Below are 114464 nucleotides of genomic sequence, written 5' to 3'. Positions count from 1 at the left end.
TATTGGTTGCACGTGGGATCACACATCCTCCCAAAGGGATTGTGTTAAACTCATACGTCGAAGAAACGTTTGAAGAAGAATTGGCAGTCATTGTCGTACACATGGACCAAGCGCCCGACCCTGCACCGCGCTTTGAGGTGGACGTAGACCTCGGCTTCGCTCTCTTCTTCCTATGTCTCCTGTGTTTCTTCCTCCTGGTCACAGTCGTGCGTTGTGCCCAGACAGTGGTGGATCCTTATGGCTCAATCTCTACCTCGACCTACCAGGAGGAGCAGATCACCTGAGACACAGAGGACTGAAGAAATCTTTGAGTCAAAAGACTGTGAAGGAAAATAAAAATGCACTCTCACCAGTCACTGAATGAGACTTTTAAACTGTGCCACCAAGAATGCTTAGAGTGAAGCCTACATGACACTCGGGTTAAAAAGGCCACTCTGTAGGGGAAAAGTATTCACAACTACACTGATAGAAGGTCAAGTTGGTTGTATGTGTTTATGAGTCAAATTCTTGTGAATAATCCATGAATTAAATACCAACACTTGAGGTCAAAGACAATTATTGTTTCACTGTTTCATGTCGCTAAAGCTTTTAACACTCATCTGCCATTTTTAAAGATTTTTGTCGTGCATATACTTGTGCTACAGTAAGAGTACATGTGAAGTTTTAGAAAATGACATTTGAATGACTTTGAATCTCGGCATGTAACCCTCTTCTATAGCTATTTCTCTACTGTCATAATCGTTGCACAGGATAATCATGTCTGTTATATGAACAATAAACATGAAATGGCTTTATTGTGACAAACAAGAAAATATCAGAATTTGATTTAATTTGCTGATTCTTTTTGTCGAAGAAGAGTATTTAGGTTACCTAGGCAAGGCAAGTTTATTATAGCACAATTCAACACAGGGTAATTACCCAAAGTGCTTTACATCAACATTAAAAGCGGCAAGACACAATTAAACAGTAAATAACAAATACAATAAAATAAAATTATAAGAAAAGAGGTAAAATAATAAAAAGCACAAACTGTTAAAAGTAAGGGCAGTAGAGTACAGCAGTTAAGTATTTAATTTAAGAGCACGCTCCAGTAAACAGTAATGTGTTTATCCTGATTTAAAGGATCTACAGTTGGAGCAGACCTCAGGTCTACAGGAAGTTTGTTCCACCGGTGAGGAGCAGAATAACTGAACGCTGCCTCACCTTGCTTGGTTCTGGTTCTGGAACCACAACAAACCAGATCCAGATGAAGCTCAGGGGTCTGGGAGCTTCATAGGAACTAACAGATCCAGATGAACCTCAGGGGTCTGGGAGCTTCATAGGAACTAACAGATCAGCATGTATTTTGGTCCAAGACCATTCATGTCTTTGTAGACCAGCAGTAAGATTTCAAACTCTAACTCTACCTAAATAAGATAAGATAAGATAAGATAATCCTTTAATAGTCCCACAGAGGGGAAATTTGCAGTTCACAGCAGCAAAGGGGGATAGTGCAAAAAACAAGAGGCATCAATAGAAATAGTAATAACAAATACAGTAATAATAACACACTATAGACAGTAAACTGGTATGTACAATAATAATAATAAGAAAAATAAATAATAAGAAATACTAGTATATACAAAAATAACAGACGGATATTTACAGATGGATATTTACATAATTGCACGTTGCAGAGAGTGATATTGCACATTATTTTCCAGTATGTACATTTATTGTCAGGTTGTATGTGGTCTACTGTGAGCAGTGCTGGTTGTGTAGTCTCACAGCTGCAGGGAGGAAGGACCTTCTTGTAAAGACATGGACAAAATTAATTTTATTAAATCATCAGTACATCACAGCAAATTATATGGGTCTGTATGCATGTGTATATATATATATATATATATATATATATATATATATATATATATATATATATATATATAATATATATAATAATAATCATAATAATAATAATACTGTTATTTAACAGTGTCAGTACAGTGTGTGAGAGTATTTATAAATACAGGTTAAATGATCAGTGAATGGGGGTAGGACTAATAACAAACTAATTAAACTAACTAAACTAACTAACAAATAAGTTTACACTTTTCCTACTCCTTTTTTGGTACATGTAAATCAAGATAGCAAGTTTTAAAGTATGAAATTCTTTGTTTTGTTGTTTTGTTTTCCTAAACTTCTCATGAAGTGTTGTTTTTTTTTTACATGTACAAAAATCAAATAAATCAAATAAAATAAAATAAAATCACAATTTGACGTTGACTAGTTTTCTCGAGTGTCCATTCAAATTCCACTGTAATACTCAGCTGCGACCAGTGGGGGGCGCTGTTGTGCCAGTTCACGGCGTAGCGGCGGCCACACGCAGCAAGAGGAGGACGAAGAAGAAAGAGAAGGAAGACGACGATCATACGCAACAACAATACCACAAACCTCTAAAGTAAAGCTACAAGCTACGTTCTGCAGCGAGCTCGACATTATTGTATAAAAGTGTGCGTTAATAATCATTTATAATCTACGACAGTGTTCCTGTCAACGCTGTTGTTTCGGTAGCCAGCTCCGCGGCGATCTTAGCTGGAAATCATTCCGACCAGCAAAAACATTAACAGACTTTTGCCCTGACCGGCGGAGAATCGGCACAAAAACCACAGGTGAGCTGTCGGTTTCACTCTTTCCACCCCTGATCGATAACCATGCATTAAGTTATGATAGTAGCACGTCAGCTGGACTTCCTAGGTTTAAATGAGCTAGTACTCAGTTAATATAGAGCTCTAGTCACAGTGTTTATTAACTGTACAAATGTGATAATAATGTGCCGTGCCCATGGAATATTGATGACAATTTACACATACCATGTGTTAACATCTAAATTATTTCGGTACATATTTCCCAAATTCTTGTCGCCATGATTTATGCTTTAAAATCCTAAACGACAGACACATAATAGTCAGGTATTTAGTCACGTGTTCTGCTTTTCAGTAATTAGAGAAGGTATTTCATTATGAGACATGCACAATATTTAAAAAATGTCCTGCCAACTACCGATAATTAACTCTGCATGGCCCTACCCCACAACATATATCTTTGTATTTGTATACTTAATATAGTTTAGTTTAGTTTATTTATTTATTTATTTATTTATTTATTTATTTATTTATTTAGCAATATAAGACAAATTGAACAAAAAAAGTAAAAACAAAGGAAGAGCCCTGGTGGCTTATATACAGGACTGTCTCAGAAAATTTGAATATTGTGATAAAGTTATTTATTTTCTGTAATGCAATTTAAAAAAAAAAAAAAAAAAGTCATACATTCTGGATTCATTACAAATCAACTGAAATATTGCAAGCCTTATATTATTTTAATATTGCTGATTATGGTTTACAGTTTAAGATTAAGATTCCCAGAATACGGTATTCTAATTTTTTGAGATAGGATATTTGAGTTTTCTTAAGCTGTCATTTAAGACATTTTTGTTTTTGTAATTGCATTACAGAAAATCACAATATTCTAATTTTCTGAGATAGTCCTGTATATGTTTACCTCTTATGTGCATCTCTGGCTTTTTTAGTTTTTTTTTTTTATTGGGTTCTGTTTGAGGCTGTATTTTGTAAAACTTCACTGTGATGGAGGAATTCAACCCTCTAGGATGGCAATTCAACAGTTTGTTGCTTCACTTCAGCTCTAACTTAAGTTTTGCTGAAGGTGGCTGAACTATAACAACCACATCACTTTAATGTGCTGTAAATTGGCAAGACAAAACTCTGAAATTGTGACTTTGTAAATAATTAAGCTAGTTCACTGTCAAATACTTAAATATGATTACTTATCTAGATATGAGCACAGGTAATTCTGTTTGTTCCAAAGTCTAAATTTTGATCCTGCCCAAGTAACTCAGGTGGCACCTAGAAGTCATGTGGGCCCTTTGCATCTGAATTTTCCAGATTTAGCAAGAAATTGTTCTCCATAATTCCCTAAGGTAAATGGGCCAAGAAAAATACAGTTATTTAACAAATAAATATGCAGTGGACATTGCATGTATATTCATATTTCTTTGCTCAGTTTCCTTGAACTCATATATTATCTCTTCAAGATGTCCTATGTCTTCATATTTTATAAATGTTATATCTGCCGCCTACATCTTGTGCATTTGCAGTGGTTATGGAAGTCGATGAGTTGGATACAAAAGCACTGTCACATGAGGAGTCTGAGATGGCGATAGAGAATAAGAGCAAGGCAGACTCTGATGAAGATGAAAGAGATGACGATGATGGTAAGTTAGTAAAAAGCTCCCAATCCACAGGCAGCGGTGTATAATCCTGGTGCCATAAAGTAAAAATCCTCACCCTGGGTGGGGTTGGAGAAAGGACCTTTCTGTGTGGAGTTTGCATGTTCTCCCCGTGTTCCCTTGGGTATTTTAATGTGAGCTACCCTCACAAAAACATGCAACAGTCCTGGCTCTACTGCCCCCTCTGGCCAACCGGGGAACAGATGGGGTGGGGAGGATCCCGCCGGAATAACGTGATCCTTCCACGCGCTACGTCCGGCCAGAGAAACCCCACTCTGTCTGGTGAAAAGAAGTGACCTGCTCAGTCCTCAGGTTTATGAGGAGACCTGAACTCAGTGTAGTTCCTCCTGGGGTTGGTAGAGGGAGCAATGCCCAGGACTGTCACTTAGGTAGAGCACTGGGTGATGAAAGTGGGGGAAAAAATAGGGGATAAAAATAAATAAAGTAAAAATCCTGTCCAGCAGTTGTTCCAACTGAGGGGTATTCCAGGAAGCTGGTTTAGTGAAAACTCTGAGTTTGTTAAGCCTGAGATGAGGGAAATCCGGAGTTTTCAGTTCCAGAAAGCGATTTAACTCAAACTCTGAGTCAGTTACTACGGCAACTGAGCTTCTGAACCTAACCTGCTCGCTAGCAGGTTTACTTCAATAAAGCCTGAGTTTCTCTCTGTCTCCTCCCTCAGTGGCGTCAATTCAGCCAATGGGCCTTTAGGCAATACACATCCGTTTTCTGCACCACGGACAGTAAGCGGCAGAGTTAGAGAGCAGAAAAAGCGTATCTGACAAACGCAACGTATTTTATTCACTATGTCAGTGCAACAATATCACAGGGACATCCCAGTTTAACTTCAAACAGTTAAAGTCCAAATGCAAAAAGGAGAGGGAGGGAGCAGAAGAGAGAAAGAGAGAGTAAAAAAAAAAAAGTCAAATATTTCCCTTAAACAGATTTATAAGAGGGTAGGGTGATTTGATATCTTAGGGGAAGGTGGCTCAGTTGGTAGAGCGTTTGCCCATGAACCTGAAGGTCAGTGGTTCAAACCCTAGTTCCTCCTGTGTCCACCAAAGTGTCCTTGGGCAAGACACTGAATCCCCCGGTTGCTCCCGGTTGTCAGGCCAGCGCCGTTGTATGGCAGCTCCGCCGACGACCGGTGTGCGTGTGTGGGTGAATGTTTGCAGTGTAAAGCGCTTTGGGGCGTTTTTTACCATTTACCATTTACCTTAAAATGAACTTGCATAATTAATCCATCAGTGGCTAACAGGCTCGTTAATATCTTCTACTGGGGCAACATTGGACCATCACTTGCCTTCTTTCTTTTTTTTTTAAAAATTGCATGGTTGTCTGCTTCCTTTTCATTTTTGTAAGTTAGTAACACTGCAGAGCGCGCTAAAAACCAGATTGATAGCGGCCACTGTCGTCAGGGACGCTGGGACATCCCATTTCAAGATATGAGGAGGATACAAGTGTTGGGAAAGATAATACCTAGTGAAATCCATCATGTTGTTCTGATATGCATTTGTAGTTATTTTATATGTATTAAGTAATAGAATAAATCAATACAAATAGACACAGAGTAATTCCATAAATGTATAAAAAAAACATTTACATTTTCCCCTGAAGTCGAGGTGTGGCGGCTGCCCCTGATCTAAATGACAATAAAATTTCATTCAATACCATTCCACCACTGTTTTCATCTGTAATATTATAAGACAGTGTGCTTAAATGTTAAATGAATACTGCATTCAAACTTACACATTGACTGCAGCAACTTTCTCCCACGCCTTTGCTGCTGCAGCTGTGTTTTTTTTTTTTTTCGAAATTTGCTCTCATACTCGCCATACGCACGTATTAACACTTCTAACTCCAGTGGCGTGAAGTATGTGCATCTTAAGAAACTAATGTTTCCTCAAAGGGATTTTGTAAATTAAAATGTTAAATAAAGTTTAGAAAAAGAAAAAGTATGTGGATCTTTTGTTGTCGCCGGTTGCCATGGTGAATCCTTGTATCAGGGCTCTATTGATGATGGCTTTTTATTTTCTTCACGCATGCGCTTAACTCGAGGTTAACAAACTCAGAGTTGATTGAACTAACTCATATCTGCTGTTCTGGAACCGAAAACTCTTGAGTTTCCTCTCTCAGGTTAAGTCGACTCGGAGTTCAGGTTTAAACTCGGAGTTTGTTGAACCTGCTTTCTGGAATACCCCTCAGGTCACTAAGCCAGGGGGGTATTCCAAGAAGGAGGTTTAACAAACGATGAGTAAAAGTCTCATCTTGAGGTTAATTGAACCCATGACGACTAAACCCGCTCAGTGGGTTCCAACACCCCGGTTATGAATGAACTCAACTAACCCAGAGTTGGGTAACCCAGAGTTGTGCGCGTTCCCGGTGAATCTATAAAGACATCATCTATCGAGGGTTGAAAAATGGAGCAGCAAGTCCTCCTGGAGGCGTATGAGGAGGAGAGGGCAGTGATTACAAAAAAAGTAACACTAATACATCTGCCAAAGCACGTGATATGGCTTGGCAGAGAATTACTGATCGCGTCAATGCGTAAGTTTAGGCCATTATGTGAATTTTATATTAGGGGTGTCCAAAGTCGGTCTGTTTTAGATGTGTCCCTTTTTTTTATCAAACCGTGATACAAGGAGCTTGGTCATTAACATAACTATCCAGACTTTGATGACAAGGTGGTGACGACCGTTAATTAGAATCAGGTGTGTTGATGCAGGGAAACAACTAAAATGAATGAAGCAAACAATGGGAAAATGAATTGAAAAAATAAAACAAAAAGAAAAGTGAAAACTCTGTCAATTGTATTTTTTTAATTGAAATGATTGAGACAGATTTGATCATACACTCTGTGACTATCATTTTGACCCTGGTTCTGCTGTGAGCCACGTTGAAGCGTGTTTGCGCTCCAGCATCCGGATCGGGGTACGGGGTAATGAGCATAGGGGATGCACGGATATCCTCTATCCCCAAGGAATAGCCATCAAATTCTCCTGCAATTGCACATATAACACAAAGTTAGATACATGAATATTCGCAAAACTGATCAATATAATATTAGTAATATAACGCACTCTGTGGAAATGTGGTGCTCAAATTTGATTCCCTGTACATCCTGGCATCATGCACAGAGCCTGCCATCTTGCCTCCACCTTTGATATTAGATTTGCAGCATCGCATCATCTGGTAATTGAAAAAATAAGTTTTCAAACATCATTAAGAGAGCGCTCAAAAATAAAAGCAGCCATTATACCTACTTGGACATTGATGCTGTGGAAACCTTTCCTGTTAACAAAGTCAGCCTCATTTTGGGATGGTGCTGTAATTGGCACATCTAAATAACGTTTGGATAGCCTGAAAAGTAGCCAATGCTCATTAAATGTAATCTCACCAGCAAAGATTTCTGTGCATATTTGAGAAACCTAAGCGATGCTGACTTGCCAGTTGGTGGAACTCCGTCTTAATGACCCTCGTGGGTTTGTGGCCAGGAAAACGAATAAAGTTGTCCATGAAGCGCTTTAGCGCAAGGCACACTTTACGCACCGACTGGCAGTTGCTTTCCCGATATGTTCAGCGTCTCCAATACTGTACAGAAACTCCCAGATGCAAAAAAACGGAGAGCGATGCACATTGTTTGCAGGGAAGAGAGGGCAGACCCACGTAAACATTAAAAACATTAACAATGGTTAAAGTTAAAACAATTTTTAATGGTTAAACATTAAAAATGGTTGAATTGTAACAGTGGTGTCGCTTTCATTTTTTCTAACATTATTAACTGATTAAATGTGTAGTGGACTGGCATCAGTATTTGATTTTAGATTTAATTTTGAGTGTATTTCCCACAGACTATGAGTTGAGGAATATTGAAAATTGTGAGTGTATTTCTCCCAAACTATAAGCTGTGGAATATTAATTTTTTTTAAAGATAATATTAAGATAATTTAAGGCAACTGTAAGTGTAATTCTTATTTTATATAAACTTAAAACATTTAAAAATATCACTAAAATATTTTTGGGTAATCAGTTACAAAAACATTTTGAGTTCTGTGAACTTATTAGGGTTTACAGTGTATGGATGGAGAAGGTTACTCAAATAAATCAGGGATTCTGCTGAAAAACGGTAGCGCTCTCGCAAATACTCATTGGGGAAAGATAAAATGTCATATACAGTGGTCTTATCACCCTCTCACGGTGAATTGAACGGACAATTTGGGCTTCTATGTGTAACAAGTTGCAGCAGCCCTCCTGAACTTGCGCTTAAATACCCAAACATAACTGGGTTATCTGAAAAAAACTTGAACAAAACCGGCATAAAAACCTACCCCCTACCAGGTTAGGTTCAGAGCCTATGTTACCATGGTAACTTACTTAACCTGACCATTTTGGAACGGAAAACCCAGGTTTACCATTTACCCTGGGTTAACATACCCAGTTTAGCCAGTAAACCTCCTTCTTGGAATACCCCCTAGCTCCTCTGCAGGGAGATGGTTGTTAGTGAAAACACCTGTTCTAAATGTACTGGCTGATCCACAGGTATGTCTTAATGAGCAAATATCAGCTTAATGTAAAGAAAGTTATTTGACTTATGGTGCTTTGAGACTGACCCCATTTCAAAATTGGTCTTAATTTAAGGTCGATTCAAAACTATTTTTGATTTTGACAAAAAAAAAAAACATTCAAGTACATTCAAGTTTACTGGCTCTTACCAGGGCTTAAAAGAACTGCTGGAGACCAGCTGGGCAGAGCAGGGAAAGAGAGGACAGACAGAGAGAATGAAGAACAGAGAAAGGAGAGACACAGACACAATGGCTAACTGTTACACCACAGGGATGGCTTATAATTATTATTATTACATTGAGATTTAAAGGGGACCTATTATGGCATCAAATACCTATTTTAAACAGGCCTTGAATGTCTTAAAAACAAGCTTTTGATTATTTTTTTTTGCTAAATAGATTAGAAATTCCGCCTCTGATTCTTTTTTTTTTTTTTTTTTTTTTTTTTTTTTTTTTTTTAATCCCCGATTTTTTACCCATTTCATCACCCAGTGCTCATACCTAGACAGTCCTGGGCATTGCTCCCCTCTGCCAACCCAGGGAGGGCCCTACACTGGTACACCAGTGTACCGCCTCTGATTCATGTCTTTATCTTCCCAGTCTCTAACCTCATTATCTATGCAGGATTCTGAGTGGGCGGGGCTATGATAATGAGGCTCTGTGCTGATTGGCTGCCTGAATGACGCGTAGCAGGGGAGGGCACAAAGACAGAATACAGACATTTGTGTTGGTTTTTACAACCAACAACAGAGCAATTCGCATGTCTAGCTCGAACAGACGCCATCACGACACACCGCTATGAAAAAATGGTGGAAGCTCTGGCCAGCAGAGTTGTTGTTCCGGCCAGAGTTAGTTGCGGGCGTGGTTTCACGCATCGCTCCCGTCGTTACGTAACGACAGGAGCAGAATCTGAACGGCTCGTAGATCCACATCAAACTGGACGGCTCATCCGGGCGGCTGTAAAGACACTCGGTACGTTTTCATGCAGCAGTTCAATCGGATTTCTGATCGTATAAGACATCGTTCGGACTTTTAAACTGCATGTAAACACCTTAATCCGATCTACTTCGGACCTATTTCAGACATTCAATAATCAGATAGCAACACCTAGATAATTCGTTCACAGTTGGAATGTTAACTCCATGTATACGGAGACATCAGATATTGCAGTCTGAGCAGCTGGAGAATTTCCTCTGGGGATTCACCCGGAAGTGAAAGGAGACGGCGCGTGTTAAATAGTTGTTTAAACACCAACATGAAGATCGCGAAACAGATGGCAGAAGCTTCATCAGGACACCGGAGCAGATCAAAATAAAGTGGAAGAATATACGGAAGGCGTAACATTGGTGCAAAAACAAAACAACCGTCAACCGGAAGTGGCTCTTTGTTGAAATGGTTACCATGGTTACTATGGTTACAGCGCCACATAGCGCCACGGAGTCAGCCATGATCTGGACATTTATCCGATTCTCTGAACAGCAGGTAAACTCAGATAAGTGATTGGGTCTTCTGGATGTTTATCTGATACCATCAGAAATCTGATTTCTTTGCTGCATGTAAACGTACTGACTGCAGAATCTGGTTGCTTTCCTCCTTCTCTGAGTTGGCAGGCTGAGGGGAGACTACTTTATATATGTTAAAGCAAGAGAAAACCTGTTTTTCATAATAGGTCCCCTTTAAGGAAAGGTGTGTCTTGGAAGCTACAGTAGTTTCCAGTTGTATTTCAGGTTTTTAGGAAGTCATATTTGACCTCCTAAAAACCTGCATTCAGGTGCATCTGTTATTCTGACAGCAACCAGACTGGGGACATTCCTGCCTGTTACCAAACTTAGTGGATTTATGTTTTCAAAGCTCCACCTATTAGACTGTTTATCACGTTTTCAACATACGTTAATTTCTGGTGCTGGTTTCCTGTTTTGTTGTTTTTCTCCACCTCACATTTTCCCAAACTGTGTTTTTTTTTTTTTTTTTTTTTTGTCTGCAGAAAATATGTCTGAATCTCCATGCGACTCTGTCCCTTCCACACACGATGCTCTCAGCAAGGCAACACACTGGGACAACTGTGACTCTGCCAATTTAATCAAAAAAGCAGTTGTGGTTTTGACCAGACTGCCTGAATACAAAATCAGCGCTCTGCGACCACCGACACCTCCGCAGTTCTACAGTGAAGATGAATCCCTCAGCAGCTCGGACTCGGATATAGACTGGGAATCTGAAGAGGATTCTAGTGATTCAGATTTTTTAGTTTTAAACAATAAACACAAAACTTCTAAAACTGCAAAATGCGAGACAACGCCGCCATTATGTGCAACCAGTAACAACAGCAATGGTAAGACCTCGCACCAACACATGGCATCAGTGCTACATTTAATCAAGATTTTAGTAAAGTACAGAAGTATTTACATAGTCTGCGCTTGTTTTCATTTCGCGCGGGAGAAATAATGACATTTGTGCCAACAGCTCACTCTTCTCGTGAAACTACTAAAGTCCGCCCTAACCTACCACAAGAAGAAATCAAGGTGGACATGATGGTCATAGCCAGGAGACGGCCTATGAGGTGGCAACGGGGGAAAGTAGTTGAAATAATTACAAAGGGTGAGAGAATTTATCGCCAACTTCACTGCAAACAAAAATGTGTGAAATAGATTTTGTGTTGCAAAATTTTGGATGCATTTTAGGGCTGTGAGATGATCATATATGTGTTGTGTTATTTGCAGATGATACAACTTTTTTTTTTTGTTCAGGTCATGATTTAAAAACTCTTGCTAAATGTATAGAAAAAGAAATGGTGAAATTAAAAAAATGGTTTGATGAGAATAAGTTTTCTTTAAATTTGAAAAAAACAAAATTTATGATTTTTGGCCATTCAAGAAGAGAGACAAATTTATCACTTACTTTAGAAGGAGTTTTGCAAAAATATTTTTGTTTTGAATAAGGCTAAGTTTGTGTTAAATCATACAGTAATGAGAATTTTATATTCATTAATTTTGCCTTATTTAACTTATTGTGTTGCAGTCTGGGGCAACACATATCCAACTAATATGAATCCTTTATTTTTATTACAGAATAGAGCACTTAGAGTTATTTACAATACGCATTACAGAGAACACACCAACAGATTATTTTTTGAATCAAGATTAACTGAAACTCCATGATTTGGTTAAGTTACAGACACTCACAATCATGTACAGCTAAATGTAAAGCATTACCAGAAAAATTACAATATATGTTTACTTTCAGTTCAAATAATGAAGATAGTCGTAGAAAATTTAATTTTAAACATCTATTGTTTGCATATATATATATATATATATATATATATATATATATAAACATACACACACACACACACACACACACACACACACACATATATATATATATATATATATATATATATATATATATATATATATACACATACTATATAGAATATATGGAAAATTTGTATAAATTTGAGTGTCTCTATTTGAATTTAATCCCCTGAACATAGAAGGAAAAAAATATTTGAAACTATTAAATGTTTTGCACTCCAAAACATTTAGAAGTGTGTTCAAAATGGTGCTCAAACATATTTTCCACACATGCAATATGAATGAATGTCCTTTTTTAATTCCAACCGTTTGATTTTGTTCTTCACAGAGGATGGGCGCTTAAAGTACAAAGTTAGTTTTGAAGAAAAGGGGCGGTGTGTTGTATCTGGACACCACATTGCCTACGACACCAGGCCCAAGGTGGAGCAGCTGTACGTCGGCGCCCGCGTCGTCGTCCGGTGCCAAAATAACAAGTTCAGGTTCCGACCTGGTATTTTGTCTGAACTGCCCAGCAGAAGGAACCAGTTCAGGTCTGTGTATTTAAAGTAGCATTAACCTCCACATTTATGAACCAACAGAAACTCTATCAGTTAGAAAAGGAAAAGTAGCTTGATTCCCAACAAAAAGGAAAATGCTTTTTTATTTTCCAGGTTCTTGATGTTCTTGGATGATCATACACCAGTCTATGTTGGACTACCTTTATTTCATCTGGTGTGCAGACCATGTAAGTTCACACTAAGGATGTGTATTTTTTTTTTATAACCCAGCTGATGAGGCCAAACCTCAGCCACCTCCTCACAGCTCTACATTCTGCATCCAGTCTCTAGTTGTGTATCAACAATGATCCCAAGAAGGCATAATGCTCCCTCCCCAATGTGCACTTTCATAAAGCATTATGGCGATCCACAGCCTAACAGCCTGTCCTAACTGCACGCGAGCGTCCGACTATCGCGTCGCACTGCGTGGCATCGGACGCTCTCTGTCCACACTGAAAGCGTTATGGGCCCCCACGTTATTTTGATTGACAGCTGAAACTCGCTTTTTAAAAGGCTGATTTATGGTTCCGCGTTACACCAACGCAGACCCTACGGCGTAGGGTACGGTGTCGATTTTACGCAGAACCATAAATCAGCCTTTATTCACCGCACTACCCGCCCGTGGGCTCCTGAAAGAAACTCTCCGGCGTACGGAATTTTTTTCTCGATGTGCGAGTTTGACTGCTTTAAAAAAAAAAAAAAAATTGAGGAAAAAAAAAAGTTTGAGTCAACCGAGTTCGTCTACCAATGGAATGAGAGGAAAGCAGCTCTGGCGCTCAACCAAACTAACACTAGCAAATCAGAAGTAGAGCTGGGCGGGTCTTTGACGCTAGCAGGGCGCAGAGCGCTGTTTCAACCTGCCGGAATACCAATCACCGACTTCAAGATGGAGAAAACATTAATGAATGTCGGTTTCTAAGAATCTTTTTGCCCAGAAGAAAAAAAGAGCAACAAAAAAATACCCATAACCATGTTCTTCTCTCGAAAAAACACACCTGCACCGCGGGCTTTAGAAGAAAAAGACGCTACAGCGCGAGTCGGGATGCAGCGGCTCAGAAGAGCAGTGAAATACGTGCGAGGCAGTGTTGATCTCCGCAATCTGAAGCCTTCTATAATAATTGTAAAAAAAAAAAAAGAGAGGTTCCTACTATGCAGATATCACTTATCACGGGTTCTTTTTGGAACGTAACCCCCACGAAAAACAAGGGATTACTGTATATGAATACTCATGGCATACATACCTGTCAAGTTTTGGATTTAAAAATAAGGGAAATTTTCCACCACCCGCTGTCCAACCAGCCCAACCCAGTCCCAGTATTACATTTTAAGACAGGTTTACAAAATATGTAAAATATGTACCTGTCAATCACTTACTAACTACAATTATGTGCTTTTTATGTACCTATTGACACTGAAATGCTGTGGACATTCCTATGTATGTAGTTCCTATAATAGTCTAACTGAAAACAAAGGGGAATTAAAGCACATTCATTTTATTTTAAATATTTTCAGTTTATATACAAATTGATTGTCTTAAAGTGAAACATTTTCTTTTAATTCGTCATCATCACTCATGTGGGTCTCTGGCTCCCATTTTTAGACATATTTACAAGATTTTCTGGCAGAAATGTCTTCTCTGTCGTTACATCCATCCATCTGATTTGTTGTTTTTTTTTCCCGTTGTTGCCACTAACCTTGTGAGAACTGCCCTCCAGGCTACAGCAAGGGGCAGTTCTCGCGAGGTTAGTGACAATTCAGTGTGTAGAGGCACAATAACCCTTTAAAAAAATTATTATTATTATATCATAAAACGGGAAATTTACAGGAAAATACTAATACAGGGGGACGGCGGGAAAGAGGGGTTAAATACGGTAGTTTCCCGGCCAAAACGGGAGACTTGACAGGTATGGACATAGCACCAGAATTAAAAAAAAAATATTGATTAGCAACCATTTAATTCAGTAAAGGAATATATATATATATATATATATATATATATATATATATATATATATTTGTCCTTTACTGAATTAAATGGTTGCTAATCAATAATTCCACCAATTAATTAGCCTGCCTGAGTTTCACCTGCCCATATAACGTTATGCCCTTTTAAAATATTCATATTTTAGATTGTAGGTCATCTTATACCCTTTCAAACACAATGACAACTAGCAAAACTTGATATCAAAGCATCTATAGTGAAAAGGAAAATAATATTCAAATGATGTAATTTTTGCCGAGCGCATGTACCCCCGCTCCCCGAAAAAAAGTTCAGGCTCAGGACTTTTTTTAACTTTAAGCCCTGAGTCTCTAGTTGTGTATCATACTTTGTGCTTTTTCTGTTTTGTTGACAGTGGATGACGTTTTAGACGACGTTCCAGACGAACCTCACAGATGTTTCATGAAACAGTACCTGAAAGACTGGCCATACCCTCGTTTAAACAAGTACCGGGCGGGACAGAGTTTTAATGTAGAATTAAACGGGACCCAGCAGAGGTCTGAGGTGCTGGCCATCGACTGCAGCTTGATGCAGGTGGTTTTTCAGGTCAGTCTCACTCACTTCATTATTCTTTTTATACGATTAACAGAGTTCGGTGCACAACCTAAGCATCACGAAGTCTGTACATCTGCATATGTGCAGTGTAAGATGCAACTTAATACCAACTATCTTTTTCTTTCTTTCCCTTTCACTCCTTATCTTTCTTTCCCTTTCACTCTTTTTCTTTCAATCTTTTTCTTTCTCTTTCACTCTTTTTCTTTCTCTTTCACTCTTTTTCTTTCACTCTTTTTCTTTCTCTTTCACTCCTTTTCTTTCTCTTTCACTCTTTTTCTTTCACTCTTTTTCTTTCTCTTTCACTCCTTTTCTTTCTCTTTCACTCTTTTTCTTTCACTCTTTTTCTTTCTCTTTCACTCCTTTTCTTTTTCTTTCACTCTTTTTCTTTCTCTTTCACTCCTTTTCTTTCTCTTTCACTCTTTTTCTTTCTTTCCCTTTTTCTATCTTTCTCTTGCTCTTTTTTCTCCCTCCCTCTCTCACCCATGCTCTCTTTCGTTTTTGTGCTCTGTCTTTCCCGCTCGTACTCTTTTTCACTCTCCTTTATCTTTCTCTTTCTCTCATTAATTCAAAGAAGAAACAATTATCTACAAGTTGGGGAACAGAATAGTTCTTTCAATTTATGCTTTTTCTCTTATGTGTTACACATACAGGACTGTCTCGGAAAAAAATAAAATATTGTGATAAAGTTCTTTATTTTCTGTAATGCAATTTATAAAAAAAAAAAAAAAAAAAAAAAATGTCATACATTCTGCATTCATTACAAATTAACTGAAGTATTGCAAGTATTTTATTATTTTAATATTGCTGATTATGGCTTACAGTTTAAGATTAAGATTCCCAGAATATTCTAATTTTTTGAGATAGGATATTTGAGTTTTCTTAAACTGTAAGCCATCATCATCAATATTAAAATAATAAAAGGCTTGCAATATTTCAGTTGATTTGTAATGAATCCAGAATGTATGACATTTTTGCATTACAGAAAATAAAGGACTTTATCACAATATTCTAATTTTCTGAGACAGTCTTGTAAATTAGTATTGATGGGCAACTATTAACTGAGGGTGCTGATGTTATATTATTTTGATTAAGAATCAGAAACACTCGTCAACATCACGTTACTCCCAGAATGAGACGCATGGAGCTGCATTGTTGCTTGATAAAAGTATCTAGTAATACGCATGAATCTGGCAATACTCTCAAAATCATCAAAAGCATGTTCAGGTTTTTATCATTTAACTATTGTGCATAGCGTAATATGTTTGCAGAATTAAATGTATTTTTGTCTCTCAGGAAAATCAACGAAGAGAGTGGATCTTCAGGGGCTCCATGCGAGTGGAGCACATCGCACGGTTTTGGGAAGTGAAAGAAAAAGAAGAGGTCATGGATGACTCTGATTCTGATTAATCCACATTTGCAGCTAAACTGTAACGCTGCTGTGGAGATTTTGAAATGAATGAATTAATGGAATATAGCTCAATTATTGTCCAGCACCTCAGAGAGGTGGCACACAGAAATTTTTGGGGAAGCATCTCAGCCCAAGTAAAACTTGGACTGGAACATCTCAAGCGTATTTGTTTTGTTTCGTCTTGACACAGGTTTTTTTTTCTTTCTTTTAATATTGAATACAGAGCCTTTGTTTAAAGTTGGGTAAAGGACCAGGTCCTAAATCCCTGCATCCTTCTTCAGCTGAGTGTTGTGAATGAGTTGCTTGGAAGCAGCTGTAAAAATCTCCCTCCCAATAGAGTTTTGAGTTGTGTCATGTTCCCTAAATGCAAACACTTGCTCACACACTTTGTTGTTCTTACAATGTGTACTGTTCTCCTGAATGTTGCGTTGGATCTTCAACGTATATAGGGACGATCAGTAAATGAACTATAGAATTTACGTTTACTTTCATAGTTTTGGTTAGAATACCCAAATTTCCGTTTTTTTCAATGGTCAAACTGACTCGAATTAGTTGCTTATTTAATTTCCAAATAAAGTCCTTCATTGTTGGGTATAAAAAAAAAAAGAAAGAAAGAAAGAATTAAAAAAACAATGAAAAAATTATAAAATGTTAATTTAAAATGTACTTGGAACATTGAATTATGTCAGAGTAAAACAAGAACTTATGGATGTTATATTCATCTGTGTTCATATTTGTGTTATAATGTGTGGAGTAGAGGTCGGTCATCAGAGTTGTTCTTTATCTTCCTGGATTCATGTGGCTTGCTGTCCAGTTGTAGCATTTTCTTTGATAATTATTATTATCATTAGTTTCTTCTTTTTCTTGCTTTCAAGCCTGGATAAAGTCCAAATACTCCTTTGTGAAATTAAAGATCAAAAGTTTAAAGTTTTGGTTTGCCGGTTTCATTTTTTAATTTCTTTGTCAAATATGATTTAAAGATCACTTGTCAGTATCTTCAAGCAATTTTTGTTGAAAGAACTGTGCATGAATGATGGATCTTTTATTCTTGAATTACTATGGTGTGTCCATATTAAGCATCCTGATAGTGCTGACATGAAAACGTTTTTCATTCATTCTTAAGATAAAACACTTTGATGTAATATCCAACATAGTTTCTTATAAATTAATGTCTGTTGTCCTACATTCATCACTTATCTTGATTTAATTTTTAAAGGTGTTTGTACGTTTGAGTCTGAGTTTACAAAAATGTGTCATCAGTTTGTTAAAACATCTGTATGTACCTGAAAACTCTGATTTTATTCTTCTGTTTTTTATCATCTGGCTTCTTTTTCAGTACTTATGTTTGAACCACATTTATTTATGAAATATGTGGTTTAACCGCTTCCATTTGGATCATTGAAAAGGACCCCCAGCCCGATTTCCACTGATGTAAAGTCTATTAAAAAGTAGTCTCTCATTCTTTTCTACTTTTTTTTTTATTCATGCTCAGACATCTAACTTTATGGAAGAGTATTAGGGCCAGGTGGAAGAGTGGAAGATTTTTCTTTTTTTTTTATTGTGCACTTTGAGAAAAAAGACGAAATGTCGAGAAAAAAGTCGTAATGTTGAAATACAGAATGAATAAATGTGAATAAAGTCGAAATTTCGCCTTTTTTCTCAACATTTCGATTTTTTTTCTCGAAATTGTACTTCAACATTAATCTCGACTTTTTTCTCGACATTTCGACTTTAATCTACGAAATTTTGACTTTTTTCTCGACCTTTCGACTTTTTTCTCGACATATCAACTTTTTTCTCAAAGTGCATAATGAAAAAAAAAATCTTCCTCTAAAATATTTTAATTTTTCTCCTCCCTGGCCCTAATACTCTTCCGTACTAACTCACTGATGTCTTAGCGAACTGAAAGTTGGTAAATTAACTTTTGCCTCACTCCTCGTAGACAATGAATGATCTGCTTTTGTATGGAGAATATTTTCCTTATTTAAGATTCAACATCTCCATGACCCTGTACAGCATTAACATGTGTATAGAAAATGGACAGATGGGTTTCTTATTCACACACCAAGCAGTTCCACCGTAGACGGTGTGCAGCATTTTTGCCTGCAACAATGAGCAGAGTCAGGATAAAAAAAGTGGTTAAGTCTTCTCCAAGCACAACTCATCCAGTAAATGGGTACGGATCAGTCTCTTGACCTGTCAGTTGGACGACAACCTACTTCTTTCTACCTGCATCACTGCACCAGTACATTACACTCAGCATATCTGAGGACTCGGATAAAAGTGTGGGACACATATAGTACTGTCTCAGAAAATTAGAATATTGTGATTACATTCTTTATTTTCCGTAATGCAATTAAAAAAAAAAAAAAAAAAATCATACATTCTGGATTCATTACAAATCAACTGAAATATTGCAAGCCTTTTATTATTTTAATATTGCTGATTATGGCTTACAGTTTAAGATTAAGATTCCCAGAATATTCTAATTTTTTGAGATAGGACATTTGAGTTTTCTTAAGCTGTAAGCCATGATCAGCAATATTAAAATAAAAGGCTTGCAATATTTCAGTTGATTTGTAATGAATCCAGAATGTATGACATTTTTGCATTACAGAAAATAAAGGACTTTATCACAATATTCTAATTTTCTGAGACAGTCCTGTAGAAGTACTTGAGCGGACACAAGAGGACTCTGGATCTGTGAGAAAAACACTGTCAGAAAACATAAAAGCCACAATAAATTGCTATTCACAGTTAGGCCGGCAGATAAGCGGGGTGGAGGGTAAATTCAAGCGTTTTACTGTTTTTGACAAGAAAAATGATTCATTAATCACACACACAAAATGTTAAAAAAAAAACAGGGCACCAAAGAGATGGAAAGGGGAAATGCTTAGATTTGGACAAAACTAAAAAGAGCTGGCAGAAGCGTTTAAAATTTTGCAAAGCTTACCACAAATTAACAATCAATGTAATTGCCAAATATAAAGATATGTGATAAGTTGTGAGAAACTCGTCCCCTGAAATTGATTTATTAAATAAAATTGATATATTGGACAAATGTTTATATCTTTTGGTTATTTAATATAAAGGTAATTGGTTTAAGAACCGGTATTTTATTTTCTAAAAATGTCTCAAAAATCTTTGTAACGAAAACAGTTTTTCATTGTAAGCTTGTTTGTACAGTTGAAATAAATTAGTTTACTCAAATATTGTTCTTTTTAGGAAAAACAGATATTTTGAGATATTTCTTTTACTCTGTGGTTCTTCTTCACACCAGTTCATCAGCTGTAACTTGTTTAGGTATATTTTGTAACATGGACCTTTAGATTTAACTTTACAAAAGCATATAAAATGTTTAAAGTTGGATCAACTAAAACCCAAGATTAGTTATATGGAGCCAAATCAAGTCCAAAAGTTTTGCTAATTTGAAAATAAAATTTGAACCTGAAAATTCTCTTTTACAGTTTAAATTTTTTTTTTTTCAGTATCAGATCTTTTTATCAGTTTCAGAACTTTTTATTTCAGTTTCAAATCTTTTTTTCAGTTTCAGATCTTTTTTTTTTCAGTTTCAGATCGGGGCCAAAAGTCTGAAAAAGTCTGAAACTGAAAAAAAAATTTGAAACTGAAAAAAAAAGATCTGAAACTGAAAAAAACATCTGACACTGAAAAAAAAAAAATTGAAACTGTAAAAAAGAATTTTCAGGTTCAAATTTTATTTTCAAATTAGCAAAACTTTTGGCCTTGATTTGGCTCTGTAAGTTACTGCTGATTATTCAATAATGTAGTGGTTCCCAAACTTTTTTTTGTTGGACCCCCACTTTGGTTTGTGTGTGTGTGTGTGAATGAAATATGTTGAGGGGAAGGGTGTGTTTGCTTGGGGAATAAAAAGGTAACGAGAGAGGAGGATCAAGTGGACAACTGCCAGCAGAGAATATCTGAATAGGAAAAATATTCCAGAAGATGGAATTTAAGGGTTCATGGAGTCGAGGAGACGGAGAAAGAGGATGTACAGAGAAAGGTGGTAGAAATATCTCAATCTGTTCTGGCAGAATCAAAGAGAACGACTGCCTGACACAGACTTGGAGCCAAACAGCAAAATAACACCACGCCTTGATGCATCATCGTTCAGTTCACCTCACAAGTTTGCAGAAAGGCTCTGTGACCAAAACGTCCTCCTACCTGCAGGACATTAACCTGAGATTTGCTGAAGATCTGTCCAGGGAGGATGGAGATCATTGTGACAAAGCGCATGTTTACTGTTCATTACTTAAATGCAGAGCTGGGTAGAGGAGCCAAAAATTGTACTCAAGTAAAAGTACTGTTACTTCAGAATAATATGACTCAAGTAGAAGTGAAAAGTCATCCAAATAATTACTTGAGTAAAAGTAAAAAAGTACTTGGTGAAAAAACTACTCATTTATTTTTTTAACACAACCATTCAAACAGACAAAAGTACAAAATAATCATCTTCAGGCAAATTAAATCAATAAAATAATAAATTAAAATTAATAAAAAATAGCTTAAATTAAAATAATCTTAAAGTAAATTCAAGTACTTTAATAAATAATAAAGTAAATAAAATAACAGAATAAAAAATTAATTAAGCACAAGTAGCACAAGATTTCCAGCCTTTGTACTTTTCTTTTTTAACCAGGCAGAACTAGAACAATCCCATGAACTCATAGAAACTCTGTGTGTGTTTGAGTCTGTGTAAATGTGACAAAACATGCAAAAACAAACATTTTTCCCAAAGAATCACCCAGTGATGTCATGAGATTGACGCGTACGTGGATAAAAAGGGATAAAAGAAAAGTAACAGCTCAACGTAGCCTAATGTAGCGGAGTAAGAGGAACAGTTTCTTCTTCACAAATCTACTCAAGTAAAGTAAAAAGTATAGTGATTCAAAACTACTCCTAAAAGTACAAAATTTCCCAAAACTTACTCAAGTAAATGTAACGGAGTAAATGTAACTCGTTACTAGTAACTTACGACCCACCTCTGCTTAAATGGTGCAGTACTTGGTCCCCTTTTCCTGCAAATATACTTTCAGCTCATCAAGAAGTTGCTTGCTGAATTTCCTCTAGTAACATTAATTTCTCTCTCTGTAAACTCAAAGCCTTGTTCTTATTTGCTAAAACATTTTAAACTGATTTTTGATCCTCCCAAGAGTCATTCCATATGTGATGATGTTAATCTCTGGAGATCACAACGGGGTCATGATCCCAAGCCTCTGAGTGTTCTGCCGGAGCAGCTTCAAAAACATATTTTTCTGGATATGTGTTACATTCTGTCTGTAACAATTTGGGACACTACATCTGTTTGGTATTTGGAGATAACATTAGCTTCATTACAGCCAATATCTATGGTCATGACAACAGAACTGAGAATGAAACATTACTTGATACTTTGGAGGACAGAATCCTTTCTTGGCTCTCTAAATGTATTTGTATCTTCTAGACTAGATTACTGTAATGTGTTATTTGCAGGATGTTCAAGTAATTCGCTGAATAGGCTCCATGTGATCCAAAATGCAGCAGCGTGAGTGCTGACAGGAATCAACGAGAGGCCATGTCTCTCCAGTGTTAGTCTCACTCCATTGGCTACCCGTAAAACTTAGTATTAAATTAAAAATGTTATTACTTGCGTATAAAGCCCAAAACGGCGTAGCTCTGTGATATTTGCAAGACCTAATAGTATCTTATGTCCAGTACTGGAGTTGAGGGGGGATGAGGGGGGATGGCATCCCCTCCTGAAATAAAAACGGTCCAAATCATCCCCCCTGTAAAACTGCCATCCCCCCTTTCCATCCCTTATGTCATTTCATCAATGAATGTGGTTTTACTGCTATTTCAACATTTAGAGTCATCACCAGAAAAATAACACCAGAAAAATAACTTATTTGATAATTTTCACCTGTTTCAAGTAGATTTTCACTTGAAATAAGCAGGAAAGTCTGCCAGTGGGACAAGATTTATCTTCTTATTACAAGCAAAAAAATCTTGTTCCACTGGCAGATTTTTCTACTTATTTCAAGTGAAAATCTACTTGAAACAGGTGAAAATTGTTGTTTTTTCCAGTGATGAGTCTTGTTTTAAGTGTAATGACATTAGAAATAAGACAACTATTCTTGTTAAGATTTTGAGTTTTTGCAGTGATCCATTTTACTTATCCTGTGAAGGACAGAGTCATATTGATAAGTTCAGAAAAGTGTTTTTTATTGTTGTGTTTTGATGTATTTGATGTAAGCCCAGTGGATATTTAAAGCTTACAGAAGGCTGCATTTAACTGCTGCTATGTCATTCCTGCAGTATTTCTGCAGGTGTTTTGGTCAGTGCTATTATTTTTAATATATTATATTATTTGTAATCAGCACAAATTATCTGTCCCCATATGATAAAATCCACCATCCCCTCTGATTTTTTTTTACAACTCGAGTACTGCATAGGTCTCCTCCCCATCAAGATTTCCAAAAAATTACATCACTAGATCCAGAATGAGACTCTTGTATAAAGGAAATGTGTTTAAACTTTTAGAATATAACGTCCTCAAACTTCGAGCAAAAAATAAATAAAGTTAAGTTTGAGCTCGCACGGCTCCAGTGGTGACGTCACGTCATGCGCTGGAGTATGTTTGATTTAACACACCGCGTATCCCTCCATTCCGTTGGCGTTGAGTTTGTTGGACGAATTCACCTTTAGTTTATCATTAGAAGTATTATTACTTGCATTTAAAAAACAAATTGATAAATGGATAAAATAAGACCAGCAAAATACCCCGTCCCGAACAAAGGCTGACCTTTGAATGCGGAAAAACACCGCCGCTCGGTGTCGGAGTTGGTCGTAACGCCGTCGCAGCTTCACACAAACCTGGTTGTTTTACTTCCAAACGTTCACTTTACTTCCACATGTTGTTTTTAGTGGCTGTTCTCTGATGCGCTGATTTTCAACAATTTCTCCGGAGTTCAGGATTGAATTGAATCAAACGTTTAAAGTGAGTATCAAATAGTGAACGTCCACCTCACCGTGCTTTTTAACCAGTATGATCTGCAGAGAGGAAAACTAGTTTTGATCTTTCACTGTCTAGGAGGTAAAACGGAAGGGAAACGGGGATTAAACAAGTCCAGTCCGGGTTTAATGCGTTATTAAGGCTGGATTATTATTGTTCTGCCTGACGCACCTCCCACAAATAATAATGATAATAATAATAATAATAACACGAGTCAAAAGGTCGCTGTGTTGTGGCTGTAGCAGATCCACACATAACAGACGTGGGGAAGAAAAGATCCCTAATGGTTTAACTTTTCACCACTTTCCTGCTTGGAGGCCAAGTATCTGAGATAACAGAGTCAAATCTAGTGATAATGCTGAAAATAGTTCTGCTCTTATTTGCAAAGTAAAAGGAGATAAGGACCTCACTTTTCCATCCTTTAGTCCATGGGCTAGAACCCAAAATGTCACTTGTCAGTACAACTCAAGGTGACCAAACTTACTTTTTACTTTACTTTTATTTTATTTTTGAAATGATCCATGTTTATAGATGATGTTTTGGTATTATCACCTTCCTGAGTGGCAGCTGGATCATAGTTATTAACTCATGAAGTTACCACCCCCTTCAGAAAATTACATTTTAGATGCTGCTGCATGTCCTGGTTTAGACTCATGTACGGGAAATCTGTCAATGTTTCACAATATTGTCTTTGGTATCATTTCAAAGGAGACCTTTTAAGCATTCATTCAAGCTAAGATGTGAATCTTTCTGACCAACATAGAGGTCACTGCAGCTCTTATATACCAATACTATATTGTTGTTACCGGCAGAGGTGTCAAGTAACAAAGTACAAATACTTCGTTACCTTACTTAAGTAGACATTTTGGTTATCTATACTTCACTGGAGTAATTATTTTTCAGACGACTTTTTACTTTTACTCCTTACATTTTCACGCAATTATCTGTACTTTTTACTCCTTACATCTTAAAAACAGCCTCGTTACTCTATTTCATTTTGGCCTTTAATAAAAACTATCCAGTTAAATTGCTCCATCAGGATAGAGTGAATTTGGTTGTGGTTGTTTCAGATGTTCTTGTCCAGTTTTGTTCTTACATCCGTTCCCTCAGATTCCTGCAACTAAACTTGGATGTACATTCCAATAAAGGTTAGGATAAATGATAACATGCCTCTGAAGTTTGACTTTTTGCACCATTACAATACTTATAGGCAACTAGTCATCATATCTCCTGCTCTCTGAAACACATGTTAATGCTCAATAGTACACATATATGCTTCTTTAATATATTTGCATTATACTAAGATGCATTCATTTTCAATGGCTTTTATCCTTAATGGCTTTTTTCCCCCTTACATTACTTTTACTTTTATACTTTAAGTAGTTTAGAAACCAGTACTTTTATACTTTTACTTGAGTAAAAAACTTGAGTTGATACTTCAACTTCTACAGGAGTTTTTTTAAACTCTAGTATCTATACTTCTACCTGAGTAATGAATGTGAATACTGAAGACACCTCTGGTTACCGGTCATTGTGAGCCTTAAACTAGAAGAGCATCATTAGGCTCCTATGAAACTATAACAGCCACTAATGTCACAAACTGGTCTTTATCTGCAAATACACGACATAAAGGACATAACAATGAGATAAGGAACCAGCTTAGTTTTATAAACAACATTAGAGACACAAAATACAAAAAATACACACAAAAAAAATACAAAAACTGGAATACTCACAGGACAAAGGATTCAGGAAATGTATAATAAACCCAATTAAGAATCATCAATTAACCTGAAAGGGGTGGGTAACTTCATGAGCTGATAACTATGATCCAGCTGCCACTCGGGAAGGTTATCATACCAAAATATCATCTATAGTCATGGATCTTTTCAAAAATCATAAGTAAGTTTGGTCACCTTGAGTGGTGCTGATAACTGGTCTGGAACATGAACTACTTTTACCGGTCAGGACAACTGCTTCCTGCTTGCTCTAAAACTAAACACCTGGGACACAGCATCACTGATGACATGACTGATGATGAAGATATGAATAGACAGCGTCGTATTTTATATATGCAGGCTAATTTGTTGACCAGAAGATTTTCCTGGTGTTCAGAGAGGGTGAAAGTGGGTCTTTTTAGGGCTTAGTTTGATATGGATATGGATTATGGATTCAATTTAAGAAGGCCAGCATCCATAAATTACAGGTTGCGTACAATGATTGTCTGCGTATTTTACTTGGGAAACCAAGATGTCACTAGACTAGACTAGACTCTAGTGCAAGTGAACTCTTTTGTAAAGTACAAGTTATCACTTTTCATGCTCTTTTGAGGCGATTGATGTTCAAATTCATGTGTCGACTTAATAGCTCTTGTAATGCCGTTATTATGATGTTAACCAACCCAGTCCTCAGTGCTGTAAGATACCAGTCTGCTATGTGGAAACTCTGGTATGACTGTCTTTTTTAAATATTGTTGTATGAATGAATGAATGAATGAATCGTTGTTTATTAATGTGTCATACACCTCTAAGGTTCCAGCCTATAAGGGCTTACAAGACACAGATACACTTCGCCAGCAAACAAACATCAGCTGCATACAAACAAAAACACAAAATTATAAATTCCATTTATACTTTACAGATCAAATTCCAGATCCTTTCTCAGATTCCATATAATTTGTCCTTTCTCTGTTTCCAGGCTCTCTTTATAGAGGTAGCTATAGAGAAAATGTATGTTGTATGTTTGTTTGTTTGTCTTTTTTAATGGACCTGAGTCTAAATAAAAAGATTGATTGATTAAAAGAGTAAAAGAGTTGTCGGCTCGCTTGGATCGCGGCTGTAACGACCAAACATAACCTTCCACAGTAAACCACAAACAAACACTCACACAGACCGGGGTCGGATCATTCATACGGGTTTTATTCCCCACTTCTCCAGCTAAACGCAGTTGCTGGCCAGCTTTCTGCGGGGCGATTAACCCCAATATTCAGATAAAACTAGTTTGTTGAGGAAAAAATATGAACTCTATTTGTAGCTGCAGAGGAAAAAAATAATCCCACGAGGAAAACAAAAATATTGCTCACGCCTCGGAGCCTCTTCCGCACAATATAGCAGTCAAAAAAGAAAAAAAGTGAGAGTAATACAAAACATGTACTGTATGTTGAACTATTATACTAATTTATTGAGACACATGGCAAGTCAAACATTTACCAAAGCAGCTGCCAAACACTCCTAAACAAGGTAGCCGAAGCTCTTAAGGTATCTCGGTAAATTCCAGTTCCTTTCCGGCATTTTAACATCTTTTTGTGCGTTCCGTGTGTTCACTTGGTGCTACTACACTGCTGTTTGTTTACACTCACGAGGCTGCCAACATGGCCGCCGCGTCCCAGAATGCACCTTGGTGACCAAGCCCTATTGGCCAAGTCAGGTCGAACAAGACAGGGAATTTGACTTGGTTATTTTCGCTCACTGTACAGTAAATAGAAAAAATGACAGCTCTCATAAAGATATATACTTATTAACATATACAATTTTTTTTAAAAGTGAAAGGAGCAGCAGTATGAGGTAGACATGGTTATTGAAAGGTGCATTGTTACAGCATATGATTGTAGTTATTATTATTATTATTGCACAGTGGTTGATTACTCCCAATTAAGCCCAATTATAAATATACAATAGAAAACAAGACAGATTACTTGATTAAAAACAACCAATTTTTTTTTTTTTATGAGAATAATTTATTTACATATTATGTAAACTAATCAGAATCAGGTTTAATTTAAGTATGAACATGCCAGACAGGGAATTTGACTCTGGTTATTACACACACTGTACCCAGATTTAAATATTAACAAACAGTAAATAGACCAATGTAGCTCTTATTAACATATACACAATTTAAAAGTGAAAGGTTCAGCAGTATGAGGTAGACATGGTTATTGAAAGGTACATTGTTACAGCATATGATTGTGGTTATTATTATTATCATTATTATTGGCAGCACGGGGGCTTGGTGGTTAACACTGTTGCCTCACAGCAAGAAGGTTCCTGGCTCGACTCCCATGCCCGGCGGGGGTCTTTCTGTGTGGAGTTTGTATGTTGGTCATCCCGTTGCTGGCCCCCCCTTCTCCTCCCTTTTCTCTCTTTTGTCCTGCAGGTGGCCGTGGGTGGCTTGTAGCTTGCATTACGGAGCACAAGTCTTTTCCTGACCCTGCACCCCAACCTGGGACTTGCTGATTGGGCCGGAGCTTCGGGAGCTGTGTGCTGGCCTGCGGTCCCCACCCCCGGTCATCCCGTTGCTGCTTCCACCTGCCTGCTGTGCTGTTGCCGTCCCTGACCCACCAGTCTGGCCCTCGGCAGGAGGGTCCCCCCTGATGAGCCTGGTCCTGCTCAAGGTTTCTTCCCTCCTAAAGGGGAGTTTTTCCTTGCCACTGTTTGGCTTAAGGTTTTTCTCCCACTAGGGGAGTTTTTACCTGCCATTGTTTATGTAATAACTGCTCGGGGGTCATGTTCTGGGTATGGGTCTCTGTAAAGCGTCTAGAGACAACTCTGTTGTATTAGACGCTATATAAATAAAATTGAATTGAATTGAATTGAATTGTTGTACTATTACCGTATTTTCTGGACTATAAGCCGCACCTGCATACAAGCCGCATCCGCTCTATTTAAAGAAAAAAAAGATAAGCAAGCCGCAGATATTTATGTTGTTAGATTAGATATTTACTACATGTCCAGAAGGATTTTGAACTGTAAATGATGTACATGTTTGTACCTAAATAGATCCTTTCCTAACAGTGTCTTTTAACACGGCAGCAACTTTGCTGATTCAAACCGGACAGAACCAAGAGAAAATAACCGGTATTTATTTATCTGTTTGAAATCTGCTTCTACCTACTTCTATCTGCTAAAGAAGAAGTAGCGTATTCTTCTTTGCATTTATTTTGTCTTAGTTTTGATTCTAATTCAGGTTAGAGCGCCCCGAGTGGTGGAAGAAAAATCCACAGAATAGCTGCACCTTTGTATAAGCTGCATGGTTGAAAACCTATGAAAAAAGTAACGGCTTATAGTCCAGAAAATACGGCATACTAATTTATACTATACTAATACTCATTTATATACACGCAAGGAGGGAACCCTGCTTGCGTGGGTTCCCTCCGGTTACTCCGGTTTCCTTCCACATTCCATAACATGCATAGTAGGTAAATTGGTGATTCTAAATTGCCCGTAGATGTGAGTGTGAGTATGTCTGGTTGTTTGTCTGTATATGTGGCGATAGACTGGTGACCTGTCCAGGTGAACCCCTGCCTCTCACCTGTAATGAGCTGGGATAGACTCCAGCAGACCGCAAAGGATAAAGCGGGTATAGAAAATTGATGGATGAAAGGATTATGATTATTATTGCAGTTATTGATTGATTACTCTGAGTTAAGAGAGTTCATCAGAGCAACAGTTTGGGGGAAGAAACTGTCTCTGTGTCTGGAGGTTTTGGCGTACAGAGCTCTGTAGCGCCGCCCAGAGGGGAGGAGTTCAAACAAGTCTGTGTCCAGGATGTGAGGGGTCTGCAGAGATGCTACCTGCCCGTTTCCTGGGCCTGGATAGATGGGAGGTTAGTCCCAATTATCCTCTCCGCAGACCTAATTGTCCATTGCAGTCTATGCCTGTCTAGTTGTCGTGACGTCACCTGAAACAGTTGTACATCAGCCTGAATCTCCGTCAGAGCTGCCTTACACTTGCCTCTGTGTCCTCCTGCCTGCCACTTGCAGTCATCCAGGGAGCCACCGAAACACGGTTACTGCGTAGCTTCCGTTATCGAGACCAAGACATGTCTCATGTTGAATAAAATAAGTCATAACCAGTGCTGGAGATGAGGGGGGATGGAATCCCCCCCTGAAATAAAAACGGTCCAAATCATCCCCCCCGTAAAACTGCCATCCCCCCTTTCCATCCCTTATGTCATTTCATCAATGAATGTGGTTTTACTGCTATTTCAACATTTAGAGTCATCACCAGAAAAATAACTTATTTGACCATTTTCACCCGTTTCAAGTAAATTTTCACTTGAAATAAGTAGAAAAATCTGCCAGTGGGACAAGATTTATCTTCTTATTACAAGCAAAAAAATCTTGTTCCACTGGCAGATTTTTTTACTTATAAGTGAAAATCTACTTGAAACAGGTGAAAATTGTTGTTTTTTCCCGTGATGAGTCTTGTTTTAAGTGTAATGAGATTTTTTTTTACTAAAATTAGACATTTTAACTAGAAATAAGACAAATATTCTTGTTAAGATTGTGAGTTTTTGCAGTGATCCATTTTACTTATCCTGTGAAGGACAGAGTCATATTGATAAGTTCAGAAAAGTGTTTTTTATTGTTGTGTTTTGATGTATTTGATGTAAGCCCAGTGGATATTTAAAGCTTACAGAAGGCTGCATTTAACTGCTGCTATGTCATTCCTGCAGTATTTCTGCAGCTGTTTTGGTCAGTGCTATTATTTGTAATATATTATATTATTTGTAATCAGCACAAATTATCTGTCCCCATATGATAAAATCCACCATCCCCCCTGATTTTTTTTTTACAACTCGAGTACTGGTCATAACTAAACTGTATATGCTGATCAACGTAATGTGTGTGTGTGCTAAGCTTAGTGTGGGTTTACTCTGACTTCTCACTGAATGGAACATTCTGTACCAGGCAAGAGATAAGGGGTGTCAAGCATTTTATTGCTTGAAAAAGCAATAAAACCAGTCTCACACACAGAATGGTCAGAACTCAGTGGTCAGAACTCAGCGGAGCAGGCTGACTTCTCCTTCTGCAGAGGACTATTAAATTCTGTCCCAGTCTTCTGTCCTTCTTTAACTTTTCCAGCTCGATCAACAGATCCGGGGCGATCAGGTTCGATCACAACACTCATCATGCACAAAGTTAAAATTCTACTGTTTTCCAGCCAACCTTGTCTGTGCGAGTGATTATGGAGGAGGATGAGATGGAGATGAGCAAAAAGGAACTCCGGAGGTGGATCAGGGACCAGATAGTGTCGCACATCCCTGCCATAGAAGAAAAACACATCAGTCTCTGCTGGAAAGAAGTGGAAAAAATTGAGGAACAGACTTCCAGCATCGTGAAGCTCGATCAGTGAGTGTTGTAGTTTTCTTTTTTGCTTGTAAGCCTGCTTCTTGTGAAAATGATGTTTCTTCATATGCATGCATGCATGCATTCGTTCATCCATTCATTAAATACCCCATACACACGTTGTCCTCTTCAGAGTTGCAGGGTTGTTAATGTTTGACAACCATGCAGCTAAAACTACACACACCTATTTATGACCGTGGTCATTTTGCAGTGTGTTGCAGTCCATTTCAGTTCAGGAATACTTCATTCATTACTGAGGAGATATTTTACTAACTCAGTCAGGCAGTGTTATAGAGGTGCACAGTGACTGCGTTTCCATGCATCAATAACCCTTTTAAAACTTGAATATTGGCAATAACCCGAATTTGCACAGCCATGTAAACACCAAAAACCCCTTTGAATAACCCGAATTTGCTCATATTCAGGTTTTTAAAACCCCAATATGACCCCTGGGTTACTCCTTTTAAAACCTGAATATTGGGTCATGTAAACGCCAAACGGAATATCCCCATCAAACGGAACAGGAATTTGTTTTCTGCTCATGCTCTGTTCACAAGGAATCCTGGTCTTTTGAGTCCAGGAAGTTCTTATAAACACGGAGAAACACAAGACCAGGAGGAGACTAATCACTTCATAAATGTAATGAAGGATATGAACATTTCTGCATTTGTAGATGGTAGAAAGTACCGGGATAGCGAGATTTAAAAGAAGGTGAGCGAAAAGTTGCGGGAAGCAGCATTTGTTTTGAATTTGGATACAGGAAGAAGAAGCGGAAATGACGGGAATTGCGTCATGATGTTCTCCGCGCGTCACTGGTTTGATCCAGATATCCCAAATGATTAATTACCATGTAAACGGAATATTCCGAATGTTTCAGTAACCGGAATATTAGCAAAAACCCGAATTTTGACTGCATGTAAACTTAGTTACAGTTGTCCATTATGTTTTTAATTTTGTAAAGAATTCTTCTTTCCTCAATTGGTGTTAAAATATATATATTAAAGACTTTTGTTCTGCTGTTGCTTTCACATAGCACATGAAAACAGTTTAGTCCACGGACAATTCCTTTTTGATTTTGACGTCCATTCTTTAATTACTGATATTGATTACTTCTGTACTAGGTTTCTTGACGTATTCAGTTTCTGCATCTTTTGCATCTTTTTGTCCATATGCCATATTGTCCATATGCAGTATTTTCAGTATAGTTATGGAGGATCATTATCATCTCAGAAATCAAAGTATGGCAATCCCTTTTCTCCACTGACAGCCAAAATCTAACAGATGACCTTCTCTTAACCCCTGGAAGGATTAGTTTTAAATCATACAGGATCCAAATCCTCATGTAACCTGTGTCTTTTGTGGGTGTCTGCTCAGATCTGTGGCAGCATGTGAGGAAGCTGCGAAGGAGCTATACTCTTTGATGGGATGGGAGTACAGAGACTCTGATTCTGATGATGGCGATGAACCCACAGGCTGTGGTAAAAAACAAAACAAACAAAAAACGACATAAATTACTATGTAACACTAAATAAGTGTTTGGGATGGCAAAATTGAACCTTTTCTTTTCTCTTCTTTTAGGACGTACACGTCTGTTACACTATGATCTCTCTAGGTGTCAGGCCCACAGCTCTCCAACGTCTCATAGTTCTGCTCAGTGGACAGCGCCAACAGACAGAGACAACCATGACACTCAAGACAGAAATGGCACCAGTGGACATAATAGCCCCCCCACTTCGACGAGAGAACCGGTGGTGGTCTTGACTAAAACTAGTGAATCTCAGCTCATCCAAGCTTTACGTCCGCCATCACCGCAGCCTGATATCAATGAAAAGGAAACTTCAAGTATCGCTGAGTCTAGTATGCAGCGGGAATCAGAAAATAATACAAGTGATTCCGATTTATCTCTCTCGGGATTTAACACTGGATCAAGCAAACGAAGAAAACTTAATTCAAATGTTACAGTGAAAAGGAATCACCCCACTGCCCGTAAAAGTGGCAGCTGGGCTAAGAGAAGAACTACATCAAATGTCCTCCCATCATCCCCATCCCCAGAAAGTACACCTAGTAAATTAGAAGCAATGAAAGCACGGCAAGCAAGTCCAAACACTGATTCTGAAACCGATATAAAAAAAGCAACGACGCCGCGGCTTAAAACGACAAAGACAGCAGCCCAATCCACCACAGCAAAGATGACAACACCTCCGTCCACCACAACAAAGACAAGAACACCTCTATCCAACGGAACAAACCAAAAAACAGCCCAGTCCACCACAACAAAGACAACACCTTTATCCAACACAACAAAGACAACACCTTTATCCACCACAACAAAGACAACACCTCCGTCCAACCCGGACAGCAATGTTGAGAGTGAGGCAGTGGAGACGCCTGCACCCGACCCAGATGCTCCGCCTGATATCAATGAAGAGGAAACTTCAAGTAGTGCTGAGTCTAGCATGCAGCGGGAATCAGAAAATAATACAAGTGATTCCGATTTATCTCTCTCAGCATTTAACACTGGATCAAGCAAACGAAGAAAACTTAATTCAAATGTTACAGTGAAGAGGATTCACCCCACTGCCCGTAAAAGTGGCAGCTGGGCTAAGAGAAGAACTACATCAAATTTCCTCCCATCATCCCCATCCCCAGAAAGTACACCTAGTAAATTAGAAGCAATGAAAGCACGGCAAGCAAGTCCAAACGCTGATTCTGAAACCGATATAAAAAAAGCAACAACACCGCAGCTTAAAATGACAAAGACAACAGCCCAATCCACCACAGCAAAGATGACAACACCTCCGTCCACCACAACAAAGACAAGAACACCTCCGTCCACCACAACAAAGACAACACCTTTATCCACCACAACAAAGACAACACCTTTATCCAACGGAACAAACCAAAAAACAGCCCAGTCCAACACAACAAAGACAACAACACCTCCGTCCAACCCGGACAGCAATGTTGAGAGTGAGGCAGTGGAGACGCCTGCACCCGATCCAGATGCTCCGCCTGATATCAATGAAGAGGGAACTTCAAGTAGTGCTGAGTCTAGTATGCAGTGGGAGACAGACGATAATTTAAGTGATTCCGATTTCTCTCCCTCAGAATTTAACACTGGATCAAGCAAACGAAGAAAACTTACAGTGAAGAGGAATCACCCCACTGCCCGTAAAAGTGGCAGCTGGGCTAAGAGAAAAACTAGAGCAAACGTCCTCCCATCATCCCCATCCCCAGAAAGTACACCGAGTAAATTTGAAGCAATGAAAGCACGGCAAGCAAGTCCAAACGCTGATTCTGAAACCGATATAAGAAAAGCAACGACGCCGCGGCTTAAAACGACAAAGACAACGGCCCAATCCACCACAGCAAAGATGACAACACCTCTATCCCACACAACAAAGACAACACCTTTATCCACCACAACAAAGACAACACCTTTATCCAACGGAACAAACCAAAAAACAGCCCAGTCCAACACAACAAAGACAACAACACCTTTATCCACCACAGCAAAGACAACAACGACTCCGTCCAACCCGGACAGCAATGTTGAGAGGGATCCAGATGCTCAGGGTGATGACACAGCACATTTACAATCATCTTTTCTTTTTTTTTTTTTTTTTTTCCATCATTCAGTGTTTTCAATACTACGTCTGTGATATAACGATCTCGTGGGGGTGTTTTTCTGTCCACTTATTTATAAACAAAGACTTTCTTTTAAAGCGGAGCAAGATGAGTAATTTATGATATTGTGGAGTAGATGTAAAGGAAGTGAAATAATATTCAAGATTTTTTTGTTTTGTTGTTTCATGAATGTTTAAGAGAAAACATGCTGTTATTGGTACAATCACAATTGGCTCCCACAACATTGGTTAAAGACATACAAACATCGTTTTCCCTTTGAGAGATATAAATATCCCTCCAATTTATCTGTTTTCTGTTCCCCCCATTTTTATTCCACTAACAGAAGTAACCCCTGTGAACCGTCAGTCCTCTGGAGCTACTAAGACTCCTCCAAGTGTGCCACAAGCAAAGCTCAGGGTGAACATGACTGTCCTGGCAAGGAGGAGGCCGTTGACTTGGCAACTTGGGAAAATTACTGAAATAATAACAAAGGGTAAGCATTACAGCCGTCTTTCCAACATGCAAAGAATAGATTAGAATACGAACCTAGTCAGCAGTTGGGCTTCAAAACTGAGTCTTCCTTCACAGTTTCCCGCAAACAATCAGGGACCGGATTCACAAAACATTCTTAAGAAGAAAAATCCTCTTAAGTGTCATTTTTCTCTTAAGTTCAGTCTTAAGAAGAAAAAAGAAGAAGCCATATTCTCCAAAAAAGTATTTTCTCAACTTTCTTCTTAAGTTTCTTCTTAAGAAAAAACTTAAGAATAAATGGTATTTTTGAAATAAAAGTTCTCAAATTTGTTCTTGACTTTTTTCTTAACTTTAAAGACAACCTTGACCAGTCTTAAAATGTCTTCTGTGAAAAGGTAAGACTCTAATATCACCTTTTTCAACACATTTTAGACAAGTTTAGACAAGTAGGTCATAGTTTGAGGATATACTTTGTAATTAATTACAGAAAGAGCCTGTTAACTGTTTGTTAGCATGTTAGTTAGCGTGGTAGTTAATTATTATTCATTTTCCCCAATAGTATTTTTTTTCGCACATTAATCTCATCCACCATAACCTTGAAAAGTTCCTGCATCTCTTTTTCTCCTTCTCCATGTTTAGAGAGTGACTGACGGTTAAGACCTAAACTACCTATAAATGTTGTTTGTTGGTGCGTGCAATGCAATGACATATTTTAAGAAGTTCTTAAGTAGGAAAAATAAGAAATTCGTAAGAAATGACAGTTCTTAAGACGGTTCTTAAGAAAATATTGGTGAATCCAGCCCCAGATTAGCAGTTACTTAGACCCACAGGTATGATGTATATTATCATGTTTTTTAGATGCGCTATTTTTCTCACAGCAGTCGTGCCATTTTGATCCAAAAACAACATAATTTTTAAGCCAGTGCTCTTTCCTTTTGGTCATTCGTGCAGTGTAAACAGAGGTGGCTGATTGCCATGTCAGTGTTTCCCTACAGATCACAATTCAACGTTGCTTCATCAACTTGGTGAAAACAAGACGAGATCGGCTTTACACTGTGTCGCCTTCTGCCTGGTTGCATGTTTATCTCTGCCTATTCCCACGCCATGCTGCATTTACTGTACCCCACTTTTAAAGATTAGTTGTAGGTTGTAGACAGTACTCGAGTTGTAAAAAAAAAAATCAGGGGGATGGTGGATTTTATCATATGGGGACAGATAATTTGTGCTGATTACAAATAATATAATATATTACAAATAATAGCAGTGACCAAAACACCTGCAGAAATACTGCAGGAATGACATAGCAGCAGTTAAATGCAGCCTTCTGTAAGCTTTAAATATCCACTGGGCTTACATCAAATACATCAAAACACAACAATAAAAAACACTTTTCTGAACTTATCAATATGACTCTGTCCTTCACAGGATAAGTAAAATGGATCACTGCAAAAACTCACAATCTTAACAAGAATATTTGTCTTATTTCTAGTTAAAATGTCTCATTTTAGTAAAAAAAATCGCATTACATTTAAAACAAGACTCATCACTGGAAAAAACAACAATTTTCACATGTTTCAAATAGATTTTCACTTGAAATAAGTAGAAAAATCTGCCAGTGGAACAAGATTTTTCTACTTATTTCAATTGAAAATTTGCTTTAAACAGGTGAAAATTGTCAAATAAGTTATTTTTCTGGTGATGACTCTAAATGTTAAAATAGCAGTAAAACCACATTCATGATGAAATGACATAAGGGATGGAAAGTGGAGATGGCAGTTTTACAGGGGGGATGATTTGGACCGTTTTTATTTCAGGGGGGGATGCCATCCCCCCTCATCCCCCCTCAACTCCAGTACTGGTTGTAGAGTTCTTTATTTTAAAAATGGCTGGATAGGAAACGGGTAGAGAGAGAAGGGGAAGACACGCAGTAAAGAGCAACAGGCCGGGACTGGAACATGCCCCGCCTGCATGAGGGCGATAGCCATCCTGCACATGGTGCACCTGCTCAACCCGCTGAGCTGTCTGGGGCCCTTCAGTGGGAACCACCAGCTTTTAACAGAGCTGTAAAGATGTGGTTTAAAAGGAGCAGAATGTTGTTCTAAAAATACCTCTATTGTAGAGATGCATAAAATTCAAACCCAGTCCCCAAATTCCACCTTTGGGTCTTAAAAATGTAGACCAATGTGCAACTACGGAGCATGAGTCCCACCTTGATCATGCTACTTGAAAAGTACTGAAGAAACAAGCAAACAATGGGGTTAAGGTAAACTGATATCTAAATGTTAGGGACAAAAAGATCTAATCTTACATTTGGAAGAATATTGACCTCCTGAGCAAAAAACTAACAAAATCTTGGTGAGTAAAAATTAAGCTAGTAGAGTACACCATAGACATATAAACGTATCCGCCCCATGGAGCTGCTGTGATACGTCAACGTCGCCGCCATATTGGATGTTCAAGACTGCGCTGTTAAACTAATACAAGTAAATGGACTGAGTTTCATAAAGCGCCTTTCTACAAAGAAATTTACATTTTATGTCTCATTTATTCATTCACACACGCACTAATATACTTGGGGAACAGTTAGACACCAAATATAATATATTTAATTTTCTCAGATGGCAAAAATAAGAACTTTATTGATCTCACATAGGAGTAATTCATGTTATATCAGCTATAGAGAACAAGGTAGTGCCGAAAAACAATATATATCCCCCCTCACTAAAATAAGAAAAATAGAGAAACATATTTTCTCATCAACAAAACAAATAAAAAAAATGTCAAATAACAAAATAACATATTTGAACCATTTTTCAGACAATAAAATAACATTTGAATTCATTATTTTGTTACTTGAAAAAATGTAAAATATGCTTTGTTGATGAGAAAATATGGGATCAAGTTCTTATCTTTGCCATCTGAGAAAATTAAATATATTATATTTGGTGCCTAACTGTTTCCCAAGTATATTAGTGCGTGTGTGAATGAATAAATAAGACGTAAAACGTACATCTCTTTGTAGAAAGGAGCTTTATGAAAATAAGTCCATTTACTTGTATTACGGTAGTTTACAGCGCAGTCTTGAACATCCAATATGGCAGCGACGTTGACGTATCACAGCAGCGGGCAAGAACACTTGATGTGGTGTCTACGTATATATGTCTATGGAGCACACACCCTGCATCGCCTGTTACTTTTCCCTGGTTGATTGTGTCCCTGAACGCTGTTGATCTTCCATGCATTCAAGTACATTTTTCATGATGAGGCAAATTATGTATTTTGTTAAGTGTTTTTTTTTTCTTCTTCTTCTTAATTGCAGAAGACGGTAGAATAAAATACAAGGTAACTTTTAAGGAGAATGAGAGGAGCCTTGTGTCCAGTCACCACATTGCCTTTCACTATTGCGCAAGGATAGAACAGCTGTCTATTGGTGCTCGTGTGGTGATCCAGCACCGGACTGAGAGCCTTCAGTATCAGCCCGGTATCGTGGCAGAGCTCCCCTCCCGCATGAACCGGATGAGGTAGGTGTGTGTGTGTGTGTGTGTGTGTGTGTGTGTGTGTGTGTGTGTGTGTGTGTGTGTGTGTGTGTGTGTGTGTGTGTGTGTGTGTGTGTGTGTGTGTGTGTGTGTGTGTGTGTGTGTGTGTGTGTGTGTGTGTGTGTGTGTGTGTGTGTGTGTGTGTGTGTGTGCGTGCTACTGATTATGAAAAGCCTTTTATTTCTGATAATGTCTGTAAGAAATATACAGGACTGTCTCCGAAAATTAGAATATTGTGATAAAGTCCTTTATTTTCTGTAATGCAAAAATTTCATACATTCTGGATTCATTACAAATCAACTGAAATATTGCAAGCCTTTTATTATTTTAATATTGCTGATCATGGTTTACAGCTTAAGAAAACTCAAATATCCTATCTAAAAAAAATAGAATATTCTGGGAATCTTAATCTTAAACTGTAAGCCATAATCAGCAATATTAAAATAATAAAAGGCTTGCAATATTTCAGTTGATTTGTAATGAATCCAGAATGTATGACATTTTTGTTTTTTTAATTGCATTACAGAAAATAAAGGACTTTATCACAATATTCAAATTTTCTGAGACAGTCCTGTATTAGGTTTTAGATAAACCACCGCTTGTTTGGCATAAATCAACTTCAGTAAAAAGTAGGGCTGTCAGTTTAGCGCGTTAATTAGATTAATTAATTTCACTGCTAATTAACGCGTTATGAAAATTAATGCAATTAATTATGAGTGGCAGAATGCGCAAGCATTTGAAATTTGGCCAATTGAGGGACCTGTAGGCCACTTCCCTCCTGCTGCTAGTCCAGGGGTCGGCAACATAGACATATATACATAGACGCCGCATTGACTGCCTGAGAACGTCGGGCGTGGCCGCCATCTTGGATCGGTGGCGCTTTGACTCCAGTGCGTTCATTTCTATTGAGGAAGGAGGTGTATGCATAAGTAAAATAACTATAACTCACTTCATTTTCAACCGATTTTCACGCGGTTTGCTTTGTTACAAACGGCAGACATGTAGCTATGATACAGGATGCTTGATGTACGTTAAAAATGCAGGCTTTCATGCTAAAATACGTTCTGCATGTAGTGTGTGTGTGTGTGTATATATGTATATATATATGTATATATATGTATGTATATATATATATATATATATATATATATATATATATATATATATTATGTATATATATATATATATATATATATATATATATATATATATATATATATATATATATATATATATATATATACACACACACAATATACACAATACAAAATACAGTATAGCATATTAATGAATGTATTGATATATTTTAATAACAGACAAACTTAAAAACAAAAAACATAACGGATGACAGCCTACAATTGTCTTAATGGAGAAAAAAAATAAACATTTGGAAGGAGTGTGTGTGTGTGTGAGGAATTGAATATTAGTGTTATAAATGAAATTATATAATAATGCAATCGCTATGATATATCATTTTATAATATAATACAGTCAAAAATATATGAAATGAGGCAACATACAATAAGATAATACAATATACTATATTACTGGCTGATATATGATATGATATAATAACATGTAATATAATATGGTATAATAGATTAATATAATATCATACATTCTGGACCATGAGATACAGCTGTACTGTATGATCGTCATCTGATTTTAACTACTATCCTTTCATCTGTACCACCATGATTGTCTCTGTATGTGTGTGTGATGTGAGCAAGTAGAGTCATGTTTTTATGAGTTCCTCATTTAAAAAAAACACTGAAAATACAGTGGCTCTGTGAGAGAAACAGACAGAGAGAGAAACAGACAGACAGACAAACAACTGTTGTGAAGTGTGAAGAACAGTTGGTAAAAATGTAAATAGTTTAAGTGAAATAAACTCAACTCAACAATCTTTTTATTATTTTTATTATTATTATCATTATTATCATAGTGTACCTTATTTTTTGTTACCCCTTATTACATGTTATAGTATAACAGAATGTATGATATTATATGAATCTATTATACCATATTATATTACATGTTATTATATCATATTAGCGTACCCAGTAATATAGCATATTGTATTATCTTATTGTATGTTGCTTCATTTCCTATATTTTTGACTGTATTATATTATAAAATTATATATCATAGTGATTGCATTATCATACAATTTTCATTTATAACACCAAATGTTTCTTTTTTTTCTCCATTAAGACAATTGTATGCTGTCATCCGTTTTTTGTTTTTAAGTTTGTCTGTTATTAAAATATATTACTATATTCATTAATATGCTATACTGTATTTTGTATTGTGTATATGTATATATATGTGTGTATATAAATATATGTATATATATATATATATATATATATATATATATATATATATATATATATATATATATATATATATATATATATATATATATATGTGTGTGTATACCTGAATAACATAACCAGTAGTGTGACTACCTGCAGAACGTATTTTAGCATGACAGCCTGAATTTTTTTACGTACATCAAGCATCCTGTGTCATAGCTACATGTCTGCCGTTTGTAACAAAGCAAACCGCGTGAAAATCGGTTGAAAATTAAGTGAGTTATAGTTATTTTACTCATGCAGACACCTCCTTCCTCAATAGAAGTGAACGCACTGGAGTCAAAGCGCCACCGATCCAAGATGGCGGCCACCCCCGACGTCGGCCCCAATAGGAAGCGTCAGTCAATGCGGCGTCTATGTATATATGTCTATGGTCGGCAACCCGCGGCTCTAGAGCCGCATGCAGCTCTTTAGCGCCGCCCTAGTGGCTCCTGGAGCTTTAAAAAAAATGTTTGACCTTTTTTTTTCTTTTTTTCTCTTATTTTTTCTCTTCTTTTTTCTCCTTTTTTTCTTTTTTCTTCTTTTTTTTCTTTTTTTCTTCCTTTTTCCTTTCCTTTTTAATCTCGACATTTTGACTTTTTTCTCGAAATTTTGACTTTTTTCTCGACATTTCGACTTTTTTCTCGAAGTGCATAATGGAAAAAAAAAATCTTTTAGATTAGATTTTTTTTTGTTTAATCGCCTGACAGCACGAGTAAAAAGATTTTTTTTTTATTCAACAGATTCTTGATTTTCATTGATGATCATACCTCAGTCTACACTGGCCTACCCTCACTTCACGTAATCTGCAAACCATGTAAGTGTTAATTTAAAAATACTTTGTGTTTCATATGCTGTAAAGCTTAAGAAGTACAATCAAGTTTTGTGAAAAGCAGCGGTTGTGCCTTATTACTAAACTAATATTTTGTCTTAATATGAAAATTGTTGCCATTTGTCCTCTGTGCCTTAGATAAGACTAATGACACTACCTTAAAAAATGTGAATTACAGCATATTATTATCAAGGTTGTTACATTTAACTCCCTCCTTTTGAAAGTTGTTCATGGTTTTTATAGTGTGAATAAAATTGAACCCCAAAATTCAACTTCTTGTCTTATATTGCCAAAAAGAAGGGCTAACCTTTTCTCACTTTTCTATGACAGTGCCGGACCCTTTAGAGGATATTCATGAGGAAAATCACAGGAATTTCATTACAAACTATTTAAAACAGTGGCCTAACCCCACAAAGGTATGTTACAAGGTTGGGTCAAACGTAAATGTAGAATACAATGGAGTCCAGCAGACAGGGGAGATTACCACGGTTGACTGCAGCTTGGTAAAGGTTAATTTCAAGGTCAGTACCAAATTATGCCTTTTTGCAATTTAATTTCTCCTTATGCATATATTTTGATTGTGTGACGGAGTGGTGTATGTGCTTTATGCTTAGAGTGATCAGCACGACGAGTGGATTTACCGAGGTTCTCCTTGCTTGCAATTCAAATACGCCGCCAAAGGTCAATTAAAATGTTTCATTACAAATATATTCAGTTATTTAATTATTCGTAATGTCTCATTTCTGTCCTGTGTGCTTTTGGTCTTCAGGATCGTCAAAATGAGCACATTGAAGGGACAAAGTATGTGTTAGAGCAACTGTTCGAGGATGATGCCCTACAACCACCAATGAAAGATGCTGATTGTTTTTTATGTTTTTAATATGTTTTTGCATGTTTGTTTTTTATGTGTGATATGTTTTTGCATGTTCCAGGGCGATGGCTGCAGTAGCCTTTTGTTGTCCCCACCAACTTCAATGCCCTGATCTTCCTGAACAATAAAACCAACAGATATTTTATGTTCCTGGTGTGTTTGGTGTCAGATTTGTGTGGCAGCATCATTGAGACTTGTTTTAACTGCCTTGAAAGGGATTACATTTTTATACAAATACACTTTTAGTTACCTTTTTTTTGTTTGTTCTTGGATAAAATTTAGCAGATTTTTCTTCATGCTTATTTTAAATTGTTAATCCAGAGCGTGTTTGAGAAGAAGACAAATGATTTGTGATTAATTAATATGTATAGGCTACTGATTTTTTATTTTTTATTTTTTTAAAGCCTTTGCGTGATATTTATTGAAGTGATAATCTGTGTAATTTCTGTTCTTTTTAAAAAAATAAAAATTGCCACCTATTACTGTACAGGACTGTCTCAGAAAATTAGAATATTATGATTTTCTGTAATGCAATTACAAAAGTGTCATACATTCTGGATTCATTACAAATTAACTGAAATATTGCAAGCCTTTTATTATTTTAATATTGCTGATTATGGTTTACAGCTTAAAAAAATATCCTATCTAAAAAAAATTGAATATTCTGGGAATATTAATCTTAAACTGTAAGCCATAATCATCAATATTAAAATAATAAAAGGCTTGCAATATTTCAGTTGATTTGTAATGAATCCAGAATGTAGGACATTTTTGTTTTTTTTTAATTGCATTCCAGAAAATAAAGAACTTTATCACAATATTTTTGTGATTGCCTACGTATCTTGATGGGAAAACCCAGGTGGTGTAGTGCGAGGGAGTTATTCTGCCAAATGCGTATAAACACTTTTCATGCTCTGTTGAGAAAACTAATGTATAGATTCATTTGTCGACTGAATCACACACAAAACTCTGTTTTAAGGCTGTTGACCAATCCTGGACTGAGTGCTGTGAGATATGAATCAGCAATGTGGAAACACTGGCATGACTGTCTGTCTAAAATATGTATGTGTGTTTGTCTTTTTTAAATGGACCCTGAGTCTATTAATAAAGTCTATCTATCTATCTAATATATGCGTGGTATTTATTGAAGTGATAATCTGTGTAAATGCTGTTAAAAAAATAATAATAAAAAATTGCCACCTATTATGTCTACTGTATAAGCAAATATCAGAGGGTGTTTATGAAAAAGAGAAAAACCTTTATGCATCTCCCCTTTTTGGGTGGGGGGTGTCTTGTTTTTTTTGTTTGTTTTTTTCGTTGCTCAGATGCAGGAAAACACCAATTTATGACTCATTTTTCGTTTTCAACCCTTGTACTGTCTTTGGGTCTCCCTTCCTCTTTTCTCCCTTCCTTCCTTCTTCCCTCGTACATTCTTTCCTTGTTTTCTCCCTTTCTTCCTTGTTTTCTCCCTTCTTTCCTTCCTTCATTCTTTTCTCCCTTAATTCCTTCCATCTTTTCTCCCTTCCTTCCTTCCTTCCTTCTTTCCTCCCTTCCTTCCTTCTTTTTTCTCTTCCTTCCTTCTTTTCTCCCATCCTTCCTTCCTTATTTTCTCCTTTCCTTCCTTCTTTTTTTCCTTCTTTCCTTCCTCCTTCCCTTCTTTCCTTCCTTCTTTTTTCCCTTCTTTCCTCCCTTCCTTCTTCCTTCCTACCTCCCTTCCTTCCTTTTTTCCCTTCCTTCCTTCTTTTTTCCCCTTCTTTCCTTCCTTCCTTCTTTCCTCCCTTCCTTCCTTTTTCCCTTCCTTCCTTATTTTCTCCCTTCCTTCCTTTTTTCCCTTCCTTCCTTCCTTCCTTTTTTCCCTTCCTTCCTTCCTTCCTTATTTTCTCCCTTCCTTCCTTCCTTCCTTCCTTCCTTCCTTCCTTCCTCCCTTCCTTCCTCCCTTCTTCCATTCCTCCTTACTTGACCCGACAGCACAAGGGTTAAAAACATCTCAGGTGTTTTTGGGACTCTGCTGGCTGTGGACGCAGAGAGGCGGTAAGCCTAAATTATGGTTCCGCGTCAAATCAACGCCGTACCCTACGACGTAGGTTACGCGGAGACGCGCACCGTACGGTACGCGGTCCCCGTACCCTACGCCGTAGTCTCTGCGTCGGTGTAACGCAGAACCATAAATGAAGCGCTGCTCTGAACCAGCGCTGCTGCTGCTTCGGGCGGACTCGAGAAACGACTGCTGCGTTCAGCGACCAGGGCTTCGGACACCGGCCTAAAACAAGAACATAGTGTGGAAACCAATCACGCCACCACGGATTTTTTATGGGATAAACGTACAGGCCTCGCTGCTAAAACGGTGACATATATTTGTTCATGCTTTCCGCCCCTTTTGCATTAGTTCCAGCGCGGGGAGCGCGTTAGCCGCTGGTAGCTAAGCTAAGCTAAAGATGGCGTCTAATTATTTACATGTTAACTCGTCTCTCGGCGATCACTTTAAATACCTTTCTGCCATTTCACTATATCTGCTACTACTGTTCTGTAGCTTTGAGAGCGTTTTATAATGTGTCATTACTCATTTACTGCCATTTAACGAAGGTTAATGCTGGTGTTTGGAGCAACACAACGCTGCACTCAAGCCTGATTTATGGTTCCGCGTCACACCGACGCAGAGCCTTCAGCGTATGGTTGCGCGTCGCCGCGTGCTTTACGCCGTCGATTTAACGCGGAACCATAAATCAGGCTTTATTAAGTTAATCGATACAGCACAATGTTAAAATAACTGATGACTACAATCTCCAGCCTAGTTTGTCGTTTGTCAATGAAAAGCACCGCTGTGTTTACGGTTAGAGGTTGTTAGTAGTTTAAAAGGATCGTGCAACAGGCTTAACAAAAACGTACATTAGTGTCTGCACATTTGCTGGCGTGATACAACATGTTAGTGATGCTGCTGGTAAACTGATACACAATGTGCTGAGACCAGTGGTTGGTTGCACTAACACAGCCAAACACCCTCATCTTTTTGTTCTAAACTGTCATCTTGTTGTTTTTTAATTTAATTTCAAGAATTCTAATATATATATATATATATATACATGTATACATTCGAATAGCTTGATTGAGCAGCACAATGTAACTTTCAGCTTTTGTTGAGTTTGGCGCCTCCTTTGGACAAAAGCGGTAGTGCTTTACCAGTAGTGTGGCAGGGTTCCTACCATCCACCTCAAAGTTACATGGTGCCAGTGAAGGTGATACAGACCCCTCAGACCATGACAGAGGTTCATTTAACCTGTTGGAAGTTGATGTTCCATCACAATGACTCTGGAAATATAATATTAAGGTGGGAAAGTTACATAGTGCTGCTTTAAGTTGATTGCATGGTAGCAATCATTTTTACACTTTTATTCAAGGCAAGTTTATTTGTATAGCACAATTCAACACAAGGTTATTCAAAATGCTTTACATCAATGCTAAAAACAGCAAGACACAATTAAACAGTTAAGTACAAATACAATGATAAGAAAAGAGGTAAAATAATAAAAAGCACAAGTTGTTTAAAAGTAAGGGCAGTAGAGTACAGCGGGTAAGTACCGTATTTTCTGGACTATAAGCCGCACCTGCATATAAGCTGCATCCGCTCTATTTAAATAAAAAAAAGATATACAAGCCGCATCCGCTCTAGAACCGACAGAACCAAGAGAAAATAACTTTATTTATCTATGTATCTGTTTGAAATCTCCTTCTACCTACTTCTATCCGCTAAAGAAGAAGTAGCTTATTCTTCTTTGCATTTATTTTGTCTTAGTTTTGATTGTAATTCCGGTTAAAGCGCCCCGAACGGTGGAAGAAAAATCCACACAATAGCCGCACCTTTGTATAAGCCGCACGGTTGAAAACCTATGAAAAAAGTAGCGGCTTATAGTCCAGAAAATACGGTATTTAATTTAGGAGTATGCTTGAGTAAACAGTAATGTTTTTAGGCCTGATTTAAAGGAGCTGACAGTTGGAGCTTCATAGGAACTAACAGATCAACCATGTATTTTGGTCCAAGACCATTCAGGTCTTTGTAGACCAGCAGGAAGATTTTAAACTCTATCCTTTGACTCACTGGAAGCCAGTGTAGTGATTTCATGATTGGTGTAATGTGGTCCAGTTTCCTGGTGTTTGTAAGGACTGTGCCTGATTGATTTCTTGTTAAAGCCTGTAAAGATGCCATTGCAATAATCCAACCTACTGAAAATGAATGCATGTATAAATTTGGTTCAGTTTGGCACATTGTTTCCCGTAATGTGTCCTGTTGCAGATTTCCTTTTAAAGCCTGATACACAATGTACTGAGCCCAGCTTGTGTTGTTCTCCATTGGTTGCATCTTAACTGTTTGCCTTAACACAGCCAAAAATCTTCATCTATTGTTTGTTCTAAACTGTCATCTTTTTATTTTTTAATTGTATGTATGTATTATATATTATATGTATTAGAATAGCTTGATTGAACAAAGAGGAACTTTTACATTAAGTTGATTGCGCAGTACCAATCATTTTTACACTGATGAGTCCTGTTGCAGATTTCCTAAATTATTATAAACTGGCAATGAGTAGCTGTCCAACTTGTGTAAATACAGGGCAAGCTGAAAACTTGACAGGGGTCACTTTGTATAAAGAGTTTAACTGAAAAGGCAATTGTTCATTGAAATTTTGATTTCAACAAACTGATAAAGATTTAAAGTCATAATTATCTAATATGTCCTTTTAACAACCCACTAGATGCCTCACAATCGACGGTACACGTCTTCTGATAGAGACAGCCGAAGCAGCTACCAAGACCGTTACAGAGACAGAGGACGAAGACATCGGCACAGAAGATCACCCACTAACTCATCCAGCAGTGACAGAGACCGCGACAGAAGGGGACGGGGACACAGACAGGAAGGGAGTTATGTTCGATCAAGGAGGTGTGTGTGGGATTTGTTTGGTTGGCCTTGGTAAAATGCTATTTTATAGGTCTAATCAGTACTCGAGTTGTAAAAAAAATCGGGGGATGGTGGATTTTATCATATGGGGACAGATAATTTGAGCTGATTACAAATAATATAATATATTACAAATAATAGCAGTGACCAAAACAGCTGCAGAAATACTGCAGGAATGACATAGCAGCAGTTAAATGCAGCCTTCTGTAAGCTTTAAATATCCACTGGACTTACATCAAATACATCAAAACACAACGATAAAAAACACTTTTCTGAACTTATCAATATGACTCTGTCCTTCACAGGGTAAGTAAAATGGATCACTGCAAAAACTCACAATCTTAACAAGAATATTTGTCTTATTTCTAGTTCAAATGTCTCATTTTAGTAAAAAAATCTCATTACACTTAAAACAAGACTCATCACTGGAAAAAACAACAATTCTCACCTGTTTCAAGTAGATTTTCACTTGAAATAAGTAGAAAAATCTGCCAGTGGGACAAGATTTTTTTTGCTTGTAATGAGAAGATAAATCTTGTCCCACTGGCAGATTTTCCTGCTTTATTTCAAGTGAAAATTTACCTGAAAAAGGTGAAAATTGTCACGTTTCTGGTGTTATTTTTCTGGTGATGACTCTAAATGTTTAAATGGCAGTAAAACCACATTCATTGATGAAATGACATAAGGGATGGAAAGGGGGGATGATTTTGACCGTTATATTTCAGGGGGGATGCCATCCCCCCTCAACTCCAGTACTGGGTCTAATATGTTTTTGTTATTTTTCCCTATTTCTAAGTGTGACCGTTTACACTTTATACTTTTGTATATGTTTTCAGTCGCAGCTTTGACAATCGCTCAATGGAACACCGAGCATTTGATCGGAGATACTGCGAGGGATACAGACGACTGGATCCGAGTCGTGATCGGGATAGGGAGCCACACGGAGCAGCTGAAAGCTATTATCCACGAGACTTTTCCCCCAACCTGTACGACTACCGACGTGGCCGCGAGAGAGAGCGCGAGCGGGACAAGTCGTACCAGCGGAAAGGCAGCAGGCGTAAGCACAAACGAAGGCGGCGTAAAACCAGGTCCTATAGCGCATCCTCCTCGGTGAGTACAACCATGTCTGAGATGGTGTTTTAACTTTCCTCATCTTCTCTTTCTACTTCTTTTTCTTTCACTCAGCCCTCTCTGTCTCTCTCTTTACATAACAACTTCTTATTTACAGCCTGTGGACTTGGTAAGTAGCACATTATTTTTGATTTGTTTTTGTTTTGTCAGATTTCCTTTTCTTTCTTTTTATTATTAATTTAATCTAAAACTGTTAACTCTTTGGCAGAGCATTTTCATTTTATTCAAATCCATTTTAGTTGTCCAGAAATCCATACCACAAATTCTTACTGTACAGGACTGTCTCAGAAAATTAGAATACTGTGATTTTCTGTAATGCAATTACAAAAATGTCATACATTCTGGATTCATTACAAATCAACTGAAATATTGCAAGCCTTTTATTATTTTAATATTGCTGATCATGGCTTACAGCTTAAGAAAACTCAAATATCCTATCTCAAAAAATTAGAATATTCTGGGAATCTTAATCTTAAACTGTAAGCCATAATCAGCAATATTAAAATAATAAAAGGCTTGCAATATTTCAGTTGATTTGTAATGAATCTAGAATGTATGACATTTTTGTTTTTTTAATTGCATTACAGAAAATAAAGAACTTTATCACAATATTCTAATTTTCTGAGACAGTCCTGTACTTTAAGTTCACATCCACCATGAAATTCCTACAATTTGTTAACAGCAACATGCAGCAACATGATTTTTTTGGGAGGGGATTTTTTTTTTTTTTTTTTTTAAATTCAGAAAAATATCTCACATAAAATTGAAAACGAAGATAGTTTTAGGGGAAAAAGAGTGAAAATGTTCTACCAAACACATGAGTTGAGTTTAGATTTTTGTTTCAGGTTAGTTGCATTTCAAATACTTTTTTTCTTGATGTTTATTTTTAACCACATATCATATATTAAGGAATATAAATATAATTGATTAAGCGGGTGAATTTATTGTAGTATAAATGTAAGGGTTACCATTAAATATTTCCTGCTTGATGATCTGGTCCAGTCATGTTCCATCGTTTTTTTTTCTTTTTCTTCTTTTTTTTTTTTAAGTCTAAAGTGTTAGCCTGAAAAGTTATGAATTAGCGATGTCACTGTCTTAACTGGTTTGTGCGTTGATGAATGGATATGCCAGTTGCTTCTCTGTTTGTAAGCAGCCATGGTTTAAAGGTAGAGGGGGGAGAAGAGCAGAGGACAACATGTGATGTTTTCCTTTCCTTGCACTATATCCCTATCGTTATATATTTCCTTCACGTGGTGTCATGCGTGAACCGCCCCATGACCACGAAACCCACCTACAACCACAACTACTACCACCAACACCACCCTCCTCCTCCCTCCTCGTCTACCTGTGCCGCCCCTGATGCCATGGCTGCGGCTTCCACTGAAACCCCTGTTCCCTTCGGTCGTGTTGTGACCTGCTGATGGCGGTTTGGGTGTGAAAACAGCGGAGCAACAGCCGGACACGAGCACTGAGTGTGAGGGACGACGAGGAAGGGCACCTGATCTGTCGGAGTGGGGACGTCCTGCAAGAGAGATGTACTCACTGCCACTACTCTATCGTAACCCTTCTCCATATGAGTATTAAAGCATAGAGCATTTACATGACATGGGAGTGCCAGATGATGATGCCTTTGCTAGAATGCTCTTCGCTCTGGCAGAAGTAGCAGGGTGGATTTGCAAGAATGTTGACGAATTTGAGAGGGACTTTAGATATATATTCTTCTTTGTGTTGTGGGGTTTTAAGCTGTGGAGCATTTTTTGTGTTTCACAGGTTACTTCACTTCCCTAAACATAGATTCCCATTTGTAGCTGTTTCTTTCTGTTTGTACTTTAGCTTAAAATTCAGATAGTTTTAAATCTTTAACTTTAATGGTTTTCTACAACAGTGTTTTCAGGGGTTGTCTTAGTAGAAAGATCACATGCACATGAATTTATATAGCCATCTTCACCCAGAATAGTAGCACGAACACTTAAATAAATCACCAGATTTGGACTCAACACTTATGGATTCCATTCTAGTAATACAGTGGAATACTAATCAGTTTTCAGGTGATCAAATTTATAGTTATCCCACATATGTTTTCATCTACATCTTTTAAAAAGAAAAGATTTGTCATTTGACTGCAAATTGGTTCTCAAAGGATGGGAGTGCTTTATAGCTGAGCCCTTATTGTAGACACGCATTCACTTATCGTAGACTCAGATTGTTTTGAGCCTGCCAACGTGAATAGGCAGCTTTTTGAAAAGGGGATGGGCGCTAGAATTGATTCGCCTGTCTGTACGTTTCATAGTGTTTTCTTGCTTGAGTTCATGTGTCTAATGCTTGTGCTCTTTCTGTCCCCACTCTCCCTCTTTTCCTTTTCTCTCTGTGTTGTGTTGCAGACGAGATTATCAGCACTTTGGGTGAAGGCACCTTTGGAAGAGTAATGAAATGTATTGACCATCGCAGGTGAGTTTCAGATGAAATTGGGAAAAATATCTGCCGTCAGTCCGTTGGGGTCTTATTTCCGATATTGTAACAGAGCAGTTGTGCAGGATCTCTGTGTCATGCTTACTTTAAAATAGGACTTTTGAGTTTTCTAAACTTTATTATCTTGCTGAGGCAAAAAGAAAAGGTTTTCTGTACCATTGATTGCCTGTCGGGTTGAATTTAGTAAAATCTAGAAGGGTGGAGTAAAAAAAAAGAACTCATTTTCTGTTTTCAATTCACTGCTGCTATTTATTTATTTATTTATTTATTTATTTATTTATTTATTTATTTATTTTTAACTGAATATAAAAACTGTTTACCAAAAACACAATCCACCTTTATTACTGCTACTGATTGGTCCGAGGGTGAAACTTCACTCGACTGGGCGATATATGGAGTATAGTCCATGTATCTCGGCTTCTACTCTGTGCAATGTACAAAATGACTCTATCGTGAATATTCGAGTATACATTGTCACGCATATGCTTTTAGCCGCAGGCATTAATTTACAGGTTTTTCTCGCTCTCTCGTCTCTCCTTCTCGGAACCATAAAACAGGCGCACCCAGTTACATACGTCAGTCACGTGCTGTCATGTGTGCAGGGTTAGGGTTAGGCTTTTCTCTTCCAGAGCTGTGAAACGTCACCTAGTGTTGCTTAAATGTGGCCACATGAAATCAATCACTATCATCGAAACAAAGTCAAACAAGACTATATGACGTCATGTTTCTAAAAGTAAGTGAAAGTGATGCAAATTAAAGGAGGAGAGGATGAAACATTGCAGTCCCTACACCTACATTAGTCTGAATATAAAGGTGCTGAAAAGGCCCTCCTGCTCAGAGCAGCTCATCCTGGTAAAACCGGGACCAGAACATGTTCTTAGCAGATGTTCTTCAGACGGGGAGTCAGAGATGCAACGTGCTCTTTCTGTTTTGAAATTACACTTTTTATGTTTGTGCCACTCACTGCTTAGTAACTGTTTAATAAATACAGTTTTGGTAAATTTGACTTATTCCCCCTTTTTGCATGAAAGTTTAAAATGAGCATATATTAATGCAGTATGAACAAGAATGTTTTAATGTAGATATAGAATCATCATACTGATGTGATTGTAGCATCAAAGTGTTAATTCAAGGCTAAGGCAAAATATCGAGAAATATATCGTGTATCGTGACATGGCCTAAAAATATGGAGATATTAATAAAAGGCTGTATCTCCCAGCCCTACCTTGCTGTGTTTTTGCCTTATCTGACTGTTGGCCCCCATAATTTATTGTCATGTATATAGATTAGAATTATACATCTATTATCAGATTTAATTCATTCTGAATATAGTAGACTGAAATTAGTTTTGCTTTATACTAGTCTGGAAGAAAATGTATTATCAATAATACAGTGGTCAAGACTGTTAGTCACAGCAACATCTTTTCATGAGCTATATCGACTTTTGTAATCTTACTTGCTCTTACTATGTTGATAGTACTCTAAAGGCATAATTAGATAACACCAAACATGTCTTAAGAATTTACAAGAAGCAGACATGTTACGGTGCAGATTTATCAAATCAGATAAATTCATACATCACACGTCACTCCATCACATGCTGATTTGTTGATACAGGACTGTCTCAGAAAATTAGAATATTGTGATTTTCTGTAATGCAATTACAAAAACAAAAATGTCATACATTCTGGATTCATTACAAATCAACTGAAATATTGCAAGCGTTTTATTATTTTAATATTGCTGATCATGGCTTACAGTTTAAGAAAACTCAGATATCCTATCTCAAAAAATTAGAATATTCTGGGAATCTTAAACTTAAACTGTAACCCATAATCAGCAATATTAAAATAATAAAAGTCTTGCAATATTTCAGTTGATTAGTAATGAATCCAGAATGTATGACATTTTTTTTTTTTTAATTGCATTACAGAAAATAAAGAACTTTATCACAATATTCTAATTTTCTGAGACAGTCCTGTATGCTGATACTTTTCAATAGTTTATAGTCTTTGTCTTTCTTTTTTCTTCTATTATCACCTTGTCTTATTTAACTAACTCTAATAACTAATAACTCTTGTCTTATTTTACAGAGGAGGAACTCATGTTGCTCTGAAAATCATCAAGAACGTAGAGAAATATAAGGAAGCTGCTCGACTGGAGATCAACGTATTAGAGAAGATAAATGAAAAGGACCCTGATAACAAATTGTAAGTTCTGGCAAATGCAGTTGTGTAATTGGATTGTTTATGCCTGTCTGGCAGCTGTAGACAAAGCCATGCACTTGATTAAAGCAGGGAGATTAAAAAAGAGTGTTCATATTTAAACGTAGTTTGTTTTGATTGTTGTGTTTGTGGAGTGGTGTGGGCATAAGCAGTGCTTGACTGTCAAACCTTCCCATTATTTTGTCTCTTGCAGTTTGTGTGTCCAGATGTACGACTGGTTCGACTACCACGGTCACATGTGTCTCTCTTTTGAACTGCTAGCGCTGAGCACATTTGACTTTCTGAAGGAAAACAACTACCTGCCGTATTCAATCGGTCAGGTCAGACACATGGCCTACCAAATCTGTATTGCTGTGAAGTGTAAGTACATTTGATATCAAAGGAAACTTCTCAATAAAAAGCTTTGATAAGAGAGAAAATAAAGAATTCTGTTTAGACCCAGTACATTCTTAACTCTCAACTAGAACTAGATGTTTTTGTTTACTAAAGATTGCTTGATTTGGTGTATTTGTGATATACAGGACTGTCTCAGAAAATTAGAATATTGTGATAAAGTTCTTTATTTTCTGTAATGCAATAAAAAAAAATGTCATACATTCTGGATTCATTACAAATCAACTGAAATATTGCAAGCCTTTTATTATTTTAATATTGCTGATTATGGTTTACAGTTTAAGATTAAGTTTCCCAGAATATTCTAATTTTTTGAGATAGGATATTTGAGTTTTCTTAAGCTGTAAGCCATGATCAGTAATATTAAAATAATAAAAGGCTTGCAATATTTCAGTTGATTTTTAATGAATCCAGAATGTATGACATTTTTGTTTTTGTAATTGCATTACAGAAAATCACAATATTCTAATTTTCTGAGACAGTCCTGTAGTCTTCCATTGAATATGTTGATTGACTGAATCAATATGTTGTTTGTGATACACTGGCCATTACTGAGACCATTACAACTAAAACAGTGGCGAAGAGCAACCTGTAAAGCTATTAGTGGTTGAGTATTGCTCTATGAATAGTTGGCATGCCTGTCCTCAGTCTGTTTGCCTCAAATGTCAGTCAAATAAATGCTTTGTATATGCAGTTTTTTAATCAATTACTTTCAAATGTAAATGACTAAGCTTCTTTTTTCTCTCTATAGTTCTCCATGACAATAAGCTGACACACACGGATCTAAAACCAGAAAACATCCTGTTCGTCAACTCGGACTTCACAATGTCTTACAATGTGGAGAAGGTCAGTAAAATGAGCAGGACAGGGAAACCAAAACTTTTAGCTTTATTACCATTAGTTATTATTATTATTATTATTGTTTTTGTTGTTGTTGTTATTATTACTACTATTAGACTTCACAAAGATCTAACATAACCACTTTACTCCATGGAGACATTAAGGGCAGTCAGTCGCTGCCCACTCAGGAGTTTCCTGCTAAATCACAGATTAACTCTCCATTATGCTCGTTTCTGCACAAAACCAAATATTGAAAAAGAAATCATGGAATTGAAACGGCATTCATTTAAAAAAAAAAAAAAAAAAAAAATCGAATAAACCCTTTTTTGCTTCCAGGAAGTGTGTTTTTTTCAGGAGATTCGATTATTCAATTATTTGCAAAAGTGTAATGGAAACCTTTTGTGAACTTCCACCTCTCTGGCAGCGCTGTATGTGCTGTAGTCGGTCAATCTACAGTCATCAAAATGTAGTTTCCAGCGGTTTTTGGCCTCATTAATACGATGTAGTTTTGCTAAAACACTGCTTAATCATTAATCATTACATAAGGGCCTTGCATCTAAAACATCACTTGAATGATTGGCTGATGCTTTCATCATCAACTTATTTCTTAACAGCGCTAGCGGTAATTGCAATAAATTGTCAAAGATTAAAGATGTTTTAGTCCATCTTCTTCAACATTGAGATTTTCTTTTTTGTTGTTTGGCAAGCGAAGTCTCGCAGGATGAGACGCAGAGAGTTACAGAACTATGTTTAATCGACAAACCCGCCTGCAGCGCTGCCTCATTTTTAAAATCAGAGACGTGTTTTTCTTTTGTGCAAGTGTAATAGAAACACAACTATTGTCTAAATCTTTTCTTGTGGTGAAACTGCTGCCTTTCTTTTTAGAGTATTTTAAGGTCTTACCTGTACGTGTAATAATTCCTCAGATGATTTTACAATTGGATGCTACATAAGTAGAATAGGATTGCAGTTTTAAATGGAATAGATTTGTGCTCATGGAAGTAGCTTTCATTGATATAAACTTAAAAAATAAAGTTTGCACACGTTTTGCAATAAGAAAGCATTTTAATTTGGATAGATGTTGAAACACCTGTCTTTTCTAACAGAAACGAGAAGAGCGGACAGTTAAGAGCACGGCAGTGCGAGTGGTCGACTTCGGCAGTGCTACTTTTGACCACGAGCATCACAGCACGATTGTGTCTACACGACATTACCGGGCCCCGGAGGTGATACTAGGTAAGAGCTACTACTGTATGTGTACTGCAAACTTAAAGTGATTTCATTTCAAGGTCTAAAGGAAACCATGTAGATGTAACTAGTTTAATCAGGAACAGTTTTACATGCCCACCCTAGTTTTTCTATTGTGGAAAAAAAGTGCCAATATACATTACATGGCCAAAAGTTTATGGTAAGACCTGTTGCCACAGGTTAAATCAAGCACCTCACCATGCGGTCTCTATTTTTGAGCATCTAAATCGTGATACAAAGCTGGTCATTGTGAGGAGCTCAGTGACTTTAAGTATGGTACTGTGATAGGATGCCACCTTGCTTAATGTTCCACAGTTAACTGTTGGTGTTGATTTAGAAAGCAACATCAACTCCGCCACGAAGTGGAAGGTGATGTAAAGTCACAGAACGGAACTGCTAGGATCCACGATGTGTAAAAATACACACAGAGTGGAGGCTGTTATAGCCACAAAAGAGGAACCACGTGCAGATTAAAGTACTGTATCTGTATTTGCAAATAACATAATTGCAGTTGCTGTTTTAGTAAAGGTCAAGCATGACCACTATTTTTGTCCATGTAGTTAATCTTATACACATAACTTGGCACTGCTGCAAGTATGGATTCACCAGCCATGTGCTGAGATAAATACAGGACTGTCTCAGAAAATAAGAATATTGTGATAAAGTCCTTTTATTTTCTGTAATGCAAAAATGTCACACATTCTGGATTAATTACAAATCAACTGAAATAGTGCAAGCCTTTTATTATTTTAATATTGCTGATCATGGCTTACAGCTTAAGAAAACTCAAATATCCTATCTCAAAAAATTTGAATATTCTGGGAATTAGGGCTGGGCGATATGGACCAAAAGTCATATCTCAATATTTTTCTAGCTGAATGGCGATACTTGATATATATTGATATTTTTTCTGTGCCATTATTGGGGTTTCCCCCAAAGCATTATAGCATAGCATCTCTGTAAGCTTCATTTTTTCTGAGGCAAACCCTTAAAAAAACAGTCAGTTTTAATACAAAGCCTCGTGCCAAATGTCACACAGGTTCCTTTATTAACAGAGGTCTGCACAATGTCAAAATGTATAAAACAAATGAAATAAAAATAAACTGCCTGCATATATAGAATAAAAATGCTTCTTGAATAAAATAAAACAAATATCCCTTTCCTGCATAACAATTAAATTAAAATACACTGTGCAATTAATACAATGTAGACAGTAACAGGCAGACTTTTCCACTGAGGTTGACAGTTGTGCAAATAACAAAACATTTGTGCAAATCTCAAATAAAACATTCAAGTCAATTTGTCACAAAATAAGCTATATCAAAATCATAAAAAAATATATATATTTTTTTTAAATCGATATAAACGATATTGTCTTGTACCTTTTCAGTACATTTTTGTTTTTTTATTGCATTACAGAAAATAAAGAACTTTATCAGTCCTGTAGGTGGTTAATATGATGAGTACAAATTGTCATCCTTGATCTAATCAGAATTGTAGATCTAGCCTTTAGATTCTGGTTGTTTTTGGAAGAAAATAACATTTACTTTCTTAAATGGAGTTTAGCATGAAGCTAAAATCCCTAATGTGCAACAGCATTAGTAATAAATGATTTGGTAATGAATTCATAATTTAGGCTACAGAAATATATCAAACTATTGTTTGATATGAAGAGAATAATATTAGATGAGTTATTAAGCATCTATGTAGCATCTAGTTGAAAAAAACATGAAATTGTTTTGATTAATCTGTCTTTAAAATGGTCACCAGTTCTACTTGGTTAAAAGGTTAGTCGGGCCCCAGTGATGAGACTTGAGCCTAACTGGGATCACTCGTGGCATCAGAAACATTTCCCTAGGTATTCTAAAGCATTTATGACACATTTCTGTCCTTCAGAGCTGGGCTGGAGTCATCCCTGTGATGTGTGGAGTATTGGCTGTATCCTGTTTGAGTACTACTTAGGCTTTACCTTGTTTCAGGTAAACTATATCTCTGCTTACTACTGCAGTATTTAGACTCTTATTCACTCATAGCTGATTATTGTAATCGTAATTATCCAAGAATGTATATTTTTGTTCATGTGTCGCCTCACAGTAGCACCTTTCAGAAGTGTGAGCCCATACAGCTTTCTGTTCACCTCCACAAACAGAACTGCATCCTGAATCGCTCTCTTTGTTTCTAACATGTCTTTTCTGCTGGATCATCATTTTTCTTCATCTTTTAGACTCATGACAACAGGGAGCATTTGGCCATGATGGAAAGAATCTTGGGACCGGTGCCCTCGAGGATGATTCGTAAGACTAGGTAAGAAAAGAATAGTCATTTGCAGCCGTAAATACACTTTCTGTGAGGGAAACATTATAAACCTGATAAATAAATGCTGTTGGCATTTCCAACCCTAAATCCTCAGGAAGCAAAAGTATTTCTACCGAGGCCGTCTGGATTGGGACGAGAGCTCCTCAGCAGGAAAATACGTCAGAGAAAACTGCAAACCCTTGCGGGTAAGAGAAGTGAGAATGCATGATGATGACCATTAACTGAAAACTTATTGTTGTATCTAACAATAATGTCTACTATGGGTGTAACGATACACTAATCTCACGATACGATACGATATTACAGCAGTACAACCTTGCATGAGGAACATATGACTGGAAAAAATTGTCTTTTATTTGAAAGACACAAAAAACAAAACAATACTGTGCGTTTGACCTATTGTTACAGTTTGTAATGCTTTATAACTGTTTAAGTTTTAAAGAGAAAGCCAGGCCAACCATTTTCCACAAACAACTGAACTAAAAGTAAATGTCAGGTTTGCATTATGATCTTCAGTTTCATACAAGTACAAATATTTTGCCACAAACTGAATAGTTTCTCTCATGTATGATTTGACTTTTTTCTTTTCCACAAATGTAACAACTAAAATTAAATAAATAAATAAAAGTAAATAAATACATACAATTTTACATCATAAAAAGTTTGATTCATGCTCACCTTATAAGTGTAAGAGGAGATTTATTTTTGTTAAGAAGGTTATTTCATTATTTTATAAATATATTCTTTATATTCTGATGTAAATCAGGGACTATAATGACACTAGTCAGTTTATCTGTAGTGATTAGTCTGTTTTAGATTGGGCGGAGTGATACGCCACAGTACGGCACTAGGTGCTGTGTTGATGTTCTAAAATCCTACACTGTTGAGGGACATTAAAGTACACTGGAACTCAGCAGAAGTTTCCCCGTGTTTATCCTACTCACCACCTCAAAAAGGTTTAATTTAATAAGGTAAGGCTTAACTCTACACCAGACTTAAATAAGTAAAAGGTCAGAGATCAAAACCTGCAAAAGTCCCGTGATCGGGACCAAAACGGTACTAGTTTCTTCTGAGCGGAGGAAGATTTTGGTCCGCGGGTCGAGGTGCGGTCGGATGCGCGTTACTGCACTTTAAGGGGCGGCAGTAGCTCAGGTGGCAGAGCAGGTCGTCCAATGATCGGAAGGTTGGCGGTTCGAATCTCGCTCTGTCCCAGTTGCTGTCGTAGTGTCCTTGGGCAAGACACCTTACCCACCTTGCCCCGTGTGAATGTGTTTGAATGTTGGTGGTGGTCGGAGGGGCCGTTTGGCGCGATATGGCAGCCACGCTTCCGTCAGTCTGCCCCAGGGCAGATGTGGCTACAAAACGTAGCTTACCACCACCAGTATGGATGTGTATGAATGAATAATGATTTCTGTAAAAGCGCTCTGGGTGCCTTGAAGGGCGCTATATAAATCCAAGTCATTATTATTATTATTATTATTATTATTACTACTAGTCAACACAATAGATTAATATTAATAACCCAATATCGTGTGACGTTTTTGTATCGCGAAATTTTGTGGCACGATATATTGTTACACCCCTAGTGTCTACAGTTCTGAACAGACCTCAGTGCATCTTCTCATCTCTTGTTTCTTTCTGTTTTCAGCGGTATCTGCTGTCGGAGGCGGAGGAGCACCACCAGTTATTTGACCTCATTGAAAGCATGCTGGAGTACGAGCCCTCCAAGAGGCTGGCGCTGGCCGACTCCCTCAAACACCCCTTCTTTGAGAGCAGGAGCGTTAGTGAGGCGGCAGGCAGTAAGAACTGGGAAGTGAACCGGGACATCAGCCGGTGACCCCTAAGTCTGCAAAGACTGAGTGAAAGAGGAAAAACCTTTTCCATGTGGAGCAGCTGAACTATTAAATGACCTGGGTCTTAAGAGATTTTCTGTCATTTGTCATTCAAGCATGGACCTCCTACTCCTCCATCCTGTCCCTGGGACATCCACCTCTGCAGCTCCGGGAGAAATGTCTCAGCAGAGTCTGAATTAATCCACAAAAGGCCGTGGAAGAGTCGTGAATTTGTCACTGAGGTCACAGCCTAGTTACAGGCAACGTCTTGGATGGAAAATTGTTTATACCCAAAGTTGCTCTCCATTCTTCTCTTTTCTTTTCTTCATTTTCACTTGTGTGAACACCTTTCTGTCCTCCGTCCAACTGGCTATTACTTTCATCAGCTTTTTTTGAAGAAAATAATACAACAATCGATCATTGAGGGGGAAAAACTCACTTTCGGGAGAATAAATGTCATTTCAGTTCTGAAGTTTTAAGGAAACAGTAAAGAAGATGACGGTGTACGTGTAGCCCGGTGCCATTCCTAAGCACTTGTACTTTTGATTATGGAGAGATGATTAAAAGATTAAGTCAATAAGATGGAATGTTGCATTTTCTAGGAAAGTGATACTACCGGTATCTCCAGCAGAGACAAGTGTCTAAGTTTTTGTTAAAGTTGTGTAGTGAGCACTTGCATTACAAATTCTTCTTTTCTTGGTTCAAGCAATTTTCCTGTGAATGCTGACTGTAATTTCGTGGCTGCTGGTCACACTCGTTTGTAAAGGGTTGATGGTGACGGACACTCGGCTCTCAGGCCTCTGTAGCTGGACTTGTTGATAGGTATATAGATATATAAATATATATATATACGTTTGTTATATTTTGCAATGTTTTCTAAATGTGAGTGAGTGCGTGGGTGTGTGTGCGAGTAGGGGTGTGTATGAAGTTGTTGGCATGTTCATGATCTGCTAGTTTAGTTTAGCATCAGTCATGGGATCTTTCTCATACATTTTAACACAAATGGCCTTTTCCAATTTGACTTTATCAGACCCGAAGTCTTTATATTAATGTCAAGCACACAGCTCTTGTTGATGGTATTTATTTTAATTTACAATATAGGTCATAATGCCCTGACTCCCCCCTACATGTACATGACTTGTTTTTGTATGAAATTAATGCATATAAAAGTGTATATATGTATTATTGTGTAGAATTAAAGTTCTCTTGCCAAAGGTTTGCTCTGTAGCTTCCATGTTCTGTCGCGGCAGACGGCAGGTGTTTCGTCTTAGATTAGAGTTAAACCGCAGGAGGATTTTGATGTAGACTGAATCATCTGTTTTCTTTATTATTTAACCTTTAGTTAACCAGATTAGTCTCTGTGAGATTAAGATCTCTTTTTAACCTGGCCAAGATTAGCAGGATAAGATATTTTCAGGTCATAAAAGCACAATGGACAGGATTTCAAAATAAAAGAATCCTCTTATTACAGTTTTTCACAATTGTTTAAACACATTTCCTGATAGACTACCTCACTTTCTCAAAACTCTAAACAAAAATTACAAAACACACACAAAATGCAAAATCCTACACTTCTCTTGCAAAAGCAAACTCTACCCTCAAAACAGTATTAACTCTTCACTAAATGGTATTTCCTTCTCAAATGCCAAACACATACATAATTTGAGTAGACATTTCTAAGCACCCACTGAACACTGATGTGCAGAATGGAAGACACTATATGAATGCCTCAGTGTTACACCTTCAGCTGTTGGATGTAATGTATCACCATATAGTATTCTTATGTATAGGCTACTCAAATAGAAAACAACACACAATTCTTTACTGTAACAACAAATAATATTTTACAGTATTTGGACTCAAAATGTGCAGTCCACTGGACATCACAGCAAGCTGTGGATGAAAACTTGACAGAAAATAGAAACAAAACAAAAGTATTAGGCTACATCCTGCCTTTCATCCCTGGCTGGCCACAGGACCTCGTCCACGTCGCAGGCGATGTTCTCCCTGGCAGAGCAGCGGGGGAACAATCTCCTACAATGCTGCATGAAGCCTTGACAGGCCTCAGCAGTGACATCGCCACATGCGTCCTCCATGGCCTGCAGCAGTGGGATCCGTGTCTGAGGATTTCTCTCGTATACCTTCCATCTCCAGGCAGAGAAAAACTCCTCAATTGGGTTGAGGAAGGGAGAGTATGGAGGGAGATATAGGACATCAACTTCTGGATGGACCGTGAACCAGTCACGGACCAGAGCAGCCCGGTGGAAACTGACATTGTCCCAGATAACAACGAACCTGACCACTTCTGTGTCCTCCATCTGGTCTGGCTACAATGATATTGTAGAGCTGGTCCAGGAATGCTAGAAGAAGTGCAGTGTTGTAGGGGCCAAGGGTGGCATGGTGATGGAGGACGCTGTGGTGATTGATGGCAGCACACATTGTTATGTTCCCTCCACGCTGGCCAGGGACCTCTGTGATGGCACGCTGGCCGATGATATTCCTCCCTCAGCACCTTCTTTTTACAAGGTTGAACCCGCTTCATCAATGAATATGAATTCAATGGCAAATTGCTGATTGCATATTGCACAACAGCCTTTGGAGTTTAGAAATATGATTGACTGTGTGTTCTGTGTGAACAGCAAGATAGGGAATTCAGGAAGAGTGTGCAGGATATTGGGAATTGTGTGTAGTGTTGTGAGAAATGTGTGGTATGGAATGGGAATTTGAGTCTAGAGCAGTAAATGTGCTTGGAGTTCAGCAGGACATGAGTTTCAGGTTGTGCACATTGTGTCTGATGTTCCAATAAATGTGTTTAAACTGTGGCAGGGTGGAGGAGGTGCAGCCACTCAGGCTGATTAGGGCACAGGTGGGCCCAATCAGCCTCTCCACCCTGCCACCCTTCATAAGGCATGGCTGCACAGCAGCAAGGGGCTCCTGTGAAGGTGCTTGTGCACGCGTGTGGGTGGAATCGGATTGCTAATAAAAGGGATTCTGCACTAAACTCTGTGTCCTGTCGGTCGGGCCCCCGTAGCACTAGCCGTGCTACATAAACAATTGTGAAAAACTGTAATGGAAACACTTTCAAACTTGCTAAGATTTAAGGATTGGCTTTTAAGGGTTTTTAAACTCCACCAGTGGGATAGGGACCTTTGGTTTAAGATGATGCTGCAGACTATTTCAGGCCGACGGCACAGAAAACAGGAAACTATTTTTTTTCTTGTTTTTTTTTTGTACCAAGGTCCATCTGAGGTTAAATAGTATAAAATCCTCCTTATTAGACATAAAGAGATGTGTTCCTGTATAACAAATTATAATCAAAAACAGGAAAAAAGTGGCCATTAATCGTCTTTTTCCAGTCGATTAAGAGAAAGAAACATTGTGAAGAAAAACTTCAGTTTAATCTTCACCTATTAATCTAATAATAATAAATCTTTATTGTCCACCTGGGTGGAAATTCGTCTTTGGCTCACCAGGATACATAAAGACAAGGCTTTAAAAATCCTAAATATTTGTTAATAAAAGCTACATCAACCTTTCTTTTTTTTCTACCTGAAGTTGTGATATTCAGATTTATATCCTTATGTTTAGAATTAGTAAAGACCATTGACTTGGATTCTTAACATTCAGAACAGGATGGAGTTTGTACAGCTGAGCTTGTACCCTGTTTGAAGTAAAATGCAAACATTCAAAAGCTGAATGTCATCTGCATAGAAATGAATAGATGATTTTGAGATATCGTCCCCCAAACAATGTAAAACATATTAAATACCGTAGAAGAGGACTCAAAACTGAATCATGGGGGATTACTGTGGGACAAGTTTAAACTTTCAAATTGAAAAAGCCTAATTTCTGTGAATCAGATCATTTGTGAAACAGCCAGCCGTTTTAGGAATATGTTATAATCCACTATATGAAAGGCTTTGGACAAATAAATACTTCACCAGAGCTCATTCTGTTATTCACAACCGTTCAGATAATACTTAGTGATTGTTTAAATACTCTTGTCCATTAAGGAATCCAGGACTGTGGCTCGTGCTGAAAATGTAGAAATAAGCCTATAGTTGCTGAGATTTTGTTTGGCTCTCCTCCTTTGAATTATGGTGAGTAATTTTTAAAAGATATCAGTTTCCATCGAATCTTTTTCAGCACCAGATTTGTCCCTAACTCCTTTGGCAATCACAGATAATTCTGGCTGGTATTTCTTCTATTGCAGTCTCATCTTCTTGAATTCCTGACGGAAACCAGTCCTTGTTTCATTCCCATCCAAAGTGATGCTCTTTGGTCATTTAGCCGAGTTCCCAAGAGAGAGAGAGAGAGAAACGTGGAAAGTCACTGATGATTTGATTGACCCATTGCAGTTGGCGTACAGGTCCAAAAGGGGGGTCCAGGACGCCACCATAACTTTGCTAAACTATATCTATAAGCAGTACTGGAGTTGAGGGGGGATGAGAGGGGATGGCATCCCCCCCTGAAATAAAAACGGTCCAAATCATCCCCCCTGTAAAACTGCCATCCCCACTTTCCATCCCTTATGTCATTTCATCAATGAATGTGGTTTTACTGCTATTTCAACATTTAGAGTCATCACCAGAAAAATAACTTATTTGACAATTTTCACCTGTTTCAAGTAAATTTTCACTTGAAATAAGTAGAAAAATCTGCCAGTGGGACAAGATTTATCTTCTCATTACAAGCAAAAAAATCTTGTTCCACTGGCAGATTTTTCTACTTATTTTAAGTGAAAATTGTTGTTTTTTCCAGTGATGAGTCTTGTTTTAAGTGTAATGAGATTTTTTTACTAAAATGAGACATTTTAACTGGAAATAAGACAAATATTCTTGTTAAGATTTTGAGTTTTTGCAGTGATCCATGTTACTTATCCTGTGAAGGACAGAGTCATATTGATAAGTTCAGAAAAGTGTTTTTTATTGTTGTGTTTTGATGTATTTGATGTAAGCCCAGTGGATATTTAAAGCTTACAGAAGGCTGCATTTAACTGCTGCTATGTCATTCCTGCAGTATTTCTGCAGGTGTTTTGGTCACTGCTATTATTTCTTTGAGTTCCAATAATCATGATCACCAGACTGATGTTTGTCGATTTCTCATCCGCCTTCAATTCAATCCAGCCTCATCTATTAATCCAGAGACTGAGAAACAACTTTGGCCTGAAAGACAGTATTGTTGGCTGGATCTTAGACTTTCTGACTTGCAGAACGCAAAGAGTCAGAGTAAATGGGCAGCTCTCTGACTTATCTGTAACATCTACTGGCTCACCTTTCTCCTCTGTTATACATACTGTATACAAATGACTGCTGTAGCACTTTTGAAAACTGTCACATACTGAAGTTTGCAGATGACACTGTTATAGTAAGCCTGCTGAAAAGTACAGAGACTTCACATGGTCCTGTGTTTGAATACTTTTTGAAATGGTCTGAGGAATCTTTTTTATCTTTGAATGTCTTAAAGACAAAGGATTTGTGTATGGATTTCAGACGCGTGCAGCCCTCTCCTGTAAGAAAAGTGACTGAGGGTCAAGAAGTTGAAATTGATGAGTCCTATAAATATGTAGGCACTATTATTGACAACAAACTGTCATTTGGAAAAAAATACAGACTCGATATATAAGAAAAGCCAGCAGCGCCTTTTTTTGTCTTCCAAAACTCTCTAAATTCCAGGTGGATTCTTCCCTGATGACTATGTTTTATTGTTCTTTTATCAAATCTGTTATCACTTTTTCTTTTATTTGTTGGTTTCAATCTTTGAAAGTCAAAGACAGAAATTGCTCAATAAGGTTGTCAGTCTAAGCAGTAAAATCATTGGGTCGGCGAAACAAACTTTACAAGAACTTTATAACAAACAGCTGATCAAGAAACTCCATGTTGTCTGATTCTCACATCCTTAATAAACAGTTTCAGTTTCTACCATCAGTTACTGCTTAGACTCCCTTTTGAAAAGACAAACAGATACAAAGGCTGTGTCCCAATTCTCCCCCTCGCCCTCGTTTTCTTCACTAACCCTAAATTTTGCGCGTTCCCGTGAAGGTAGTGGTGTCCCAATTCCTCTTTTCACCTAGGGGGAGGGGGCATAACGAGGGCTAGGGGCTGAGAATAACCCCTTCAAATCGAGTGTTTTCACATGCTGACTTCGCGAGCGAGGGGGTATGAAAATTTCCCAGAATTCTTTTCGTCGTCATTTGCGGACTGAATCCAAAAAAAAAACATAGTGGACATTTCTTATTTTTTTGTGAAAAAAATCAATATTTTGAGAAGAATCGCGCCGGAGTAAAGGCTGTTAGGTTACGCCGTAGGCTACGTAAGTTACTCCGTAGGCTCTGCGTTGATTTGACTCGCCGACCGAAGGCAAACAGGCAGACTCGTCTCAGAGAAATAGAGAGAAATAATCCTGTGACTCGTCAGATTTGTTTTGGATGTTTCTGATATAATAGTTTTCAGAAACCACAAAGTAATCCAGCTGTTATCTGGGTAATTTACACACTTTCAGATAAAGTTGCCGAAGATCACGCCAGAATAAAGGGATTTATGGTTCCGCGTTACACCAACGCAGAGCCTACGGCGTAGGTAAGCTCTGCGTCGATGTACGCGGTACGCGATTGATTGGAAAATCTGCTCCCAGGGTGTTCAGAATCGCGGTCACGCACCCACCTGGTGTCTGTCTACAGTCGTCTACTGTCGTCTACTGTGGCTTTCACACAAAACCTAATACCCCTGCCTTCATTATATCTAAGGGAGTGTTATTCTGGCATTTTACTGTGTTGTTTCTGTAGAAGAAAAGGTTAAGATCCTGCTGTTAAGTGCAGTTTTGTGCTAAAATGGGAACTTGAAATGATCCTTTACTGAAAGGAGGAGAAAGAAAAGGCCAGATTTGATAGTAATTTAAAACATTTCTATTAAAGCATGGCAGGGATATAGTCTCACCAGTAGGACTCTGAATGTTGTGGGTAGGATTTGTGGAGGTGTGGACTGGGACAGGTTCTTTTTCAAGGACGAGTTTAGCTGCGAGTGAATGAGCCAGTGGATGAATGAGTCATTCAGCTCTGAGTCCAGTCAATGAAAACACACTTCTCTGCAGAAAAAGAGAGAGACCTCCTCCCTGCGTCATCACCGCGTCACCATCCAGCCAGAAGTTTTCCACACTCCCATCTGTCTGGCTTCCTCCCATCATCAAATATCATCAAACTCACCTCACAAGGTCTCTGCTTCTGAACACAGAACCTTCCTGAATCAGATGTGTCCCTTTTGAAGAGATTACAAGAAACAGAAAGAATCCCATTTCATTTGTGAGCTTGGTTTTGTGAGTTTTATTTCACTCACCGAGGTCACTGTTTGTTCTGTTGTTTTGGCCTTAATGAGATAAAGAACTTAGGTGCCCTCGGTTAATCTTGTTAGAAAAGCTGCAAGGTCAGGAGTTAAATCCCCATAAGAGCAGGCGGTGACAGAGCAGAAGTCACAAAGGTGCACAACAGACGGACCTGGAGCAGCTCATCAAATAAACATTGTTGAACAGATTTATCTAAACAGAGCTGGATGTGCCAGGACGACACGCCCTTGACAGGTCAGTCCCACACTTTCAGTCACTAAATGCATGGAATTGTTTTAAACTAGATTGTAATAAAGTATATCTTCTTTTACAGATCACAACAAATAAAAACCTCGAAATCTGTGCAAAGTCACATGGTGACTTTGCTGTAGAAGCACCATTTGATCAACTTGTCTGCGTATCTGCATACCAAACCTCTGGAGATGGATTCCCTCATGTCCCTGGGTGCTCCCATCAAGCAGTTCACCAGCCGCATGTCGGGGAAAAGCCCCTCGGCCAAGAGAGGGGGCAAGAAGGGCCAGCCTGCGGGCCGGCGGAGCAGCTTCACCCGCAGGAAGAGCGTGGGCCGCAGGAGAAGCCTCCCCTGCCAGAGCCAGAAGGTCCCGGACTCCTGGCTCCGGGTCTACCAGGAGGAGCTCAAGAGAGAGAGGTACATGCACATTTCTTTATCTGTGTGTGTAATGATTGTCAGGTTTTCAGAATCAGAAAGAAGTTTATTGCCAAGTAGTTTAACACACACAAGGAATTAGTTGTGGTGATCGGTGCAATACAAAAGAACAAATGTACAGGACTGTCTCGGAAAATTTGAATATTGTGATTTTCTGTAATGCAATTACAAAAACAAAAATGTCATACATTCTGGATTCATTACAAATCAACTGAAATATTGCAAGCCTTTTATTATTTTAATATTCCTGATCATGGTTTACAGCTTAAGAAAACTCAAATATCCTATCTCAAAAAATTAGAATATTCTGGGAATCTTAATCTTAAACTGTAAACCATAATCAGCAATATTAAAATAATAAAAGGCTTGCAATATTTCAGTTGATTTGTAATGAATCCAGAATGTATGACATTTTTGTTTTTTTGTAATTGCATTACAGGAAATAAAGAACTTTATCACAATATTCTAATTTCTGAGACAGTCCTGTACAACATGTTGGTTTTAAAGTGCCAGAGTAATGAGTCTGTGCAAAGGTGACCTAGGATTCGATTCTCAATTCAACTCAATTAAATTCAATTAAATTCAATTAAATTCAATTCAATTAAATTCAATTCAATTCAATTCAATTCAATTCAATTTATATTTGTTTATTTATTTATTTATTTAAAAGGGACAACGCACATTAATTGACATGAGCACTTGAGTCCATCATGTAAATGTGCCAGATTTAGCCACAGGCTCATTTACATCTGCAGTCCCTGCAGGTTGATGGTATATATAAAAAACTATCGAAAAAGAACACACTAAAAACACTAAAACACAGAGTACAAACAATTAGTAAAACCATGAAACTACGAATAATGACAAACAACATAAATGAAGAACTATAGCACACAAACACATTAGCTCACACAAAAGCACATAAACACAAACAGGTATAAAAAAACAATAACCTGACCCCTATACCAGATTATGACAGCATATATGTATATATATATATATATATATATATATATATATATGGAAAGCTTCTAGAGACAACCTTTGTTGTATTAGACGCTATATATATATATATATATATATATATATATATATATATATATATATATATATATATATATATATATATATATATAGGCTATATATATATATATATATATATATATATATATATATATAGCGTCTAATACAACAAAGGTTGTCTCTAGGAGCTTTCCAGTGACCCAGAACATACTGTACATGACCCCCGGCCCGAGCCATTATTACATAAACAATGGCAGCTAAAGACTCCCCTAGAGAAAAGCCTTAAGAAAAGCTTAGGAATTTAAGAAATAGGATGTGCGTTAATGTGACGATAGGCCGACTGTGTGAAGTCTAAAGTTGTCGGCTACTTTGTTGTGACTCAGACAGACATGGATTAACGGAGATAAGACTGTGTGTCACGTTAATCAGCTACTCGTCCATGTGTCGGTACCATGGATCTATTATGGTCGGTACTAACGCTGCCGTGTCTGTCTGTCTGTCTGTCTGTCTGTCTGTCTGTCTGTCTGTCTGTCTGTCTGTCTGACCGTCTGTCTGACCGTCTGTCTGTCCGTCTGCCCACAGGAAGCGTCAGCAGGCCCTGCTGGCCAAGAAGCACGCGGAGCGGCCCGTGCGCGGGACTCACTTCAGGAGCCACCACTGCCTCCCCAAGGTGCTGATCTGTGGATCAATACTCAAATATCCATACTCCCCATACCAGATCTGTATGCTCTCAAATCCATCCTCAAAGGAAAATATCGTACTTTTGATACTTAGATTTAGATTTTTTTTAGATGTATTTATTTGCACAGTTAAAGGAGCATGAGGCTCCTTTTAAGAAATGAGACTCTCTAGCGCCACCCTTCACCACGACGGCCATCGGGGGTACTGCAGCCAACAGTGAAGCCGGCACGGGAGAACGGGAAGAACGTGCATGCAGCGTCATGTGATGTCACAGCAGCCCAACGCGGGAAATTTGGAGTCCGAATTGCAGCACATTTTGCAGCACACAGCCTGTTCAAGGCAACGGAGAGATACACTAGAGGAATCATTCTTTTTGGTTTGGAACGCTTCATCTGACATTATTACTAGAAAACTTAAAACGTATACAAATTTTTTTCATAAATCCTGCCTCAAGCTCCTTTAAACATTACACAAATAAAAGTAACAACTTTACAATTTAAAGTGCAGGAAGAGGCGAAAACTCAAAGAGCTTATCAGGTGCCTCCACCGATAGTTAACATCAAATGTAATATCATAATTATAAAAACAAAATATACAAATGAGTAGTTAGAAATCTATAGATGATAGAAATAAATGAAAATTACAGAGAATTTGCACAAAAGAAAAATGATCGGATGTATGAATAACGATAAATTAAATACAATTTAATAATTAAGAAACAAAAAAAAAATAAATGACTAAATAACAAACCAAATGAACACAAACAAAAAATAATTTCAAGGAGATTACACAAGACGGTAACATTTTTCAGCACATCCATTACTTATGCCAGAGCAGTTCCATTTACAAAACAAAAATTAAGTGGTGTTTCAGACATCCTTTAAAACCTTGCACAGAGAAGCGTTTTTTTGCTAAATGGGAATAAGTATTCCATAGTTTGACCCCCCTGTACCGTATTACATATTTACCCCTGGTTGTAACACATTTTGGAGGATACTTTTGGTCATTTGTGGTTAATGTATATCATTAAGCGTCTTTGAGATCTTTTAAAAGCGCTATATAAATAAAATTGATTATTATTATTAACAGGAATACAGTGGAAAGTAACTAAACTAGTCAGATTCTGTCAAAATGACACACTGCTGGTAGGAAGTAATTTTTTTTTAAATTTTCATTTTTATAGTAGTTCTTATTTTTGTTTATTATTCTCTTATTTATTTTAATGGTTTTCTTATTTTACTTGGGATCTTTTTTTTTAGATATGGAAACACCTTTTTCAAACATTGGTTTTTCTGTTGTCGTCTGACTTTAAATTAAATAGCCAAATAACAGACTCTGATGTCTTGTATTCTTAAAATACACCAATTTTTTTTTAGATTCACCGGGCACATTAGGTGTTTTTGCATAATGTCTTGGTATCGAATTTGTATCGCCGATACCAGCCTGATTTCATATGATGGAGTATTAGGGCCAAACTAAGAAAAAAAAAAATGGAAATTACGAGAATAAAGTCATAATATAATGAGAATAAAGTCATAAAATTACGAGAATAAAGTCGTAATGTTGCGAGAATAAAGTCGTAATGTTGCGAGAATAAAGTCGTAATATTACGAGAATAAAGTCGTAATGTTGCAAGAATAAAGTCGTAATAGAATAAAGTCGTAAAATTACGAGAATAAAGTCAATATTACGAGAATAAAGTCATAATATTACGAGAATAAAGTCGTAATATTATGACAAAGTCGTACCATTACGAGAATAAAGTCGTAACATTACGAGAATAAAGTCGTAATATTACGAGAATAAAGTCGTAATGTTGCAAGAATAAAGTCGTAATAGAATAAAGTCGTAAAATTCCGAGAATAAAGTCATAATATTACGAGAATAAAGTCATAATATTACGAGAATAAAGTCGTAATATTATGACAAAGTCGTAACATTACGAGAATAAAGTCATAATTTTAGGAAAATATAATTTGAGAACTCTAACAGGAAGAGCATCTTCTCCCTGTGTTAAAATGAGGAATATTGAGCATCTTGTGAAGTTCTATTTAGATATTTATAATATATTTAATATTACTTTATTCTCGTAATTTTACAACTTTATTCCCATATTATGACTTTATTCTCGTAATTTCCTTCTTTTTTTTGTCTTAGTTTGGCCCTTATACTCCGTCGTAATTTTTACTCAATATCGGATCGTAAAGGAAATCGGTGGTATCGTGCATCGTGGTATCGAGCATCAGTAGCAGCAACACTTCAAATTAGACCTGTTTCTTTTGTATGTCCTGATCTCATGATCACCCCCCTCTTCTCCCTGCAGCACACCACGGCTCCCAGGAAACCGGCGGCGGTGAAAGACGACTCGTTCTTCGGAGCGTTCCAGGGCCTGAGCCTGGACGGGCTGATGGGCAGCGCTGGAGCAGCCGGGGTCAGCGCTCCGGCCGGCGGGGCCGATCCCTGCAAAGTCATGTGAGCTGCAACGCTGAGCTGCTGACGAGATTTCCCTGAGAGCTGGAATAATCTCAATAAGACTGTTTAGCAACTTGAAACCCCAAGAGGAACCAGGACTGTATTTCTTTAACTGATATTGTGGCATGGTCTTGACTTTTTTTTGTACTGTCTGTGAAGAATGTTCATTTATTTGCCAATTAAGCACAACTGTTTTTTCTCCCTTCTGTAATAAGGTTATAAAAGGATCAAGGAACACTTGCTGACTTGTTTGTTTTTACACACCTCAGCTTCACTTGGTAGGATTTAAATCCAAACCAGAAACTATAGGCAGGTAGAACGTGTTTTTATTCATTTTCAAAACACACTATATCAGTGTTCTTATTTTAATGAATACATTTAAGATGAACTGTAGGGGAATTTGGACATGACAAACCAAACGTGTCTCAGTGCTGCATACTCACAATTATTCACACATTTAGATAACAGCAGGTACAACCTCAAAGCATTTGAACGTAGCGAGCGGTGTACAGGATTAAAGAAAGGATCCTTAAAAATAAAAACCTTTGTGACTTTGGATACACTCAGCTTTGCAGATCACAGAGAAGTAGGCTTGTTAAGACCTTTATTAATGTTAAAAAAAAAGTAAAGAAAAAAAATGAACATCATTTTTCTTCTCAAGTTACATTAGTGGAAGATGCACCATTTCTCTTTCTTAAACAAGGAAGGTATGATTTCTGGCTCCAGATCACAAATATGTACATTAGAAAACCAAGTACAAAACTACATTTGTCAGAAGGAAGCTGTCACATGACGCAGATCCTGACGACTGTGTGATGACAAGTACACAGATGACCAAAGACGACGAGGTGAGGGTACACAGAACAGCAACAAGATTTTTTGTCTGTTTTCTTTTTTTACAAAGTATATTTTTAGTCAAGTCCCCATTTCCGGCATCATTCCCTCTGTTCCATCTTGACTTTTGGGGGCTTGAGGAAGGAGCGGTTCTTTTTCTCCTTGGTCTTTCCTTTAGCCTGGAAGGTCCTCCAGCTATCCACCCGCCCGTCTCTTGTTTCCTGAAATATGTTACAATGAATAAAAGCTTTACATTTTTAAAAAGCCACTTAATTGCTTAAATAAAAGTAACTACAGACATCGGACAGCGCACCTCAAAGTTTTTCTGCCATTCTCTATCCCGCTTTGCCTTTTCTGCCGTCTCGATTTCCTCCTCTCGTGCCCTTTTCCTGCAGGATGAAAAAAAGGAAATCCATGGCTAAATATTTTGTGTTTTAATGACGTTCAAATAAAGTGGATATCTAACATTTAAAAGTTGTATCCAATAACGACCAGTCTGAAAATAAATGTTTGTCTACCTTTCATGCATGTCCTTTGCTTCCCTTTCCTTCCGTTTGATTTCAAGCTCTGCAAACAACTTCATGGTCTGTTTGTACACGGCTTGTTTGAACTGGAGGGGAGAAAAATTCCAGCACCAAATTATGACAAATATTTCATGCTGATATTAACTTGAAGAGCAGTAATCATCTTTATTGAGATTATGATCAATATACCAACAATTGTATTTACTTTTGTACAGGACTGTCTCAGTAATGTGTAATGTAATTAAAAAAAAACTAAAATGTCATACATTCTGGATTCATTACAAATCAACTGAAATATTGCAAGCCCTTTATTATTTTAATATTGCTGATCATGGCTTACAGTTTAAGATTAAGATTCCAAGAATATTGTAATTTTTTGAGATAGGATATTTGAGTTTTCTTAAGTTGTAAGGCATGATCAGCAATATTAAAATAATATTTCAGTTGATTTGTAATGAATCCAGAATGTATGATATTTTTGTTTTTGTAATTGCATTACAGAAAATAAAGAACTTTATCACAATATTTTAATTTTCTGAGACAGTCCTGTACACAAGTAGACATTATGACACCATCTTGTCCTTATTGTGACTTACGAGTTCAGGGTCCTCCTCCTCTACGATCTGTGCTTTCCCCTCTTTCTTCAGCTGTTTCTTTTTCTCTTTTACCTGTTTTGTCAGAAAACATTACGGAAACAAAGCTTATGATTGAAAATGACGAACAGACAAAAGTTATGGATGTTAATTTATTGCCAAACTGAAATGAAAGCACTCACCATGTGTTCCACATATTCTTTCCCCGCATGGACCACATCTAAAGCTCTCTTCTTCTGCTCGGGCTCCAACAGGAGCTTGTAGGCCTTGTCCACAGCTGGGAAACAAAGAGATGTTTTAAATACAATTATGGCATATTAAATGCTCAAATGATTATTGTAACTCTATTTTGCAATATCAGAGGCGTATTTCAGAAAGCAGGTGTGAGGAAACTCCCTTTATTCCCCCCATTTCTAGATACTGAGGTCATTTAAAGATGGGGTTAACTCCGGCCAGTTTCAGACGCTAACTTAAGCAGAGTCTTTTACAATGGTAACCTATTCTGAATATTATTGGGTTGAGAGCAAGTTTTGTTATGGAAACCTTGAATTTCTATCCATCTCATCCTCTTCATAAAGCTGAAACTGGTTTCATTTCATCAGGTATCTAATCATAATGCACATTTTGGAGACGTCTGTGGACAACATGTCCTTTTATTGTTGAAGAGACTATTCAATCTCCATTTGTGTTGGTAAAGTATATAAGACTAATAAGATTGTTCTTAAGTGTAGGCCTACAGGACTGTCTCAGAAAATTAGAATATTGTGATTTTCTGTAATGCAATTAAAAAAACAAAAATGTCATACATTCTGGATTCATTACAAATCAACTGAAATATTGCAAGCCTTTTATTATTTTAATATTGCTGATTATGGCTTACAGTTTAAGATTAAGATTCCCAGAATATTCTAATTTTTTGAGATAGGATATTTGAGTTTTCTTAAGCTGTAAGCCATGATCAGCAATATTAAAATAATAAAAGGCTTGTAATATTTCAGTTGATTTGTAATGAATCAGAATGTATGACATTTTTACATTACAGAAAATAAGGACTTTATCACAATATTCTAATTTTCTGAGACATTCCTGTACATCGCAAAACTTTTTTTTCCCAAATTGGAGTTTTTTTTATAAAATCTGGGAACACGACCTATTAAATACATACTTGCAGACAAGAGGGCCGGCCCTTAAGTAGTTTGTTTTGTTTCCCCCCTCGTAATCTAATAGCTAATTTCTGGCCACAAACTTGCAATAACCATTTCACAGGGTTTTTGGGGGAGCTTCAAGGTTGACAAATCAATATAATTAAGGATTTAAAATAAGGTTTTTAATAGGATCCTGCTGACACCTCTGTGAGCAAAAGGATTTTCCTTTCGGCTTCCCGAATGCGACTGGATCTATGTATGGTACCTATATTATTATCGTAGCACCTTGAATCGTTGATTTGGGATGAAATGTCAATAAAGTGAGTGGCAGCCATGACCCTGATATGTTTGAGTTACCTGCCTGAATTGTTTCTATACTTTAACTGCTTTCAAAGTTGTTTTTTTGTTTTGTTTTTCCCACCATCAGGATTGTACCTGCATAAAAAGAAAATAAATCAGTCTTGGCTACAACACACCTACAGGACTGTCTCAGAAAATTAGAATATTGTGATAAAGTTCTTTATTTTCTGTAATGCAAAAATGTCATACAGTCATTAACAAATCAACTGAAATATTGCAAGCCTTTTATTATTTTAATATTGCTGATTATGGCTTACAGCTTAAGAAAACTCAAATATCCTATCTCAAAAAATTAGAATATTCTGGGAATCTTAATCTTAAACTGTAAGCCATAATCAGCAATATTACAATAATAAAAGGCTTGCAATATTTCAGTTGATTTGTAATGAATCCAGAATGTATGAAATCTTTGTTTTTTTTTGTTTTTTTTTTTTTTAAATTGCATTACAGAAAATAAAGAACTTTATCACAATATTCTAATTTTCTGAGACATTCCTGTACATTTCATCACATGTCACTCTTGTAAAGATGGTTAAATATTTAAAATTACATATTCACTGACCCTACAACCCGCCTCTCTTTCACCACTGCAGCTATGTTACTTTTCCACAGACAGATGTCCTTAAATTTGCCACGTGAAACTCAAAATCCAAATCAAGAAAAGTAGAAAAATCTCTCCCGTTTAATTGGTGTTCCCCTAGTGAATTACTGTAACAGAGCTGCAGCTGTGACATTTTATAGTTGCAGTGCATCTGCTTAAGTCAGAGTCGACAGAAACAACTACAAATCCCTGATCTGAAACAGGAGTTCCTCATGTCAGGATTAGTTCACTTTGTTTTTACTCAGTTTGTTGAACCTCCTTTCTGAAATAGGCCCCAGGATTTTAAGTTATTGACAAACACACACCCACACACATCCAAGACTGATTTTTCAGATTACATCCAACAACATTTAGCTATACAATGGATCCCCTTTGAAAATATACACACAAAACACACATCAGATATGTACACAGCAGTAATTCACCTTCAAAGGCTTTCTGCGCCCGCTCTACATCGCCCTGATTTTTGTCTGGATGGACCAAAATGGACAGCTATACAGATTTGGAAATCAGGATTAGGAATAAAAACCAGAAAATCATGGCTTCAGCTTTAAAAGTCAAAGTCACGCCTTTGATGACAAAACGCATTCAGATGCATTTTTACCGCACGAAATCTTTTCTTCAATTCATCATCTGTAGCATCAGGATCAATCTGCAACACCTGGAAATGGGATTGATATTAAAATCACTTTTTTAACTTCAGGTACTACAACCAACATGTAAAAACATAAAAACACTTGAGATCTGAAATAATGATTGAGTAATGTCAGGTAAGATAAATATTGATATTGGTATAATCAGTACTGGAGTTGAAGGGGATAAGGGGGGATGGCATCCCCCCTGAAATAAAAATGGTCCAAATCATCCCCCCCTGTAAAACTACCATCCCCCCTTTCCATCCCTTATGTCATTTCATCAATGAATGTGGTTTTACTGCTATTTCAACATTTAGAGTCATCACCAGAAAAATAACACCAGAAAAATAACTTATTTGACAATTTACACCTGTTTCAAGTAAATTTTCAATTGAAATAAGTAGGAAAATCTGCCAGTGAGACAAGATTTATCTTCTCATTACAAGCAAAAAAATCTTGTTCCACTGGCAGATTTTTCTACTTATTTCAAGTGAAAATCTACTTGAAACAGGTGAAAATTGTTGTTTTTTCCAGCCAGTGATGAGTCTTGTTTTAAGTGTAATGAGATTTTTTTACTAAAATTAGACATTTTAACTAGAAATAAGACAAATATTCTTGTTAAGATTGTGAGTTTTTGCAGTGATCCATTTTACTTATCCTGTGAAGGACAGAGTCATATTGATAAGTTCAGAAAAGTGTTTTTTATTGTTGTGTTTTGATGTATTTGATGTAAGCCCAGTGGATATTTAAAGCTTACAGAAGGCTGCATTTAACTGCTGCTATGTCATTCCTGCAGTATTTCTGCAGGTGTTTTGGTCAATGCTATTATTTGTAATATATTATATTATTTGTAATCAGCACAAATGATCTGTCCCCATATGATAAAATCCACCATCCCCCCTGATTTCTTTTTACAACTCGAGTACTGTAAGTAGCAGATATATAGTTCGAAGATTTAAATAGAGTAAGTATGAGCAAATAATGCATGAATGTCCTTGTTTTTACCTCAAAAGGGTTTAGATTGAAGTAGGAGGCTCCAGGTCTGAGCAGTCTCTCAATCTGCTGCTTTGAAGTTAATACCGAGTCTCTCTTCTCAATCTGCTTCACCTGTCAACATACACACAAAAATAAATTAAATCCTCGTGAATTCATGCAAAGATCACACCATTAGTCTTCTCCCGAGCACAGGTTGGATTCAGGATTCACACACCGATACTCTTCGTTTTCTACAGGACTGTCTCAGAAAATTAGAATATTGTGATAAAGTTCTTTATTTTCTGTAATACAATTTAAAAAAAAAATGTCATACATTCTGGATTCATTACAAATCAACTGAAATATTGCAAGCCTTTTATTATTTTAATATTGCTGATTATGGCTTACAGCTTCAGTTTAGTTTTCAGTTTAGTTTAGTTTATTCCGGTCTTGACATCACAAAAAAAAATAAAGAATAAAAATGACAACAAGAAAACGAATACACTGATCAAAGAAAACATTACAAAAAATGTCCAATATACAAATAACATCTAGACTGAAAAAGGTGTAGGCTGAAGCAAAGTTTATTATTTGCCTACCCTCAAAAAGATTAATTAAAGTAATGAAATAAAAGCAAGAAGTAAGAGAAAAGACTGCCAGTAAAACAAATTGCCTCCATGGGGATAACAAAAATTCCTCAAGAAATAACAAAAAAATTAAAAGGTGCAGTCTACATGTTACCTTCATCCTTAAAAAATCAAATCAAATCACTAATTAAATAAATACCCAACTCAACATAGCAAGCATCACCACTCATTAATTTGATATAAAGAAATCATCCTTCTTCTCAATGTTTTTTTAAATAAGGTTAAGGTTCTACATAATTTCAAATCCCTATCTAATTTATTCCATACATCCACAGTTTAAGATTAAGATTCCCAGAATATTCTAATTTATTGAGATAGGATATTTGAGTTTTCTTAAACTGTAAGCCATGATCAGCAATATTAAAATAATAAAAGGCTTGCAATATTTCAGTTGATTTGTAAAGAATCCAGAATGTATGACATTTTTACATTACAGAAAATAAAAGGACTTTATCACAATATTTTAATTTCCTGAGACAGTCCTCTACTTTGATGAATCTGACCTTATTTGATCGATCAAGTGTGCTCACCTACTGCACTGCAGCAGACAGCATTACTCAAACATTATTAAAGCTATTCACACCCCTCCAGGCTGCTTTCACTCGGAATGTGAAGGTTGAAGGTTGAAGACAACGCTTGTGGTTTTACAGGAGACAAAAATAGCCAAACTGCCTGCAAGCATTTGAATAAACGATAGCTCCTTGTGATTAGCTGATGCTCCTTGTAAAGGCCTGGTAGCTGGAGAACCAGAGAGCAGTCGCTCAACTAACTTCAGCAACCACAGACATAGAAACCGACGCACACGATGATATAAATGTACTTGTGTTCCGCCATACCTCCGTGTAAAAGTTTTGAAATAATTCATCCGACACACTATGGGAAGACTCTCCCCCCGCTGCCGCCATCTTCGTCCTGGTTTACGTCTGAATTATGGTTCTGCGTTAAATCGACGCAGAGTCTACGACGTAGGGTACGCGGCGACGCGCACCGTACGTCGTAGACTCTGCGTCGGTGTAACGCGGAACCATAAATCAACCTTTACGTGTGACGTCAGCAGTCACGTGATGCTCGAAGCGATACTGAAAGTGCTCGTCGCTTTTACAGAAATGTAGTCAAATTAATAAAAACGGATAAGTCCATCCTGCAAACAACCACTTAATGGAAAGGAATCGTAATTTTGACCATTTTTTTCCCTTTTGAAAAGACGAGAATACGTTTAGTCATGGCTTCCTCATCAACACATTGACTAGTAAAATATTGCATCCTACATTTCGAGATGGATCACGACTTTTATTTTTTATTTTTTTTTAACTCTGGCTGTCACTTTTATATGATCAAAATAATCATTTGAATTACTAATGACTTTACTGCAGGGCTCTGTGGGCTGTCTCTATACTCAAAGCGAATTTATCCACTAAAGGGATGAATTAAAGGACAATCTAATCTGTTTTACAGTAAAGCAGCACTTCTCCAAACCAACTTCAGTAAAAGCAGCTCTTGGTACGTATGACTGACATTTATAGCCCAGATTTAAAGATGTGACATTTCCTTTTTTTGATTAGGAAACTACAAGGAAACATTTGGTTTGTTTTGGTGGTGCCAACCCACATTTTCACCCATTTCATTGATCTCTTCACCATAAAGTAATCAAAAGAACCCAAAATAATGGTACAACTTCTTAAATTAAAAACACCATAAGGTCCATATTCATTTCAAATAAATATACACAAAACATTTATTTGGATAATAACATATATTGCACAATCATCATGTCACTCCTTCCAGATTGTGTCCTAATTCTTGCAGCAGCATCAACAGTTGTCTAGACGTGGCTTTGGTCACATGTCTCCCTCCATCTTCACCTGACCTGAAAAGAAAGAACATTTAAAATGTGGCTCACTTCTCTTTACTATCTGTTTAAACCGTTTAAACTCACAAAAGAATAAAATAAAACAACAGCATCACTCCGACATGGATATTTGCCCCTAACAAGGCGATACAGGGAAACCCCGTCCCTCAGTATTTGCACTAATCCTCGATTATTTCTCACCTTTCATCTCTTGCTGCGGGCCGGAAAGCCAGCTGAAGTGTATTCATGGACTCTGGGCTTCGGCGCTGGTAAGTCCATCCTGGGATGTGTGAAATCCTATAACGGATCTGGCTGGCACGTGGTGGAGATCACTGTACTGAACTGGAACTAAAAAAAGGGCCACAGAGACAGACATGCCAACACGACTTGGTTGATGTTTCTGAGCACCAGCATGACCATTAAAACCCAAAACATGATCAGAAAGACAGATTATACTGTCTTTAAAATAAGATGGGGGGAGTTTTATTTTTTTGGAGAGGAAAAAAAGAGTAAATTTGCTCTGAATGAGTGAATATTTGATAAGATAGCTGGGTCAAAACATACTTGTATAAACATGTTTTGATTTTCTGAACAATAGATGATAAAAAGCCTCATCGATCAGTCGCATCCAATTCTGTGAACCCAGTGAGCAGCTTCTTTACTGTCTGGTGACAAAAGGAAACATATAAAAACAATTCTGATATGACATCAATTTTTAGGCCCCCTCTGTATTTGCCTGCAATTTAATACATATCAAATTATGCCAACACCTGATAGTCAGCTGTATTATGGTTTCTACATTCCCGCCTCACTGTGGAATTTAAAATGGACCTCAGACTGCCATCTTGTGGTCTTTAATGGCAAACCCTCAGTTTTGAAGTACAGCCATTGTTCCAAAATTAGCCAATTTCAGAGATATTTTATTTGAGGTACCATGGACCATCTATGCAAATTTAAAAAGCAGCTCATACAGTTAATTTGGGCCTATTTAAAACAAACCCTTTTCATAATGAGAACAGTAAATGCAGTGAAGAATAAAGCAAACACCGGCGCATTAATCGTCTTGGTGTGGAGCTGCGCCCTCTAGTGGTGCAAGAGGGGAAACCAGTTCTTCTTCACTCACAAAATGAGTGGAGACCGTTGCTGTGACAACTGATGTTCGTACAGTTTTATATCTAGTCAGATGGGGATTCCAGTTTAAAGAAATACCCATATGTGACCTAAAGTAGTGGCCCTTCTGTTGCTCTTAGGTCTGACCATGACCTTTCTCTATTAACCCTTGAACTGTCTTCGGGTCAAAATGACCTAATTCTCCTTCTTTCCTTCCTCCTGCTCTCTCCTTCCTTCTTCCCTTCCTCTTTTCTCCCTTCCTTCCTTCCTTCCTCCTTGCCTTGTTTTCTCCCTTCCTTTTTCTCTCTCTCCTTCCTTCTTCCCTTCCTCTTTTCTCCCTTCCATCCTTCTTTTCTTCCTTTCTCCCTTCCTTCCTTCCTCCTTTCCTTGTTTTCTCCCTTCCTTCTTTCCTCCTGCTCTCTCCTTCCTCTTTTCTCCCTTCCTTGTTTTCTCCCTTCCTTCCTTTTTCCCCCCTTCCTTCCTTCTTTCCTCCTGCTCTCTCCTTCCTTCTTCCCTTCCTCTTTTCTCCCTTCCATCCTTCTTTTCTTCCTTGGTTCCTTTCTCCCTTCCTTCCTTTTTTCCCCTTCCTTCCTTCTTTCCTCCTGCTCTCTCCTTCCTTCTTCCCTTCCTCTTTTCTCCCTTCCTTCCATCCTTCTTTTCTCCCTTCTTTCCTCCTTTCTTCCCTTCCTTGACCCGAAGACAGCACAAGGGTTAAGGAAATACGCCCTATCCTGATGTCCTTTTAGCAATTTTCTGTGACTTGATGTCTTTCATAGCGTGGACAGATTGCTCCCTCTTCTATCAGATGTATTATTTTAAAAAAGTTAATAGGAACACACTGATTCATGGAAAAGCATGGAAGCAAGGAATTAAATAAAATACAAAGTATTCTATTGCTGATGATTCCCGGCGATCACATTAGCTACAGGAGAGGAGACAGTACTCTGTGCAAGGCTAGCTCACCCTGGAGTACCGTTCAGGTGAGTTCCTCATGCTAGTGGTGCCGCTCTCACGCTCCACCTAGGTAGGTTGGAATAAGAGGACAGACATATGAAACAAAAGACAATGATACCATGGCACCAACAGGTAAAGGCTTAAAAAAAACAAAAAAAAAAAAACAACAAGATACAGGACTGTCTCAGAAAATTAGAATATTGTGATAAAGTTCTTTATTTTTCTGCAATAATGCAACTAAAAAAACAAAAAAAGTCATACATTCTGGATTCATTACAAATCAACTGAAATATTGCAAGCCTTTTATTATTTTAATATTGCTAATTATGGCTTACAGTTTAAGATTAAGATTCCCAGAATATTCAATTTTTGAGATGGAATATTTGAGTTTTCTTAAACTGTAAGCCATGATCAGCAATATTAAAATAATAAAAGGCTTGCAATATTTCAGTTGATTTGTAATGAATCCAGAATGTATGACATTTTTGTTTTTGTAATTGCATTACAGAAAATCACAATATTCTAATTTTCTGAGACAGTCCTGTATGCAAAAAACCTACAGCAAACAAAATTCTGACAAGTTATCACTTGCAACGGGTCAAGGCATGGTTTAAGAATTTTAAGCCTTTGGATAGCCAGATCCTTGTTGTCCTCGAAAGGAGAGAAAAGATGGGTAGAGGTGATGTGCCGATTTTGGAAGTAGGAAAATTAGTTGAAACATACGAACACAAATCCATTCCAAGTCAAATCTGTTTCTTTTTTTTTTTTCAACTATTTAACTGCTAGACATTAACACGGTCATCCAGGTTCCTTGCCTTCTCACCATTATCCAAACTTTTTCTTGCCTCTAACGTGTACAGAGTAAGATGTTTGCCCATCTTAATCCACACAGCTACATAAAAAAGGTGTGCAATAGTGGAAATGTTCATCTTAAAAAGGAATCAGTCATTTCCACTCTGTCACATTTATTGTAAAACCACAGGTCTAACTAAGCATTTCAAAATAAAGGTTTAATAAGCAACATCATTATGTTCACAAATGCCTTTTCTAAAAGAAAGTTCCGTAAAGATGGGCTGATATCTGGAATCAATTTTGGAGAATGGTTAGGAGGTGAATTTTATAGAATTGGTCCTTCATTTGTTGGAATAACAGCTGTAACATTCCCAGTAAGAATTGCTGGTGAAGGAAATCACTATCGTCTCATGTAGTACACACTGAAGAACATGAGGTTTAAAATCCTGCTCAAACACTGTACAATCCAGACATCTCAAGTTCTCGTCTCTCATTGTCTGACTGCACAATTTTCAGTCTGTTCTCCTTAGGGGGGGAAATGACTTGGAAAAGAAGATCTTCCAGATAAGAGAATTGAGGTTATAAAATCAATTCAATGCTGAAGGGACAACATACTGAATACTGAAGGGACAACACCGAATTTGAGTATCTGACAATTGACTGATGCTCAGCTGAGTTTTATTGAAATGGAACAAACGTAAAAGTTATAAATACAAAGAACATCAGAGAACAAACTGCTATGGCTCTTAAGGTAAGCCAAACCAAATTCTACTGGGCAAGTTTAAAGAAAACAAGGAAGTTATGGTATCAGTTAAAAAACAAAAAGAAAAGAAACACAATTTATCTACCTCTAGAAATGCTAGGCATACACTTTGAATATTACAAAACTTGATGTCCTTCCTTTCTTGTGGATTCTTTTCTCCACCATTGAAAAAAAAAAAAAAAATGAAGCTCTACCCATATGCATTTATTTACAAGCAAGTCCCTAAGCAATTATGTAAACCACAAATAAAAGAAATACAAGAAGGGGAGAATGGGGCATTGACAAAAACTTCCTGCAAGGCAATATGCATTATTTAACATCTTCTCTCAAATTTTTGAGAATGATGTGAACTTTTTAGTAAATGTTTATTGTCGGCTTTAAGAACCATGAACAAAAAGTTACAATAAAAGTGTTATATGGGTGTTTGTGTTGTTTTTTTTGTTGTTGTTTTAAATACATGTCCCAATATAACCGTAACGTAGAGGTAAGAAACGATTCATCACAACGGTTAGGCTCATTTCTCCAGCCAAAGATATTTCCAGCCAATCAGCTCGAGCCAATTCTGCAGTCTGTCCTTTTTTATCTTGACATATAAAGACATTTTGTCATGAGGGATGAAGAATAAAAAGTCAATCAAAAAACGGTGGCCAATTTTTTCTTTTTTTTTTCCCGTTTTGTTGTGTTTCTTTTTTGTTGCCAAATTCCTTTTTGCTGCATCTACTTCCACTGTTGCCCATAAGAATCCTGTGAAAACTCCATGGTGTCATTACTGTAACCATAGTTACCAGAGTAGTCGGCCCCTTGCTGCAGGGGCTGCTGGGCGATGGGCTGGGACCCCCAGTTCTGTTGGTTGTTGGTCTGGCGGCGCTTGGAGTCAGGCTGGTTAAACACGTCCGCCTTCCTCTTTCCTCCAACGTTACCTCCGCGATTTCCCCTTGCGCCGCGGAGACCACGGCCCCTTTGGGGTTGGAAAGGGGCTCCCCGGCCCCCTCGGCCACCCCTCGGCCCCCCCAGGGGGGGTCCTCTTTGAACGTAGCCGCCCCGGCCTCGGCTGGGCGGCGCCCCGCGGGAGCGTGGCGGCGGAGGCCCGCCCCTGCTGGGACGAGTGCCGCGGCCCCTTATGCTGTACACGTCTTCGTAGTTGTAGTAAGGGTCTTCGTAGCCACCACGGTAGTCATGGTAGTCGTAACCGTAGTAGTCATCATAGTAATCCTCATAACCGTAGTAATCGGGAGGATAGGAATATCCCCCTCGGCCACCGCGGCCTCGGCCTCGCCCGGGCGGCGGCATGCGAGGAGGTGGGTAGTAGTAGTAGTCGTCATACCTGACAAGAGGACGATTGGGAATTAAATACACGAAACCCTTAAGTGAGAAGCAGTCGAGTGGGTGACCAGTCACACGTCTGACCTACCCTGAATTCCTGGTGGTCTGCCGAGCTGCTTGGCGTTCTTTCCTCTTTTTGTCTGGGGGCTTTGCCAAAACTATCTCGATTTCCTCTCCTTCAAGCTCCTTCCCGTTCATTTCATCCATAGCCTGAGAAAACAGTACAATCACTCACTGCTAAATCCACAGAGCACATGCAAAATGCAATAAGAAAAAACTTTTAAAAAAATACAAAAAAAACCCCACCTTTACTGCAGCATCTCTTTCTTCGAAATGGACAAAAGCATAATCTTTCAATTTCTTCACTCTTTCCAATTTTCCAAACCGCGAGAAGGTTTTCTCAAGAAGCTCTTCAGTCACTGCTGTGGCAAGTTTCCTTACGAAGAGAACCTTCACCTATAAAAGGGAGAAAAATAGGGCATTTGTACACCTACAACCAGTACTCGAGTTGTAAAAAAAAAATCAGGGGGGATGGTGGATTGTATCATATGGGGACAGATAATTTGTGCTGATTACAAATAATATAATATATTACAAAAAATAGCACTGATCAAAACACCTGCAGAAATACTGCAGGAATAACATAAAAAACCGTTTTCTGAACTTATCAATATGACTCTGTCCTTCACAGGATAAGTAAAATGGATCACTGCAAAAACTCAAAATCTTAACAAGAATATTTGTCTTGTTTCTAGTTAAAATGTCTCATTTTAGTAGAAAAATCTCATTACACTTAAAACAAGACTCATCGCTGGAAAAAACAACAATTTTCACCTGTTTCAAGTAGATTTTCACTTGAAATAAGTAGAAAAATCTGTCAGTGGAACAAGATTTTTTTGCTTGTAATGAAAAGATAAATTGTCCCACTGGCAGATTTTCCTACTTATTTCAGGTGAAAATTGTCAAATAAGTTATTTTTCTGGTGATGACTCTAAATGTTGAAATAAAACCACATTCATTGATGAAATTACATAAGGGATGGAAAGGGGGGATGGCAGTTTTACAGGGTGGATGATTTTGACCGTTTTTATTTCATCCCCCCTCAACTCCAGTACTGCCTACAACACAGAGGATTGTGAACTTTTGTAAAAAAAAAATATTATTATTATTTTTTTTTTTTGAAAGAAGACACATTAACTAACCTTAGCCATGACTTCTGGGTCAGGCTCAGCCACAGGATCAGCCCACTCCACGGTAACAGGGTTCCCCCACACTTTGACCTTCCCGCTCATCAGGCGACGACGTGCCTGTGCTGCAGACTTGTGGTCCTCGTACTCAAGGAAACAGAAGCCACGATTCTTCTTCTTGTCATCTGGCTGATGGTACAATATCACGTCTTGGAGACCCTCTGTAAAACAAAACAAGCACATTTTATGACACAAAAACAGCTGGGCATCATCAAGCATGACTATGATCTTGTCCCGAGTTTCCAAAAGAAATTCATCACTGTGCACATGAAACAAACCTGTGACCTTGCTAAAGTCTTCCACTATACTTTCTCTGGTCTTGTTCTTTGGAATTGATCCAACAAACAGGCGATTGTTTGCAACAGATATACACACTCCCAAGTACTTGCCAGGGCGGATTTCATGGTTATCACACTGAAATTAATACAGAAACGGTAACAGAGAAACACGTTTTTGCATGAAGAGCAAACAACGGAGGCACAAAATCATTGTAATTAAATGTTCAGCAACATGATTATTTTACAAGATGTCAAAAGTAATACTCAAACTTTATTAAAGTGCACTACTTACAAGCTTCACAGCCTTTTGTGCATCATCTTTATTGCAGTACGTGATGAAAGCATAGCCTCTGTTTTGACCAGACAGAGGGTCCATCATTAACCTGAGGTCCCAGATGGGGCCAGCAGATTCAAAAAGTGGCACAAGTTCATCTTCATACAAATCCCTGGGGATTTTTCCAACAAAAACCTGAAAAAAAGAGAAACCAAAACGAGTACTAAGATATGTAAGCTGCATGACAGTATTTCGTTTGTCTTTATTTTCTTTTTAAAGGTTCTTCAAAACCAAGAGTTAGGAATGACAAATACCCTACTACTACTACTAATAATCAAAATTGTTTTTGCAAAACCTTTGTTCTACTTTGTAATCTCCTATTGTGGATCGGGGCATTTATACTTTATTTAAACTTTATTTTCTGATTTTGCTTTGAATTGTCTGATGTTGGACAGCCCTCCAGTCGATTTTTGTGGCTATACAGGACTGTCTCAGAAAATTAGAATATTGTGATAAAGTTCTTTATTTTCTGTAATGCAATTACAAAAACAAAAATGTCATACATTCTGGATTCATTACAAATCAACTGAAATATTGCAAGCCTTTTATTATTTTAATATTGCTGATTATGGCTTACAGTTTAAGATTAAGATTCCCAGAATATTCTAATTTTTTGAGATAGGATATTTGAGTTTTCTTAAATGAATGTATTTGTAATAAATCCAGAATGTATGACATTTTTGTTTTTGTAATTGCATTACAAAAAAAAAAAAAATCACAATATTCTAATTTTCTGAGACAGTATGTGCTCTACAACTAAACTCTAAAATTAATCTCTGTCAATCACTCGTACCTCAGTCCCACTCCCTGGATGGGTTCCTTTAAATATTTCCTCAGGTGGAGGGCCTCCATATTTTCTCTGCCCAGTAGTAACATCCAGAGTGTATGCCGTCCTCTCCAACAAAGCCTGAAACACACAAAGTAACAAACTCAGGCATATGTATACAATATTTACCCTGGCATTCTAGACAAAAGAGATCAGCAAAGTGACTTTTTACCTTTATTTTTGTCTCATCCGGGCCCTTGGTGGACTCTTGTACCTTACTTCCTTGTTTTTCTCTCTGTCTGTATGTTTTCATGACTCCACAGAGGAACGCACTTTTATTCTGGATCAAGAAACAAAAAAAGATATTGCAACCACAGATAAAACAAAATTGTGTTCTTTAAAAAGGAAAACAAAATCCAACACATCCGTGTGTGTACCTGCACGTGTGACAGGTCACTCTCTTTGAATTGTTGCAGCACAGTAAGTGCTCCCTCCTCATTGAACTCCCTCAGTGCATCAATAGCCCTCTCATCCAAGTCGGCATATGCTACCAACCCTACAATTAAAAAAGGACATTCACAGTCAAAATCAACATAATTAAACGTGAAATTATCCTGGCAAGGTATGTTAAAGTACATGCACTACTTTATGGCTCATAATAAGAATCCCTCACCTGTCTGGAAGATGTTATCTAGACTTTCAGCCACTTTCTGGGGTAGCCCAGCATCAATAAGTGTCTGATAGTTCTCTGTGTGTGTCGTTGTCACATCCATGGGCTCCTCTTCCTCCTTTGCCGGGGCAGAACTGCCGTTCACCTCAGCTGCAGACATTCTCCTGTAATACAGCAATCATAAAATACATTCATTATTTATAACATACTTTCACATGGATAATTTTTCACAATAAATTGTCAAATTTGGCTTTTAGAGAGTCCTTACAAACACCAGGAAACTGGACCATATTACACCGGTCATGAAATCACTACACTGGCTTCCAGTGAGTCAAAGGATAGAGTTTAAAATCTTACTGCTGGTCTACAAAGACCTGAATGGTCTTGGACCAAAATACATGCTGGATCTGTTAGTTCCTATGAAGCTCCCAGACCCCTGAGGTTCATCTGGATCTGGTTTGTTGTGGTTCCAGAACCAGAACCAAGCAAGGTGAGGCAGTTCAGTTATTCTGCTCCTCACCGGTGGAACAAACTTCCTGTAGACCTGAGGTCTGCTCCAACTGTAGATCCTTTAAATCAGGATAAAAACATTACTGTTTACTGAAGCGTACTCTTAAATTAAATACTCACCTGCTGTACTTTAGCTTAGTTTATTTATTTAGCAATATAAGACAAATTGAACAATAAATGTAAAAACATTGACATAACATGCAAGGAAAGGAAGAAGCCTGGTGGCTTCTATAGAATCCTTTCCATATATTAATAAAAAAACAAAACAAAAGCTACACAAGGGGGAGTAAAAAAACAAAGGAGACAAAAGAAAATGTAACTCAGATTAAATAATAAACACTACAAAGATGAAACAATAAGAAAGTTCTTTAAATGTTTTTTGAATATTAACAAGGATGGTGATGATTTAAGAGATTTATTGAGTGAATTCCACAATTGGAGCCTCTGAAAGTAATGAAAGATTGATGTTTACATGTTCTACAAAACAGTAAATTAAAATAATCTTTGTGCCTTGTGGCATAAGAATGAATATCGGAATTAACATAAAAGAAATTATGAAAAGAAGAAGGAAGATCTTGTATATAATTTTTAAATTTGAACATAAATAAACATGTTTAAAAATGTAAATTTTATTGACGGATAATAATGAATATTTAATGAAAAAGGGAGCAGATGGCTCATATCTGTTTGCATGTGATATCATTCTGAGAAACCTTTTTTGAATAATCAATAATTCATTAATATATGTTGAATGTGTCGAAGCCCAAACAACTCTACTGTGCTGTACTCTACTGCCCTTACTTTTTACCAACTTGTGCTTTTTATTATTTGGCCTCTTTTCTTATCATTTTATTTGTTATTTACTGTTTAATTGTGTCTTGCTGCTTTTAATATTGATATAAATCACTTTGAATTACCTTGTGTTGAATTGTGCTATACAAATAAACTTGCCTGAGGTATCAATTACAATATCCAGTCATTTCAGGTGTTGTTATGGGCAATTTTGGAGGTAAAATATTCCTTAAAAATCATAAACGTTACAGAAAGATGTATATTTTGTTAGTTAAAATGACCGTGTTGTGAAAAGCCCCGGACCCAAACAGCCCCGCCCCCTTCACATGCAACCTTTATTTATAATATTTACGTGCACACACTTTTACCGGATAAATGTGCTTTACACATGCCATTTAGTGTTGGTCATATTCCAAAAAGCCTAAAGCAGCTTGGCCAGTCAGAATGTGTTTTTTTCCATCACACTGAACAATACTGTTAGCTCCAGGGCTAAAGCTGCACGAAGGCCCCGCCGTGCGGACAATCACCTTTACCTAAATCACACACGCAACGCAAAAGCTGCAAACGGATAGTCAGCGAGACTTACCCGTCTAATTCGGTAAACTGGCAGCGAATAGTTGTGTAACGTGGAACTATTAGATTTGCAGACGTGGATAAAATGCCCGATACGAAGCACGCTGGTGTTTTCCAGACAGTCTCGTCGTCTCCTCGCCCGAACAACGCCAACGCCGCGAACTCTCGCGAGATGTGGTCGAGAGAGCGCCAGAAGGGCAGAGTGTGTTTTTGTGAGGAGAACACATGGGTGCAGATAAGCTGTTCTGCTTTACTGAAAGTACAGAAATGTGGGAAGATTAATAGTAAGTAAGCAAAGAAGAACTGAAGAACTGAATAACTGAGGGACTGTGGGGCGGTCAGTCAGTCTGTCTGATTTGATTTTTTTCTTATTTGATTTATTTTTATTTTTGTACATGTAAAAAAAAAAAAAAAAACAACACTTCATCAGAAGTTTAAGAGAACAAAACAACAAAACAAAGAATTTCATCCTTTAAAACTTGCTATCTTGATTTACATGTGCCAAAAAAGGAGTAGGAAGAAGTGTAAATTTATTTAGTCCTACCCCCATTCACTGATCATTTAACCTGTATTTATAAATATTCACACACTGTACTCACACTGCTAAATAACAGTATTATTATTATTATTATTATTATTATTATTATTATTATTATTATTATTATTATTATTATTATTATTACTATTATTATATACTGTAATTATACTCACACAGATACTTATACATGCATACATACATACACATAGTTGAATATTTCTATATATTTGTACCAACAACAAACCGGACTGTGCAATAACCAGGACAGTGCAATAACTTTGTGCAATATTACACAACACCTTTTCTATCCTTATAATTCTTTTTATGGCACCGCACTTTCAATTTGTATTTTTATTTTTTTATTTTTGTTTTTACCTTTAACATTTATTTTTATTTGTATCTTTATTTTAAATGTTCTTATCTTTTAACTTTATAGGTTGTGGGTTTTTGGCTTTTGGGGTGTTTGATTTGTAAATGACAGTGCTGTGTGATGGAGATGGAGATGGAGATGTCAATTTCCCTGAGGGAACCTTCCAAAGGGATTAATAAAGTCTGAATCTGAATCTTTCCCTTTTTTTCTTTTAAATAGTTTGGTTGTTTTTCCACTCTGGCTTTGTTTTTGTCTCATTTTGGGTATTAATATCATCCTTTCTAGTCATTGGTGTTCAGATTTTATGAAATTGTTTAAAGGTTTGAAGGATTTTTCTATAAGATTCTACACTGGTGGTTTTTCTCTATTTTCAGGGTCACCTCCTGTTCAGGAGTTCAGCTTTAGTTCAGCTATTTTGATTTACTGAAATTGCAGAAAAGTGGGAAGATTAATCCTCGTACTCGGACTGTTTTTGGGGAAAGGGCCTTCAAAGCATTTGCACCCTCGTCCTGGTATAAATTACAGAGTCATCTTAAATTGGATCATCTCCCAAGTTTGGTAGATTTTAAAGCTAGGATCATCAAGGTCTATCTGACTACTGAATGCACATGTTATTTTATCGAACATTGAGTGATTATACTGTAGTGATGTGATTGCCAAACTGTTTTAGCTGTTTTTTATGTCGGTTTTGTTGATGTTGTTCAATGTTGTTCAATGTGTAATGTGTAACTGATGTGGACCTATTGTGCTGCCTTCTTGGCCCGGACCCCCTTGCAAAAGAGATTTTAATCTCAATGGGTTTATTCCTGGTTAAATAAAGGTTAAATAAAAAAAATAATAAAATTAATAAAAGGCCGTCCTCCTTCAATTGATTCAATATCTTTCCTTTTTTCTTATAATTATTTTGGTTGTTTTTCCACTCTGGCTTTGTTTTTGTCTCATTTTAGTATTAATATCATCCTTTTTAGTAATTTGTGTTAGGATTTTATGAAATTGTTTAAAGGTTTGAAGGGTTTTTCTATAAGATTCTACACTGGTAGTTTTTCTCTATTTTCAGGGTCACCTCTCTTGTTCAGGAGTTCAGCTTTAGTTCAGTTATTTTCTCTATTTGCAGGGTAAACTCCTGTTTTATGACCAGGCTGTTAAAATGGGCCAGATATTTACTCTTCGTTAGGTGAAGAAAATGAAGAGAAACAGATGTTTTAACACTGATCTCCGGTCTCATGCGTTATCTGGGTTAACATCTCAAGTAGGAAGCAATAAACAGAGATCTACGGCTGAAGGTCTGACATGTTTGTCAGCTGGCTCCACCGATGGGGTTCACGTACAAAGAACACCTCCTTTTTAGTATAAATACAACTGGATCGATGACCACCGTGTGCATTTCTTTCCTGCCTATGTGGTTTGAGAGAGGTTTACCTCCGGCTGGAAAACATTGTGCATGATATAATAAAGCTTGTATTAACATTTGATTCTGTTCACTGATTTTCTTATGGTGCACAAGAAAAAACGAACATGCAGGTCTTTCATTTGTATTCCCAATATTGCATCTAAATTTGCTATTTTCATCTCAATTTGGTTGTTGTGCGTCTCATGAATCCCTGGTGTAAAAATTATTTGGAAGTTTCGGGAAATTAACCTCCAATCTTTTATTTTGGGTGAGTTATTAGATTAATTGAGCATCCATGTAAATTAAATACATTAACAGTCAACCACAGGTTTTATGTAAATAATTCCCTATTTGAATCATTATAAGCGCTATTTTGCATTCATTTGTGGGTGGTCAACACATATGGTGATTGTAAAGATATTTTGGCTACACACATTAACTTTCTGGGATAGTTTGAGGAGTCCCATGACTCTCTGGGCTTTGCGCCTGACTACCTTTAAAGCAATTTTTGAAAAGAACAAACAAAGGAGGAGATAGGTTGATCCCACCTTTGCACTTTAACCTGAGCAGGCAGTGGAGGAAATAAAAGCATTTTATAAACTATCCAACCCAGAAGATTTAACTTTAACTGGCAGGACTTCAGATCATGGAAATTTACATTTCAACCCTGATTTCTATAAGTTAAAGCACACAGAATGAAGTGACAGTGTGACAATTCGTGAAAATGAATCACTTTATTGCTTTAGCACTCAAAATCATGTCAATATGATGCATCACGAACTCAGGACCTGCCTCAACTAACAAAAAATCATTAGTAGACTGTCGGTGACTTGTCTTTATAAGGTGGCTGCACTCTAAAGAAGAGAAATGACAGCACATTTCTTTCCCTCAATCATCATGTGAGAGCTTTCTGATTTTGCCCTTGTGGCGGTCAATCTCCTTCTGTAGGCGCTCAATCTCCTTCTTGTGGTGCTCGATCTCCTCTCCGTGATGTTTCCTTAGCGCTTCCAGCTGCTCCCTCTCCCTCTGCCTGTAAGCAAAAACAAAATTCACTGGGTACAAATGAACATCTAAGGGTAAAGGCCTGAACACTGATCAGTGCAATTATTTCCTTCTTACCTGAAGTACCGCTCTTCCTCTGTAGCTTCTCGCTTTCCGAACGCTCCTCCTGCCGACCTCACGGAGCCTCCACCACCTCCACCTTTCCCTGCACCGCTGCCCAACTCACCAAGCTGGAATACAGAAATGCAAATGATTTATTAAGACTCACATTATGCCTCCTCAGTTCACTCAGTGAATGCACCATACACTTGAAAAAGTATCGTATTTTCTGGACTATAAGCCGCACCTGCATATAAGCCACATCCGCTCTATTTAAAAAAAAGATATGCAAGCTGCAGATATTTATGTTGTTAGATTAGATATTTACTACATGTACAGAAGGATTTTGAACTGTAAAAAATGTACATGTTTGTACCTAAATAGATCCTTTCCTAACAGTGTCTTTTAACACGGCAGCAACTTTGCTGATTAAAACGGGACAGAACCAAGAGAAAATAACCGGTATTTATTTATCTGTTTGAAATCTGCTTCTACCTACTTCTATCTGCTACAGAAGAAGTAGCATATTCTTCTTTGCATTTATTTTGTCTTAGTTTTGATTCTAATTCCGGTTAGAGCGCCCCGAGCAGTGGAAGAAAAATCCACAGAATAGCCGCACCTTTGTATAAGCTGCATGGTTGAAAACCTATGAAAAAAGTAGCGGCTTATAGTCCAGAAAATACGTGATTTATTTGCCTTTTTTTTTGTTCCCCCCCACCAAGTTCTACGCTTAACCAAAGATACTCTATACAGATATAGACAGATACAGATATACACGTTTTTATAAAACGTCTCTGGCTTAACCCATTTTGTCATGTGTCAAGTGCAAATGTATATTCTTTCATTAAACAAACAATATTTAAAAGCTCCTTCACAGGTTTGAAAATATTTGATTTAAGAATCGCCATTACCATTTTACTCATGTAAAAATTTCATATTAACCATCAAGACAATAAAAAAAAAACAGCCAAAAAAAACAACTGTAAAACTTCCAGATCAAGACCAATGAACTGGTGATGACTAAACCAGCTGAACATTGTGCTGGTCGAAATAGAAAGCAGTTGTGACAGATGTAACAATCCCACGAAAAGGAGGTGAAAGGTGAATGAAACAGCGGTGTCAGAGCTGGAGGGGGCCCTAGGGTGGACTAGGCTGGGAGAGTGGCTGGAAATAACAAAACCCCCCCAAGAAAGAAAAAAAATTAGCCGCTCCTAAATTTTGTGACCTCGTATTTCAATCTTTACTACAAATGAATGAATACGGCTCAAATACAACTTCCGGTTTTCAAAATAATATTTCATGTCAAAAGAAACAGACAAAAGAAAAAAAAAAGAAAAAAAATGCAAGGTACTGATTTTCAGGTAATGAAGATGTGTATTATTTCAAATATTTCACATATTTCCTTGACTACTTTGATCAGAACCATACTTTTGTACAGTAAACGCTTTGACATTGGGCGTGCTTGTAGTGATTTTAGTCCCAAAGAGATGCATGTGCTTTATAAGGTGAAATTATGAAAAATACAATTTTTACAGTCTCGCCTACTACACTACTTGAAGCAAAAAAAAAAAAAAAGTTCAATCTCTTTAAAAAAGTGAAATATATATTCTTACACGATTTTTACAATAAAAGTGTGTTAAATTATGGTGCAAGTATGGTTCTAATCAAGGTAGTCAAGGAAACATGTGAAATACACATCTTCATGACCTCAAAATCAGTACCTCATATTTTTTCTTGTCTGTTTATTTTGACATATTATTTTGAAAACCGGAAGTTGTATTTGAGCCACGTTCATTCATTTATAGTAAAGACTGAAATACGAGCGCACACGAAATTTAGGAGCACCTGATTTAACCACGCAAATACGAATAACGGTTGACTTGACTGCAGTATAACACTCAGGCTCCCAAACCTTTACACGGAGTAATGTTCATGCTCATAGGATACTTATGCGCATGCAAACATCACCGAAAACATAGCTGACCACATCCTGGTAATTTATGTACATCTTGTCCCACCCCCACCCCCACCCCCCAAAAACTTAATAAATAACGAAAATACAAATTTAACAACTAACTGTGCAGTCATTTCAAATTGTGCATACTAATTTGTTATACTCTGCATAATTAATTACGCTTAAAACCCGTAATTGGAGGAATATATCCGTAATAACTAGACCAGAAACTCTTCCTCACACTATTTTTATCAGTGTTTAGCTCTCGCACTCTTTTTGATTTTTCGATTTACCTGATCAGATGCCTTTCTAATTTGAGAACCGACATATTTCCTTATCTGAGTGCTCAGAAGAAACCTCGCCATTATGTCCCTGGACTCAGGAAATGCAAGTGCAAACAGGAACAGAAACCCTGCTTCTACGTCTGTACCGCAACATCTGCACATCAGTCAAAATGCAGGCATTTGAAGCAAACCTTCTTCAGGTTTATTTATGGTTCCGCGTTACACCTACGCAGAGCCTACGCCGTAGGGTACGCGGCGACGCGTCGATTTAACGCAGGACCATAAATCAGGCTTTAAGTGGGTGTGGTAACAACTATGTGCAGCACGTGTAGACTCGCTGCTGGCATCCTCTGGTGAGGAGGCAGCACTGCTTGCTCATCACATTTTTATATTCTCTTCTCCATCTTTTAGCACTGTTTCTCGAGCCACTGCCGTTGTTTCTACCGATATGGATCAAATGGATCAAAACAAACACATTTAATCATGCTTCCTTGATGCAAGATAAACAACATACTGCTGATTCTGTCAGATAACTGAACAAACGACATGTTTGGGCAGGGTGGATGGACGTTGCAGATGGATTAAGGCCCAGTCCCAATACGCCCTACTCCTACTTTTCAGCACTACCCCTAAATTTTGTGCGTTCCCGTGAGGGTAGTGGTGTCCCAATTCCTCTTTTCATCTAGGGTTAGTGGCTTAAACAAGGGTTACGGGGCATTAATCTAGCCCTCAGAGCGAGGGTTTTCAGATGCTGACTCACCGACCGAGGGCCAGAAATATTTCCCGGAATGCTTTTCGTCGTCATTTGCGGACTGAATAAAAAAAAAACATGGCGGACATTTCTTACTTTTTAGTGAATAAAATCAATATTTTGAGTTAGTTTCTGCATAAAAATGCGTTTTTGATTACATTTCTAGCGAGAAATATATATTTTACTTTCATAATATTCACTCAGTGAATGTACATAATCACTCGTTTGCTCGTTGTTGCAATGATCACGCCAGAATAAAGTCTGATTTATGGTTCCGCGTTACACCAACAAAGAGCCTACGGTGTAGGTTACGCGGCGACGCGCGGCGTACGCCCTACGTCGAAGGCTCTGCGTCGATTTAACGCAGAACCATAAATCAACTCCTGAGCCGGCGGGCTGTTCTCATCCTGCAAACATCGGCGCAAATTTCTTAACAGGCGTTATTTGGATAAACTGAGCCCAGGTTGGGGATCTTAACGGTTACTTTTACGCCTGAAAAAATATTAAAACTTAATAAAGTGGTATATTAACAGCGCTACAGCGGAATTTAAAACAGCTTCTAGCTCTCAGCTTCCTGATATGGTGTGACGTTTGTGCAAACGTAACTACGCAGTCGCTTACGTACCCGAACGTAAACCACGCAGTGACGTAGCAAGCTAAATTTAGGGGTAGTGCTGAAAAGTAGGAGACTGGGCCCTGGGAAGATTACAAGGGCCCTAAAATTTGTGGCTTGATATTTAGGAGTAGTGGTAGTGAGTTAGGGCTAGTGATAGCCCTACCTTATGAGCCTGGTCCTGCTCAAGGTTTCTTCCCTCCTAAAGGGGAGTTTTTCCTTGCCACTGTTTGGCTTAAGGCTTTTCTCCCACTATGGGAGTTTTTACCTGCCATTGTTTATATAATAATTGCTCGGGGGTTTATGTTTATGTTCATGTTCATGTTCATGTTCTGGATCTCTGGAAAGCGTCTAGAGACAACATCTGTTGTATTAGACGCTATATAAATAAAATTGAATTGAATTGAATTGATAGAAAGTAGGGGGTGTATTGGGATTGGCCCTAACACTGGATTTTAGAGACAGTATGTTCATGAAACCTCACCCTGAAAATCGTAAGCTTGGCCTCAAGGTTGCATCTCTGCTCGCAACATCCCAACAAACCCAGACACTCAAAGCTGCACATCCTGTCTGCATTTCTTCATTAGGGATCTGCTGTGCTGCTGAACATTTCTTTTTTTTTTTTTTTTTTTTTTTTTTTTTTTTTATTAACAAACAGTGCAAACGATGACAAAAGACAGCATCAGTATGTGTGTGTGTGTGTGTGTGTGTGTGTGTGTGTGTGTGTGTGTGTGTGTGTGTGTGTGTGTGTGTGTGTGTGTGTGTGTGTGTGTGTGTGTGTGTGTGCGTGCGTGCCGTGTTTGAGTGTAAATAAGGTGATGAAAGTAGGTACATAAATTGAGAATATTGATTCGAAAGTGAACAAATAAACAATTTTCATATAGAGTGGTGTAGCATGATATCATATAAATATAGCAATATCCTAATATAACATATTTTGTATAAAATATTATAACATATAACCAAATTATATCACCATACTATTATATATTACAATATAATACTATAGTTTAACATGCCAAGAGATTTCATAACTTTAATATAATAATATGAAACAATATATCATGATAATGCCAGTAATAATTATTAGAGTTAGAATTGGTCATTTATGTTTTGCAATGAGGGGTGAGGTCAGACCGGGGTGTCAGGGAAGCGAGCAGGAGGCCCCCACCAGACTTCAGTTGCCCGACCGGGAGCCCCAGCAGGAGGCAAGTAGGACGGCAGTGAAAGGAAACCCCCCCCTACTATATAAGTACATATATATTTATTTATTTTTTTTATTTATTTATTTATTTTTTTCCCCCTTTTCTTTTTATTTTTTTTTATTTTCCCCTATTCCCTTTCCCCCACTACCCCTCCTGATTAATTTTGTTAGTTCTGTTAGATGTCATTTAGAGTCTGAACATTGCTGCTGAACATTTCAGAGGTGCCCACAAAAGTAATGATCCCGGGAACATCCCTTACCCCGCTGGAACACCAGGTCAAAGCCTCGTCACTCGTTGTCCCTGGGTATGGCTCCTGCTATGAAGGAATCCCATCTGAATGGACTGATCCTGTGGCGTGGACCTCAAATGAAGGTGTTTATAATCTGTACGGATCACATTAGACCGTATCGGCCCAACAAGGATTCATGATACGACTTTGGTGTCCAGACCTTAAAAAAACACCTCAGTTCCTCCAGTTAATGCCATCTCTGTGTCCTGACAGCCTCTTGGTCCATCTATCTCCACCCTGATTTATATCCTGATCAGTGTCTCCGTAGCGACAGTCTTCCTGACCCTGTACTGCACCATCCCGGCTTGTCAAAGGTACTTTGGTTCATCTATGCCTGTCAGCATCTCAATTCAATTCAATTCAATTCAATTTGTTTTGTCTTACAATCTTATGCAAATCAAGATCATTTAGCCCAGTTTAATATGGAAGTAAAGGTATTTTATTGAACTTTTATTCTTATTTTAGTCAGTTTATTTTGTCCTGGAATCTGTCGACGAGCATAGACAACAAAGACAAAGCAAGGACATTTATACTCCACATGGATGTATCCATCACTGAAGAGCTAGTCTGAATCCAGAGCCTTGTTGCACTGAAGGGTTGGTAACATATGTATAAATCATACATCTATTGTTTCTTTATTAATTTATTTTCAGAATTAAAAAATAAACTAAGCACAATTGATAGGGTCCAAAACTGTTTATACATTTTTCAAAAATGTCTTAATCTACTTCCGCTGCTTGTTTATTTTCTAATTGGGCTTTTTTTCCCGTCCTTTCTGGAAGATTTTGTTGCATAAGAGACAGTTTCCTGTTGGTTCCAGCCACTGATTACCTTTGATGCTACCGTTTCTTCACAGCTTCGCTATGATGTACATCCCATCCAGGAGTAATCTATGAAACATCTTCTATCTGACTTGACTTCAGGCTCCTTGTCATAATGTGGTTTTAAATTTCTGTGTTGAGTTTAAAACAGAAGATTCTTCCTGTTTGGAGGAAGTCCCATTTTTATGTATCGCAAGAAGTTGGTCACACCTGCAGTGTTGTAACTGGTTTCTGTTGAAAGTTTGCCCTTTAATTTAAACCACAGTTTTCAGTTTAATCTTTACAGTGTTTTTGCTTTCATGATCAGTTTAACTTTTGTTACATCCCACTCAATCGCTGGCTGCTCGGTTGGTTTTGCCATGGTTTCATGTGCTGGTGTTACATCTGGGCTTTGAGTGCAACCAGTCACAACCCTTATGCACTATTGTCAAATGTGTCATTGTTACAAAACTGTAGAATAAACAAATAAATGTAACAGCGCAAAGCCTCAGAGAGACTAAGCAGGAACATTTAATTCTTCTCTTCAATAAAACCACAATAACAGACTGCTACTCACAGTAACTGTACACTAACGTAGGCTGAACTGTCTCTAACCCAACACCACAAGCGATAAAAGGAAATACTAGCAAGTCATGAAATAAGAAACTAAAATCCATTGAGCTTAACAATAATAATCACTACAATCTGTGCCTTGTTACTTTATTATTTATTATTACCCAATATTTAGGGCCCAAGCAATTACAGTGCGAAGGCCCTATTGTATCTGTAGGAATTTTCCTTATTTTTTCTTTCTTTCTTTTTTATTTTTCCGACGAAATGAGGGCCTTTTTGCCCCCCTAAACGTGCCCCAAAAGTCACCAAATTTTGCACGCAAGACAGGCCTGGCGAAAAATTAGATATTTAATGGTTTACATTAATGGGCGTGGCAAAATGTCTCAACAGCGCCCCCTAGAAAACTTTGTGCCTCGAGCCCCACAATACGGTTTGACGTACATGCACGAAAATCGGTACACACCTGTATCATGTCGCAACTTAAAGAAAAGTCTCTTGGTGCCATGGCCGAAACCCAACAGGAAGTCGGCCATTTTGAATTAATCGTGTAATTTTGGCGCAATTTGTGCCATTCCTTCGGCAGTTAATACGGCCCGAACCGTAACGTGCACCCAGGTGTGTTACACATCAAAATGTGTGTCTCGATCCTGCGACGACGCTTTACTTTTCTCAGTCAAAAGCGTTACCGTGGCGACGCTAGACGCCAAAAAGCGCGCCCACCCTTCTTCTGATTGGTTGATATCTGATAGTTCCTACTTTCTGCCATAACTTTTGAATAGTTTGATATAGAGAGTCGTGGGTGGTTTCATCCGCTAAATGTCCAGGCCTGAAGAATCTACATGCAAGTCATACAAGCTTCCACTGCAGCCTGAACGTGCACAAGGGTGCGAGGGCCCGTTCATCGCTGCTTGCAGCTTTAATTAGGGCCCGAGCACCTTCAGTGCGAAGGCCCTATTGTATCTGTAGGAATTCTTTGTATTATTTTTCTGACGAAAGGAGGGCCTTTTTGCCCCCCTAAACGTGCCCAAAAAGTCACCAAATTTTGCACCCAAGCCAGGCCTGGCGAAAAATTTGATATTTAATGGTTTGCATTAATGGTCGTGGCAAAATGGCTCAACAGCGCCCCCTAGAAAACTTTGTGCCTCAAGCCCCACGATACGGTTTGACGTACATGCACGAAAATCGGTACACGCCTGTATCATGACGTAACTTAAAGAAAAGTCTCTGGGCGTCATGTCGAGAAACCGAACAGGAAGTCAGCCATTATGAATTAATCGTGTCATTTTGGCGAAATTTATGCCTTCCTTCGGCAGTTAATACGGCCCCAACCGTAACGTGCCCCCAAGTGTGTTATACATCAAAATGTGCGTCTCCATCCTCCGACACCACGCATTACTTTTCTCTTTCAAAAGCGTTACCGTGGCGACGCTAGACGCCAAAAAGCGTGCCCACCCTTCATCTGGTTGGTTCAGACAGAAAAAACTTTGCGCCTCAAGCCCCATAATACGGTTTGACGTACATGAACGAAAATCGGTACACACCTGTATCATGTCGCAACTTAAAGAAAAGTCTCTTGGCGCCGTGGCCGAAACCGAACAGGAAGTCGGCCATTTTGAACATTCTGAATTAATCGCATAATTTTGGAGCAATATATGCCATTCCTTCGAGAATTAATACGGCCCGAACCGTATCGTGAACCCAGATGTGTTATACATCAAAATGTGCGTCTCTATCCTGCGACTACACGCATTACTTTTCTCTTTCAAAAGTGTTACCGTGGCGACGCTAGACGCCAACAAGCGCACCCCCCCTTCATCTGATTGGTCCATATTTGATAGTTCCCCAAGAGGCACCAAATTTGGCACGCAAGCCAGGCCTGGCGATAAATTTAATATTTCATGGTTTGCATTAATGGGCGTGGCAAAATGGCTCAACAGCGCCCCCCGGAAAACTTTGTGCCTCAAGCCCCACAATACGGTTTGATGTACATGCACGAAAATCACTACACACCTGTATCATGGCACAACTTAAAGAAAAGTCTCTTGGAGCCATGGCTGAAACCGAACAGGAAGTCGGCCATTTTGAAATCTGATTGGTCCATATTTGATAGTTCTCCAAAAGTCACCAAATTTTACATGCAAGACAGACTTGGCGATACATTTGATATTTCATGGTTTGCATTAATGGGCGTGGCCTAACGGCTCAACAGCGCCCCCCTAGAATACTTTTCTCTGCCATAACTTTTGAATGGTTTGACATAGGAAGTTGTGGGTGGTGTCATGGGACTCTGTATGGAGTCCTTGAGCTTCGTTGGCCTTAATTAGCCCTGCCCCTTCTTCTGATTGGTTGTCCCGATTTTCTGCTATAACTTTTGAATGGTTTGACATAGGAAGTCGTGGGTGGTGTCATTTCTGATATGCTTATGGGGGGCGGTGGCCGTGAGTGCGAGGGCCCGTTCATCGCTGCTTGCAGCTTTAATTTTAATTGTAACTGTAAGACTGTACTGTTGTTTGGTGTTTTTTTTCTCCTCCTCTGCACATTTATACATTATCTCATACAGCCATGCAATCGTGGGGTGAGTTGGTAATGGGTTGGGGTTTGGGTTTTGATATCTGTGTTTTTACCATTTTGTTACTGCCCAAAAATAAAAAGATTATAAAAAAAAGGCAGGCTGTAGACTAAAACTGTGTTGGCTACAAACATTAAAAACGGATGCTAATTATCTGGGAAATATTCTCTAACTGCAGTCAAGTTGTCATTGCTTGTGTCAAACCAGGCATTAATTTGTTGTAACATTAAAACAGGAGCTCCAGTGGTTTCCTCAGCTGAACGGAACGGAGCAGGCGGCAATTCTAGGATGCTTTATTTTCATTGGTTGCTGGATTACATTTTACCCAGATACAAAAAATACTTTGTTCTGATTGGCTATTGTGGCCCATTGCTGCGCAAACAGCTCATGTTTTTTCATGTTTGCGCGCTGCGACACATTAAAAGGCCGAGTTCAATGCGTGACACTTGAGAGCCCTGAAAGTAGTCCGAAACGACAACTTAAAATAACGAAAATGAAACTTTATAATCTGTTTCTTGGAGTGCCAGTAGAAAAACACTTTTTCAAAAATGCATTTATTAGTTATTTTCAAAAATAAGACTTTATTATATCCGTTGCAATGGTAAATTTGATATATGACGTAGATATGACGTAGGTTGATACGGCGGTGGAATTCTTGCCTCCTTTGATCCTTTATGACGTCACAAGCAGTATATTTATCTTTACATTTTCCTCTGGACAGAGACAGTTGGTTATTCACCTTCAGCTCGGTATCTTCTCACTCAAGGACGTCGTGGAAACTGGACAAACTTCTGAATACAAGTCAAAGCTCACAGGGGTCGTGGAGAGATGACGCCGTTCACAGTTATCATTGAGGTAAGTCGTGTTTCTTTCGGTTATTTGGTGGTTTGTCCAGCGCAACATCAGTCCGTCTCCCTGTGTTTGAGTTTTATGTAAAAGTCCTGTCAATTTAGCTTTTTTTTTTAGTTTCTTTTCTTTTTTTTGTTAATAGTCATTTTATAAAGTACATAGCATAATTAAGATAAGATAAGATAAGATAAGATAAGATAATCCTTTAATTATCCCTTTAACAGAGGGGAAATTTGCAGTAATTTGTAATTACTGCAACTGGTACTGTAGATTTACAACAGAGGCTGGATATATTTTTTTCCTTTGTTTATTAATTCTTTTAAAATATTTATATTTTACATGAATTCAATCTTTTAATTATTATTTAGTATTGTGCCCCCATAAGACCCACTTGTTTAGCTTTGGCTGCAGTGGTTTGCAGGTGGAAGATGAAATGTGTTATTGTGGACAGATTAGTTTGGGGATTTTAGGTTGGACGCGCTGAATTAAAACCTTTGTAGTGTATATAATTGTTACATAATTGTCACATATATACCATTATTTGGCTTGATTATTTGCCACCTGCATGCCTTTGTTCAGATGTATTTACTGCTAATAACTGCCTAAGGCATCACAGGAAGATGTGTATCTGTTTAACTCCTTTAGCTGTGTGCTTTTTTTTATGGGTCACTTGAAAGTAGAGATCAGCGTTTTCATAATATTCACTTCTGATTGAGGGTCAATATAGATCGTTATTCATGAGTGTGACTGCAATAAGTTACTGAATTTCAAAATGTTTTCTAAGCAATTTCTTTGCTTTGTGATAACCTTCTGCATTCATACGTAGACAGCTGTGAAATCGTTTCCCAGGAAAGTCAGTATTGTTTATGCATTTTAACTTTTGTTCTTTGTCTAATTGTTGCGGGTGAAAGGTTAGTCCAGCATGTAACATCATATTGTTTTTTTCTAAAGTAGGGGGCATGAAGTTGTGATTGAAAAACTCTGGCACCCTGGGGGAAATATTGATATCCAGATATATTATTGATATGAATTTGGAGTGTTAGGTAGAAGAATCACATGAATCTTCAGACTGTAGTATTATTCTGGATTTGGTCCAGTTTGGTGTTATACTTAATGTAATTTCTTGATATTAAAAGTTACCTGTAAAATTACTAGTAAGTTATAAGGATGGACGGATCAATAGCAAAGTATCAATATTTCAGGCCTTATTTTTCAGTTTTAAGGATCTATTATTTTGTAAAGAAAACAAACAAACAACAATGCTTTAAATGTTTGGTTTCATTGATTTGAGTTCTTTGTATTTTTTTGCTTATTTTTGAATGGTTAGTTTGTATAGGAACTACTTTTCCTTCCACTTTCAGTTATCAGTCATTCACAGTAGCGGTGAACGAAAGGAAGAACGTAAAAGTCCGAATGATAATAATTTGAAACGTGACATCAGCTGATACCAGCACGAGTTTTACTCAATATTGGATCGAAAAGGAAATCGGTGGTATCTAACATCACTAAGTTAGTTAGTTAGTTAGTTAGTTAGTTGGTTAGTTAGGTCCCTCTACCTTTAAGGTGGCACCTGATTACAGGTTGGGCGGAGGGATATGCTATGCCATGAGTTGGAAAGGTGTCCCGTGCTGTTTCTCACCCACAGCCCGGGAATATTTCCCGGGAATATTTCCCAGGAATATTTCCCGGGAATATTTCCCGGGAATATTTCCTAGTTATGGTGTTCTGCAGGGTTCAGTGGGGCCAATCTTGTTCTGTTTATACATGCAGACATTGTGAAGTATAATCCAGAGGGGTGGGGCTGACGATAAAATTACCACAAAGTGATATTTGGGGCTCGGTGTTGGGTCCTATGCTTGGTTGTTTGTGCATGGATGACAGGAGCAGGACGGGCTTCTTTTTTGAAGCTGTTTCAGGGAGGAAGGACACCAAAGTTAGTTCTTTGGTGAAAAGAAAAGCATTGGAGCCTGGTGTGCAATTTATTCTTTCTTTCATCACCTGTGGGATCTCCCTTTTGTCTCCCAGAGTCACCAAGCCTGTGACAGGAAATAGCTGTGCATGATATGGGGCAATAAGTATGGTAATAACATCATCTGATATAATACACAAACACTAACGTCGGGTAAAATCCACCCGAAAATTGTATACTCTCAACCACTAATGTCGGGTGAAAATCACCCAATACTTTTTATTGCGGCTTTCCTTGACTTTTAAGAGCCGCTTGAGAGTTTTGTTAGGTCCTGTATGTTTGTATGACGCGCTGCTGCTGACAGGGAAGCACGCTGAGTCCGAGATAAGTTTTATAAATTTAATGACAAAACTTCAGCCACAACGGCCTTCCGATTACATGATTAGGTTTTAAATGTGTACACTGCAAAGTGTAATCGGGGTGATCAATAAGATGCGGTCAACAAAAATTACGGCTACCCAACTCGCCTCTCTCCTCCCCAGTGCAGGTGATTTGATTCCTTATATAAGCTACAGTGATGACCCACGTGACCCAAACTTCCTTCATCACCGTGGCAACCAGACCAAACAAATGAAACATCAATATGTGGCTCCTACACACCAGCCCCTAATTATTGAACTAATCTCAATAATTACTGACATAATTAGACATTAATTTTAACATTAAAGCTCAAAATGTCCAACCCATAATCCACACACGAATCTTCTTCTTGAATCATATGACTCAAAGTCCAAAGTCTCGATGGTCAAAATCAAACAGTCTAAAGGAAAGAAGAAAAAAATCCAAAAAAGTCACAACTGAAGCCGGTACATCCTCAGATGGCCTCAGCCTCCTGCAGCAGGCAAACCTTTGTGATTGGCCGATCCAGGCAGCTACTCCGGGTTTTAATCCGCACCTGACGAACGAATCCTCTTCGGTCTGGGAAGGTCTGTATCACTCGTCCCACAGGCCACGAGGTGCCGTGCTGTCCATGATAATGACAAGGTCTCCCACAACCAGATTCCTCTTCACTCCTGTCCATCTTTGCCGCTCCTGTAGCTGAGGTAGATATTCCTTCATATCTTGCTCCACATTCAAACACAACTCTGACCTTTCTTTTGGTGGGATGGTAAACTCTGTGGTGTGGTATGTACCATACTTTTCCATCACCACGGTCCAGCTCCTCTTCTGGCACCTTCTCAGCATAGCCTTTAGCCAGACGGTTGTTTATAAAGGTGTTATATTCAGTGTGGAACGTTGAGTCCTTCTGAAACCTTCTTTTCAAATGGCACAAACGTTGCTCAACCACTCTCTTGTTGTTTGGCATGCTGATATCAATGTTCCTTAAAGGTAAAGCAATCTGATAATGCCCCTCCACCTGTTTTGCTGAGTTGGTGACTAACTCCAGGAACCTTTCGTCTTCCTTTGACATCCCCGGTTGCTCTTCAATGTTACTTTCAGGGAAGTCATTCTTAAAATGTTGCTGCCAGAGGTCATCCAGGTTCACAACCGAAACTCTGTTGACAGTTACTTGTGGATGGTCCCAGCTAACAGTCTCTCCACTGTTTCCTGTCAGTGGACCATTAACAGTCCAGCCCAGCAAGGTTCGGATGGCATATGGTCCATCATCCACACTACACACCACTTCCAGTGGTTCCAGCGCTTTAGGAACATTGGTTCCAATCAGTAGCTCTATTCCTGCATCAATCTGAGGTAAGTGAATATGTTTCAGATGTGGCCATTGCTCAATATCCTTTTCAGTTGGAATATTTTCTCTGTGTACAGGCATGGACTCTTGTGTGTAAGCTCTTGGTAGCTCGAAAAAACTGTCCCCCTCTAGTGCTGCGACCTCCAGTCCTGACACTATGTTACTGCTTACGACTTTCTCCTGGCCCATGGTTCGAAGGAGAATGCGTCCCTTCCTCCCTGTGAGGTGGAGCTTGTGCATCAAGCTTTCAGTGCAGAAGACAGCAGTACTCCCCTGGTCCAGGAAAGCGTAAGTGATGACAGTTTTGGTTCCTTTGTTGGATTTGACCTGGACGGGCACGATGGGCAGTTTGCAGTCCTGGTCTCCAGCCCCTGTAAGACCACTTGACACGAGTGTACCGTCAACGTCCTCTGGGCTCCTCTCTGTCTGCTCGGAATCATTGACGGGTTCCTTGTGAAGTATGGTGGGATGTTTAAAGCTGCACTTTGAGCAGGAAATCCTTTTCCTGCAATCTTTACTGATGTGCCCTGTGCACAAGCAGCCAAAACAGATGCCATTTTCCTTTATGAAGCCTATCTTCCGTTGATGTGGCATTCTTCCCATCTGTACACATACATCTAATGTGTGTCCTCCTCCACAGCAGATGCATACTTTCCTTCCCGTTTGTTTAATTTCTCTTTCTTTCCTTGCAGACTGATAATTATTCTCCACAGGTTCTACAGTGGTAGCAAAGCTACTCCCCTTGTTTCCAGGACGAAGTTGTGGCTTGGGTTTGTTCGATCCTCGATTTATGGTTATTGATTGAGAGTCTTGTATGTTGCCAAACACCGGATCAGTCAGAATTTTCACTTGCTTTTCAATGAAGTTAGCAATGTCTGTGAGCTTAGCTCTCCGCTTGTGTTGTTCCTGCAGCTCATAGGCATGGTTCCTCCATCTGTCTCTCAGTTTGTAAGGAAGCTTTTTAATCACACACAACATGTTGGAAGGCATATCCATATCTGAAAGATATTGCACATCCTCCATGGAGTTACAGCAGCCTCTCAGGAAGAGGCTGTAGTCCTGCAGAGCCTTCACGTCCTCTGCTCTGATTGGAGGCCACGAGAGGGCTTTATCCATGTAAGCAGAGGCCACCTTTTGTTCGTTACCGAACTGCTCCTTTAATAAAGCTTTTGCTTTTATGTATCCCCTTTCTGAGTTTATGTGTTGACAGCTTCTCACAAGTTCTTTAGCATGACCTTTTGTGTGTTGTTCCAAAAAATATAAACGATCACTGCTGTTAGTTGTGTTTCTCTCAACTCCATTCTCAAAAGCTTTAATGAACGTGTGATATTCCAATGGATCGCCATCATAGATTGGGATTTCTCTTTTAGGTAGAGCTGAGAGGCTTTGCTGTTGTACTAGCAACGTTGTTATTTCGTTCTGCTTCATCATTACGCCTATAATGTCATTTCTGGGTTCCAGATCTATTGCATTTAATCCTGGTTGTTCATGTGAATCCTGTGTGTTGAATGAGGGGTTCACAAGGAGTTGCACTTGGTCTTGTTCATGTGGAGTTATATTTAGGTTCGTGTTTGTATTTGTTTTGATTTGTTTTGGAATGAACTCATCTGCGTCAACATTAAATAACTGCTTAGAATGTGTCTTTTCAAAGTATGATTTCATCCCATCAGAAACCTTTGATGCCACTTTTCCACTTGTTGTGCTTCGTATCTTGAGAATTTCCAGCGTTGCCATTTTTTCTGCAATTTCAGTGTTGAGTTTGAGTTCTTCTCTCCTTTTGCGCAGGAGTTGTTCAAGTTCTCCATACATTGTTTCACTTCCGACACATTTTTCTCTTGTTTCATCAGCTCTTTCATTTGTGGTATTAAACCTTTTATTTTATCAACATCACGTTTGCGTTCTTTTTGCAGCATTTCAATTTTATGCATCAAACCCTTTTCAGTGAGTCTCCTCTCCCGTTGTCTAACAGACGCCATATCAGAGCACGAGGAGGCAGCATCATTTGTTTGACTCATTTTGATCACTTTTCATTCAGTTTTCTTTTAACCATATAGTTTGAATCCATCCACAATACACAGCATATCGTAGATTATTTCAACAAGGCAGCATCAGCGTTCTTCCTTGAAAACATCAAAGCTTCACGTATTGCAGCAAAGTGCAGACTTCATTCAGCGCACGGAGCGAACGTAACGCCCAGACAGCGCATATCCGACCAGCATTCATTCATTCAACTGTTCCTTAAGGAGACACTTCGACGTGATGCAATCCAGGTTCCTTCTCCACACACACACATCCACAGGTAATCTTACCTGGCCTCCATGACAGATGATGTGGCGTTTGTCTTACTGTGATTGTTTGTCACCGCTGTCTGACTGAGTCAGCTGATTCCTTTGCGCTGCAAGCGATCGCTTTCAAATTTGATGCCTTTTTTGTTGACAAATATTGCGGCTTTCCTTGACTTTTAAGAGCCGCTTGAGAGTTTTGTTAGGTCCTGTATGTTTGTATGACGCGCTGCTGCTGACAGGGAAGCACGCTGAGTCCGAGATAAGTTTTATAAATTTAATGACAAAACTTCAGCCACAACGGCCTTCCGATTACATGATTAGGTTTTAAATGTGTACACTGCAAAGTGTAATCGGGGTGATCAATAAGATGCGGTCAACAAAAATTACGGCTACCCAACTCGCCTCTCTCCTCCCCAGTGCAGGTGATTTGATTCCTTATATAAGCTACGGTGATGACCCACGTGACCCAAACTTCCTTCATCACCGTGGCAACCAGACCAAACAAATGAAACATCAATATGTGGCTCCTACACTTTTACTTGAGTACAATTTTTGGCAATACCAACCTCTATATCAAGAACCTTTCTATTTAAAAAAACACTGAAGGAACTAAACCTTTAGAAGGAAAAATACCAAATGTTATACTTGGATATGTGTCAATATTGCCACCTTGTGACCAAAATCAGCAACAACATGCTACTGTCTAAATCTGCTTCACTTTTTACTTATTTCACAACAATGTTACACTCAAAAGAAAACAAGTAACACTTAGGCCAGCTTTGAGAACTATCTCACATCAGTGGAACATCATATTTGAATTAATGTACTACACGGCTACATATATTTGAGTAATGAGTGTTTTGAGTTTCTGTTTATTGAGTGAGAAAAAATAATTCTATTCACTTCTGTTGTAATTATGAGTGTTTAATGATATTTTTTGTTAATATTTTTGTAGAAATCCACACTCAGTGTAAGCTCCAACTGTCTGTGTGCTGCTTTAAAGGAAAGTAAACTGAAAGCCTATCGACCTCTAAACTTTTAATTTCCCCACATACTCTGAATTGTGGCCTCAAGTGATGTTCTGGCCGACACCCCGGCGTGAGCCTTGTGATAAACCCTGAACAAGTGCCCAATCTGAACTTTACTATCAGTTTCTCCACTACACCCAGAAGGACATTAGCTGGTTTAAGCTGGACACCAAATGAGCCACCAGTTCAACCAGCTTGAAACCAATTACATTACAGATCACAAAACCTCTTACACTGGTCGTAACTGTTTTTATTTGTTTTTAACAGCAAGTTAATACTATATGAGCAGTATTAACTCATATAAATCATTGTATGTCCATCTTGTGCAGGTAAATACAGGTATTATGCCATTATTGATGACAAAATTGATCATATTTGATTATACTGACTTACAGCTACCTAATTGGACCAAAATAGTTCTTCCTTTGTCACTCTTTGTTGGAATGATGTGCAGGCAATGCCTTTGAATATTGACTTAGATTATGTACTTCACCTTGTCTTCTGCCATTCTTGTGAGGTTCTCCTCAGGAACACCCCTTTCTCTCAAGGCAGAGAGAAACTGGTCCATGATCTGTAGGATTCAACAATAAATGTAGTCATACTTGTTAGCAGCTCCAACTAAGTTGTTCAACTCTTGACTGCTGTCCCTTCATTACACAAAAGGGTTATCCTTCTTCTGATTAGTTAATCAACATGTCAAGTCATGTTTATTTTGCATTAAAATAGGAGCAGAGCTATAGTGGGCTCAGTTCTGTGGGCACAGCGAAAGGTGGTCTGTTTTGAAGTTATATAGGAAGGAAAACTCTGAATGTAAGAAACCTGGCGATTCCAGGATGCTTCATTTTCATTGGTTGCTGGATTACATCTTACCCAGATACAAAAGATACGTTTTTCTGATTGGCTATTGTGGCCCATTGCTTTTTTTTGATTGGCTGATGAGTGGCAGCTCACGGCAGAACTCCAGGGGATTTGGGGAGACGTGCTTGATTTCATGGTGAGGGCAGTGCGACCAGAACATGTTTTTTTTTCATGTTTGCGCGCTGCGGCACATTAAATGTTTTTTTTTTCAGCGTGAGAAAATACGATCTGTGGCGGGAGGGGCGTGACTTAAGGCCGAAATGCGGGACAGTCCCGCTCAATGCGTGACACTTGAGAGCCCTGCTTTTAAAGGCTGATTTATGGTTCCGCGTTACACCAACGCAGAGCCTACGGCGTAAGGGGCGCGTCGCCGCGTACGCCGCCGTACGCTACGCCGTCGATTTAACGCGGAACCATAAATCGGGCTTGAGTAGTCCGAAACGACAACTTAAAATAACGAAAAAGAAACTTTATAACCTGTTTCTTGGAGTGCCATTAGAAAAACACTTTAAAAAAAATGCATTCATTAGTTATTTTCAAAAATAAGAGTTAATTATAACCGTTGCAATTGTAAATGTGATATATGACGTAGATATGACGTAGGTTGATACGGCGGTGGAATTCTTGTTCCTTTGATCCTTGTTGACCCTATGACGTCACAAGCAGTATACTTATCTGTACATTTTCCTCTGGACAGAGACAGTTGGTTATTCACCTTCAGCTCGGTATCTTCTCACTCAAGGACGTCGAGGAAACTGGACAAACTTCTGAATATAAGTCAAAGCTCACAGGGGTCGTGGAGAGATGATGCCGTTCACAGTTATCATTGAGGTAAGTCGTGTTTCTTTCGGTTATTTGGTGGTATGTCCAGCGCAACATCAGTCCGTCTCCCTGTGTTTGAGTTTTATGTAAAAGTCCTGTCAATTTAGCTTTTTTTTTTTAGTTTCTTTTCTTTTTTTTGTTAATAGTCATTTTATAAAGTACATAGCATAATTAAGATAAGATAAGATAAGATAAGATAAGATAAGATAAAATAAGATAATCCTTTAATAGTCCCACAGAGGGGAAATTTGCAGTAATTTGTAATTACTGCAACTGGTACTGTAGATTTACAACAGAGGCTGGATATATTTTTTTCCTTTGTTTATTAATTCTTTTAAAACATTTATATTTTACATGAATTAAATCTTTTAATTATTATTTAGTATTGTGCCCCCATAAGACCCACTTGTTTAGCTTTGGCTGCAGTGGTTTGCAGGTGGAAGATGAAATGTGTTATTGTGGACAGATTAGTTTGGTGATTTTAGGTTGGAAGCGCTGAATTAAAACCTTTGTAGTGTATATAATTGTTACATAATTGTCACATATATGCCATTATTTGGCTTGATTATTTGCCACCTGCATACTTTTGTTCAGATGTATTTACTGCTAATAACTGCCTAAGGCATCACAGGAAGATGTGTATCTGTTTAACTCCTTTAGCTGTGTGCTTTTTTTATGGGTCACTTGAAAGTAGAGATCAGCGTTTTCATAATATTCACTTCTGATTGAGGGTCAATATAGATCGTTAATTCATGAGTGTGACTGCAATAAGTTACTGAATTTCAAAATGTTTTCTTAGCAATTTCTTTGCTCTGTGATAACCTTCTGCATTCATACGTAGACAGCTGTGAAATCGTTTCCCAGGAAAGTCAGTATTGTTTATGCATTTTAACTTTTGTTCTTTGTCTAATTGTTGCGGGTGAAAGGTTAGTCCAGCATGTAACATCATATTGTTTTTTTCTAAAGTAGGGGGCATGAAGTTGTGATTGAAAAACTCTGGCACCCTGGAGGAAATATTGATATCCAGATATATTATTGATATGAATTTGGAGTGTTAGGTAGAAGAATCACATGAATCTTCAGACTGTGATATTATTCTGGATTTGGTCCAGTTTGGTGTTATACTTAATGTAATTTCTTGATATTGAAAGTTACCTGTAGAATTACTAGTAAGTTATAAGGATGGACGGATCAATAGCAAAGTATCAATATTTAAGGCCTTATTTTTCAGTTTTAAGGATCTATTATTTTGTAAAGAAAACAAACAAACAACAATGCTTTAAATGTTTGGTTTCATTTATTTTAGTTCCTTGTATTTTTTTGCTTATTTTTGAATGGTTAGTTTGTATAGGAACTACTTTTCCTTCCGCTTTCAGTTATCAGTCATTCACAGTAGCGGTGAATGAAAGGAAGAACGTAAAAGTCAGAATGATAATAATTTGAAACGTGACATCAGCTGATACCAGCACGAGTTTTACTCAATATTGGATCGAAAAGGAAATCGGTGGTATCTAACATCACTAAGTTAGTTAGTTAGTTAGTTAGTTGGTTAATTAGGTCCCTCTACCTTTAAGGTGGCACCTGATTACAGGTTGGGGGGAGGGATATGCTATGCCATGAGTTGGAAAGGTGTCCAGTGCTGTTCCTCACCCACAGCCCGGGAATATTTCCCGGGAATATTTCCCAGTTATGGTGTTCCGCAGGGTTCAGTGGGGCCAATCTTGTTCTGTTTATATACATGCAGACATTGTGAAGTATAATCCAGAGGGGTGGGGCTGACTATAAAATTACCACAAAGTGATATTTAGGGCTCGGTGTTGGGTCCTATGCTTGGTTGTTTGTGCATGGATGACAGGAGCAGGACGGGCTTCTTTTTTGAAGCTGTTTCAGGGAGGAAGGACACCAAAGTTAGTTCTTTGGTGAAAAGAAAAGCATTGGAGCCTGGTGTGCAATTTATTCTTTCTTTCATCACCTGTGGGATCTCCCTTTTGTCTCCCAGAGTCACCAAGCCTGTGACAGGAAATAGCTGTGCATGATATGGGGCAATAAGTATGGTAATAACATCATCTGATATAATACACAAACACTAACGTCGGGTAAAATCCACCCGAAAATTGTATACTCTCAACCACTAATGTCGGGTGAAAATCACCCAATACTTTTACTTGAGTACA

General features: G+C 37.9%; 7 protein-coding genes across 15 annotated transcripts; 4 read left to right on the top strand and 3 right to left on the bottom strand.

Moving 5' to 3' along the window:
* Window positions 1-2376: 2376 nt before the first annotated feature.
* Window positions 2377-18112, top strand: LOC133461017 (histone-lysine N-methyltransferase SETDB1-B-like). Its single transcript, XM_061741768.1, has 8 exons — window positions 2377-2651; window positions 4157-4273; window positions 10832-11176; window positions 11308-11442; window positions 12490-12691; window positions 12812-12885; window positions 15052-15242; window positions 16545-18112. The coding sequence occupies exons 2-8, from the start codon at window positions 4162-4164 to the stop codon at window positions 16656-16658; spliced, it is 1173 nt and encodes a 390-aa protein (XP_061597752.1). The 5' UTR covers window positions 2377-2651; window positions 4157-4161; the 3' UTR covers window positions 16659-18112.
* Window positions 18113-23319: 5207 nt separating this feature from the next.
* On the top strand, window positions 23320-42636 carry LOC133461338 (histone-lysine N-methyltransferase SETDB1-A-like). Of its 3 annotated transcripts, none has more exons than XM_061742214.1 (11): window positions 23320-23653; window positions 30613-30800; window positions 32172-32275; window positions 32376-33137; window positions 33678-34373; window positions 34768-34917; window positions 38215-38416; window positions 41532-41605; window positions 41951-42141; window positions 42235-42301; window positions 42390-42636. In XM_061742214.1, exons 2-11 carry the CDS (start codon window positions 30637-30639, stop codon window positions 42401-42403), a joined length of 2424 nt encoding a protein of 807 aa, XP_061598198.1. In that variant the 5' UTR covers window positions 23320-23653; window positions 30613-30636; the 3' UTR covers window positions 42404-42636. The 3 variants fall into 3 exon arrangements, with proteins under 3 accessions (XP_061598198.1, XP_061598197.1, XP_061598195.1); XM_061742213.1 differs by having other exon boundaries at window positions 32376-33650; window positions 34182-34373; XM_061742211.1 differs by having other exon boundaries at window positions 32376-34373.
* Window positions 42637-44645: 2009 nt separating this feature from the next.
* clk2a (CDC-like kinase 2a) lies at window positions 44646-61108 on the top strand. Of its 2 annotated transcripts, XM_061742207.1 has the most exons (13): window positions 44646-44835; window positions 47240-47427; window positions 48282-48555; window positions 50021-50111; window positions 50958-51024; window positions 53139-53255; window positions 53464-53630; window positions 54415-54509; window positions 55610-55739; window positions 57648-57730; window positions 57976-58055; window positions 58162-58252; window positions 59716-61108. In XM_061742207.1, exons 2-13 carry the CDS (start codon window positions 47240-47242, stop codon window positions 59902-59904), a joined length of 1572 nt encoding a protein of 523 aa, XP_061598191.1. In that variant the 5' UTR covers window positions 44646-44835; the 3' UTR covers window positions 59905-61108. The 2 variants fall into 2 exon arrangements, with proteins under 2 accessions (XP_061598191.1, XP_061598192.1); XM_061742208.1 differs by lacking the exons at window positions 44646-44835; window positions 47240-47427; window positions 50021-50111 and having other exon boundaries at window positions 48418-48555.
* Window positions 61109-67325: 6217 nt separating this feature from the next.
* si:ch211-81a5.8 (uncharacterized protein LOC560648 homolog) lies at window positions 67326-73594 on the top strand. The gene is made up of 4 exons (XM_061742210.1): window positions 67326-67471; window positions 67551-67886; window positions 69510-69597; window positions 71932-73594. The coding sequence occupies exons 2-4, from the start codon at window positions 67660-67662 to the stop codon at window positions 72082-72084; spliced, it is 468 nt and encodes a 155-aa protein (XP_061598194.1). The 5' UTR covers window positions 67326-67471; window positions 67551-67659; the 3' UTR covers window positions 72085-73594.
* dnajc8 (DnaJ (Hsp40) homolog, subfamily C, member 8) lies at window positions 72671-79369 on the bottom strand. The gene is made up of 9 exons (XM_061742209.1): window positions 79231-79369; window positions 77778-77879; window positions 76742-76798; window positions 76563-76629; window positions 74214-74308; window positions 74035-74106; window positions 73433-73524; window positions 73228-73303; window positions 72671-73135 (listed from the first exon to the last, which is right to left on the bottom strand). Exons 1-9 carry the CDS (start codon window positions 79297-79299, stop codon window positions 73016-73018), a joined length of 750 nt encoding a protein of 249 aa, XP_061598193.1. The 5' UTR covers window positions 79300-79369; the 3' UTR covers window positions 72671-73015.
* Window positions 79370-79478: 109 nt separating this feature from the next.
* On the bottom strand, window positions 79479-90501 carry LOC133461333 (heterogeneous nuclear ribonucleoprotein R). Of its 6 annotated transcripts, XM_061742206.1 has the most exons (15): window positions 90369-90501; window positions 88484-88644; window positions 88248-88366; window positions 88043-88150; window positions 87838-87951; window positions 87003-87179; window positions 86711-86846; window positions 86388-86593; window positions 85492-85641; window positions 85274-85395; window positions 84648-85186; window positions 82317-82373; window positions 80808-80908; window positions 80445-80591; window positions 79479-80261 (listed from the first exon to the last, which is right to left on the bottom strand). In XM_061742206.1, exons 2-12 carry the CDS (start codon window positions 88638-88640, stop codon window positions 82363-82365), a joined length of 1839 nt encoding a protein of 612 aa, XP_061598190.1. In that variant the 5' UTR covers window positions 88641-88644; window positions 90369-90501; the 3' UTR covers window positions 79479-80261; window positions 80445-80591; window positions 80808-80908; window positions 82317-82362. The 6 variants fall into 6 exon arrangements, with proteins under 6 accessions (XP_061598190.1, XP_061598188.1, XP_061598187.1 ...); XM_061742204.1 differs by having other exon boundaries at window positions 80808-82373; XM_061742203.1 differs by having other exon boundaries at window positions 80445-80908.
* A 2864-nt stretch (window positions 90502-93365) lies between these two features.
* LOC133461014 (ATPase inhibitor A, mitochondrial-like) lies at window positions 93366-96166 on the bottom strand. Its single transcript, XM_061741765.1, has 3 exons — window positions 96002-96166; window positions 93773-93885; window positions 93366-93683 (listed from the first exon to the last, which is right to left on the bottom strand). The coding sequence occupies exons 1-3, from the start codon at window positions 96152-96154 to the stop codon at window positions 93542-93544; spliced, it is 408 nt and encodes a 135-aa protein (XP_061597749.1). The 5' UTR covers window positions 96155-96166; the 3' UTR covers window positions 93366-93541.
* Between the last annotated feature and the right edge of the window lie 18298 nt (window positions 96167-114464).

The sequence above is a fragment of the Cololabis saira genome, chromosome 15 (assembly GCF_033807715.1).
Source record: "Cololabis saira isolate AMF1-May2022 chromosome 15, fColSai1.1, whole genome shotgun sequence".
Taxonomy (NCBI): Eukaryota; Metazoa; Chordata; class Actinopteri; order Beloniformes; family Belonidae; genus Cololabis; species Cololabis saira.
Note: the sequence above shows the minus strand (reverse complement) of the source record. Positions and strands in the feature narration are given on the sequence as shown.

What these genes read in the sequence shown, in the direction of transcription:
- LOC133461017 (XM_061741768.1), top strand. Translation starts at nt 4,162, where the DNA reads ATGGAAGTCGATGAGTTGGATACAAAAGCACTGTCACATGAGGAGTCT. An exon ending in TGAAAGAGATGACGATGATG is followed by an intron (nt 4,274 to 10,831) that starts GTAAGTTAGTAA and finishes TTTTGTCTGCAG; the next exon opens with AAAATATGTCTGAATCTCCA. An exon ending in AGCAGAAGGAACCAGTTCAG is followed by an intron (nt 12,692 to 12,811) that starts GTCTGTGTATTT and finishes TTTATTTTCCAG; the next exon opens with GTTCTTGATGTTCTTGGATG.
- LOC133461338 (XM_061742211.1), top strand. Translation starts at nt 30,637, where the DNA reads ATGGAGGAGGATGAGATGGAGATGAGCAAAAAGGAACTCCGGAGGTGG. An exon ending in TACTGAAATAATAACAAAGG is followed by an intron (nt 34,918 to 38,214) that starts GTAAGCATTACA and finishes TCTTAATTGCAG; the next exon opens with AAGACGGTAGAATAAAATAC. An exon ending in TCACGTAATCTGCAAACCAT is followed by an intron (nt 41,606 to 41,950) that starts GTAAGTGTTAAT and finishes TTTCTATGACAG; the next exon opens with TGCCGGACCCTTTAGAGGAT.
- clk2a (XM_061742207.1), top strand. Translation starts at nt 47,240, where the DNA reads ATGCCTCACAATCGACGGTACACGTCTTCTGATAGAGACAGCCGAAGC. An exon ending in AAATGTATTGACCATCGCAG is followed by an intron (nt 51,025 to 53,138) that starts GTGAGTTTCAGA and finishes CTTATTTTACAG; the next exon opens with AGGAGGAACTCATGTTGCTC. An exon ending in AAGGACCCTGATAACAAATT is followed by an intron (nt 53,256 to 53,463) that starts GTAAGTTCTGGC and finishes TGTCTCTTGCAG; the next exon opens with TTTGTGTGTCCAGATGTACG.
- si:ch211-81a5.8 (XM_061742210.1), top strand. Translation starts at nt 67,660, where the DNA reads ATGGATTCCCTCATGTCCCTGGGTGCTCCCATCAAGCAGTTCACCAGC. An exon ending in GAGGAGCTCAAGAGAGAGAG is followed by an intron (nt 67,887 to 69,509) that starts GTACATGCACAT and finishes GTCTGCCCACAG; the next exon opens with GAAGCGTCAGCAGGCCCTGC. An exon ending in GCCACCACTGCCTCCCCAAG is followed by an intron (nt 69,598 to 71,931) that starts GTGCTGATCTGT and finishes TTCTCCCTGCAG; the next exon opens with CACACCACGGCTCCCAGGAA.
- dnajc8 (XM_061742209.1), bottom strand. Translation starts at nt 79,299, where the DNA reads ATGGCGGCAGCGGGGGGAGAGTCTTCCCATAGTGTGTCGGATGAATTA. An exon ending in AAGAATATGTGGAACACATG is followed by an intron (nt 74,107 to 74,213) that starts GTGAGTGCTTTC and finishes CTGACAAAACAG; the next exon opens with GTAAAAGAGAAAAAGAAACA. An exon ending in GCAAAGGACATGCATGAAAG is followed by an intron (nt 73,304 to 73,432) that starts GTAGACAAACAT and finishes TTCATCCTGCAG; the next exon opens with GAAAAGGGCACGAGAGGAGG.
- LOC133461333 (XM_061742201.1), bottom strand. Translation starts at nt 88,640, where the DNA reads ATGTCTGCAGCTGAGGTGAACGGCAGTTCTGCCCCGGCAAAGGAGGAA. An exon ending in AGATAACATCTTCCAGACAG is followed by an intron (nt 88,367 to 88,483) that starts GTGAGGGATTCT and finishes TTTTAATTGTAG; the next exon opens with GGTTGGTAGCATATGCCGAC. An exon ending in CAGACCACCAGGAATTCAGG is followed by an intron (nt 85,187 to 85,273) that starts GTAGGTCAGACG and finishes TCCTCTTGTCAG; the next exon opens with GTATGACGACTACTACTACT.
- LOC133461014 (XM_061741765.1), bottom strand. Translation starts at nt 96,154, where the DNA reads ATGTGCAGATGTTGCGGTACAGACGTAGAAGCAGGGTTTCTGTTCCTG. An exon ending in TTAGAAAGGCATCTGATCAG is followed by an intron (nt 93,886 to 96,001) that starts GTAAATCGAAAA and finishes TCTGTATTCCAG; the next exon opens with CTTGGTGAGTTGGGCAGCGG. An exon ending in GAGGAAGAGCGGTACTTCAG is followed by an intron (nt 93,684 to 93,772) that starts GTAAGAAGGAAA and finishes TTTTGCTTACAG; the next exon opens with GCAGAGGGAGAGGGAGCAGC.